Source organism: Centropristis striata, chromosome 11 (genome assembly GCF_030273125.1).
Source record: "Centropristis striata isolate RG_2023a ecotype Rhode Island chromosome 11, C.striata_1.0, whole genome shotgun sequence".
Lineage (NCBI taxonomy): Eukaryota > Metazoa > Chordata > Actinopteri > Perciformes > Serranidae > Centropristis > Centropristis striata.
The window spans coordinates 37561536-37705714 of record NC_081527.1 but is presented as its reverse complement, the minus strand read 5'-3'; the positions used below and the strand labels follow the sequence as shown (position 1 = coordinate 37705714).

Here is a 144179-nt window from a genome sequence, read left to right as displayed (position 1 = left end):
GCCAGAAATTCCAGTCCACCTCTGGCTGCTGTCACTCTTTCATTAACAGGTGTCAGTTAATTCTGTTGATTGCTTTGATCTTTGATGTGATTACAGTTACAGATACACACACACACACACACACACACACACACACATGCGCGTAAGCACGCACACTCCTCACACATGCATACACCTGCTTCAAACACGCACACACAGGTAACTTTGTGATTTTAATTACACACACAGGTAACTTTATGCGATTTTCGCTACACACACACACACACACACACACACACACACACAAATGCGTGCGTATGCGCGCACACTCCTCCACATACATGTTTCTCTCTCTCACACACACACACACACACACACACTTTGAGGTTATAGGGCATAGTTTGAAATCTCTGAAGAATCTCATCATAGTGTACACACACCGGCAGTAGCCCCCATGGCCCTTTCAAAATTTCCCCAGAGGAAATTTTCTAGTTTAATATAATATTGTTATTTAATATAATATTGTTATTTAATGCTGCTGTGTGTTTCTGTGCTCTATCTTTTTATATCAACTTATTTTATGATTGAATATTCCAAGTATTCTTTAAATATCTTGTTTTTGATAACAACAGATCTTTATTTACATTTGGCTTCTCATACTTTATGAAGAAAAAAAGGTTTTGTATTATTACATAGCTAACTACTTGGCTAAGTAGCTCGTTAAGCTAACTACTTAGCCAAGAAGTTAGCTAAGTAGTTGAGCTACTTAGCTAAATACTTAGCCAAGAAGTTAGCTAAGTAGTTGAGCTACTTAGCTCAATACTTAGCCAAGAAGTTAGCTAAGTAGTTAGCTTAGCAAGCTACTTAGCCAAGAAGTTAGCTAAGTAGTTAGCTTAGCAAGCTACTTAGCTAAATACTTAGCCAAGAAGTTAGCTTAGTAGTTAGCTTAGAAAGCTACTTAGCCAAGAAGTTAGCTAAGTAGTTAGCTTAGAAAGCTACTTAGCCAAGAAGTTAGCTAAGTAGTTAGCTTTGCAAGCTACTTAGCTAAATACTTAGCCAAGAAGTTAGCTAAGTAGTTAGCTTAGCAAGCTACTTAGCTAAATACTTAGCCAAGAAGTTAGCTAAGTAGTTAGCTTAGCAAGCTACTTAGCTAAAAAATGGATATGGGTCATTTTGACCCATGTTGTGCATTAGAATAGTGACACAAAAAGGGATTTTACTAAAAAATGAATAAAGGAAAACATAAAATGAGGATGTATGATGATCAAAAACAAACTAATTGAGGAAAACCTGAAATACTGAATGATGAAAATAATTTAATATAAAGATGTAGAACATAAAAACTCTATCGGGTCACTTTAGATAATGTTGTACATCAAAGGGTTAAGAAACATCAAACTGCTAAGAAAAACATTCAGACGCAAAAAAAAAGTTTGCATCAGTGTTGTGTGTTATGTTGCCTCTGCACAGCTCTTCTCTGGATCTATTTTCAGGGCTGGATGTGACATTTAAACTCACTGACGACTCCATGACCTGGACCGAGGCCCAGAGCTACTGCAGAGAACACCACACAGACCTGGCCAGTGTGAGGAACCAGGCAGAGAACCAGGAGGTCCAGGGGCTGATTACAGGAGGAGGATGGAATGTCTGGATCGGCCTTTTCAGAGACTCCTGGAAGTGGTCCGATGGAAGCAGCTCCTCGTTCAGATACTGGAAGCAAGGGCAACCTAACAACAACGGGGGGAATCAGGATTGTGCAGTAGCAGACTTCAGGTCCTCTGGAAGATGGAGGGACAGGAACTGTGACCAGAAGTTTCCATTCATCTGCTACAGTCCATCTAAGTGGTAACTCCTGATTCAAACAGTATTTATACTAGATTTAGATTAACTTTAGCATGAAATGAGAAAATAAAAAAAAACATTTCTGGACATAATAACTATGTAATCAGTTTGTGTTGACATAAATGTTAGAATATGAACAGATGGAGGAAGTAACTGCTGATAACTTATAACTAACTGATGACACTTTTATATCAACAGGATGCTGATTATTATCAGAGCAGAAATCTCTCAATTCATCATGTTTGATTGTTTTTTTTTTTTAAAGCTTCTTTGATGAAGATGAAGACTATAAGGAGGATTCTCCCTGTGCCTGCTGTCATTGAGACAATGCTGAAGCAGGTAAATCATCTTTTTATTCTTTTTATTCAACTTTTATGCAAAAACTGAGCAAATAAATGACTGTTAGAAGCAAATCTAAAATAAGATGAGATAAAACTGTATTGACCCTCAGAGGGTGAATTCACATTAAAGCAGTAAAAGACTGTTTGTCTGAGGAGGAAACAGATAAATAGACATTTAGAATAATAAATAAAGCAAAATCATTCACAAACTATATGTTATAAACGTTACAATGCTTTGGATAGTAACGTGACATGAGAAGTAGAAACAAGGAAAGTCACAAACTATCATCTGAGGGGGAAAAAAGTGTGAAAAAGAGCTTCCAGAGGATGAAATGTAAAGAAGAAAGCAGAATGTAAACTCTCTGAGTGACTAATAATGTTTGTCAGCTCCAACAGCATTTGCAGGACCATAAGCCTCATGACCAGAAGCTGAAGGACCAGAAGCTGAAGGACCTGAAGCTGAAGGACCAGAAGTTTGAAGGCAGGTGGAAAAGGAGAAGAAGAAGAGAAGGAAGGTGGAGCTTTAATTTAGATTTTCTGTTAATCAGAGAAGTGTGTTTCTTTCCTCAGAGTCTTTGTGTGATGTGTGAGAATAGAGTCCTACAAAGTCTAACTGCAGTAAATACATTTTTGGTCTAAATTGAGTTATAACCAAAAATGAACTCCTTTATGTCTGTTTTTTTTCAGTCATTTTGTGTCTTTTATTGGTCATTTTGTGTCTTTTTTTGGTCATTTTGTGTCTTCTTTTAGTAATTTTGTGTGTTTTTACTGTAAATTCCACATTTTTTTTTTACAGTGTACTCCACTCTGTTTATCATCACTATTAGAACCTTTTACAGCAAAACCAGAGTGCAGTAACTACATTTTTGGGATCAAAGGTCAAATAAAGCATAAAAATGACATCATCAATACATGTAGAAATAAGTGTCATATCACTGACCTACCTATAACTTGTATAATTTGTCTGACCAGTTAAAAAAAAACATTAAAAAACTTTAAAGCAGTTTTTCTCACTTTAACCCTTTGTTAGTTACTGCAGTTAGACTCTGTAGGACAGAATAGAGCTGCAACAATTAGCAGATTAATCGACTCGTTGCAGCTGTTTTTATAATCAAATATAATCATTTTATTCATTTTACAAGTTTTTATAATCAAATATAATCATTTTAGTCATTTTACCTCAAATATCTGCTGGTTCCAGCTTCTCCAATTTGAAGATTTAATGTTTTTATTGGTCATATATGGCCATAAACTTATATTTACTCATATTTAAACATATAGAGACTGTTTGAATTCATGTGTTTGGGCTGTGGGAAATTATAACAGGCAATGTTTTATTATCTTTCACATTTTATAGGTAAGATCATATAAATTAGATTTGACTGGAATCAACTCCAGAGAAAATCCACCTTTAAACTTTAATGTTGTGTGAAATCATTCAAATCTACTTTCATGAGTAAAAACATCTTTCTTCATTTGAGTGTAATATATTGCAAACAGTTCTGTCTTAATATGAATATTTAATGATTTTCTTTGTCATGTATAGTCATAAACTTATATTTACTCATATTAAAGGTGTTGGTTTATTAAAATAAGATATTAGAATTCAATTGTTTGTGCTGTGGGGATTTAATACTGAGATTTTTTAAAACTATTTTCTGACTTTTCATTGATAAGATTAATAAAATAAAATTACACATATTCTTCATGATGAGATTAGATATTTGGTTCCTTCAACTTCATGTGTTTTGGTTCAGAATTTAAAGTGTCACTGTTATGACATTTTCAAAATAAATTTAGTTTATAATGAAATAAAATAATATCCAACAAAGTAATGTTGTGAAAATGAAATATGATGAAATAACAAAACAATGTAATGCAATGAATTTAATAAATTTCTGTAATTATTTCACAAATTGTTGCTTTATTTATATTTGTGTGATGATTTATTTGGTATTTTATAATAGAGATAATGGAGAAGACTTTCCATAATCCTGCTGATTTATAACAATAACTCTGTGATCTATAACCTTTTTATAAAGTTTCATCATATCTGAGATGTTTTTTAAGCTTCATTAAGGGTTATAATAGTTCACTGACTGCCTGCTGTAGTCTGTGATGACATTAACCTTTTCATTCAGGTGTCCATCAAAAATGTTCCAGTTGTGTAATGTCATCCTCTGACCACTGTGGGGCGCTGCAGCGTTTAGCTTGTGGCGTCTCAGTACTTGTTTGTGCAGAGGAAGTAAACAGATGAGGTTGTGGTCAGGCTAAGGTAATCCCAAACAAGATAGAAATGCAGAATATGCACTAAAACCTGTAAACACTTCTATTGTGTATGTAGCGTGTGACAAAAAGGATCCTTTACATTTCTGGTTACAAGAGACACAATTCTTCCAGGTGAAACATCAATGCTAATGCTGAGCAGCGACACACGCTCTGGCCTTTACACAGCTGCACATTAAACATTAAAGTTCAAAGCGCCATCGGAGGAATAATCTTCCTTTAAACATACGATCATTGACGTCTTTTCATAGTTTTAAAGATGCCCTGTCTTCTTATTTTGAGTTAAACTGCACATGTTTCAGATAATATTATGTCATATTTTTTATTTATTTTTTATCTTTAAAAATGCAATTCCAATTTACAATAATATTATGTTACTTCTTTCAGTTTTACTAGGCTAATGTTATGGCCAACTTGTGGCCATTGAGTGGTTGTGATTATTCTTGTGTTCATTTATTGTTTGTTATGTTTGTGTTGATGCCTGTTGTCTTTGTTGTTGTATGTCTGTAAATTGTTGAGTGTTTTGTTTAGTAATGTACTTTAGGACCCCCTCGAAAACCAGAGGATTCCTCTCAAGGGGTTTATCCTACTCAATAAAATTTCTGATGATGATGATAATATAATAATAATAATAATAATAATACATTTTATTTGTAAAGCACTTTTCATACTGAAATCTCAAAGATTAAAATCAGCAGTAGATAAAAAAAAAAAGAAGAAAAAAAAGACACGGGTAATAAAGTACATTATGCAGAGACAAAATAAAAACATCTAGGGACAACCTAAAAATGCCTCCCTGAACAGAAAAGTTTTAAGCCCTTTTTTAAAGGTGTCCTCAGACTGGGGTTGACGTAGATGTTCAGGGAGGGAGTTCCAGATGTGGGGGGCAGCGGAGCAGAAGGTCTCCCATGGTGCGGAGTCGTGTGCGGGGCTGATGGAGGAGGTTTTTGCTTTGGGAGCGGAGGTTGCGGGTGGATGAGTGAGGGGTGAGGAGGTCTTTGAGGTATTGTGGGGCGTTGCTGTAGATGCAGAGGTGGGTGATGAGGGCGATCTTGTATTTAATTCTTGAGGTTATGGGAAGCCAGTGTAGGTTCTGTAGAATGGGGGTGATGTGGTCGTATTTGCGGGTTTTCATCAGAGTTCGGGCAGCACATAAATAGATAAAATTAGGAGTCTATAGATACACAATAAAAGCACAATAACAGCACCCACTCATAGTACACAGTAAGGAATCCATAGGACTTAAAACTGTACCTGTTTGCAGGTGAAACTCTGATGAAGGCTGCAAAAACCCTCCTGTTATGCAGGACAAAGCGTGTGTGAATTGCAATACACCATGTTTCTGATCTCCATCCTCCAACAGCTGAAGGAGCTCCTGATGAAGCACCTCAGTTTCAGGCACGAACAGAAAAAAAAAAAAAATAAAGAAACTCTGCCACAAAGTGAACTAAATACTGTAGGTGCTATGGCTTAGGACTGCACAGCAGCCTATACATTTCTGCCTAACTAAAAAAAAAAACTATAAAAGTCAATGTAAAAAATTAAATCACAACATATCCAAGTAGGTAAAGTACCTTTTGTTGGGTTGACACTGGCAACATCATAACTAGTCCTTCACCTGGACATTGATGCTGATCAGTTGACACTGAAAAAAAAGAATTGAAGAATATTTACTTAGTGAAATACTGTACTGACCATGTGGCACGCCACTAGTACGTCGACTGGATGCCTCCAGCTCAGCTTTAAAAGCAGCTTCTCACAGCTGTGGACGGCCCTTCTTTGTCTTTGTATGGCCTTGTGTAAAGTGTCTCTTTGTTATAAGGTATTTGAGAATTCAGTGTGTTTGAGAAATTGAGGCACTCAAATTGTGATCTTTAATTGTTTATTGGGCATTAGGTTTAGTTTTTCTTTTTCACATTTATTCGCACCACACTTCGATTATTCAATTTGTTAGTTTCACTAGTTTATGGGTGGTTGATTTTCTGTATTTTTGTTTGTGTAGTTTAAACCAGCGTAGTCAGCCAGAGTTAAATGGAGCCAATTTCATAGAAATGTTATTATATATATATTCCATCAGTAGCATGTATTGCAGAGCGAGTTGTCAATAATGGGATGAGTTTGTCCAAGTCTTTCCTTCTACTGCTGGCAGAGTTGTGCTTATTTCGTTCATGAAGACCCATCCAGCACCATGACTGACCATAACCTTGGTCTTTCTCCTGACTTGACCAGAAGATAAAGGCTGTGCTATAGAGGCTAATCCAACAGTCAATCTCATTTTGGTTCCCTTCAGGATTCTTCGGATTTTCTCTGGCATGTGGTATCTTTCTGTCTCTGTTAAAGAGAAGTGTAGTTACATAACCAGCTGTCTACCAGTGAAAACATGCAGGGCCATGTGTACACATCGCTCACTGAGTGTGCACGTGTGTGTGTGTGTGTGTTATATTTCACATAAAGCAAAAATTAAATGAAAGCACTGTGAAAGCGATTCTTTATTCTGCTTCCACAACACCCGGATCATGAGATGCATGCAGGTCTGTGTGTGTGTGTGTGTGTGTGTGTGTGTGCTGACTGATAGTGTGTCAGGGAAGAATCACTGCCTACAGAGGACATTGTGCCTTCTTTATTAGTGTCCTCTGTGAAGAGGGAGGATAGCTGAGGGAGCACTAACGGAGGAGCAGGGGGGAGGGGCTAATAGCTGCTAATACACAACATCCACCTCCTACTGATACCTGACAGAGAAACATTCCCCATGATGGCAATGTAGCACTGTGCTCTAAAGCAGCTATTCTCAACCTTTTTGAGTCGCGACCCCCAATTTAACATGCATGTTGTCCGTGACCCCCGCTCACTGAACACAATCTCACACGCACAGTTCAGATCATACAAAAAAGAAACAAAATGACCAAAAAAGAAACAAAATGACCAAAAAAAGACACAAAATTACTTAAAAAAAGGCACAAAATGACCAAAAAAAGACACAAAATGACCCAAAAAAGACACAAATGACCCAAAAAAGACACAAAATGACTAAAAAAGACAAAATGACCAAAAAAGACACAAAATGACTTTAAAAAGGCACTAAATGACCAAAAAAAGACACAAAATATCTTTAAAAAAAAGGCACAAAATGACCAAAAAAATGCACAAAATGACCAAAAGAATACACAAAATGACTTAAAAAAGGCACAAAATGACCAAAAAAAAGACACAAAATGACTTAAAAAAGGCACAAATATAATGATAATAATGATTTTACAATGTGTTTGCACTCTTTGTAATGACAAGTCCACTCAACACTGGACCTTTCAGCTTTCTTGAGGACATAAACATTAGGACAAAAACATTTTGTGTGGATTTGGACTTGAAATGTGGACAGAAGGACAGTAAGTAATTGAAAATAATGTTTCAAGCATGGATTTAAAAAGATGGCTGACTCCTGAGGAAGGCAGTTAAAGCACAGCAGCCCTGACTGTAAAAGCCGATTAATTCACCTTTGGTTCTCTATCAGGATTTAGACACAGCCAGGAGGGTATTCTCTAAGAACCTGAGGCTACTTTAAGGCTTTTAAAGGCTCAGAAGGTTTGAGAATCTGGGGGCAAGACTTTGCTGAACCTCAAGTACTAGTAGCCTGGCATTAAAACCATCTGAAGACATCACTTTGGGAGATCTTGACAGGCATTTTTCATTACATTATGATATTTTATAGACTTTTTTTTTCAATCACTAATAAATCATCAAAAATAAACAGATTTACCAAAGATTATAATTTCATTTCTATGTAGTTTCATTCATGGTGAGCTGATGGTGGCTGCCTCAGCTCTATTTCAGTCTGCCTCAGAAGGTTGTGAAAGTTTATTTGTAATGTTACAAAGCAGCTTTCTGCTACATAAGAGCCTGGAGAGATTGCTGTAATTTACCAAGCCAACAACTGCACCTCCTCCTCCTCCTCCTCCTCCTCCTCCTCCTCCTCCTCCACCACTCACAACACTAAACAAATCTTCCTCTAATGCTAACACAGCATTATTCTCCCACCTGCAGCACAATACTCTCCTGCTGCTGATCCTGCTGAAACAAACTGGTGGATGACTTTACAGCTTTCTGCCCTTTTTCTCATACCACACACACACACACACACACACACACACACACACATACAGTATAAACATATATATATATACACACACAATCATACAACACACACACACACACACACACACACACACACACACACATACAGTATAAACATATATATATATACACACACAATCATACAACACACACACACACACACACACACACACACACACACACAGTATAAACATATATATACACACACAAACATTGTTGTCTTTTTTTAGCATAGATAATATACATACAGTATAATTATTTATTAGACAGTGTGTGATATTCAACATATTGGGTAGAAATAGGTTTTCACAACCCTAATACGGAAGAACTACAAAACGTTTTTTCTGATGTCGACATAAGTACTGAAGAGAGGTCTAGGGAGTTGTAGTTTTTTTAATAAAACAGGTTTTCCCCTAAAATTGGAAGTTGGAAATACTTAATTAGTGGCTTTCCAGGGGTTTGAGGGGATGTCAATCACATTTTTGGCATCAGAATTTAAATATTGTCTTGTTCAATGGGGGACTTTTAATTTTTTCAGCATATCCTAAAGCCCCCCCACTCCCACCCCTTAGTGACTATGCTCATATTATAGTCCATGTCAACACCTTTCTATAACAGCAGGTCTCATGTCTGTAACCCTTTTTTTCTTCCTCTTTTACAGTGATTTCTTCTGCTCCTTTTTCGTTTTGTGTATTTGACAATACAGTAATGAATGATATTTTTTCCTCTTTACTCTACTGTAAGTCATTTTCATTTTCAATAAAGTAAAGTGTTTATTCAAATCGTGTCATTTACTGTCTTCTTCTTTCAGAAATATTCTGCAAAAGTCCTCTGACATGGCTCGTTCACTTTTTGTACTGAGTGTTGTTCCAAAAAAAGGAACAAAATTTGTGACCAACAAATGGAAAATGAAGATCATCACAAACATTAACTCTATGGAGTCTTGGGCTATTTTGTCCATTTTTGAATCCTTTTCATGTCTTTTTGGTCATTTTGTCTTATCATTTCATGTCTTTTTTGTGTCTTTTTACATATTTTACATATTTTTTTGTAATTTTGTGTCTTTTTGTGGTCATTTTGTGTCTTTTTAGTACTTTAATCCAACATAAAATGCGATTTTGAATCTTTTTTTAAACTTTCAAAACACTATCATGCTCAATAAAGTATTTATTTTTATTGAGCATGATAGTCTTCCTCTTTGTCTTAAACCTACCTGATCTGTCTTTAACCTGCCTGATCTGTCTTTAACCTGCCTGATCCGTCTTAAACCTACCTGATCTGTCTTTAACCTGCCTGATCTGTCTTTAACCTGCCTGATCTGTCTTTAACCTGCCTGATCTGTCTTTAACCTGCCTGATCTGTCTTTAACCTGCCTGATCTGTTGTAAACCAAAAGGAGAAGTGGGAGGTGTGTGAGTGGAGGCGGGCTGATGGCCTCGAAGCCGCCTGTCAATCACAGCAGCCGAGTCCTTCATTATGTGGAAGAAAACATTTGAACAGACCTGCTGCTGCATCTGTTCTGGGGTTTTGGAGACTTGATGCTCTACATTCAAGTTATTCACCAACAGTTCTGTCAGATCCTTGTTAGTGTAGTTAGTGTTTGTGGTGTTTATCTGGTCAGCATTAGAGGGTAAAACCTGCAGAGCTCTGCTGTTAGACACATTCTCACCAGAATACTTCTCCTTTCTTAGAAAACATGAATGACTTAATTAGTGCCAAGATAGAATGAGGAACCAAGAAACCACCTTCACACATTAAACTTCCTCTATTGATGACCAAGACGTTATCTACTGTTAACATGTGTTCTGTGTTCATTTTAAGAAGCAGCTGGTCAGAGATTTTGACAGTTGAGAGCGAGACACCAAGAGAGAAGCACGATGGCTGAATTCAGATGGATTATAATGTCTTCATTTGTGATGCTGCTGTTCAGCTTTAGAGGTAAGAACACAAGTTTAGTTAGTAACGTGGAGAGTTTAGTGAACTCTTGGAGCCAAAGATGAGACACAGTGCTGCTTCTGGTGCTTTTAATGTCTATTTTAATGTCTATGAATGGTGCTATACAACTAAATCTGCCTTGAAACCAAAGAAACACAAACTTATCTCAAACTATCATCACACTACTTATGAACATAACAGACAAATTCCTATTTTAGTTTATTTTTTATATTTTCTCAACAGAGGCAGCTGGGGAATCTTCCTATGTCGCTGTCAGAGTTGGAGATGAAGCTACTTTGCCTTGTGACAATGTGAAACATGATCAGAAGAAGTGTGACAAAGTTACCTGGAAGTTCACTGATTCAAAGACAGTCACACTGATTGATGGTGGACAGATTCACAAAGATGCTGCAACTAAATCAGACAGACTGAGTGTTACAGAACAATGTTCTCTGGTTATAAAGAACGTCACAGTGGAGGATGCTGGTCGATATTACACCTGCAGAAATATCACATCAGGACAATATGATTATGTTTACCTCTCTGTTGTCAGCAGTGAGTATTTAAGTCATAAAGTTTAACTGTCTTGTTAGAACAAAATACTGAAATATTACAATGATTCTGATTACAGTGATGAAGTTAATTTTACTCTTGTTGTTTTTCTCTCACAATATCTCCATCTTCACCAGTCACTGAACAGGAGAACAATGATACAGTCAGCTTGTTGTGTTCTGTGACTAGTTGGTGGTGTTACGACTCAGTGAAGTGGCTTCATGAGGGAAATGATGTCACAGACAGAGAGACATCACAGGTTTACTGTTCAGCCACAGCGACATTTACAACATCTGACTTCAATCAGAAGTCAAAGAACGACTCATTGAAATGTGAAGTGACAATGTATTACAGTGGAGAGGTGTATCTGTTCCCCTTCAGCCCTCCTCAGTCCTCAGGTGAGAAACTATGGAAGAATTATCCTATCTTTATTCAAGAGCGTAGATTTTCAGTTTGAGAACATAATTTGTCTTTCTCGTGCTCAGATTTGTTCTCCTCATGCTCACATTTTGCGCTCGCACTCAGATTTCTGCTGCTTTCTTTCAAAATATGTGCGTGCTCTTAAAAATCACATGCTTGTGCTCACATTTCTTTTTCTTGGACACAAACATTTCGCTCGCACTCAAATATGTCCTGTGCGCGCTCAAATCTAAAGTCTACGCGCTCAGATCTCAACTCTGCGCTCTCAAAACGCAGCATATTTAGCCAGCTATTTGAATCGTCACCTATTTAAGACGCAGCATATTTAGGTAGAATTAATCTTAAGTAGTCCTAAAAAGTTTTGAGAGCGCAGAGTTGAGAGCTGAGCGTGTAGACTTTGGACTTGAGCGCGCACAGGACATATTTGAGTGCGAGCGAAATGTTTGTGTCCAAGAAGAAGAAGCATGTGATTTTTAAGAGCACACACACATTTTGAAAGAAAGCAGCAGAAATCTGAGTGCAAGCGCAAAATGTGAGCATGAGGAGAACAAATCTGAGCACGAGAAAGACAAATTATGCTCTCAAACTGAAAATCTACGCTCTTGAATAAAGATAGGATAATTCTTCCATAAGAAACCAGGTGAGAATATGATGAGCTGTTTAAACTCACTTCAAACTGATGTGGATGATTTTTGCATCTGTTGCTTATTGTTTTTGTATTCCATAAGGTGACGAGGCCGCAGCAACAACAACAACTAAACAAACAATGAAAGTATCAACTCCAACACCACCACCAACCACCCGTCAATCATCATCGACAAGAAATACAACTGTGACAACGAGTGAAAGAGAAGAGACAAACAACAACGATGGAAGAAAACAACAACAAGGTAGAGAGTGAACAGAACATAATTATATGTTCATAGACTGTTCATATTTTTAAGAGCAAACTTTAGACTTATCTTTTAATTTGGCTTTTACTTGAACCCTTTTTAGAGATTTTTCTGCTCATGCATCTTAGTTTTGTAACATCTTCTCTTTTATTTATTTATTTGCTACTATCTATTAGTATATATATATATATATATATATATATATATATTTATATATATATATACACATGTATGATTGTAAATATTGCTTTCTTTTATTGTTATTAGTTTTTCTTTTCTTTTAAAATGAATAATGATAATAGAATTATAATAATTTATTGTAAATATTGCTTTCCTTATCTTGTTATCTTTTTTTCTGATGCTTGCTTTGGCAATATATACATTGTTACGTCATGCCAATAAAGCCAATTGAATTAAATTGAATAGAATATATATATATATATTCATAGTGTACACACACCGGCAGTAGCCCCCGTGGCCCTTTCAGAATTTCCCCAGAGGAAATTTTCTAGTTGTTATTATTATTTACTTTTATTTTTTTGAATCTTATTTTATTTTACTTTTTTTCTTGCCTTACTTTATTTTTTATCTAATTAATGTCTAGTCTGCCTCCAGTGTTTCCTCTCTTCTCCATGTTGAGATGGAGCTTCCTCAGTTTGTGCTTTGTTTTTAACAGGATGGAGGGTGTTTGCTTGTTTCTGTGTTTTCTAATTTTTAATATTGATATTATTATTATTACTTTCTCCTTTTTTATGTAAAGCACTTTGTGTTGCATCTCTCTTGTATGGAAAGTGACATACAAATAAAGTCTGATTGATTAATTGATTGATTGATGTATGGAAAGAAAACACTTTAGTCACTTTCAGAGACACGGAGAGCACAAGAACACGCTAACAAATGTGTGATGATGATGAAACCTGCGACTATATTGAACATTTCTAACTTCTCTCTCCAGGCTGGTGGAGGATCATCTATGTGCCGCTGGGTTTAGCAGCTCTCATCATAACTGTTGTTGCAGTCAACATGTGGACAAGAACTAAAGGTGACAACGTTCACAGAAGACACTTTTAAAAACAGGAAGTTTGAATTCACCTGGATTTTTATGCTGGAAGCTAAAGTTGACTCTTTTATTTTGTCTTTTCAGGGAACAGAGCACAGATGGGAGAAAACAATGTGAGTTTAAACAACAAATTATGACTTTTTTCAGTGTAATATTTGTTTTTCATGCAGAATCTGAAGTGTGTTGTTTTTGTTTTTCACAGCAGCGTAATGATGAAGATGAAGATGAAGGTACGGTGGACTATGAAAACGTTGGAGAGCCTTCTGCCTCCATCAGACTCCACTGATCAACAACATCAACTCAGCACACAGTCCACTGCTGGTAGATATCAGCTCAACATATGTAGGAAACAGAAATAATGAAATATTGTCTTTCTTGTTCCACTGTATTAGTTTTTAACTTTGAGCCAGACAAAGACACTCAGGTTCTGATCTGACATTAAGAGACGCCCCCTGTTGGTGAAACTTAGTTTACCTCATTGTTTAACTCTCAGCTACCCATAAATATTAAGTCAAGTGAAGTCAAAGTTTAATTATAGACATTTAAAAACAACCTCAGTTGACCAAAGTGCTGTACAGTTATTAAAATACAATAAAAATCATACACAAATATAGTTATAAATAAAAACAATGAAAACAATAAAATACTAACTAAATAATACTAAATATTAATAACAACTAGAAAATTTCCTCTGGGGAAATTTTGAAAGGGCCACGGGGGCTACTGCCGGTGTGTGTACACTATTCAGAGATTTCAAACAATTAATACTAGTAATGTTATGATACTATATAATATACAAGGAGCACACCTACAACAAACATTCCTCTTCAAGTATTTATTTATACAGCAACCTATGACCTTTAACCTCAAAATGTGTGTCTGTGTGAAACATTTGTATCTGGAGGAGTGTGCGCGCTTACACGCGCATGTGTGTGTGTGTGTGTGTGTGTGTGTGTGTATCTTTAACTGTTATTACATTAAATGACCAGTGTGTGTGTGTGTGTGCGTGCGTGTATCTGTAACTGTAATCACATCAAAGCATCAAAGCGTTGGGGTCGACCAATCAGAGCAGAGCAATCAACGGAATTAACAGCTGTGGAATCTTCTGGCAGAGTGAAAGCAGCCAGAGGTGGACAGAGTGAAATTTCTGGCCTGGAACAGAAAGCATTTTTGGCAAAACCATAATACCTATCATTGATTCGACTTCACTTTGAGCGTCCTGAATTCTTCCTGAACATCTACATATGTTTTTTTTTTTTCAGAAAAATGAAAAAATAGCTTTGTTAGAGCGATCTAAAAAAACTGTTCCATATCCCTTTTTCAAATATCTCCCTGCGTTTTTAATATGGGACCCAATGAGGCTGTTGGTGGTGTTGGTGGATCATCTGTGCGTCCTACGCCCAAACTACAACTCTGACAGCTTTACCAGAGGATTGTGAGTGAGAAGACAAATTTTCCTACGTTTCTATGTATAAATTATTTCTGTAGAGTGAAATTTGTGGCCTGGAGCGCAGTTTTAAAATTAATTTTTTGACAGTTTTACCTCTCCCTCTACACTCTGAGCGATGACATCACACACTCTGACACGAACATTCCGTGCAATACACACCCATTATAATCTCAGAATTTCTCCAAAAATGATCATGGTCATTGAACAGGGATTGATAAAAAACTATATGACCTATCGAAACGTGCATTAATACACCAATACACAAGACTTGTGTCTACTGTTTAAAGTTTAAATGGAGTCTCTAGGTGAAATCATGCCGGAGAAGTAGACGTTTAAAAATCTCCAATGATTGTTCTTTTTCGCTCATTTTTTGTCGGCTGTCCCATTCATTTCAATGCAAAATTTTGAGCAGTTGCTCACTTGCTCCCCACCACCCTGCTCGTTTTTTGTTGTCCCCCGTATGTATACTTGTAAGCGTCTTTGGGTTATTGAAAAGCGCTATATAAATTCAATGAATTATTATTATTATTTTTCAAGATGGTTTTCTATGAACCTGAACATGCTGAAACCTACCAGCAGCCTCCATTAACCCAGCTCCTGGTTTACGCTCTGACCTGGTTTCCTTTCTATAGCACACACCCTGAGGGGATGTTGTGTTTTCTTTTCTTTCACTGATCTGCTTCACCGCTCAGACAATGGCTTTTCTAATGGAGAGAAAGGGGGGATGACTGGATTCTGCCATTCTGGACAGAATTCAGATAATATAATCTAACCCGAAGAGCATGAAAAAGATCTACAGGAAACGTGGCTTCCTAAACTTGTGGCAGAATGGTGCTGGAAGTTGCTGGTGGACAAATAGTACATTTCTGACAGCAATTAGTTGCAAGAAGTGCAGTTCTTGGTTCAACAGTGCTGTCATATACTGGCCAATATGTATCCTGTGCCTAAAAGAAGATATTTGGTTCAAAACAACTACAGTGAAGCAGTATTGAAGCAAAATTTAAAGATCACTGTGCAGTTATGTTTTGGTGCTATACATAATCATAGGAATGGCAGGTTTAACGGTCTCCCTGAAGACAAAAGTCTTTATTATCTCTGTCAGACATGAGCCGGGATGAGACCAGGTCAATTGTATATTCATGCGTGTGATTGGTTATCTGTCTTTCTGCAACTAACCTTTCATAATACTGATCCAACCAGCCGAGTGTTTGTTGTGCACATTTAGGACTGGAAGCTCCATGACGTCTCGTGATTGCAGAGGTTCACAATGTTTAAAAATCATACTTTTAACTGCTCCGTTTTCTATCATCATTGACTGTTCAACAACCACTTCAGTAACATATACCCAAAGACATTTCAAGCAGTTGGGTAAGCTGAAATCAAGCCTTATCTTGTCTGTTGCAGCACTTTTTGTCCTTTGTTGTGGACATCCATAGAAAAGTTTGTCTAGTTTTGAACCTTGTGATGGCCACACAACCATAAATGTCGGTAACCCTCTGCACTCATACATTTGTTTATAGTTAACTTTTGTTGTATTTTGGTTCATACACATTATACATTCATTTAAGTAATTTGTCTACACTGGTTTAACATTTACTATCCAAATAAATCACACAGGTTTTCTGTTTCATACAACACACTTTATTATGTTGACAGTACATTAGTTTTCTATTTGAAGCGTGCACATTTACTTAGCTTTTGTACAGTCTTTGTTTGGTATAGTTTCATAATTCTGTTCTTTAGACAATTAGTAATTTCAATTATTAATTTTGTTTGGTTAGTATAGATTGTTTATTTAAGTGAGTTAATTCTCCTGATTTGCTTTGTTGGTCAATTAGCTGTAGTCTTTTGTGTTTAATGTTTGTTAACCCCCTCTTGTGTTTATTATGGGCTGATCACCCACTATATAAGTTATTATAAGTTCCCTCTTGTGTTTAGTCATCAGGTCTGTTTGTCTTCTGTTAGTTTGTTCAGTTGACCGTTATACAGTTTTGTTAGTTTGACCTGTTTTATGGGCCCAATTCTTTATTATTTTTGTTTGAAAATTTTGTTGCTTTATACTTTGAGTATAAATAAAGACCCCTTTTTTGAATATACTACCTGTTGTCCTCATTGCTGACTGACTCGGTCCCTCACAAACCTATAAATAAAATGTTTTATTATTATTATTATTATTATTATTATTATTAATAAATAAATGAATGAAAGTTGCGTTATAAAAAAATGTGATTCACAAACAGCGAGCCACAGAAGTTATGTAAAAACAGAAGTTACTTAAAAAGTTGTTTACTTTTGTTTTCATAGAAAACCTGTTTCCTGAGTGTAAGTTTTTGACGTTTATTCGACCCATCCATTTCCTGCCCTGAGTACGATATCCACCATTTAAATTCCACATTTCCATCAATTATTACTACAACGCCAGCAATATGGCTGGAATGTGGAATTGTAACATGGAACAGAAAGAAATGCTAGACAGTTTACCAGACATTGTCACGTAACATGAACCCTACAGAAATTCAGCATTTAACCCATAAGAACCTACGGTGACACACGTGTAACAAACACTTTAAATCTTCTAGAATCTCCCATATTCAGCTTTATGCTTCACCTTAACTCATTAAATCCCTTAGCAAGACTATCTGACTTCTCCAAAATATGTGTGTGACTGGAAACAGAAATGTGAAAAACTAGCTGATTTCAAAAAGCTTATTTTTTGTTACTAGGCTAAGTTCAAACCCATTTAACAACTCTAATTCTAATCTAAGTACATTTGACCAAATATAAACAAAAATTAATCCTATCCTGTCACAATTTCTATATGTGTTGTGGAGATGCAAAGAAAAAGGCAAATTTGTGTTTCCGTAAGCAGAAAAGGTGTCTAGTTTATTTATTTTAAAATAAGAAATATCATAAACATAACTTCCATGAACGCCCAATGTAACATCTATGTCATATCACAGATCTTTGACATTTAGGGGTAGAATATTTTTTATTAAAACATCATAAATGTGTTCTATGGTTCACTTGGTCTGTGATATATCCACCATAATCTTCCTTTAAGGATTACTGGGTCTGGGTTCTTATGGGTTAAATATCTGAAAAACAGTCAAGTATCTGAGTCTTTTAGAAGGAAAGAGTATCTGTGTGATGCTGTCTAACAGGCTGTAGTGTGTTGTAGTAAGTAGCAGCAGTGGTGGCATCAGCCAGGTAGAGGTGGCCTCACAGGGCACTTTAAACACATTGATTGTCTGGTTAAAGCAGCTGCCATTGTTTTCCTCCTCCTATTGATTTTACAGCAGTAGACAGGACACACAATAGACAAATAAAGTTCCCTGTTATCAAGTGGAAAAGAGGATGAGTGAGTGAATATCAAATCAAATCAACCTTATTTATAGAGCCTTTAAGACAGCATCAGCTGATACAAAGTGCTGTACATGGCAGGACAGACCAACAATAAAAACAATAAAAACAAAGAACAAGCAAAAACAACTAAAACAAAGTGAGTCTCATTCTGGGTAAAACAAAAAACAGTAAATAAAAGTGGGTTTAAAAAATGTTTTCTTAATTTTAAAAAAACACAAAGAACAAATAAAAGCAAAAAATAAAACAGAGCAAAGGCTCATGTTGAGTTAAAAGCCAGTGAATAAAAATGGGTTTTAAGATACATTAAAACTAAATAAACCAGGACAGATGGAGGAGCAGAAAGTATTTTCAGCATCCTCTGGTTTCTGATAACATACATTATTTTATATGCAGATGAATAAGACAATCTGATGTGCCACAATAGAGTGGCAAAGAGGAAGCTGAGGGTTTAAAATGTTTTGTCCCTATTCATATTCCCATTTCAAATGTTTCTTTTAATGATGTCTCCAATGTCTTTTTCAGACAGGTGAAACACAATGTTGTTGAATTTGGGGGGAAAAAAAGAGATATTGCCATAATTCTTGAATTAATCTAAATTTTACCCCAAATCTCTTGGTAATACATTTTTCGATGCAGATATTTTCTTACTTTCGGCCTGCTTGTGCTGCAAGGTCGGAGTATCTGCTCTACTTCCTTTCAAAGGCTTTCTGAACAGCATCCTCCCAAGGAACTGTAAGCTCAACAAAATACACCCTGTGCTGCATGTTGGACCACAGGACCAGATCAGAAAAAGCAGGAAGAAATTCTGGATGCAGCATCATGCCCCAGCCACCACCGCTGCTTGCACTAGGTTGACCAGTGAAAGTGTAGCGCACTGCATGACACATAATGTCTGCTCTGCACTAGAAGCTTTAGGTTTCTCTGTCACTACTGCATATTAGACAGAGATCAGCTTTAGAATTTGTGACACTCACAAATCTAACTTGTTTGAATCTCAGATTTTAGGGAAGTGCATACATTACTTTAAGTCCATGCAGCACATGCTTTATGAACAAGGCTGGTCATTGATGTCAGATGACCCCAGGTTTAGAAACTAATCCACAGCACTGTGTGTTCTGTATTTTTTAGCCGACACAGACTGAGACTCTGAAGAAGCCTTCTGTTGTCACTAATCCATTACTGTGTGTCTGCTTTAAAATCCAGCCTTGTGACAACATGCAGAAAGTGGTTTGTCTTTTCCTGAGAGGAAAACAAAAGGTTCTGCCAAGCAAAGCAGAGTTGTTCATGCTTTACAGTCCGATCCACAACAACTGGTAGAAGTTACAAGTGCCAACAAGGACAGATAGTTTTACAGCTGAGCTGCAGGGTCTTTTATCTGAAATCAATACCCACATCTTCACAACATATTATTCTACCACCCATGTACTCCTTACAGTAAGCTACTTACTAAGATTAGTGTATGATATCAAGTACTGCTCACCATGGTCTAGACGGATTTGGAGTTACTGTAAACCTCATTGTGATGAAAGCATGCTTGACAAGCATTTGATGCTGCACTTATAATTTTTGTGATTGTACCAATGGATCAGGGCTGGACTGGGACAAAAAATCGGCCCTGCCATTTTTGCCCTGACCGGCCAACCACAACTGATGACACACAAACTATCTTAGTGCTTAAAAAAATGACCTAATGTAAGCAACACAATACTTCTGAGGAAACACAGCAAAAAAGAACAAAAACAGAAGTTTATTTTTAAGATGTTCCTCAAATTTCAGTAACTTGTACAAATGCTCACCTACTGTTTTTATCAAAAAGCTTACCAAATACAAGCACCTACCGTGACTAGGGAGTTGTTGTTTTTTTTACCTTCATTGTACTGTTCTCTTTATGTGTTTTACTTCCAAAGTGTTAACATAAATAAACAGTAAACAGTAAAAACAGTAAAAACCCATTGCTTTCTGAAGGATTCACATGGAAGATTGCGCTGGATTCATTAAGAGAAACTTTACAACTGCAGTCATGCTCTATTCTCTGTTTACATGCTTTCACTACTTCTGTTTCTTACTGTTTCTTTTCCACCTTCAAAGTAAAAGATCAACCAACTTTTTTAAGGAAATAACAATATAAATACATTTTAACAATTAACTTAAACTCTTCACATATTAAAGACATACAGGGCAGAACCTTCATACTGTTTTAAACTTTATTGTATGGTCGTTTTTGACTCCTTTCTCACGCTAGTTATACTGGCAGGGATGTTTACTGCACTCTCTCACCCACTTGCCTGTTTTTTGATTGGCCACTGCAGTTTGATGTCGGGTTGCATTTCTCTAACAGCTTATATATTTTTTTATATTTTGTGTTTATTTTCGGTACCCAAACCCACTAGCCCTACTGAACCTAATGGGATTTTAAGCTGCAGCCTGCACAGTCAATGCACATCCACTAGAAGTGCTTGTTGTTTGTCATTGCAGGCTCAGATTTGTTATAATATAATAATTTGTTATAATATGTGTCTGACAACATGATGGAAAGATGGAGAAGTTTTATTTGCAAGAGGTGACTTGTTGTCAGAAGATAAAGGTGTTATCTAAAAGTTTTTAAATAAAAACAATGGTTTGTTTTTGTACATTTCTAAAGAAAATTTGACTTCTTCCAGAGGTGACAGACTCTTATACTGAAGCCCTTTTTTAAAAGACTGACTCAGGTGAAGTGGATTAGTTTCAATTAATCACTTCTGGGTTTCACATGAGGCAGCATAATTAATATTCTGATGCTTTAATTAACTGACAATACCGGCAGACAGCTGAGTCATTTATTATTGATATTATTTTTTACAACCCTAATTGAAATGATGTCAAGTCTTCGGTAATATTAAGAATTACCACATATTAAAATACATCCTCATGTTGTCAATAGGGAGTGTGCATTCAAAGATAAGACAAGAAACAGAGCAGAGCTTCAGGTTCAGTTCAGGACAAAAGTGGTATATTGTTTAGTTCCTGAGGAGGAATTGTGAGAGTTGAGTGAGCAGCAGGGCTTCTCCTGCTGATATCTGTAATGCTGCTCACACAGTTTTGGCAGTTTGTATCCGTCATATACTCTCCAGCTGAGAGCAGAGCAAATGACTGTTAGTGCTTTTTATTATTTTATCTATTTTCTTATCCTGCTGTATCTTATTTTATTTGATCTTATTTGTATTTTTATTTCCATTTCCCTGTTTTAAATGACTGTTTTCAATTGTTTCTTGCTGTTTTTAATGTTTGTGTAAAGCACTTTGAATTACCTTGTGTTGAATTGTGCTATACAAATAAACTTGCCTGGCCTTGCCTTGCCTTGCCATCAGGATACTTCATAAGCTTTCTACTAAAATAAAATACTAAGCAAGTCCCAAGATTGCCAAGGCAACTTGATGAAACAGAGTACTGTTCAATTCACATAAAAACGATGTGTGTTGTTTCTTTTGCACTTGTAAAAGTCTAAATCCATGTTTAAGACACTGCATGGGTAAAGGTTCACAAGTCTACCTGAATACTTTACTCAAATGGCATTTAGTTAAAAGACTCCCCCCCCCCTTCCTCTCACCCCTGCCATAAAGATATCTTTCATAACATAACATAACATTATAAGTTAGTACAACTTACAGTTGAGTTGACAAAAATCTGAATTCAGAGTTGAGCAAACTCAAAAACAAAACTTAAAATATTTAGTTTAATTGTCCAACTTTAAATTTTATCGAAGTTTGTTGCCTTGAAATTTTGAGTTCACCCAACTTTTCTTTTTTTGCAGTGTGCGCAACACACACTCACAGCAGCAACTCCAACAAGGAGAAAAGTGGCTACGGAGACGGGGTTCTCCTGCCGCTACGACGATGTCAGGTCTTTAGACATTCACCATCAAACAGCCAGTGTCATGTCTGCCGTGAACAACAAGGACCCACTCTCTTCCCGTGGCAAAGTGACTGAGGGTGCATGAATGCTGAATTAAACGGCGTTCATAGCACAGCGGCTGGAGGAGAACCAGCAGGGTAACGCCTCCTGCCCGATGATTTACTGGAAACCTACGAGGGTGACGGCTTGGTGGCTGGCTGGCTCAGCTCCATAGAGGAGCCCTGGGTAATTTAACAATACGGGGGATTTTAGCTCCCTTGGTGACTGGGGACAGCCGTTTATAAATGCTGGCTAGCATCCTGGACAAACAGCCACCCGCTCTGTCTGAGAGAGCTGAGAGGAAGCTGGACAGCATGCAGACTGTGGGAGGCCATGTGGGAATTAGCTTACTTTTCTAGACATGTTTTTTTTTTTTTACTGTGACAGGCACTGACTAGAATAAAATGAGAACGTAGAGCTGTGTTGATAGCTAGAGAGCAGATAATCTAGCTACAGGTGAAAAGATACACTTGATAGCTCCTCAAAGTGCCTGAAGTCCTTTATGTTTACATGTATTTTAATTCATGTTATCTATCTATAAAAGCAAGAAGCGTCTGTGTGTGTGTGTGTGTGTGTGTGTGTGGGTGTGTGTGCGTGGATTAGTGTCTAGACTGACTTAAGATTTCATATGTGGCTTGTGCATGGCACGAAGGTGTGCATCCTTGATTTTGAAGATTTGTGAATTAATTTAGCAAAATATCATCATTATTTACTTAGGACGTGTTGCGGCATTGAACTGTTTAAGATCGGACGCCTTTTAGGGGAGCTCCGCCCCTTTGTGTGATATGCCTACACCTGGTCAGCTCTGGATTTCCGCGCTTGACTTATTTTATTTGTAAGTCTATTTAGTCTACCTATCTTACGGCGTATTTCGGGCATAAAATTAAAAGAATCTTGCAGAAAGCGAGAACTGGAGAAGCAAAGCAGCCCCCCTCCCTCCAACACTCTCACAGACACACACACACACACACACACACACACACACACACCCGGTAGACGGTGAGCTGAAACTACAGAGCAGCCAGAGCTGAAACTACAGAGCAGCCAGAGTCAGAACATGCTGCAGAAAAACGTTGCAGAAGCAGAATTGAGCGTTTTAGTCCCAAAGTAGAGATGGGCTAGTCTGGCTATGGAAACATCAGTCGCCTTCTTGCTCGATGCTTTCTCAAATTTCTGTCACTCTACATACGTCATCTGGTATAATTGATACGATTGGCTAAGAGCTACGTAGAGACGCTTTTGACAGACATTCGTAGCGCCCAATAAACGGCTCTGGATGATCGTATACCACGCCTCCAAAACGGAAAAATGAATAGGTGGTCCCTAGACTATATCTCATTTGTGATATAGTCTGGCGCAGTCTGTAGTGTAAAGCAAAATGTAAGTGCAGTCCAGTTACCATCTGTTAAATCTGTGTGTGGGTAAGATATACAGTATTTTCATAATTTTAAAACATTCTTTAAAACAACAACAACAACAGCTCTGTACATGTATTAAGAGTGGAGTTATTGAGAGTACATATGTCCTTGCTTCCTTCCTCACAGCTCCCTTGGCTTTGTCCCTCAGGCACTATCCTTTGTTTGTGTGCCCTACATTTGTTATTCCTCCATTGTTCATTAGCTCATGCTGCCTTATAGTCTGCATCTTCCCCTCAACTCCTAACAGACTCTACGACTTCATTCTGCACAATAACACCCCTCTCACTCTCAATGAAGTGCTTTTTTTACTGCACATATTGTTTATCAATTCTCCCTGAATGGAGATGCAATGCGGCAACAGATGGTCCTGGATACAGTCAGGCTTCATATATTCCCTTATTTTGTGTTTGGATATTGGAAGGGGAGAGTGCTATCTCACTAATTGTTCCAAAATCTGTCATAGGTGTTTAGTAAATTTGAGATTTGGTGACTCTGAAGTATGATTTCCATAATGTATGTGTATATATAATGGCTTCTGGTGATTTTACTCTATCTACATACTGCAAAATGGCAAATGGTCACTTATCAGTCACTAATAATACACTGTTTATCTTCCTATCAGTGATATTTATAAAAAATATTAGGCCTATAAATTAGTGTTGCACTGCCATTAGTTATTCTACTAGGCTTTTTAAAAGTAATGGGTAGAAACCCAAACTAAAGATTACAACAAATTACTAACAAATTCAGCAGTTTTCAAATGATCATTAGTTTTCAGCAAATAAATGTTTAAGTCACCACCTACCAAAAACACTTTATCATTCTGTTTTCATATAATTTAGAGATAATATTGTTAAAATGATGGGGACAGGAGCCCGGTGCAGTGAAAATGCAACTATTTCTTTCTTTCAAACTCTGATAATGTTGAAGGTAACCTTTATTTTAGTTAAGTTATTGTAGAGACTCCTATTGTTAAGTGGATCACAGAAAAATCCTTCATTTTTAAACTAAACTTCCCCTTGGAAAATACTCACAGTTCATTTTCTATAAATTGGAAATATGTCTCACCAGCTGCTATGACATTAGCATGACATATATTGTGCGACTGAGAGAAAGAGAGATGTGGTTCACTGAACAGTTCCACACAAAGCTAAATGTTCCTACAACATACCCACAACAAATTGCAACTTTATTGAAATGCAAAATTAAATTGACATATACATCATATGTGTTATTCATGCCACAAAAGTGGAAATTAAATTTTTGTAGGTCAACCCAGAAGCAGCATCACCATTGGGTCTATTGAGAATTTACCTATGGGATTTTTGCATTGGATTATGGATCATTGCAGAAAATAAGCTCTGTGGCAAACACACCTTTCTGATGTTTACACATTTAATTCAGCAGGATAATCTTCATAAATGAACACCACTTTTATTATGTTTGAAGTGTTAATGCAGCCAATATAAGTAAAAAGCAATCGTTATGCTATAGTGAACTACACGGTTGCATGACTTGAACATCACAGTCTTTATCCTTAAGATATTCTCCGACAAGCTAACAAACCAGTGGTTTCTACAAGCTAGCAAAACCATAGCCTAATACATAGTTTATTTACATAATTTACAGTCTGTAAGAGTTTGCACTGAAAAACACGACTACAGGCTATAAGGCGGACGAGTGAGAAAGTTGCCATTCGTTTCCGGTTTGATGACGTTTAATGTCCGCAACAACCACTGTAGTCTCATTTAGCCATTAGCAATCTTGTGAACCACTATTAACAAACGTATTTTATGTCGTACAAAAAAACGTGAACATCTTTTCAGCTTGTGGGGTAACCACAGACTTTATTTCAGGCATCTAACCATAAACCCATTCCAAATCCTCATTGAGTTTGAGCGGTTAGACCCCATGGAGCTAAAATGCTAACTTACTTCTGGGTTTAAGAACTAATTTCTGTGGCGCCCTATTGGTATGGAATAAAAACAATTGTTTCATACATTTCGTACATAATTGTCATGAAATAAGGTCCCATGAGGTCCACTGGAATGGGAGGGGATTATCTGATTTTTAAACCCTAATAACCCCAAATCCATGTGTTTTGCTCTGCCCAACCTCTTCGCAAAAAGTGCAGCTGAGTGCCTCACGCTTCATCTGCTCCTCCATTAAGTAAGCTGGGAAATAGATTTTCCATTTTCGATATGAATCCAAATAGTCAGGCGGCTTGGGACCAGATTTAAGAATAAAGGGGACACGTCGGACAAAAGCACCAACATTTTTCCACATGCTCTCTATCACCATAGGTTTCAATTTTTGGTAGGAGCCACTTCATCAAGATTGTGGATCGGAGATGGCAGCCATATAAAGTCTATGAGAAACAATACATCTTCCAAGCCACTTAGAAGGTCAATTTTTGGTGTCAAAATATACGTTTTCTGTTGGGCAAAATGTATATACAAGATCTGACATGAGATTAAAGCTTTCTCTTGATTTTATTTAGCAGTGTACATGCCAGCTAATCCTCACTCTCCCGTGAACATAGATTCCAAACATTTTCAACTCAGGATTCCCTGCTGCAGCACTTGAAGACCTACCAGTCTGGGAAAATGAACATATCTATTTGATCAAATAATCATCTAGTGATATTCTCAATAGCTTTAAATGATTCCTTGACCCAGAAAATGTATATTTTGACACCAAGATTGACCTTTTGAGTGGCTTGGAAGATATATTGGTTCTCATAGACTTTATATGGCTGCCATCTCCGATCCACAATCTTGATGAAGTGGCTCCTACCAAAAATTGAAACCTATAGTGATAGAGAGCATGTGGAAAAAATGTGGTGCTTTTGTCCGGCGTGTCCCCTTTATTTAGCTAAGCCGCCTGACTAAAAGGAATTTCCCATCCCATATTCCAATTGTTTCCATGTCCTGGCATGTTCTGATTGGAACGATCGTACCATGATCATAATTTACCTTAGAAATCTAAATGAACTGAGGAGTAAATTGACCCTGTCCTGTCAAGCCAAGTGTTGTCCATTGTCATAGCTGATCATTTCATGATAAAGTGAAGGTCATCTCTACTGTCTGAGACTATCTGTTCCACCGGAGCAATCAACAAAATCTATTTTCCATCACAGTCACCGCAGAGAGAAGATGGATTTGATGCACACAGAACGGTATTGATTTGCCGATTTCCGAAGGACAAACAAAATGGTCTTCCAACTGTTGTAAGTGTTTTTATTTGCCTCAGTGTAATGTCTTGGTTCCAGTGGGAGGTTCATACACTCTTAAACCCTCCTGTTATGTTCGTTTCTCAGGAACAGCATAAAGGTTCGTGGGGCATGTGTAATTATCCAAAAGTGCCAGAAACTATTTCAATCAATATTTAGCACAACGCTGTTCTTTACCTCTCATAGATCGTGGTTCAATGAGGATAATTCACTTGTTCTTCATTAAAAATGCATGTTTTTTTTATGTGCATTGGAAATTTTACATATAAAATACAATAGCCTCACATGACATTGATTTTTTTTCTCAAAATGTTATTTTACATTTAAATATTTTTTTATTTTATGGAGTGATGTTGATAAAGTTACACGACACACCTCTTCTGTTCCGGGTCAAATTGACCTGACGACTTAAAGTCAAGACAAATGAGTCAAGAGGATTAGTGTTGAAAGTAAAGCACTTTTTTGAACCAGAAACGAACAAAATAACAAAACAACAAAATAAGAGATTAGCAATATGAATATGGTTCTGAGGTAATAAATCAAGTTTTCTTATTTTTGCATTGAATTAATGGACAGAAATGTTTTTGCAGCCACACTTAGCACCCCCTGCTGGAATTTTTGGTAGAATGCAGCTTAAGGCACTTCCTGGTTTGCCTCCCTGCTCAGACCTGGAGGTTGCCGCCTGATAACAGACTTCACTGTTACACATGGTTCAAGAATCGTATGAAGGATTTTCATGCTTTCCTCTTACTGCTTTGTGTTAAAAAATAAGAGAAAGATAAGAAAACATTCATGGATAAGGCCCAGTGTCCAACAGCTCCGCCTACCTAATTTACATATTGAGATCAGATCCTTATGCAAGGTGTTAGGGTGCATTTCTTACTAATTCTGGACAGCATGTATCATAAGCTCAGCATAAACGTATACTTTGTTATGTTTGTATTTGAGGAATGAGACTTGTTTCTCCAGTGACCACTTCATTCAGCTATGACAGGCTGACCGTACAAGCTGACCAACATGACCACATATATTACATCTGTATTGACACCTTTACCATTTAAGCACAATGTTTATTCAATTCAATTCAATTCAAACAACTTTATTTATCCCAAATAGGGCAATTCAGTTTGCAGTCTCCAGTCAGACAGCACACGAGACAAATCAAAAACAAAACAACAAACAAAACAAACAAACAAAACAAAAGCAGGACAGCACATAAACCAACAATTCCCTCTGTCAGTGGCAACAAATCAGTGTGAGGGTAGCAGCAACATCCAGTCCCCAATGGACCACAGAGCAAACAATCTCAGGACAAAATGAGGGGAAGAGTAATAAATAAATAAATACATTTCCACCTTATGGCTGGAATAAATAAATAAATGACTAATTACTGCTATCGGTAGCATTTAGCAGCTTGATAGCTGAGGGAATAAAAGAACTGGCATATCTATTTGTTCTCCTTGGAGGGGCAAGATACCGATAACGCCGTCCGGAAGGCATTAAGCCAAACTCCTGGCTGAGAATATGGTCAGGATGGCCCAGGACCTGTCTGGCTTTCTGGACTACACGTTTCTGCCAGAGAGAGTTCAGGTCTGACAGTCGAACTCCATTGATCTTAGAGCAGACATTAACAATGCTGCTGAGACTATTCTTCTCCTTTACTGACAGTCCATGGAACCAACTAATAAAAGAAAAGGTCAAAAGACTTTCAATAAATGAATGATAAAAGTTACACAAAATGTTCTTAGAAACATTAAAAGAATTCAGTTTACGCAATAGATATATCCTCTGTTGACCCCTTTTAGCAATCGATTCTGTGTTTACATCAAACTTAAGTTTGGAGTCAAACATGGTCCCAAGTACTTACTGTATATGTCTCAACAGTTTCAACATCATCTCCTGGATGGTGCTGGCTACTGGCTTAGGGGGACTCCTCCTGAAATCAATTACTATCGCCTTAGTTTTAGTTACATTTAAATCCAGAAAGTGATCATCACACCAGTTGACAAAAGAAGACAGCGCACAGTCGTGGTCTGATTGGGCTCCCTGAAGAAGTGATACTAGCACAGTGTTGTCCGAGAACTTTACAAAGTAGCTGTCCTCTTGCACAGACCTACAGCTGTCTGTGAACATAATAAATAACAAAGGAGAGTTTAGCAACCCTCAATGTACCAGAATAACTGGCACCGTGCCACGACGACTATATAAGAAGTTACACTTTCTGTAACCTTTTCATTTATTCATTTAGAAGCGTGCAATACACAGCTGCACATAAGTGTGTCAACTAAAACAATCATATTCCAGTGAGACTTTGTAAAAACATGTAGTTGGACCAGCTTTTTGTTGGTATTTCACGTCTTCACTCCTTACAAGTCTCCTTACTGCCTCACCACCTGGCTCTCTCTCTCTGAACCTCTTTCATCTCTCTCTCTCAGACTCCATCTCTCCACATTTGCTCTTCATCTCTCCCACTCTGCCTCTCATCCCTCATATCTCCATCATCTCTCTCACTTCCCAGACTCTCTGCTTGCTCTCAGTGGGCCCTCTTCTACCTCTCTTCTTTTACTTCATTACCCTCCTATCTCTCACTCTGCTCTCCTTCATCTTTTATCCACTTCTCAGTCCTTCTTGCCTTTTTCTGCCGAGCTGTAAATGTTTTAGCCTTCCTTTTGATTTGATCCTCTCACTGTCTGGGTAAGTCAGACCTGCAGTGTTTGAAAGGTTCTGAAGGTGAAGTGTTCTCCACTGTTGTGTTTAAAATACAGCGGCTATGAAAGAAGGTTTATATAGGATCATTTCAGTGGGCACCTTTTACAGCTTAGTTTACAGTTCAATGGATGGCTGTTGTGTTTCATTTGTGTCCATGTTTTGTCACCTGTTGTTACCATTATATATCACAGTGACAACTGTGTCTTATTGCAGGAGAATTGTGTTTAGAGTTTTGCAAAAGAAATGACTGAAATCTGCAAATAGTGTTTTACTCATAGACTGTATGTAAATAATGGACTTAGTCACCGTGACGTAACCCGTTGGTTTGTGGACTGACCATTGGAAGCATCGAGTTCATCGTTACACTCGTTGCCATCTTGCGTCGCCATCTTGTTTCCGATACAGGAAGCAGACCATATTTGGACTGTGGAGGAGGAGAGGGATCTGATCACTGACTACAGCCTCTCTACACCTCAACCTGACTGAGAGAAGCTGCTGCTAATTCATGTTAGCATTAACTGGAGCATTAACTGGGATGTTAGCTTTGGCTAGCAAAAAAACAAAAACTAAATGTATGTTACTGACCTCAGAAAACTGAGCAGCGACTCCTTGGAGTGTCTGTTAGTCCAACCAAACACTGAACAAGACATTTAATGAACAAAACGTTCAAATAAACTGTCATTAAGTGAAAATACAGTGAAAGGGTCAAAGTTATGAGACCAAATCGGTAAACGTCCTCTTTTTCATCTATATAACGTTATATATAACTTTATTGACACGTTGCCGTGGATACGCATTGTTCTGCTTCTCTCCTGATGACGGCTCGTCTTGTCAGTGACCTGTCAATCAAAGGTAGCCCCGCCCCAAATCATACGATTCTTTATCTTCTATTTTCTTCTAAATGGGGCCATTATTAGAACTATTGATATCAAATTGTCTTGAAGAAGATTTTTTACTAGTGATTGAGACCATAATGTTGTCCTGAGGTAATAAATCAAGTCAGAAGTTTTCAAATTTTGTACTGAAATGAATGGGCAGATTTTTTTGCAGCCAAATTTAGCACCCCCTGCTGGAATTTTGGTAGAATGCAGCTTAAGGCACTTCCTGGTTGGCCTCCATGCTCAGACACGAAGATTGCTGCCTGGTTTTACTAGATGAAGATGAAGTTTATGGTTTTGTCAAAAGGATGTTCGATTCGGGGAATGAGTTTAGACAACCGAGCAATTGATTCACACAACAGGAATTTGTGTTTTAGCAATTGATAAAAACTGTAAAGTCTGATCCCTATGCATATAGTATTTCTGGATGTTGATAACAGCTTATATGTAGTAATACAAGGCACATCTGTTTTATGATAGGACATTAAGGCCAACTGTTGAATGGCAAGCCTATAAATGCAGAATTGTTAAAGGATATAAGTTGGTGTGACAGACCTAGTTCAAAGTAAAGTTCAACGAATCAGATTTATGCAGGGGCTTTTTTGCACATTTTATTATGGAAATGTTTTGTCTTTGTCATTATAACATTAAACTCTTAACAAATCCATGCTAAGTTGCAAAAAAAAGCTGTGTTCACACACAATTATCGTCTATGTCTATTCAAAATTAAAATTAGACCGTATTGTCTACACAGAGGCGCTTCTGTCCTCAGCAACACTTTCTCTGTTCTCTGAGCATGTCTTGGCACAGCTGTTGGCATTTATTTATTTATTGGCTTATTTATTTATTTGTTTATTTATGAGTCTTTCTTTCTGTCTCAGGAGTCTCTTGGCCAATTACTGTGACAGTGAACTCAGCATAATATCTGAATCCACAGACGAATGTCTCTACAGTCAAAATCTTGTGCAGACACACAGCATCTTGCTGCTTCGGCAACAGGAAAAATGGCATGTGGCATAATATTAGCAATCACTTGGGAGAATGGTAAACAGCAGTTTGGATGGGAAATGGTGTTCAGCACTCCTCATTGATTAGAAAAGAGGTATTTGATGGTATTTATATTTATATGTGTGTGTTTGTGCACGGCTGTATATTAATGCATTAATTCTTTGGGCCCTTAAAAACCAAATAGCCTATATCAAACCATTATTAGACACATTGGTACAATCCCAATCCCCAAAAAGTTGGGATGCTTGTTGACGTACAATTGTGACCTGTACAACTTTTTGTAAATGTATGCTTTTCCTGAATTTGATACCGGAAACTAAATATTTTTTTAAAAGTTAGAACAAGGGCAAGAAAAATACTGGGAAAGTTATGGAACTTTGAAAAAGCACTTGACTGGAACATTTCACAGGTTGATAGGTCAATTGGTAACAGCTAATAGTTTTATAATTGAGTATAAATGGAGCACTCTTGAAAGCCTCCCTGCTCAGACCCGGAGGTTACCGCCTGGTTGTAACAAGAAAGGATGGGGTGAGGTGAACCACTTTGTTAAAACTGGGTGGGCAAATAACTCAACAGTTTAACAACAGTGCTTCTCAACATGATTGTAAGGTATTTAATGATTTCACCATCTACACTACATGATATAATCAAAAGATTCAGAGAATCCAGAAAAAACTCTGCATTTAACCCACTGAGGCCTGAAACGCCTGTAAAACCTCTGGGTGATTTTAAAATAAGCCCTAAAACCTGACGTTTTTCTGGAAATTCAACAGAAGTGTCAACTCTTCTACTAAATAATAGATTTTTCAGCCTCTGTAGCAGATAGAAATGAAATTCAAAAAGTATTTGAGAGCTTATACAAATACTACAAAACAACATATCCACTTTCCAGGCTTCAATGGGTTAAGGGGCAAGGCTGAAAACCGACATTAGCTGTCCATGACCTTTAATCATTCATGTATTAAAAACTGCCATAATAAACAGATAAACAGATATTTGACGCCAAATTTTGGCGCTATTAGAAACCATGGTAGGCATGTCCTCTAGGCTGAAGAGGAAAAGGACCATCCAGACTTGTATATAAAGGTTTTGCATTGCTTATTTTAGCCAGATGATGCCAAGCTACTGTCAGCATGTGTTGCAGCAGCTTTAAAGCTTTAAAGGAACAGAAGATTTCAATGGGAGACAGGTATTGGCCCACCTGCAGTCCAGACATGTCATGAAAATCAATCAAAAATGAATGTACTGTTTTCTTCCTCTTCTGAGAGCCATCTGAGCCACCAATGCCTTCAAAGCTGAACATTTTCCTGAAGTGTATAATTTAAGCCTGTCTGCTAAAATTGTACATTGGGCTTGGGTAAGATAGTCCCCTCTGGAAAAGAAATTCTCTGCTGTGTTGAGTAAGTCTGCCATCTTCGTCACCATTACCATGACTGTCATGAAAGGCTTGGGGATACGCAGATATGAAATACCACAAATGCTGTAATGACTTTATGTCAGCCTCACCTCAGAATGTTTCACCAGAAACTCCTCAGTTGGTCAGTATGTTCAACTACTGTCCGGGTTTTCTTATTGGCCATACAAGTACAACTATAGCATTAGATTTTAATTAAAAGCTATTTAGAATAATGTGAATAATTTTAAATACATGAAAAAGGGAAATATCCTTCTGAAATACGAGAACACCTTGATTAAGTTGTGGTCCCCTGTCTGGATGGAGGTATGGTGTTAAGAGCCATGGCTTGCAAGGAAAGCCAGTGTCCATTTACATTGGGCAACTGGATGAAACTGTTGGGATGTTGCCACACGTTGATCTTGGGTCCATTTGTGGACTTCAACTGATGTGGATTCTTTGGGCCCTTAAAAACCAAATAGCCTATATCAAACCATTGTTAGACACATTGGTACAATCCCAATCCCCAAAAAGTTGGGATGCTTGTTGACGTACAATTGTGACCTGTACAACTTTTTGTAAATGTATGCTTTTCCTGAATTTGATACCGGAAACTAAATATTTTTTCAAAGTTAGAACAAGGGCAACAAAGTACTGGGTGTCTGGATGGAGGTATGGTGTTAAGAGCCATGGCTTGCAAGGAAAGCCAGTGTCCATTTAAATTGGGCAACTGGATGAAACTGTTGGGATGTTGCCACACGTTGATCTTGGGTCCATTGGTGGACTTCAACTGATATGGATTAAAATGCAATAGCATTCTCATCAAACTCCCAAAATGGCATCTCCCCTCCATTTTGGCCATCTAACAAGAAACAGAGAGACCCTTCCTCCCAGGTTGCTCACAGAGTATCCTGGCATCATGTGTTGAGCCTGGCAACGATGTCCAAAATAGTGTAATCCACATTGAGTGTTAACAATGCTCCTGTGACACCTTTTTCAGTTGACAAAAATATCTTCGTTTTCTGATGGTGCAACGATGTGGATGCCTGTCCTGTCAATTACACAAACAACACCCGTAAGCACACTATGTCCATGAAAGCCCTTTTGTGAGCCTATAAGGTGTGGACATCCAGAAGAAATGAATGAACTGTGTCACAATATGGGACTATGAAAGTGTTGTTTGTTTGTTTGTTTGGTCACTGATGCGACAGACCCAAGTCGTCCATGCGACACTTTTGCATTTTTCCAGTTGCCAAATATCTTTTTCATTTTGATTTCTGGCATTATAGCATGATTGCGATGAGTGGGAGATCTCAACCACAAACATTATCCCTGCATGGTCTAATCTGCTGGGTTCAGTAACTAATTGTTATTTCTCTCATTGTCATGTCTTTCTGCAATTTTCTAATATGCCTGAACTTTCGTAGAATTTCATCACAAGGAGCAACTCTTTGTCATCTGAAACTTTATGAATATGCACTCAGGAATCTCCTGCTGAAGTCTTGACTAGAGAAGAACATGGCAGAGTTGCTGAAGTAGTTAATACGCTTCCCAGTGACAAGGTGCCAGGGTTGAATGAGATTCACCCTGAGATGCTGAAGGCTCTGGACACTGTTTGGCTGTCATGGTTGACATGCTTCTTCAAGGGGAAACAGAAAGTGTATTCCAACTACCGGAGAATCACACAAACATGGGCTCTGGCCCATTGTTGAGCCTCAGATTCAGGAGGAACAATGCAGATTCCGTCCTGGCCATGGAACAGTGGACTGCCGGAGGGTTCATGGGAGGTTGATCCAGTCTTCATGTGTTTTGTGGACTTAGAGAAGGCTTTCGGCCGTGTCCCTCTAGGAGTCCTGTGGGGGGTACTGCAGGAGTATGGGGTACTCGTTGCTACAAGCTATCAGGTCCCTATAGAATAAAAGTGAGAGCTTTGTCCGTATAGTCAGCACAACGTTAAATATGTTTCCAGTGGGTTTTGGTCTCTGCCAGGCCTTGTCTCCGATTCAGTTTGTAGTATTCATGGGCAGGATCTCAAGGTGCAGCTGAGGGGAGGAAGGGTTTTGGTTTGGTGACCTTAGAATTACTGAATTTCCCCTCTGGATAAATAAAGTAATTCTGATTTGATTAGAATTGCATCTCTGCTTTTTGCAGATGATGTTGTTCTGTTGGCTTCATCACAAAAAACACAATACGCAGTTCATGCAGCCTAAAACTACTTCACATCAACATTATGTTATGACCGAGGGCACCAGATCAGCAATCAATCAATCAATCAATCAATCAAAGGATCTCAGAGGGTCTGCGACACGGACGACAAGAGACTGATTGTTGAAGTGGAACATCATACAATCATTGACTTAACACATTCTTTTTTATAAGGATAGATGGCCAGATCAACAGATCTTCCATGTCGGAGAAGCAAGGAAGCTGTTTGTTGGTAAGGTTGTTGTTTACTTTATACACAGTTTATCACGGGATCTCGTGGTCTCCTGTCCGTTCAGGATTACCGCGTGTCCTCATTATCATGCGTGTATACGGCCGGCTCGCTACGCTGCCGTTCCACGCCTGGTGTGAATTGACGCCGGGCAGAGGACGGAGCAAAACCACGGCGGAGCCGTTTCGCGACCGGTAGAAATCCCCAATTATCCTGCTGGAAGTATCCATCAGAAGATGGTACACTGTGGTCATAAAAGGATAAACATGGTCAGCTACAATACTCTGGTAGGCTGTGGCGTTATAACGATGCTCAGTTGGTACTAAGGATCCCAAAGTGTGTCAAGAATACATTCCCCACACCATTACACAGAATGAACTGTTGATACAAGGCAGGATGGATCCATGCTTTCATGTTGTTTAAGCCAAATTTTGAGCCTACCATCTGAATATTGCAGCAGAAATCCAGATTCATCAGACCAGGCAACGTTTTCCAATCTTCTATTGTCAAATTTTGGTGAGCCTGTGTAACTTGTAGCCTCCATTACCTGTTCTTAGCTGACATTCCATGGAGTATAAAAAGACCACAAATGCAGACACAGCTTTGGAGTACCCCACCTGATGGGACTCTTGGCCTGCTGCAAACCAGGGCATGAGCATGAGCAAGAGGATTTTGTATGAAACATGGAGCATTTTTTTTAATAAATTGGAGAGCTGCCTTATCGGCTGCTCCAATTCACTCCAGTACCTCTCACAACATGAGTTTGAAGCCATGTCCACAATGCATCCTGTCAACAATGGGCTGCTGTAATGCGAGCTTGACAAAATGGAATTCACAGTAGTGCTAGTACATTCAAAAGGAAACTGAGAAGTCAGATGAAGATAATGTATTCCATTAAACATTTTTTTTAAATTTTAACAATCACTAAATATTCCTTTTGAAATAGAAAACAACACATTTAAAATGTGTTACACCAGGGGGGGATCTGAGCTAGTTTTGACATTAAATGGGTTCTAACGGTATAAAATTTTGTCTAGTAGAGACAGGGGAGAGAAAAGGCATGACGAAGCATTTTTGAAAATGACAATACGCTGAGTTTGGCTCATTCTCTTGTTTTCCTCCTGTGTGGTGCTGAGCAGGTAAGTGCTTTAAACAGTTCACATGCAGTTTAACTTCTTGACCATTAAAATGGATCATGGGACCATAAAAGTCACCACCACTTTTTCTAGCACCAAACTAAATAATATTAGCCTGGCTAACACCAGACAAATCTCAAATGAGATTTGGTCTGGACACCAGCCGTTCATTTCTCCGTAGAGGAGGTGTGGTTTACGATCCTCCAGAGCCGTTTATTGGGCGCTTAGAATGTCTATCAAAGCGTCTGTAGGTAGCTCTTAGCCAATCAGATCAGTTATACCAGATGACGTAGTAGAGCAACAGAGATGGATGTTTGTTGTGTGTGTGTCTGTGAGAGAGTGTTGTTTGCTGCTTTGCTTCTCCAGTTCTCGCTTTCTGCAAGATTATTTATTTTCACGCTTTATTCCCCCTCGTGTCATTCAGCCACACATCCACTGATTTTATGGGCAATAAACAAGCTGCTGCGGGTCTCTGGGGGCTCCGCTGTCCCCCGGCTCGTAGCCAGATCACCGGCGAGACCGCTGGCTCGTAGCACCGCTAGCGGCGATAATCACCAGCGCTACCGCTGATCTGGCTACCAGCCGGGGGACAGCGGAGCCGCCGAGAGACCTTTCGCCTTTCAACTTTCGCTCTAAACTATTTAAAACACCATCTACAGCTAAAGAGAGTTTCGCGTCTGCAGCAGCCATGTTGGATCCGGAAAACTACAAGCTTCCAAGTGCCGAGTAGTACGCGTCATCGCCTTGCCGTCCCTCCCCGCTCTGTGATTGGACCCATAAAACAGGGCTAAGAAACTGCCCTGGTTTCCAGACCGCCTGGAGGTTCGAAATGAAATTCAAGCATGCAAGGCAGTCTGGGTATACCCAGGCTAAAATAATATAGGATTGAATGGTGACCCCTGGCGTGTCTTCCTTTCTAACTTTAAGTATATTGTGACAGCCCCGCCTATTCTTTCACTCTGATGACATATTCTCTTTTTCCGAGGTGATCAGCTGGTGCCATCAACCTGATCTGGAGCACCTGGTCAGGTGTTCCAGCTGGATAAAACAGGCAGCTGGCTGTCAGCTCTCTCTCTCTCTCTCTCTCTCGATTCTCGATTCTCTTTCATGATTGAAACCACTGACATAAACACCTCATGCTTGTGTTACTTTAGGTTGTATTACTTTATTTAAATTAATCTATTTTTATATCTGATATGCACCTCGTCTTTCCCATTTTTGTCATGTCCTTTGAGCCAGGTCATGACAAAATGGGTGCTCGTCCATTTGTTTGGCCCAATTTAGTTGTACATGCATAGATTTGTTTGACTGTTTGACAAAATTGGGGCTTGTCCGTTCATTTGCGCAATTTGGTTGAATATGTGTAGATCTGTTTGACGTGAGTTTGTAGTTTGGTTGGCCTGGTTGCAGGTAGTTCTCCTTCAGAAAGGAGTTTGGTCGAGGCCGTTGGCGGTAGTGTAAGTATGAAGAAATGAATCCATCACTTCAAGCTGGCAACACAGTAAACATGTCCATTTATTAAATATCGACTTGAATACCAATATTTCTAAAGTCTATCCTATCAAGAGATCTCTGCATGGACTGGAGATGGCATATACAATTTTTAATGATAATTACAAAGTATGGGTTATGAATAAATCTCGATTCTGATTCTCATGTATCAGAAAATTAATTACTCTTGTTGGATCTGTGTCTTTTTGAAGGATAAATGTAATAAAGGTTTGAATAATTCTGCTGTCATTGAAGCCTAGCATCTTTTCATTTGGCAGACCCTTAATAACTCTACTAAAATAAATGTAAGTTATTGGAGGAATAAATTATTTCCTGTATGTTTGGGGAAGTCTAACTTACCAAAGAAGCAAGAAGTAGAAGTTCCTACTTCTACTTCCTTTGAACATGTCAGTAATTTACCTTCTTTTATCAAGAGATTGAAAATATTTCTGTCTCATTCCAAACAGAAAACTCCATCTTTTGAGATACAGTTATATTCATATTTGAGCTGAGTTAGCACATGGTGTTAAAATGCCTTGTCAGGTGTTTCTCGGACTTTAGAATATATTTTTAATTTTCGCTTGCTTCCTGTTACTGGTTATGTTTCTTTATGTGATGCATATGCCTCTCAGTACAGCCCCACAAGGAGACACTGAGGGAAAATGTAGCTCCATATAGGAAAAGATCTGATTTCTCACTCCATCCTTAAACTCTTTCTCATGAAGAAGAGATGCATAAAATATCCATCCAGGCAAATGTGTCAAACTATGGCATAATCTCAACCTAAAAACACTTATAATTAAACAAATAACTAGTGATTGCAGAGGATTTATACTCTGAACAGTAAGCATGGCCTAACCCTGTCCCAGTGTGATCTAGAGTTCATCCACTACCAAAATAAAGTTGCTGCCAAGAGCAACATCATCCTCCCAACTGTGGTTTTGCTTCTAAATCAGCAACCAATTGTGGCTCATCTATATTAGGGGCATACATACATATTAGCTTGGATTTCTGCAAGTATTTGGAGCATCCTTCCCTCTATCTTGAATCTTTTATCTTTTTTTTTATTAATCAGTGTTACAACCCCCCCCCCCCCCCCCCCCCCTTTGGCAGGACCCAATACTTTGCTGCCATCCAAAGGAGAACCACAAAAACCACATTTTAGGGTAAAATTTAGATATAACCTATTTACTTGTGTGATTTTCTCTTTCCCCATCCAATAAGAACTATAACTAATATGTGAATCTTTTTGCTACTCTCTTCGTTAGTTTTACAGGAACAGAATATACAGAAAAACATATTCTCAATATATTAGACATTTACAGGTAAGGTCAATCACTATAAACCTAAAAAGGAAAAGAAAAGGAAAGAAAAGGTAAGAACATTTAAAAATGTACAGCTTGTATAAAGTAACATTTCAGTTTCTGTTTAAATACCTGTTTACTTTCAGTGCAACAGAGGTAAAAATTGAGATATAACCTATTTACTTGTGTGATTTTCTCTTTCCCCATCCAATAAGAACTACACTGTAAAAAATAATCTGTTAAATTTACAGCTGTGGTTGCCAGAACTTCACCGTAAAAAATACAGTGAGGGGGTTTTCTACTGTAAATTTAAATGTAACTATCAAAAACTGAAATTTACACTGAATATTCTCGTAATTTTTAGGGTAATTGTGTCATTCATTCACACATCATAGCAAATCTCCATTAACTTTACATGAAAATGTTATATTTTTACAGCAGAACTGTGAGTTTCCTACAGTTCATGACAGTAAAAGTAAAAATTGTGCTATTCCTTGATTTACGGTAATTAAAAGTGCCTACTACGGTGATACACAATTTTTTATTTTACGCCCCATTCCTGATGCAATTTGACAGTGTTTTACTTTAATTTCTACAAACATTTTTTACAGTGTATAACTAATATGTGAATTTTTTGCTTTGTTAGTTAACTTGTTATGATAACTAAAATGGTATAAATGAGCCCTTCTTTAAAAACTGACAGGTGTTTGAGCAAGCTGCAGAAATAGTGTAAGGAGCCAATCATAATCTCATCTCTATGTGTTTTTGTGGTCTGGGGTAAGTGTGTGTGTGTGTGTGTGTGTGTATGTGTGTGTGTGTGTGTGTGTGTGGTTGCAGCAGCCAATCGTGGTATCGCTTTGCCGCAAGCTGGCAGAATGAGAAAAAAACAAACATATTAATCTATATACATACAGAGAGGGGAGTGATTAAGCCAAATGGCTGAATGAGAGAGAGAGAGAGAGAGAGAAAGAGAGAAAGAGAGAGAGAGAGAGAGAGAGAGAGAGATATTAGGAAATAGAGGAGGAGGGGACTGAGTGAAGAGAGAAAGAGGTGGTGACAGACCGAACAGAGGCGGTCTTTTATTCTCAGTGGTACAACCAGAGAGAGAGAGAGAGATATACACTGCACAGTGGCAGGCAGTTAACAGCATCGAGAGAGAGAAACATCAGACGAGAGTATCAGCATGAGGAGGTCCCAACATATCCGTCTGCAGGAGGTAAAGACCATCACTCCATTCATCTCTACCTCTCTCTCTCTCTTTTCTCTGTCTTTGTCTTTCCTTCACTCCTGCTTCACTGCTGGAAAAATGCTATTCAGCTGCCGCAGCTGTTTCTGTGTGTCTGTTTGTGTTGATATGTGTGTGTGTGAGGAAGAAAAGTGTCTGCAATTTGTACAGTACACTCTCTGTCCATAATGTGAGCATTATGTGTGTGTGTGTGTGTGTGTGTAGAGGAAGAGATATTCATTCCGGAGCTTGCATCCATATGAAAAGCTGCTGGTTTCAGCCATAGAGAATACTCTTTATATGACTACACATATGCTCTCTCTCTCTCTCTCTCTCTCTCTCTCACACACACACACACGCACACACACACACACACTCCTATAGCCCTATCATCCAGTGTATTGGAAGTATTTGACTCCAGGCAGAGAAGAGCTTAAAAGAAATAATTTGCACAGTGGACTGTGATCAATTCTCTGCAGCTCTGCACACACACACACAGCTGGATAAATGCTGCTTTTTAAAACATACACCAATATCTGTGGAATTTTTAAGATTTTTTTTCTGACACAAATGGCACTTTCTTTTCTTAGTGGGTAGAAGGTGAATATATATTGGTAAAAAAAACAAAACAAAGAAAACTCCAACTTCAGACTGTGCATCCCTGCCAATGGCCAGTGTTTTCCCATACAGATTTCTTTGTGGTGGCCCGTCACACTATCCACATTATATTGATCTGTTGTACAGAGCATATCTATGGGGGATTGCCTCCACATGGCTCTCGTTGTCATTCCCAACTGTCAACGTTTAATGCACTGGGTTGTACGGTGGCCCTGAAGTGCAAATCACAACAGCAAATCAAAAAACACAACGACAAATCAAAAAACACAACAGCAAATCAGAAAACACAACGACAAAACAAAAAACACAACAAATCAAAAAACACAATGACAAAACAAAAAACACAACAACAAATCAGAAAACACAACAACAAATCAAAAAACACAACAGCAAATCAAAAAACACAACGACAAATCAGAAAACACAACGACAAATCAAAAAACACAACAAAAATCGTAAAACACAACAAATCAGAAAACACAACGACAAAACAAAAAACACAACGACAAATCAGAAAACACAACGACAAATCAGAAAACACAACAGCAAATCAAAAAACACTACGACAAATCAAAAAACACAACGACAAATCAAAAAACACAACGACAAAACAAAAAACACAACAACAAATCAAAAAACACAACGACAAATCAAAAAACACAACGACAAATCAAAAAACACAACGACAAAACAAAAAACACAACAACAAATCAAAAAACACAACGACAAAACAAAAAACACAACGACAAATCAGAAAACACAACAACAAATCAGAAAACACGACAAATCAAAAAACACAACGACAAATCAAAAAACACAACGACAAATCGTAAAACATAACGACAAATCAAAAAACACAACGACAAATCAGAAAACACAACGACAAATCAGAAAACACAACGACAAATCAAAAAACACAACAACAAATCAAAAAACACAACGACAAATCAGAAAACACAACAACAAATCAAAAAACACAACGACAAATCAAAAAACACGACAAATCAGAAAACACAACAGCAAATCAAAAAACACAACAGCAAATCAAAAAACACAACGACAAATCAAAAAACTAACGACAAAACAAAAAACACAACAAAAATCGTAAAACACAACAACAAATCAGAAAACACAACGACAAATCAAGTCAAGTCAAGTCAAAGTTTATTTATAGAGCACATTTAAAAACAACGTCAGTTGACCAAAGTGCTGTACAGTTATTAAAATAGAATAAATCATACACAACTGGGTATAAATAAAAACAATAAAAAGAATAAAATACTAAAAACAGTAAAAACAATAGAATAAAATAGAATAAAATAGTAATAAAAACTCAATCCAAAACAGAGTTAGAGATAAAAAAAGACAAATAAAAGGGTAAAAAAGTAAAAAAGATAGCCAAGGATTCTTGCCTAGCTGGGACTGAACGCCAAGGAGAATAAATAGGTTTTTAATAATGTTTTAATCAAAAAACACAACAAAAATCGTAAAACACAACAACAAATCAAAAAACACTGTTGTTGTGTTTTTATATTTGTTGTTGTGTTTTGTGATTTGCCGTTGAGATTTGCACTTCAGGGCCACCGTAGGGTTGCGCTATGTAACTCACATTCATTTGCATGTACACATGGCTGCTACCAGAACAGAGAACCTTGCATTAGAACATACACAGAGGGAGCGTGACCTCATGTCCTCCTCAGGAACCATCACTCCACTATGTGTTGTTATGGATCCTTCTCCTTTTCTTGGCAAGACCCGTCTCGCCGTTCAATCACTAGCTTTGGCTGTCCATGCTCCTGCACGGTACTGGTACCTGATTGGTTCAGATCCCATTTCCTGACTATTGGACCATCCTGGTCCAAACCACTCAAGGTCAATGCCCTTTGTCTTGTAAACAAAAGGCCGGGGGCCCCGGAGGGCTGGGGGCCAATGTTGGCTAAGAAGGTCCATACAACAGTGGTATACCAATCTGACACTATATATAAGTATAATGTTGCTTCAGCCTGAACAAGTAAAGCATGAGGAATGTATTTTAATTGAATGCAACTAACTATGGTAAATTAATTGGTAACACTTTACAATAACCATCTAAGTAATGTTTATAGATGGTTTATAAACCAATTATTAACCATTTACAAAGTGCTATTCATATTTAATCTTTAAATGTTTTCAACCAATTTCTTAAAGGTATATGAATCATTAACATACTTAATATGGTGTTAAAAATATTAAAATGAGTGTAACTAAAACTATTGATAAACTATGAATTATAATTTATTGGTTTCTTAATGGGAAAGTAACTATAAACTTACATTAATATACCATCTATTTGTCATTTATGAAGTTAGTTAAACATTAATAAATTATGTATTTAATATTCTAAATGGTCTATATACAGTTTATAAATGCTGATTAAACATTAATAAACTGTTTAATAAACACAACTTAATAATCTGTTTACCATTTATAAATGAGGGTTATTGTAAAGTGTTACCAATTAATTATATTAATGGAATGGTACCAATTCCATTAAATATAATATATATAATATATAATTATAATATTCAATTGTGTGTGTGTGTGTGTGTGTGTGTGTGTGTGTGTGTTTTTTTTTATGACTGACTGTTCTTGACCCAACAGACTTCTCAAGTTAAATTCTTGTGCTCATGAAAAACTTTTCAGTTCATTAAATCTATGGAGCATCTGAAGTTACTAAATCCACAGATTCTATGAAATCTTGTTATGCGATTACTCACTATGTTCATGAAATCACCATAAATACTTGCTCAGTTATAACTCAATATTCTGTTTTTTATGAAGGAGATGTTTGGTTACCAGGGCTCCTAAGATTTAACAAAAATCTTGTTAAAGCACATTGCGGTGTTGATGGAAAAAAGGTGTCCCTGGAGACGCCGGGCTGTCCTTGTGCCTAAGATCTTCCACCTTGTGCATTCATATGAATCTCAAGGTGTGCTGCATGCTTTTGCATCCTCACCGGCTGTGTGCAGGAGAACAAGAAGAACGGCCGTACACGTGTTAACGTGAGTCATGCGATCAGCAGGACGCTGCATGTCAAGTTTGCACAGTTTGCCTCGCTGCAGCCCCGGTCTGAAACAAAGTGATGGACCAATCAACAGGCATCATCTCTGGAGCCAGATTTACAGTTTATACTTCTGAAAGTGTTATTATGTACTTACACCACAAGGGGAAGTATTGTTTAGGTCAGCTGTTCTCAACCTTGGGGTCGGGACCCCAAATGGGGTCACGAGATGATTTCTGGGGGTCTCCAAATCATTTTGGAAGTCAGCTCTGTCTCCACTGTGTTAAAGTGTTCAAGTGTTTTAGTCTTTTTGGTCACTTAATGTCTTTTTTTGGTCATTTTGTGTCTTTTTTGGTCATTTTGTGTCTTTTTTTGGTCATTTTATGTCTTTTTTTTGGTCATTTTGTGCCTTTTTTTGATCATTTTGTGTCTTTTTTGGTCATTTTGTGTCTTTTTTTGATCATTTTATGTCTTTTTTTGGTAATTTTGTGTCTTTTTTTGATCATTTCGTGTCTTTTTTGGTAATTTTGTTTCTTTTTGGGGTCATTTTGTGTCTTTTTTGGTAATTTTGTGTCTTTTTTTGGTCATTTTGTGTCTTTTTGGTAATTTTGTTTCTTTTTGGGGTCATTTTGTGTCTTTATTTGATCATTTTGTGTCTTTTTTTGATCATTTTGTGTCTTTTTTGGTGATTTTGTTTCTTTTTGGGGTCATTTTGTGTCTTTTTTGGTCATTTTGTGTCTTTTTTGGTCATTTTGTTTCTTTTTGGGGTCATATTGTGTCTTTTTTGGTAATTTTGTGTCTTTTTTTGGTAATTTTGTTTCTTTTTGGGGTCATTTTGTGTCTTTTTTGGTCATTTTGTGTCTTTTTTTGGTAATTTTGTATCTTTTTTGGTCACTTTGTGTCTTTTTTTGGTCATTTTGTGTCTTTTTTTGGTCATTTTGTGTCTTTTTTGGTAATCTTGTGTCTTTTTTTTGGTCATTTTGTTTCCTTTTTTGGTCATTTTATTATGTACTTACACCACAAGGGGAAGTATTGTTTAGGTCAGCTGTTCTCAACCTTGGGGTCGGGACCCCAAATGGGGTCGCGAGATGATTTCTGGGGATCACCAAATCATTTTGGAAGTCAGCTCTGTCTCCACTGTGTTAAAGTGTTCATGTGTTTTAGTCTTTTTGGTCACTTAATGTCTTTTTTTGGTCATTTTGTGTCTTTTTTTGGTAATTTTGTTTCTTTTTGGGGTAATTTTGTGTCTTTTTTGGTAATTTTGTGTCTTTTTTTTGTCATTTTGTGTCTTTTTTTTTGTCATTTTGTGTCTTATTTGGTCATTTGATGTCTTTTTTTGGTCATTTTGTATCTTTTTTTGGTAATTTTGTGTCTTTTTTGGTCATTTTGTTTCCTTTTTTGGTCATTTTATGTCTTTTTTTGGTAATTTTGTTTCTTTTTGGGGTAATTTTGTGTCTTTTTTTTGGTAATTTTGTTTCTTTTTGGGGTCATCTTGTGTCTTTTTTGGTCATTTTGTTTCTTTTTGGGGTCATTTTGTGTTTTTTTTGGTCATTTTGTGTCTTTTTGGTCATTTTGTGTCTTTTTTGTGTTCTGTTCAGTGACCAGGGGTCAACGCAGACAACATGCATGTTAAATTGGGGGTCGCGACTCAAAAAGGTTGAGAACTACTGTTCAGCCTGCTGAACGAACACAACTAATGAATCATGTCTCTCCTTTTCCTGAATCCAAACAGGTCAGAATCTGTTACCAGGTTACTCATGCTTGAAGCCTGTAACATCATTGTTTCAGAAAACAAACAAACACAAGGAAATATATGGCAGCACATGTTCAGCGTTTGAATGAGATTATGACTGACTGCTTTGTGCTGAGATTCCTTCAAGGTGTGGAGGAGACAAGTAATCCACTGCTGCTGGTGCTGTTGCTCTTATTCCCAATATTAGAGCAGAAAGCATGAAACTCAATATCACAAATTCCTAGCTGTCTGAATTGTCTGTTTACATCAGCCGACTCACAAATGTAAAGACAGTGCACTGACAAAAAGTGTCATGTGGCTCCCATCCGGCTCACATCATGTGCCCGGTGGACACAGCAGCACTGAACCAATGTGAGGGCTGTGGTGCAAAAAGTCAGATATGGTTTGTAATGGCACATGTGCATATAGGGTTTCTATAGTTCATTAATAAATGTATGGGTTTTTTTAAGGGCCAGGACTCGATCCTCGGAGGGAAATTAGGTATATATAAAAATAGTGGAAATAGCAGAATATATAGACTTAAGAAAACATACAATCTTAACATCAAAACATATAGACTTCAACATACTATCGTTGAAGTCTAAAATATGAAAATAGATGAAAAAACCCCATCTATTCCCTCATATTTAGAACGGGTTATTGATGGTGGAAAACGGCATTTTCCCTCCATTTTCCGAGAGATATGAACTATAAAAATAATGCCAGTTGTGTGTAGTTTGAGTTTAGACATGAAACATGTTTTAAATAGAGCAGAAAAGACAGAAAGTTTCTGCCAAACAAAAGTTTGCGGTGCCACCGCACATTCTCACGGCCAGTTTACTTTTCAGACATGTGGCGTGTGCGGAAAAAACAGCGTACGCAATGTTTTTGTGCGTACGCAGCGTTGATACATGAGGCCCCTGGTGAGGTCTCTCAAGAAACGTAATGCTCCTAACCCTCTCCACTCTGATCATTTATTTGTCATATACAAGTTGAAAAAACCTTTTTAAAAACAGTAAAACATGGATGGATGGATGGATGGATGGATGGATGGAAGGAAGGATGGATGGAAGGATGGATGGATGGATGGATGGATGATGGAAGGATGGATGGATGGATGGATGGATGATGGAAGGATGGATGGAAGGATGGATGGATGGATGGATGGATGATGGAAGGATGGATGGATGGATGGATGGATGATGGAAGGATGGATGGATGGATGGATGGATGGATGAATGGATGGATGATGGATGGATGGATGGATGGATGGAAGGAAGGATGGATGGAAGGATGGATGGATGGATGGATGGATGATGGAAGGATGGATGGATGGATGATGGAAGGATGGATGGAAGGATGGATGGATGGATGGATGGATGATGGAAGGATGGATGGATGGATGGATGGATGATGGAAGGATGGATGGATGGATGGATGGATGGATGAATGGATGGATGATGGATGGATGGATGGATGGATGGATGGATGGAAGGATGGATGGATGGATGGATGGATGGATGGATGGATGGATGGATGATGGAAGGATGGATGGATGGATGGATGGCTTTATTCATCCCCTAAGGGAAATTCGGTTGTCACAGCAATCCGGTATAAGTACAATAAAATACAATTGAATAAAATACTGAGGTAGCATAAATAAAAACAACAATAGAAAAAAACACAGAATAGAACAAGGACACTTAAGAAGTTAAAAAAATAACATCAGTTGGTAAAACATGGCTTTTAAATGACATTGTAGAAAAATTGAGATGAAGTAATTGTTGCCACATAACACCATGTAATACAGGGTGGTCAAGTGTACATGGATGTAAATGATGCAAGAAGTGTTAAATGAAGAATGTGACATTTTGTATTTTAAGTATACAAAATGTGTTTTGGTGAGAAATGCTGGATGAAACTTTGTTAGTTTATGAGAAAACTTCACACTGTACCATGTGATTAAGGGACTGTCCTTATAGTCTAGACGGATTTCAGAATAAAGGCCTCCTATAAGAAGTGAGGAGCATTTATGGGTACAAGTCAGGAACCGGCCTACCTTACAGACCTCAAGGGTGCTGAGTCCAAAAAAAATGGTTCCCAAGCGAAATTTTGAGTTTTTGACCACCAAAAAATGGCCACCAAATTGCCCATCATGCTCAGTCATTGGACCATTTCCCCTTAGTTTTTTTGTAAGTAGGCAATCAAAGATGAGGAAATTAAGTTTCTGGATCTATAGTCTAGAGTCAGAGCAAGGATATAGTGGAGGCTCAGTGCCTTTTTTATGCATATATATATGCAAAATACCAACTGGAACACTTAAAAGTGATATTGATTGAATATTTATGTCGGCCTTAAAAAAATTACACAAATAATGCTTAATTTCAGTTTAAAAGTCGGTATTTTGCATATATATACATATATATATATATATATATATACATATATATACATATATATATACACATATATATACACACATATATATATATATATATATATATACATATATATATGTATATATATACATAAAAAAGACACTGAGCCTCCACTATATCCTTGCTCTGACCCTAGACTATAGATCCAGAAACTTAACTTCCTCATCTTTGATTGCCTACTTACAAAAAAACTAAGGGGAAATGGTCCAACGACCAACGGCCGCCATTTTGATATGCAAATGAGAAGGTCAAAAACTCAAAATTTCACTTGGGAACCATTTTTTTGGATTCAGCACCCTTGAAATAAGTAAAGTAGGCCAGTTCCCGACTTGTACCCATAAATGCTCCTCACTTTCACTTTTTGGACAATTCCGTCTAGACTATTGGGAAATAAACCACAATCTGGATGTAAATCATGAGGTGCTGTATCGTCCAATATTACCTTTTCACTGGGCTGAAATCCCATCAAGCCCTTATCCTCTATACTCTACTTTTTTATTTATATTGAACTTTCTCCTCTAAAATTAGTAATCCATGGACACTAAGTACACATGACTTATTCTCCTATTAGAGCCCATTCGATCCTTGTAGCTTCAAACTGAACTTCATGTACAGATAAGGCAGTTTGGCCCCTGAATTGTCAAACTCATTTATATAATTGCAGTAATTCGGCAGTTCAATGCATTCACAATGGGAAGAAGTATAATAGGCACTGACAGAATGGCAGTCATTAAGGGGAAATAGCATGACTTGTTAAAAGTCATATTATCTTTTAGAGATAATGTATTCACCCAGACAGCCAGGAAAGCTTTAATATTTGATGGAGTTCTGGTTTATTTATATGCTTAAATTTAGACTATTAGATACAACAAACACACTTATCATATGTATCATATATGGATAATTAGCTGATTGTGTATGATTAAAAGAGACATTTCATGAATTGAATGTCAACATTTAATTGGCACCTGGTTGTAATTTATGTATTTATTATTATTATTATTTTGATTCTAAATCTATCAATCTGTTTACCCTAAAAAAAGAGAAAGAGAATGAAGAAAAGGAGCATAATTTCAGCAAAGGCTTTCTCAGCCAGGCTCCATCACTGATGAAACATTTATCACTTGCATATTGTTTATGCATTGCTTGCTTGTAGATGAAGCTGCTGCAGCTAGCAGGTGGAGCGATGCAGATTGAAGGTAACACAAATAAAATCCTCCAAGCTTCACGTGCAGTATATCCAGGACAGAAAATACAAAACAAGCCAAACAAGCCAAACAACGGGCTCACTGGCTTGTTTGTTAGCAGCGTTTTCAGTTGTGAGAGCAGCACATTCTTTGACAGAAGGATTTGAAGCTTTTGTTATGTGCTGTTGTTGTCTTTTCAGCTTGAAGTATGCTAATTTGTCCATTCTACCAATACGGGGAAAAAAAATGGAGTTGACACACTCAAGACAAACATGTCAGGGGATAAGTTAGTATGGATAGATAGTGTGTGCAATTCAGAGACAGACTGACTTAATGCCTATTCACATATATGGTTAGTTTGTCAAGGGAAACTTCCATCTGCACATTTCTGGGGTTTTAAAACAGATTGTAAAATAATTTCTTGTCATGTTTAGATATTTCCTTATTCTTCCTTACTCTTTCCTAATGTGTGGTTGTGAGCAGGGTATTTTGTTAATGTGCAGTAGGATTTAATTGAGTGTACCTGCACTGTAAAGCTGGTCTTGTTCACATAGAGGTGAATTTATTTCTAGTTATGATGCTGTTAAATTTGTCTTCTTTTACTGTACAGTAAATCCTGTTGAGTGCGTGTGGTTTACGGGCAACTCCAGCTGAAAATTGCCTGGTTGAAGCAGCAGATGTGTACCGTTTGTTGAGGTGGTTGCTGCTCTCAGGTGTGGGAGGAACGGTTGGGGTTCGGTAGGCTATGGAGAAGGGTTTTTGGTTGGCATGTTGAAAAGATTGCTTGGAGGAAATCCTGGCAACCCATCCTCTGTTGAGGAGGCAGATTCTGAAGACTTATCATTATCCCTGGCAGACGTCCCAGAGGTAGTCAAAATGCTGGAGACCAGGAACCAGGGCTGGACGGGACGAGATGCTGAAGGCTCCTGTTGTGTTGGGTTGTATTGGCTGACATCCCTGACATACACACCAGGTCTGCTGGATGGGTGTGGTACGGTTGGAGGTGTGCCGTGTTTGTTTTTCTTTTCTTTTCTTGCTCAAGGTCCACCTCCTGCAGGCGCACCTGTGGTCGATAGCTGATTAACCCTCTATGGAACGGTGTTGCCCTCAGGCAACATACCCATTTCTGGCCTGTCAAATTTCTACAATGCATCTTTTTGAGTGATGCAATACTTTAAAAAAGAGGGAAGAGTATAGGGAACCAATAGAAATGCTTAATTTGTTACATGACCTCCAGGAGGCCATATTGAAACCCTTTTTTGCAGACTTTTCTAAAGGAAACAGCTTTGCCATTTTGTGCCACAAAAAAAAAATCACTCAAACGCCATTTCCTGGCCCTTTTCCATCTGGAAAAAATATATTCAGACTAATAGGTGAATCATGAGGTGCTGTATTGTCCAATATTACCTTTTCACTGGGCTGAAATCCCACCAAGCCCTTATCCTCTATACTATTTTATTTATATTGAACTTTCTCCTCTAAAATTAGTAATCCATGGACACTAAGTACACATGACTTATTCTCCTATTAGAGCCCATTCGATCCTTGTAGCTTCATTGAAGACTTTCATTGAAAGTCTTTTGACCTTTTCTTTTATTAGTTGGTTCCATGGACTGTCAGTAAAGGAGAAGAATAGTCTCAGCAGCATTGTTAATGTCTGCTCTAAGATTATTGGAGTTCGACTGTCAGACCTGAACTCCCTCTGGCAGGAACGTGTGGTCCAGAAAGCCAGACAGGTCCTGGGCCATCCTGACCATATTCTGAGCCAGGAGTTTGGCTTAATGCCTTCCGGACGGCGGTATCTTGCCCCTCCAAGGAGAACAAATAGATACGCCAGTTCTTTTATTCCCTCAGCTATCAAACTGCTAAATGCTACCGATAGCAGTAATTAGTCATTTATTTATTTATTCCAGCCATAAGGTGGAAATGTATTTATTTATTTATTACTCTTCCCCTCATTTTGTCCTGAGATTGTTTGCTCTGTGGTCCATTGGGGACTGGATATTGCTGCTACCCTCACACTGATTTGTTGCCACTGACAGAGGGAATTGTTGGTTTATGTGCTGTCCTGCTTTTGTTTTGTTTGTTTGTTTGTTTGTTGTTTTGTTTTTGCTTTGTCTCGTGCGCTGTCTGACTGGAGACTGCAAACTGAATTGCCCTATTTGGGATAAATAAAGTTGTTTGAATTGAATTGAATTATCTTAAAAAATTAATACAGACGGGTCGGTGGAGTTAGGCAAGTATTTGAATTGGTGTATATCTAAACACATGTAACATGTGTAAGCCTAGTGTCCAGTCCACATAATTCAGTCAGACTTATAAAATCTGAATTTCAGCAGTGAACCATTCTTTTATCAGTATGATGACTGCTTATGGTCAATTCTTAAACACAATGTAACACTGAACCCTACTGTGCCATCCACTAAAATTACACTTGAAAGCATTTATTGCATATGTCCCCTTTTAGTTTTTGTTTTAGCACATCAATGGCAGCTGCAAAATGTATTCACACTTGTTACAACAAAGGCAACACATAAATTAATTACATACTCCCATCTGTGTCATTTTTGAAAGTGATTACAGAGATGTGTCATCCTGTTCAAACTGGCAATTATTATCGAGCTAAAAATGAAAAATGAATTGGCTTTAGACAAAATCGAAAACATCATCCTTAATCAGAGCTTGGCCTTAACACTTGGTCTACTTCAACAAAACAATTCTCCTCTCTGTAAAAACTGTTTTTCAGAGATTGTTTATTTAACACAACCTTTGCTGAGTGGTTATAGTTTGTTCAAATTAGCCATGTAATAAATAATAATAATAAATAATTTCACTATGAGAGGTTTCCGAAGATGGTGCCACTGGGCCGAGTCAGTCAATTTCTATTGTGGCTTTGTTTTTATTGTTCTTACCAGTTAAAAAATGTGAATAGATGATGGATAATGGATTTCATCTTCTCTGTTTCAGGAAGAGCAGACCTGCAGGGCAGAAGTGGTGAGCCTCTGAACCATCAATCGGCTTTCTAAGGTTCTGCTTTCAGCATGAAGAAAAAGGACTTCAGCTTCTGGCCATAGTGGATTTTGGATACAGTGTTGAAACAAAAAGGTTGGCCATGGACTTTACCACAAGTATATGGACTGGTTTCTTAAAAAAAAATACTGCTTCTGCTCTGGATTTTTCAAAATAATCCTCATAATCCTCAACTATGGGAACAATGTTAGGAGGAAGAATACTGTGACATATAGTAACATCTCATGTCCACACAATTAAACACATGGAGTTCTTTTTTAAGGAGTTATTTTTTATATTTCTGTGAACTGTGAGTGTACTGTACAAAATGATCCTTTGGACCACATCATGTGGAAAATCCTGGCTGCCCTGCACTGTGAAAAGGACTGTCCACCTGTGTGTTTGAGTGTCACTAGTGGGTGTGTACCTGTATTTGTGTACGCCCACAGTGGTATGACACAGTAGAAGTGAGAGGAGACGACATTTCCGGACCGTTCTTTATTTACAATGCAAGTTCCAGCCGGTGTGGCTGCAATTTCCTGTCTTTGTCCTCTGGTGGTCTTCCTATGTGTTGTCTCCCAGAGTTGTTATGGGACCCGGGTCGATCTGAGCCCCCACACTAATCCCAACCCCATCCTGTATCCTAATCCGCGACTCAAATCAATGCCTGAACCAACTCCATTGCCAAGCTCCAGTCCTGAAAAACACATGTCTCCACAGAGTCCGAGCCAGATCTCAAGCTCCATCAAGAAGCTCCGGAGCAAGTCTCAGTTCAAGCCTATGTCCTATCTTACTGACAGCCATACGGCCAACACAAACTCTCCATCATCAATCTCCACCATTACATCACACTCAAGCAGTAGACTCAAGCTCCAGCATGCCACCAAACAGAGTTCCAGTTCAAGGCAAGGGCTGGCGTACAAATCAAGCACCAATCAGGAGGCAGGAAATACTTTAAACAACCCAAAAATCCACCCAAAAACCAATCCATTACCAAGGCTTGGATCACTGTCGCAGCCAATGGCCAAAACCAATTTTAAGTCATTTCGTAGCACTAAATTATCTAATCAAACGTCTGATCCATCTGGTACAATGAATCCTAGCAATTACTACAATACCAGCCCGGCTTCGCTATCCAATTCTAAATCCCATTCCAAACTCCCATCTTCACAAATAAACACAAATGCCAACTCTGACTCCAAGACCTCCAAAGCATCTTTCAGAGTACAGAGTAATGAAACCAAGTTACCGGAGACAGACAAGGATTCCCAGCATCGGCCCAAGAGAGGATGGATCTGGAACCAGTTCTTCGTTCTGGAGGAACACATCGGACCTGAACCTCAGTACGTTGGGAAGGTAAGACGTCTTTAATGTTTTTCTTCCATTGGAGTTCATGAATCCAGAAAAAAAAACAACCTGCTTTCACTCTTTTTTGTCTTTTTTGAGTATGTGTGAGCAGAGAGCATATATTTGTTGGTGTTTAATGCCTTTTCATGGAGTAATTACTTGATGAAATGACATTTCTTAAGCTCACTCAGTCATATTTTGTTGAGTTAATTAAAAACTCTTCTGTTTTAAAGCAATGTTAAACTCCAGCAGTGCTGCAATTTACTATATATGTAGTAAATAATGCAGATGACTAATAAATAATCTTGAAATGAAAATATGTTGTATGCACTGCCCTCCACTCTCACAGTAAGGTTACATATACTTGTAATAGGGGAACCCCTCTGTACACAGTGGATGGATACTCTAAGACAATCTGATGTAAAAAAAATTACAAGATTTTTCCAAATAAATAATGTTGTATACCACATTAGATTAGGTTAACCTGTTGTTGTGTTTGCTTTTCTTTTTAAGAGACCTCTTAACTTTAAATACAGAGAAAAAAGTGGTAAAATATGTAAGAAGGGTTAGTCTAAACACTATAATTTGACTTAATATATACTTAAATCTTTAATCTTCAAAAAGAGTGGTGCATTCTTTTCGCTTTTGCCCAGGGGAATATTCTGCAGAAAGTAGCAGAAACATTAAACATGTTCTGTTTGATTCAACCTTTTGTTGGTGAGAAGGTCTGGCACTATATCACCATCTTGGATTTTAATTTTAAGGATTTACAATCAATCTGATGCAGCTTGCTTGCTGTCTACCCACAGCTGTTCAGTGGGTGGGATAAAGAAATGCACACCTTTCTTCACAATGAAAATAAAAGCATTCATATGTTGCATTGATGGAGGTGGTTGTTTACTGCAGGTGGCTTCCATGTAACACCTATAATCCCATTGTTTTTCTGCTTCAAAGGTGATAAAATATCACAGTTTCAAATGAAAGTGAAATAAAATTGCTAATGGTGTGTTAGGGAATCAATATGTGCTTGTTTTGTTTTTTTTTCTTTGTATGTACGAGTACGTACATAGGTTCTGACAGTGTAGTTATAAGGTCTGATGGAATCATATTGTGAAGCGACTGCATGTTCCACATGGCTACTTAATATTCACATCAGATGGATGATTGTGGTGTCTGCAGCAAGGTTATAATAGTTTTGGATTTTTTATTAGTTTTAGTTTTCATTTCGTTGTGAATTTTTGTCTTCAAATTCAGTTAGTTTTAGTTAGTTTTTAGAGTGAATTTTCTAGTTTTAGTGTAGTTTTTTTTTTTTGAAAATGCTTAGTTTTAGTTTAGTTTTTATTAGTTTTAGTGTTAGTTTTAGTTTTTTGTAATGGGCTATGTGTTGGATGCGTGATTCAAAGAGGTCATAATAAATGTTTCCTTTATTTCCTTTGGTTTATCATCTCAGCCCCAATAAGGTTATTAACTCTTACAGTTCTGGGTGTTTTGTATTTTGGTTCTAGTGTAAACATCCCAGTCTCAGTAAACATATTTACCACGTGTTGCATGTTCAAATAGAAACACTGAATTATGAATGAAAAAAGTTGACAAAAACGAAAACTAAGGACATTTTCACTATAATTTTAGTTAGTTTTGTAACCATAAAATACAGTTTGTTAGTTATCGTTTTTTAAAAACTCTCATTTTTATTTTTATTTCAGTTAACGAAAATGTTTTTTCAATTCTAGTTTTCGTTATTTCGTTAGTTTTCGTTAACTATAATAACCTTGGTCTAAACGGGATAACACAAGGGCCTGAACCTGGAGTTGTGTCGATTGCTTGAAGGTCAGTTGGTCATCAGTCATGACACCCAAGTTTCGTGCAGAGCTTGTGGGTACAAGTTTCATGGATCCAAGCTGAAGATTTGATTGCACTAATAGGCTATATTGTAATGTTAGTTGTCAAGTGAGATGTGTGTGTGTGTGTGTGTGTGTGTGTGTGTGTGTGCGCCAGCTGTTAACATGTCTTCTATTTGTGACAGGAGCTGATGTTGACTGTGTGGACACACTGGATTTATATTCTTCCATGTTTGTCTACAAAATAAACACTATGTGTTCAGGATTGTCCAGGAGATTTTTTTAATGAGGTACTGCAATTTGAAGCTGCACGCAACTGTTCAACCTTTATCTGAGTTTACTTGCTAACTAGTTTGCATACATCTCAGCACATGCTGTAAAGCAGGGGTCTCAAACTCGCGGCCCGCGGGGCAATTGCGGCCCTCGTGACCATATTTTGTGGCCCTCACCTTGATATGAAAGTTTAATGTGAGTTTTAAATGAATGGCCCTTTACCGTGTTGTGTGTGGAAGGTCCCTTTGGTTACGTTTTTTAGGTAATTTTGTGTCTTTTTTTAATAATTGTGTGTCGTTTTTTTAATAATTGTGTCTTTTTTGGGGTAATTTTGTGTCTTTTTTAGTAATTTTGTGTCTTTTGGTCATTTTGTGTCTTTTTTTGTCTCGTTTTGTGTCATTTTAAAATAATTTTGTGTCCTGTTTGTTTCTTTTTTAAGTAATTTAGTTATTTTTCTGTCATTTTGTGTCTCTTTTGGTCATTTTGTGTCTTTTTTAAAAATAATTGTGCATGTTTTTTTGCTAATTATGTGTATTTTTTGTCATTTTGTGTCTTTTGTAAGTCATTTTGTGTCTTTTTCAGTCATTTTGTGTCTTTTTTGTCATTTTGTGGGCTTTTTTGGTAATTTTGTGTCTTTTTAAAAAAAAATTTTTTAGTAATTTTGTGTCTTTTTTTGGTCATTTGTAAAGTGATGGTGGGAAACTGGCATGAACTGGCATGAACTCATCATGACTGGTACTTTATTTGTTATTCTTTTTGTGTGTTTATTTCCCTACATGAGGTTGGGCTGTACTGTACTTTTGGCATGAAAAGAGAGAGAAAAATCGGGTTTTCAGTTGTGGTTTAAGAAGTTAGAACTAAAGAATCTTGGGGCGAGCAGAAGATGATATAAAACACTCGCAGGACATCATATTGCGTGTGCATAAACACTGCAGTGGCTAGTGTCCAGTGGCCAGTTGGGATGCATGAAAGCAGTGAGGCTAATGTAATCCACTGTGACAGTGATGCTACGTGACATTGACACTGGAAGCTTTATGAAGGTGAGGACTTGACCCTGGGGGACCTCAGTGTGTATGTGCATCCTTACATGTGTGTGTGTTGGTGTTTGAGGGTTATGCTATGTGGCTGGAGTATTGAAGGTGGAAACAGATGTGCTTGAGGTGCAAAAAAGCACACATGAAGACACACACTCACACAAACGGAGCTCCCCAGGGCTCACTGAGTCATTGTTTTGTAGGGTGCTGTGACAGCTGAGCAGCAGCTTTTCTCACTATGATGAAGTCTTGCTTTCTATTGATTGCTCTGAGCACAACAACAGGGAGGTTGAAGTGCAGGCCCAGAACCCACTTTAAAAACACACACACACACACACACACACACTCATATAGTGTGCATCGACATTGACTGATGGAAGGAGTTATCTTGCTCACAGAAACACACAGGTGAGGTAAGGTGAGTAAAGAATAGTTAAAGAGGAATGCCCAGGTGAAAGTAGGAAGTAGAGATAATATCTGAAGCACAGTTGGGAAGAGAGAGGGGAGCCTGGATGAGAAAAGAGGATTCAACCAGTTAAATATCAAAATGCAGAAGAGCATAGTGAACTATAAAAAAATGTCTAAATGTCTTCTTCATCCTCTAGAGCAGTAGTTCTCAACCTTTTTGAGTCGCGACCCCCAATTTAACATGTATGTTGTCCGTGACCCCAAAAAAGACACAAAATGACCAAAAAAGACACAAATTGACCACAAAATGATCAAAAAAGACACAAAATGATCAAAAAAGACACAAAATGACCAAAAAAGACACAAAATGATCAAAGAAAGACAAAATGACCAAAAAAAGACACAAATTGACCAAAAAAGACACAAAATGACCTAAAAAGACACAAAATGAACAAAAAAAGACATTAATTGACCAAAAAGACTAAAACACATGAACACTTTAACACAGTGGAGACAGAGCTGACTTCCAAAATGATTTGGCGACCCCCAGAAATCATCGCGACCCCAATTGGGATCCCGACCCCAAGGTTGAGAATAGCTGCTCTTTAGGCCGCCTGCAGGGGCTCCCCATGGCTGAGACAAAAAAAATTATATACATATTTTTACATTAAAATGTTAATTTATCAATTGTGTAGAGCAAAAGCTATTTGTATTCCTCAATTGTAAAATTGTATAGCCTTTTTTACACAATATTTTAAAAAAGTTTTTACATTTAAGTCAACTAAAATGTGCTTCATAGCTTACGAAAGTCTCCAGCCCGGCGCCTTAACTTTTACGTTTTGCCAACTTTGAGTTTAGTTTTGAGTTCCCCGAGATAGACTAGTTTTCAAAATCATATTAATAAATGCTCAATATGACTATTAATAATGTTGGTAGGCTAATTTAGACTTATTAGGCTGTTTCATTTTCATTTAAGGCTCAATATAAGGTTTGCGGCTCCATTCCGTGATTTTCTCTTTTTTTTTTTTTGCCAACAGTGGCTCTTTAGTTAGTAAAGGTTGCCCCCCCCCCCCCTGCCCTAAAGATTACGACAACCCCCCCACCAAGTCACGTATATTAGCAAAAACATGGTCTCACAGGAATCCGTGAAATAGCCACAGAGTTGCTTAACTCAAAATCCATGGAATAGCCACGGAATCACTCAAATTTCCGTAAAACTGACACAAATTTCGCTACAATGCAAGTTAATTTAAATATAATTTAGTCATATCCCGTGGCTATTCCAACATACAAAGTGATTATGTACATTCACTGAGTGAAGATTTAGAAAATAAAACATATATTTCTCACTAGAAATGTGATCAAAATCCATTTTTATGCAGAAACTAAGTCAAAATATTGATTTTTCACTAAAAATGAGAGAACTGTCCGCCATGTTTTTGTTCTGACCGCCGGGACCTTGAAAGTCACGTGACTTGGAACAAACCAATAGGAACAGATATCCATGGAATAGCCACGGGATATGACTGTCATTAACTTGCATTGTAGCCAAATCCGTGTCAGTTTCACGGAAATTTGAGCGATTCCGTGGCTATTCCACGGATTTTGAGTTAAGCGAAATCCATGGCTATTTCACGGATTTCTGTGAGACCAGGTTGCCAGGAGCTGCATCTGAAAGACTGCCAGTACATTACTACTACAGACCGTAGTCTACAGTGGTATGAAGAAATTGTTCAAAATAACTACAACATGATCCCTTTGCCTTGTCAGGACTGTCTCCAAGATGATAAGCCAACAAGGTTTAAAATGCTTGTTTCCAATCAGAGCTATGCTCTGCAGGAGATTCTCAACTCTACTGAGTGCACTTTCTAGTTGCTTTTGAGTTGTAATGTCTAAACCTGTGTAAGAACACTGAGAGCAATGCAAAAAAAACGTGTTTACACACAAAGCTGATTCTTTGAGTCTTTGATCAAACAAACCAAGCAATAGTAATTCTCAGTGCGTACAACTCTCCTGTGATTGTTACCCTTTGGCTGAAAAGCCTTGTTACCATGGATCCATCCAGCAGCCTTACTGCATTCTATTAAGTTGTTTCAGAAGCAACATTTCCCATTAATGCAGTCCCTTGCATTTTAAAAAAACTTTTGGTAACACTTTCTATGAAGACTACATCTATAGTGCAATCCACGTGCATATTTTGTCCACAAAATGTATATTTTTAAGATTCACAGATTTGGAGCTCAATCAATCACCAACACTACTTAATACGTAGATATAAGGGTTTACATATGAAAACTTTGGTTTTGGGATTTAATTACAGTTTAAGGAATAAAACAAAAAAAAGAGAGAAAAAGACAGTACATTTTAAAATACACTTAAAAATATACATTTTGTCGACAAAATATGCACGTGGATTGCCCCCTACAGGTTGAAACTGAGCTTTACCGTTACATTCCTAATCTTAGTGTAATTCTCTATATTTGGTATCTGACTAAATGACTTATGATGCAGCATAGCTTCTTTTAAATGCATGAAAATGTGTTACACTTTACTTAACGCCAACAATGAAACATCATGATTAGCTATACTGCATTATAGATGCGTCTATATGAACCTCACTTTACTTAAAGCATACATTGATCATTTATTTATACTTATGGCATCCTATGAGTCCTTATAACAATTGATTGTTGAGGTGTGTGTATAGAGGGGTATGAGTAGTTGTAATGTATTATAAGCCTCATCAGTCAGCCTGTAGTTTATAACCAGTCAAGAGCACTCATAAGACACTTGGATTTATAAGTCATTATAAGCTATATTTATAACTGTTGATATAGTGCATCATGAAGCTTTATATGTGGTTATGAATGCAGTCATAATGCATTATGATTGATTATAATGAGCATTATAATTCACTATGAATGCGCTCATAATGCACTATAGATGTAGTCTTCATAGAAAGTGTTACCAAACTTTTTAACACAGTGCTATTTTGGATCTGAATATCCTGTTAGTGTTAGTATATGACAAGCAAAGGAATAAAAGGTGATAATTTGTGAGGGGAGAAGTAGCGGAGACATGGAGAGGAGAGGACTGTTGGGTAGATGATGAGAGGGTGAGAAAGCCGAAGGGATGAAAGGAAAGGAGGAGAGATGAAAGGCAAAGCAAGAAAAGCAGAGGACATTGAAGGTGAAGTGAGGTGAAGAAGCGAGAGTGGAGAAGGGATGATGAAAGGAGAAGAGATGAAGTGAGGCAAGAGGTGGAAGGAGAGCAGAAAAGGAGAGATGAAAATGACTTGCAGAAGTTTTATATAAAGATTGCTTTAGGTCAGTATATGAGAGGCAGTTTTCTTCTGAACACTGTAATGCGCTTCACACTGCTCTGATGTACAACCTCATCACTTCTCTCTTTCACGCTCTCCTGGTATTCCTCTCTATTTCAGCTTTCTATCCCTCTCACCAGTGCCAGCATATCAGGGGGAGAGCAATGAACTGAAAGATATAAAGAAAAACCTGCCAGGTAGCTACAATCTACAATGTAATTTGGCAGACGCTTTTATCCAAAGTGATGTACATATGAGAGTTAATACGACACAAGCAAGGATGAAGTCAAGAAACATAGCAAGAGTAAGTGCTGTGGGTTGAGTTTGGGTCCATTAGGATGCAGTGTTGGTACAAAACCCACCAAAACATTGGGTTTGCTGTTTTTCCCGCACACGTAACATGTATGAAAAGTTAACTTGCCGTGAGAATGTGTGGTGGCACCGCACCGTCTTTTATGCTCTATTTAAAATGTGTTTCATACTAAAACTACACTGTGTTGGGGTATCTGGTTACAGATACCAATTGCCTCCATCACGGGTCACCAAAAATGTTGGGAATTAAGGATGGCTCTTTTATGAATCAATGATGACCTTGCACAAGGTATCAAATATGTTAATAAAAGGGCGTTATCATAAAAGTTATCCCTTCCATAAGGATACCAAATATGTGGGGATGAACCTGAGCAACACTTGTGTGGATCTCACGGTTCAAAAGTGTGGTTAGTTGGCTATAAGAATTATTAACAATTATCATAAATAATTATTAATTTTAAGAAATGATATGACTTTATTTACTCTAAGTCATAGCTTGTTAGGGCACCATCTGTAAGAACAAAAAAATATAGCCAATTCACCTAAATCGGTCTCATAAAGTTACCAAACTATCAATTTGGAACACTGATTATTAATTATGAATATAATTATAGTAAAATTACCATATTACTATGGTGCTTTTAGGTCGAGCGAACAGTCAGTGCGATACTTATCGTTGTCATCTGTGTAGATCAAGAGTGAAGGTGTTCAGTAAAGAGTTGGTCTTCAGTCGCTTCTTAAAGATTGATAAGGACTCAGCAGATCGGATGGAGTTTGGAAGTTGGTTCCACCACTTATAGGGGCTCTACAGAGGAGAAGAGTCTGGTTTGAGACGTAGGAGGGGTGGCGACCTGTTTGAGGTCAAAGGATGACAGAAGAGACAGGAAGTCAGAAGCTTGGGCTCTCTCAGTGTGGATATTAATGTCTGGAAAGGTTCTCAGGGTTGCGTTGTCTGCAACAGATTCTGTGTTTCCGGTAGCCATGAATGATGTTTTCATAGCACGTGTTGCTGGAGTGAGTAGAAAAGGAGAACAGAGTGATTTACAGTCAGTGTCCTTGCTCGGTGGACTCGCACAGGTAGACTTGCAGGTCTTTACCCAATTCGGAACCCGCCCCTTCATGTCACTCAACCGCGTAAGCCAATCGGTGACCAGTAAGCGTGTCGTCACTTCATGGATAACACAATATCTACAAGTTGCCCTTACGGACACAAAACAGCATGAAACCTGGTCAAACTTGAACGAAAGTGCCACAAAACCTTCCTGACCTGTCTCTGTCTCTAACATTCAACACCGTGCTGTGGACCTATCCTCTCTGGTTATTCCCTTTATAACTTTCCATCTTATGTCAATTAAATGTATTGCCTCTGCAGCGCCTGGAGACAGACACTGTTCTGAGTCTTTAAGGGCCAATAAGAGGCAGAGGCCACAGTTTGTCTAACTCTCCCACAGACAGAGGATGCCAGAGGCAGCCAGCCACAGCAGCAGATTTAAACCGGCTGATAAATGATGACCTTTGGATTTAAATGCTCTAGGATGTTATCTCTATTCATACATAATAATATTACATTCTTCTGTCTCTATTTGCTGTCAAAAGCAGCTTTAGTTTCACTTTGTTTTTGTTACAGACCAACTTTTTGTGGCCAGAAGTCAAATAAACCAAATGTTAAAAAAATAGCAACAGCATTAAAAGTTTAATAACACAGTGAATATAAAATACACAAAATACCCACAAAATCACATGGACCAAACAAGGTCAGCTATATACTAGGGTTCTTTAAACAACCACTAAACACAGACAGAAACAGAATCCTGTAAAATTATTAGTTTGCCAGCCTGATGAGACTTTCTTCCCGGTCGTGTCAGTTTATAATGAATATCACAAGTGGGTCATTCTCATGAAAACCTGGTTTCAAAGATTTCAAACATGAAAATTTGAAATAGGCATAAATAGGGCAATTTTCTTTTTAAACACAAAAAACAAGGTCTGGGTAATCGGGATTATTGATTTCAAAGCATTTATTGACACTATATCACATTTTTGTTCACATTTCCCCAAACAAGTCCTTCAAAAATCCCATTACCGCAACCATCTAAAACTCCAAAAACCTTAGAAAAACAATTAATTAATTTTGTTTTTGAAAATGAATTATTAACAGGCCTGTACAGAATTACATGAAACTCTAAAAAGTACATTTTTAACAAATATGTATTTATTTAATTTTACTGATTTCTCTCATTACCGCAACACCACCTACAATCTACAAACTTTTTTTTTTTTTTTTTCGATATTTCGTGAATACTCAACACATTTTTAAAGTTTTCTGCAAAACTGAAATAAGAAAACTTACATGCTCTTCACATTAATTAAAAACCATAATATTTTATGATTAAATAAATAAATATTTTATTTATGGGCCTAAACCCAAACTGACCAGAATAATTCCATACAAAAATCAATGTAATATTTAAGTGAAGATGCATTAGTTATGAATGAATGCAGAGACCTTCAATGCTCCCTTAGCTCTTGGTCCTCACACGGTCAGGCCTTCATTTGCCATAGACCAGGGGTGTCAAACTCAAATACACAGTGGGCCAAAATGTAAAACTTGGACAAAGTCGCGGGCCAACATTGATATTTATTGAAAAAATGGACCTAAACAAGTTCAAACGAAATGGAACAAGCAAAGCTTGATATAACTTAATATTGCAAACATGCAAAATTGAATATCAAATAAAACAAACAAACACATCCATGGCATTCATTTCTTAAATAAAATTTAAATAAAAATCGTATGTCCCTTTATTTTATATGCGGCCTTCTTTAAATTTAAATTTAACAGTAATCTTTTTTCCACAGGCTAAATATGAATGTGAGAATAAAATAACAATAATAAACCAAATGACTAATAATAATATCCTTCAGTGAATGTGCAGCCATTCAAGCCTTGGACTAGCAAGAAAAAGTGCATAAAGACAACTTTAATTGTTGCTCAGTTTGCTCCACACTGATCTACTGTGTTCAAGCCAAAACACCAGCAGAGCATTCTGGGATTTGTAGTAGTATTTGCGCTGTATAATAATAATAATTTGGTATTGCCTTGCGGGCCAAATATAATTATACTGCGGGCCAAATTTGGCCTGCAGGCCAGAGTTTGACACCTCTGCCATAGACCATAAGAGCTGCCAGTCAACATTTTAGCCCCTCTGCTGTTGCGAGAGGTTCTGTTAACATGGTTAGTTACTAATCTGGTTTGAGGTTGACACATGTAGACATCATAAATGGGGAAGAAAAACTTGTGTCAGCTCATCCACGTTTCATGAGAATCCTGCTCAGGATTTCAGGCTCACTTCAATATTAAACAGGTTACTTTAGAGTAAAAATTGTTTTCCCTTTTGGTATCGCTGTCTAGTAAAACTCTAAATGCTGTAGCAGTACTCACAGTTGCCCTTTATATTAAATGCTAGCTGTAATTGCTCAGTCAAGAGGCAAGGATGTTCTGTTTTTTGTGATAACATCCATTACATTTCTAAGGTTCATGGAAACCCAACATGGTGTGTAAGTATGTACAACAGTCAGGAGTTAGACCATGTAAGGAAAGAACAGACACCAATCAGGAGCTGCCTGCATAAAACAACATGTATAAGCTGAAGTATCTGAGATGGGCTTTTTGTAGTCACTTCTCTGATCATTGTAGTTTCACTCCACATCAATAACTTCAACCATGAATTACTTAGTAACATAATTACACACTCTAAAGTAAATGCAGCGATATTATCTTAACACTGTGGTTCTCTTTTCCTCAGTTCTTGTGAATTCTCCTTCATATCTCAGGTCAAGAAAAATTGTTTTGGAAAAGACATAGAATTTATTTTTCTGGGCTGTTTGACTACAGCTATTGCTTTTCCTATTACCAACACGCTGCTTCTGTGTCACACACACAGGGTGTGTGTTGCTAATCCATCCTCTCCCTGCCACTCTGGGAGTAATCTTGTAAGATTGCTGCAGCACTGCTGTAGAATTGACCTTTCCATCAAGCAGCGTGCTGTAATTTGGGTTAGTACAGTTGAGGATACATACAGAGGGGTTTTTGTAATCAGGATCTGCATTTCACAGTGATGTTTGCAGTCCCTGATTGTGGAGGAGGACTAGGAGTAGGAATAGTCGGCTTGCAGCATTAAGAGAGTTTACAAGCATAGCTATCGGTCCTTGTATTAAAGAAGCTGTATAACTGCCTTTAAATGGGTGGTTGACGTGACGCTCAATTTTTGTGTTCCCAGTGACAAATATTACTAAAATTTGATAATATTTCATTAAAATTAATGTTTTAATACGCAGTTCATTCTTCTACATCTAATCCATCTGCAAACAATGAGTATCGTTCTTCAACTATGCAAATATTCTGTTTTGAACATGACATTTGTCCACCGGTGCAACTGTCCTAGGTAGCATTACTTATCTTAAAACAACTGTAATTTAATGAAAAATGTATCTAAATACATTAAAATACTTGAATGCATGTCATACGAGTGTTTACTTACAGTTTTTCACAACCGCTATGACCCGTTTGTCAGAACCTAAAAAACTTTTTCAAAACTGTTAACGCAATATCACACCTGATACACTCAATTCCCCAAACAGTTAATTTCATGGTCAAAATCACCCAGTGTAACTAAACACAGACACACACTTCCAAAATACAATAATACACTAACACAGTTCACCACATCTACCAGAACACTGACACACGTTGTCTTCCAACAGAAACATTTAGTCAGTCACAGCACAGTGTCATAAAAAACACTGACAACTGATGGAAGAACACAAACCGAATCACTTTGCATGTTTCTTATCTACTTTTTTTCCTTTTTCTTTTACAATCAACAGATTATTGTATTGATCATACATGTAAATTAACCCTCTGGAGTCTCCAAAAGCACCAAATCCAGACTTCTTCATCATCCAGACTAGAAAACAAAGCAGCGTGGAGCCCTACTGTAAATTTACCTCTAAAGTTCTGGCTGTAAACTCCATGAGGCCAGTTTCAGTTTGATGATGATATACCAAGTAAAACTGGAGACAAGCTCAAATAGATTTAGCATAAAATGATAGAACTGGATGGAACCCTCTTACAGTATATGTTAGATTTGACACCTTTGTTCACATTTGAAACATTTACAATTCTTTATTGAGCATGATAGTGTTTTGAAAGGAAAAAAAAAGATTCAAAATCACATTTTATGTTGGACTAAAGGACTAAAAAAGACACAAAATGACCAAAAAAAGACACAAAATGACCAAAAAAAGACACAAAATGACTTACAAAGACATGAAAAGACATGAAAAGGATTCAAAAATAGACAAAATTGCGCAAGACTCCAGATAATGTTTGTGATTATGTTCTTCATTTTTCATTTGTTGGCCATGAATTTTGTCCCTTTTTTGTACAACACTCAGTACAGACAGTGAACGAGCCATGTCAGAGCAGCTTTGCAGAATGTTTATAAAGAAGAATACAGTAAATGATAGGATTTGCAGTAAACAAAAAAAATCTGCATTTAGCTGTCATTCATTACTGTATTGTCAAATAGACAAAAAGAAAAAGGAGTAGAAGCTGTGATCAATTTAATCTTCTATCCATTAGTTTTGAACATGAGGTTTTCTGTTTTGACAAACCGTGTGAAAGCAACTGAAAATTCACCAGTTAACGTCTACTGTTTTGGTCTTGATTGAGCTTGTGTGTAAAAGGACTTAAAACTAATTTTAAACGTGTAAAATGTGTGTATTTTGTGTCAAAAGAAGAAGAATTGTGTTAATTGTATCGCCCACACAGGCTGATGTTGTGGTAACTGTGTGAAGAGTTTTGAAAAAGCGGTAAAAGTATTGAACAACGGGTCATAGCGGTTGTGAAAAACTGTAATGAATCTAGAGGTTATAAGTGTTCCTCTAGATTCCTTTGGTACAACGCAGTTTAAGCATTGATCTGAATATTTTTTTATCAATTTACATTGATTGATCATTGAAAATAATGTAAATTGATAAAAAATATTCATAACTAATGTGCCTTGGGCTTATCTATCTTATCTGTCCAACATTCTCTGAATTAAATAATGACATTCTTTATTTTGTTGCACCGGTGGACACATTTTAGGACTACCACACCAAAAAGTTAATAATATGCTAAATATATGAAGAATTAGAAATGGACACATTCAGTTTTGAAATATTCACATATAAGGGAATATAATTGTATGTCATTTGACATATATTTTTGAATTATTCTTTTCTTCACTTTGAATTTGAGTTCACGTCAACCACCCAAATACAACCCCATGAAATTGGACATTTAATTTCAAAACAAGAGTTTTGTCCTTTGCCAACATGTTTTCACTCCCAACTCGTCACATACAGACGCTTGCTCAGGACCTCTCGGTGTCCCTTTTTAACACAATGGGTACCAATAAGGGTCATTTCTCCTTGGCAGGGCTCCTATAAATAAATAAATAGAGCATGCCAAAACAACAGGCGGTGATATAACTCTAACCCTAAAGCAATGTTGACCAATTCAGGGAAGAAGAAAAAGAAGCTGCGGGCCAGTTAGATTGCTCCTTAGCACTTTCAGCATCTCTGTTCAGCGGGTTTCATAAGGCCTGGGTATAAAGCATATTATATTATAGTGGGAAACAATCCTAAAACTGAAGGGCAAGGACAGCAAACAAAGATACTGATGTTGTGGGGCCTACAAAACCAGCCTGGGTCTGGAAAAAAGTTGCACATTTTCTAGATTAGAGTGGCAGATCTACAAGAAAAAAAGTCGCAGATTTAAGAGATTTAAATTTGCAAATCTGCCCGAAAAAGGTAGCAGATTTACAAGATTTAAAATGGCAAATCTACAAGAAAAAAAGTCGCATATTTAAAGTGGCAAATCTGCGTGGAAAAAAGTCACAGACTTACGAGAAAGAAGTGGGGGGAAAAAGCAACTTTTTTCGCCACTTTAAATCTCTTAAATCTGAGACTTTTTTCTTGTAGATTTGCCACTTTAATCTAGTAAATTTGCTAATTTTTTCTCGACCTTCGCCTGATAAAGGGTTAATCATTCATTATTGATTTAGTCCACCCATGAATGTTTTTTTTCTTAGTCACAAGTCACAAAAAGAAAAAAAAGTAATAATAATAACTTAGCTTTGAACCAAACTGTGGCTCAAACGTCCAAACTGTGCATTTTGACATTTAGAGAGCATTAACATGTTTGTGTTTCCTCCCTCATCCTTCAGCTGCAGTGAGCGAATGATAGACTGCAGTAAAAAAGGAGAAAAATGTGAGGAATTACTGTAATGCATCTTTGAATGTAATATCTGAAGAAATATTTATCTCAAGGCTTACATTTTTTTCGTGGTCATTATTAAAAGGAACATGCATTGACTACTGAGAGAGAACAGGAAACCAACAGCATTCTCAAATGTTAAAGTCTGATGTTAACATTGTCTTTATTGATTAGAAAGTCATTCAGTACGGTTCACTCTCCTGTTTCCAAACATCTGCTCTCCAGTGTTAGAAGTATTACTTTGAGCTCTATGCAAGGATCTTAAGTTATAGCAAGTGGTAAAACAAGTGCGTTGTGGTCTTTTTTGTGTTAGGCCTCTCACGATTTATGGTTGTTTACAGTATTTAGAGACATGCAATGCATTTTCTAAAAGTCATTATTGTGTTTCCTCTGTCAAAACTGACTTACAGCAAACTGGCAGCTGTCACCAGACTGTGTCACTGTGAAACTCTGACTCTTACTGTAGCTATGGCTCAGTGGAGCAGTGATGATGGAGCCTCACAAACTGTTGCACTTCTCATTAAAACAGCCATAAAACACAGAGAGAGAGAGAGAGAGAGAGAGAGAGAGAGAGAGAGTAGAGAGAGAGAGAGAGAGAGAGAGAGAGAGAGTAAGAGAGAGAGAGAGAGAGAGAGTAAGAGAGAGAGAGAGAGAGAGAGAGAGAGAGTAAGAGAGAGAGAGAGAGAGAGAGAAAGGTGCTTTTTTTCTGGGCAGAAGCATCCATTACCATTACGACAGTGTGAACTTTAAGTGGATTTTTAGCAAATCAACAGAACTAAGACAGGCAAGTTGATTCCTTTTTTAAAACTCTTTATTTATGGATCATTTTCATCTTTTAGAACAAAAGGCAAAACAATGGACAAATACAAAACATTGAACAGTTACACATATTCAAGGTCCAGGGGTGATCAGTATAACCAAAAGACAAAATATCATACACTGCATGTGTGAACAGTCTCACTCATTGGCCAAATAAGCATGCCATTTCTGCCATCGTTTTGTAGGATTGAGTAAGTAATTTGCTCTATACATGCAGTTGTTTTACAATATTAACAAAAGTATCTGTGGTGGGGGCATTTTTCTGGAGCCAGCATTTTGTGATGACATTTTTACCTGCAGCCAGCAAGACCCAAAGAAGATAAATATCAGCTGCACTTAATCCATCTGGCATATATCCAATGTAGAGAGTTGTGAATGAAACATTAACCGCTGGTGGCTCTGCTTGATTACAACCTTTCAGCTTTTTACTAAAAATAATCACAGAACTGTAAGTACCTGTGCAAGTCTTGCACAGTCTCTTGGAAAACTGAAAGTCACTCTTTTTGGGTTGAAGGGAAGGACAGGGGAGTCAATGAATACATTTTAGGTTACACTTCTTAAACTACTTTTGATTTGATTTTAATTGATATATTTTCATTAGACAAACAATACATTAATGTGTCACATCTAAGAAGGGCTTGAATCATTTTTTTGAGTGCAGGGCTCTTTAGATTGATGTCCTGGTCACACTGTAAAAAAGAATCTGTTTAATTTACGGTAAAATACCGGCAGCTTCAGTTGCCAGAACTTCACCGTAAAAAATACAGTGAGTAGCAAAAACTGTCATGGTATTTCTCCATATATTTTGCATGAAAATGTTATATTTTTACAGCAAAACTGTGTGTTTCCTACAGTTTATGACAGAAAAAAGTAAAAGTTTTGTGCTATTCTTTGATTTACGGTAATTAAAAGTGTCTAATACAGTGATATACAATTTTTAATTTTATGCCCTATTTCTGATGTATTTGACAGAGTTTTACTGTTATTTATACAAACATTTTTTACAGTGCACTAAGCGATTTAAACGGCTGCAGGGATAATCACTACAGCCAACATCCAGTGCTCTCTGCCCTCCATCCTGCACCTTGTCCACATACTCTGCATATGTGTGAGACTGTCAGTGTGTGTGTGGTGTGTGTGTGTGTGTGTGTGTGTGTGTGTGTGAGATCAGTTAACTAATCGTACCCTGTTCAGGGAATACACTTGCTGCCAAGAATTAAAGAGAGCCTCAGTGAGTCAGTGTGTGTGTCTGTCTGTTTTGTGTGTGCTTGATGTTTTGCCAGGCAAATGTGTGCGTGTGTGTGTGTGTGTGTGTGTGTGTGTGTGTGTGTGTGTGTGTGTGTGTGTTCAGACTCTGTGTGTTCTCAGGCATGATCCTGTTTTTCTCAGGTTTCTTGGGAAGCATGGCTCCATATCCAAACATGGCACCACCAGTCTGACGCTCTGCCTCCGACAAGCTGCTGAAGGCTGATAATATGTTTTAGATGTTTCATTCATTCATTTAGCTCTTCATACTCATACAGAAATACATATGCACATCTGAGACCTATCTCTCTGTTTCCCTGTCTCCTTCTCAAAGATGCAGCAGCAGTGTGTTTCTGAGAGTATCTGGAATATGGAGAGACAGGAGCTACACTGATACATGTCCATGATAAATGTCTTTAAATATTTGCTGATAGCAAGCTGACATCTTTACTTCCTTATGTTGTATCTTATCATTGGTGGCTTGAATATCAATTTGCAGGTTCTGCAGGAAAGAAACTATTTCTGGAGTTTTTAAATCATATTCTGAAGCCAATATGCGCCTACAGCAGCTTGGTATACCTGGCCTTGGACTCTCTGAGTGGAGTCCTGTAAGGCAACTATTCTCAACCTTGGGGTCCCGACCCCGATTGGGGTCGCGAGATGATTTCTGGGGGTCGCCAAATTATTTTGGAAGTCAGCTTTGGTCATTTTGTCTTTTTTTGTCTTTTTTTGTCATTTTGTCTTCTATTCCACGGATTTAGAGTTAAGCGAAATCCGTGGCTATTACACGGATTCCGGTGAGACCAGGTTCCCAGATTGATAAATGCCGAGGCTTGCATAGAAATGATCGTACGCCCACTTTACGCTCACTTTCTGTCGTACGCTCGTTTGATAAATGAGGGCCACTGTGTGGGAACCATTATTGTAAATAGATTTATTAGTAGTAGTAGTAGTAGTAGTTCTAGTAGTAGTATTAACTATCATCACAACAAATAACAAATAGGCTCCATGATTGATTATTTCAAAAGGAAGAGCAATCACCTGTGTTCAGTAATAGACATACTGGCTGCAGCCTAAATGTTTAAATAGCTTGATTCAAATAATTAGATGAGAGCCAGTAGACGCAGCACACGACTGCACTGATACACTGTAAAAAAAAAAAACCCTGTTGTTTTTACGGTAAAAAACCGGCAGCTGTGGTTGCCAGAACTTTACCGTAATAAATGCGGTGCAACTTTTTGTAACATTACGGTAAAGCACTGTTGATTTCACGTTCAAGATTGCCCTTTTATTCCATATTTTACCGTAAAAAATAAAACGTTTTTCCATCAAAATAAACGCTGTTCTGCCATATAATTGACAAGAAAATACTTTATAAATGCTGCATAAATTAAAGATTTTACCATTAAATATTACAGTATATTTCTGTTAGAGATATGGTGTTTAGTACATTTAACAGTGAGAAAAAGTATTTTTACAAAAAATAAATGCAAAAATGATGGCTTGTGTATATATATATATATATATATATTACAGTATATTTTTGCTATGAACATGCTGCCAGTGTATTTTACAGTGGAGTAATGTTTTTTTGGGGGGGGGTTTTAATTGTAAAAAATACTGTTTTGGCTGATATATACATACACTGTGTTTCATTGTGACTGAAATTGAATTAACCCATTGATCATTTTACGGTCTTTTACTGTCATGGTTTAGCAGTTTTTCACCGTAAAATCTACAGACATTTTTTACAGTGTAGGCTCTACATCTTCCACATTCCTTCATGAGACCCACTAGCCACTGGAGCCTCAATCCAATCCAATCCAATCCCCTTTATTTATATAGCACAATTTTAGCAAACACAAGGTTTCCAAAGTGCTGCACAAACAATAAATACATAACACAATACAAAGAGATGTAGTAAACAACAGATCAGTAAGATGCAATAAGATAAAATAAATTAAAAATGGGATAAAAAGTCCAGGGGACAGAGTCCAGGTCTTAGGACCGCCCTGCTCAAGGACAAAGACGGTAGAAAAAACCCACACAACATGGGGCTCCAACAAGGAAAATCCTGCTTACATAGGTTTCTCTTTTGTTGACAAAATGATGCATGATGTTACATAAACAGGATAAGTATATTAAATCAGAGTGAAACCACCTTATCATGTTTCTGCTTTCATTCTTAGTGATGGGGCTTAGTGTAGCATGTCCTTTAAATCCCTCCAGAAGGGAAATAACCTGTTTAAATTAATAACCATTTCCTGCCCGCCCACATGCTTTTTGATTCATATTTCACACCCTCACAAGCCTTTGTTCTTCCAGCAGGAGAGACATGCACAAGGGGAAATACTTTAGCCTCAAAATGTCACTCGCTGCTCCTTCTTTACCAGCTGCTGCTTAGTAACACACAACCCTGATGTGGTATTTTTATCCTCCTCCCTTCTTTTCTTTGTCTTCTCCTGTCTCCTCTTTTTGTTTTAAATGTTTTATTTTATGCCAGGGAGATGGATTTCCTTTGTCTTACACTACAGTTTCACTACAGCTTGGTTTGAGCTCGTTCTGGCAGCGTATTTCAGTTCCTTCTTTCTCTGCAGCTCATTGCGTCGTGATGTCTGTTTCTGTTTCATTTTATGGAGCCGCCTGTGTCAAGATTTGCATCCATTGATTCTTTGTTCTCTCCAACAATGTTTTGGGAAGCAGGGTGTGAGCAGATATTCAGATTGTTAGCAGATTTACCATGTTCCTCCTCAATAAACTCAACATATTAATACCCAGTCCACATGCTTAAACAATCTTTTACTTCCCTTGGGACATGCACCATTGAAGGTCTTTCCTTTTTTGATACAGTGATTTGGGATTTAGCTATAAGAGTGGCAGCTGGAGAGAGGTGTACACTGTAAAAAATGTTTGTATAAATAACAGTAAAACTCTGTCAAATACATCAGAAATAGGGCATAAAATTAAAAATTGTATATTACCGTATTAGACACTTTTAATTACCGTAAATCAAAGAATAGCACAAAAATTTTACTTTTTTCTGTCATAAACTGTAGGAAACACACAGTTTTGCTGTAAAAATATAACATTTTCATGCAAAATATATGGAGAAATACCATGATGTGTGAAAGAATGACACAATTACCCTCAAAATAAAGTGACTACTCAGTCTAAATGACGTTTTTGCTACTCACAAATTAAACAGATTCTTTTTTACAGAGTAAGTGACCAGATGAATCCCCTTTGCAGTAGTGAAAAAGATCAAATGAACAAACAAGTCATTTCTTTAAGGCTGTGTCCATGTATTTATTTATTTTTTTTAATTATGCTACTTTGTTCCGCTACTTCAGAATAGGGGATTTTTGTTTTTTTTCCTGCCAGGACGTCAAACACTTGAGATGTCACAACGACCGCAACAGCGCGAGCACCATGTTAATCACTGAGTTTCTGAGTGAGGTTTCACCATAGACTGTATATGGTCACCCTGTTAAAATAATCACCAAACTCATTTTTTCAAGTTTTGCAGGAAACACAAAAAACTCACCAAAAGTGTGACATTTATTGGTCATTTCACTCAAAAAGGATGTAACAAAGGATAGTAATAACACTGTGTGTAAATTATGTAACTTAAGAGAAATAAATGACTTAGGAAATTTTTTGAACATGCCTTTGTGACTTAAGCAAGATATGGTATCACTTTATTTTGAAGGTGTCTACATAAGAGTCACCCAAGCCTGTCAGAAACATGACATGACAAGTATCATGAGCATTAATGCTACTTCAAAGTGTCATTAATGTTCATGACACATCCCATGTCATGTTTATGACACGCTCATGTCACTCTTATGTAGACACCTTCAAAATAAAGTCTTACCATATCTTGCTTAAGTCACAAAGGCATATTCAAAAAATTGCCTAAGTCACATTTTATTTTGACTTAGGCATAATAAATCTGCTGAAGTCACACACTTGACATAGGCCATTATCTTAAAGGGGTAAAATCACATGATCTGATCAACTGAGGACTCACTATAGGTTCCAATTTTTGGTAGGAGCCACTTCATCAAGATTGTGGATCAGAGATGGCAGCCATATAAAGTCTATGAGAACCAATATATCTTCCAAGCCACTTAGAAGGTCAATCTTGGTGTCAAAATCTACATTTTCTGTTGGGAAAAATGTTTATACAATCCGCATGTATATATAATCCGCACTCTCCAGTGAACATAGATTCCAAACATTTTCAACTCAGGATTCCCTGCTGCAGCACTTGAAGACCTACCAGTCTGGGTAAAAATGAACATATTTATTTAATCAAATAATCATCTAGTGATATTCTCAATAGCTTTAAATGATCCCTTGACCCAGAAAATGTAGATTTTGACACCAAGATTGATCTTCTGAGTGGCTTGGAAGATAAATTGTTTCTCATAGACTTCATATGGGTGCCATCTCCGATCCACAACCTTGATGAAGTGGCTCCTACCAAAAATTGAAACCTATGGTGATAGAGAGCATGTGGAAAAAATGTGGTGCTTTTGTCCGGCGTGTCCCCTTTATTTAACTAAGCTGCTATGACCCTTCTCTGTCACACAGTAATCAAGCTGCAATACAATATCATTCAAAAATGTAGGGCATGATAAGAGTAATACATTCTGGACAGCAGCCTATGAAAAATAAATTTGCTCTAAATTGGAAGTGAGCATGCTGTTTCCTTGGTGCAGCTACCACTGAGCAGTTTCCCATAATGTGTTAAAGCAGCTTTGGTTTGGACCTCACTCACTGTAAAGTGTTTAGAAAAAGAGATTAGATTACCTAGCACATCTAATCCAAGGTTAATTTATTGTCATGCTACAACACAAGGTTGCACAACTAAAACCAAGTTGTAGTCCTTTATGCTTCAGAAGGAAAAAAAAGAATATAACTTTTTTTATGATGGGGTATAGATGATGAGTTGAAGAGCCTGAGAAAAGAAGCTGCTCTTTTAAGTTGCTGCTGCTTGGCTGGGCATTGGCATTTTATTTATATATTCTCCTTTGTAAATCTAAATTGGTGTTTGCTGTGTATTTTGACTAGGTAATAGGCAGGTGAACGTAGTCTGACGCACTCGCATGGGTGGAAAAAGTGACACCGGTTTGAACTCATCAGTCCAACAAAAGTAGTTTTTTTTAACACAGTGGTTATTTTCCAAAGTGGTTGCCAAAGTAAAAATATGGGTGCATCAACTATAGAGACCTTCAGAGATGCTATTAGTAAGCGAATTGTTCATGCTATGATGATTCCTTTGTTTGTTTGGGCACCAGTATCTGATGAGTTAGGAGACACACTAAGCTGTTTATGCTATTAACCCTTTATCAGGCAAAGAACTATATTTGGTAACTTCAGGTAATATTTGAGAAAAAAGTAGCAAATTTACTAGATTAGTGGCAAATCTACAAGAAAAAAAGTCGCAGATTTAAGAGATTTAAAGTGGCAAATCTGTGCTAAAAAAGTCGCAGATTTATGAGAAAAAAATGGGGAAAAGCAATTTTTTTCTCCCAGATTTACCACTTTAAATCTCATAAATCTGCACATTTTTTTCTCGTAGATTTGCCACTTTAATCTCGTAAACTTTTTTCCTCAAAATATTATTTTCGTATGTTTTTGTTTTTTTTACACATTCTGGCATTACGTAATATCCTCCAATCTTCTCTAGGGTTAAAATTTTGAATTTGCAAGTATTTCAATGAGTGTCCTATTAAGGGTTAAAGTGGTGAATCTGGGAGAAAAAAGTTGCTTTTTTCCCACTTTTTTTGCACAGATTTGCCACTTTAAATCTCTTAAATCTGCAACTTTTTTTCTTTTAGATTTGCCACTTTAATCTAGTAAATTTGCAACTTTTTTCCTCGAAATATTACCTGAAGTTACCAAATATAGTTCTTTGCCTGATAAAGGGTTAACCTGGTAGAATTTAATTTAAAGAAGAGCACTCATAGTCTGACTTATACCTCATAATGATACTAAAATACTATTTATCAGGGTGTCTGACTTTCTCTTTCCCTGGTAAATCACTCCAGCTCTTCATCTTTAATTTGCTTGGTGACAAATATAGCTCCGGAAAGTTGTGGAACATGTTCTGTTCCACTCTCTCCCTTTCTCTATAAACTGTGACAGCAACTTTAAATTCTCCTTCCCTGATTGGATAGCGAGGCCTTTCATTGTGTGCTCCTCACCATTAACTGACCACTCATCCTGACACTGGGCTATTACTCTGGATCTCATACTTGTCAGACACTTAACTGCTCCCTCCCTCTCTTATTTCCTCCTCCTTACATCCCTAGCTCCACTCCAACTCTGATAAGGGCGACGGGTCTGTGCGCTACATCCTGTCCGGGGAGGGGGCCGACTCTATCTTCCTTATTGACGAGACAACGGGTGACATCCACGCCACGAAGAGCCTGGACCGTGAGAGGAAGTCCCAGTATGTCCTACATGCCAGAGCCATCGACCGGCGGACTAACCGTTCCCTGGAGGCAGAGTCAGAATTCATCATCAAGGTCCAGGACGTCAATGATAATCCTCCAACGTTTCCTGATGGACCGTTCTCAGCAACCGTACCTGAGATGTCAGATGTTGGTAAGCTGATGATGATCCTACACACCTTTTTTTCCAGAGCCGGCCCAAGGCATAAGCGAACTAAGTGACTGCTTAGGGCCCTGTGGCCACTAGGGGGCCCCCAAGAGCAATTAACAAAAATATATACATATTTGTTTAATATTTTGCATGCATGAGTGACACTTTCTATATGATCAAAGATATATTATTGAACAAAAATACAATTTTATGTCAACAACGGCAAGATAAAGGAATGTTTTCACGTTTTTCAAAAATAATAAACCAGATGACACTTTTACAGTAAAAAGCGTTACCATTTGGATTGTTGTGTAAATCAACCCCAAGTCACTCTATAGTTGAATGTGATACATTTTAGATTAAAAAACACATGTGACACCCTGGACATCATTCATTCATTGGTATCATTTGTATCATTATTGCATTGGTATTATTTATGTAATTAACTGGGACACCCCCTTAAATGTGTGAAGACATATCAGGCTGACAATAGCATAATGTAAACAACACTGCCAGAGCCGCAATGAATTTGTAGTAGGTGTGTGAATGATCAACAATCAATATGATTGGCAGAAATAGAGGGCCCCAAAATTAAATTTTGCTTCGGGCCCCATGGAGGCTTGGGCCGGCTCTGTTTTTTTCCCTAAAAGCAGACAATGACTACACTGCAAAAAAAGAAAAGTTGGGTGAACTCAAAATTTCAAGGCAACAAACTTCGATAACATTTTACGTTGGACAATTAAACTAAATATTTTAAGTTTTGTTTTTGAGTTTGCTCAACTCTGAATTCAGATTTTTGTCAACTCAACTGTAAGTTGTACTAACTTATAATTTTACATTGTAAAAACTTTTAATCCTTACTTCTGCTAACTTCTGCAATGTGCTGAATTGGCACGATTGTAATTCCGCTATGAAATGTTAGCTAATGTTGTGACCACAATTTTGAGTTAGCATTGATACGCTAATGGCTACTCTTGTAGCTGTAACAAGCAGCAATTAATAATAAAATGATCAAGTCATAACAATGAACAGTGGAACAATTCAAACCTTTTTTTGTCAATTTTTGAATCCTTTTCATGTCTTTACGTGTCTTTGTAAGTCATTTTGTGTCTTTTATGGTCATATGTGTCTTTTTTGTGTCTTTTTTTGGTAATTTTTTTGTCTGTTGTGTCTTTTATAGTTATTTTGTGTCTTTTTTTGGTCATTTTGTGTCTTTTTTTGTCATTTTTATGTCTTCTGTGGGGTTTTTTTTGTGGTTATTCTGTCTTCTCATTTTGTGTCCTTTTTGTCATTTTGTGTCTTTTTTTAGTTATTTTGCGTCTTTTTTGGTCATTTTGTGTCTTTTTCAAGACATTCAAAGATTTTGAATGCTTAAATATCATCTTTGCCATTTTTTCATGTGCTAATGTGCCCCTCTGATTAAACACTGGCCCCTCCTTGGCCCCCACAGTAAAACTGGTCTAGAACCGCCACTGTTTACATTATTTTGTTCTAACAAATGACTGGTTAGTCAGTGGAACATTATGAGGAGTACACAGATTAGGAGCTTCATCGAATTGAAAAGATCTCTTGCTACTTACTTAAATGCAAGCGTTCAAAATATGAATATATTATTTATTTAATATAACATTTGATACTAAGTTCTTAAAAATAATCTCAATTACAGAGGTGGTAATGTGAAACGATCCATTAGAATTCTCCCCATGAGATCTTTTTTTTTTTAAACTGCTTGTTCGAATTTCAAGGAGTACCTTTTTCTCAAATTAATGATTTTCATTAATTTAATGAATGAATTAAAAGATAAAAGAAATAAATATTAAACATTTAGAATTTTTCAGTATTCACAAACACTTTCTAATCACTTTATTATGTGTTCCCTTCTCTGCAGGAACATCAGTTCTGCAGGTGACAGCCTCAGATGCAGATGATCCAACCTATGGGAACAGCGCCAAGATAGTTTACAGCGTCCTGGAGGGAAAGCCTTACTTCTCCGTTGACCCCAAGACAGGTAGAAACAGCTCCTGTTTTTACTTTAAAGACACTTTCCCTGCAGCCAGGGACAGATCAGACAGAGGGTGCAAGGGATGTTTTGCACAAGCAGCGCTGTAAACAAGCTAATGATGCCAAAAGCCAAGGAAAGCTCTGTGGTTTCCACTTTGTTGTCTGAGTCCAATAAATGACTAGGAAAACTGTAGTAAAGGACCTTTCCAGATAGCATTTCATGATGCAGGTGCAGCTCCTTATCGCTAGCAGATGATCAAATAAATTGGGCCTCAATTATGAAATGCAGAGAGCTGATGCTATCTTTGATCTTTATGACTTGTGTGGACAATGGTCAGATATTTCCAACCTGGTCTCACAGGAATCCGTGAAATAGCCACGGATTCGCTTAACTCGAAATCCGTGGAATAGCCACGGAATCACTCAAATTTCCGTGAAACTGACACGGATTTCACTACAATGCAAGTTAATGCCAGTCATATCCCGTGGCTATTCCAACATACAAAGTGATTATGTACATTCACTGAGTGAATATTTAGAAAATAAAACATATATTTCTAGCTAGAAATGTGATCAAAATCCATTTTTATGCAGGAACTAAGTCAAAATATTGATTTTTTTCACTAAAAATGAGAGAACTGTCCGCCATGTTTTTTGTTCTGACCGCCGGGACCTTGAAAGTCACGTGACTTGGAACAAACCAATAGGAACAAATATCCATGGAATAGCCACGGGATATGACTGTCATTAACTTGCATTGTAGCCAAATCCGTGTCAGTTTCACGGAAATTTGAGTGATTCCGTGGCTATTCCACGGATTTTGAGTTAAGCAAATCCGTGGCTAATTCACAGATTCCTGTGAGACCAGGTTCGATATTTCTGTGCCTTATTTAACCAGCTTAACTAAAAAAGAATGCCAGTCATAGTGGAGTATACAATATTGCAATGGCACTTGAAGATATGTGTCATGGTGCCCCTCTCTCGTGGCACGCTCCTGTCTAATTAATGACCCAGTGGCTCAGTTTCTGCTGCCTTAAAACCCTATTGTAGCCTTCTTTATCCCCCTTATTCAGGGGTGTCAAACTCAAATACACAATGGGCCAAAATTTAAAACTTGAATAAAATCACGGGCCAACATTGAACAAATAAACCTTTTAATATATACCAAACATGTTTTGCTTTAACATTAAATATGGAACCAGCAACGCTTATAAACATACAATATATAACTAAATAGTGCAGACATGCAAAATCAAATTTAAAATAAAAACAGATCAATGTCATTAATTTATTAAATAAAAATTAAATAAAAATCGTATGCCTCTTTTCTATTTGCATCCTTCTGATTTAAATATCAAAATAAAGTTTTTCAACAGGTTAATACATTTAAAAATAAAATAATAATAATAAATTTAGTATTAGCAGTAAATGCGCCGTATAATACCGGCGGGTCAGCTTTTATAGTACAATAATAATATAATAATTTGGTATTGCCTCGCGGGCCAAATAAAATTACACTGCGGGCCAAATTTGGCCCACGGGCCAGAGTTTGACACCCCTGCCCTTATTGATATGTGACTCTAACCCTGCATTATTATTATTATTATTATTCTGGAAACAGATGTTCAGTGGAGTTCACCAGAGATAATACAGTTCATTGAAAGGCACGACAACAGCTCTGTTATTATATTTCAGTTCTACAACCCTGATTCCAAAAAAGTTTGGATATTGTTTATTGAGTAATGTGAAGGGGTGGGATTTTAAGAAGAGAATAAACTAAAGTTTTCTTAGAACAAGTACTGTTTTGTAAGTTAGAGGCAGAGACAGGTCAGTAAGGTTTTCATGGTATTTTCGTTCGAGTTTCACTAGTTTTTATGCTGTTTTGTGGCCGTGAGGGCGAATTCTATATATTGTAGAAATTGTGTTAGCCATGAAGTGACGACGCACTTGCTGGTCACGGATTGGCTTACGTGATTGAGTGACGGGAAGGGGCGGGTTTTCCTGCTGGCTTTTAAGAAGAGAACAAACTAACGTTTTCTTAGAACAAGCACTGTGTTGTATGTTACAGACAGAGACAGGTCAGTAATGTTTTGTGGTATTTTCATTCAGGTTTGGCTAGGTTTCATGCTGTTTTGTGGCCATAAAGGTGAATTGTAGATATTGCGTTATCCATGAAGTGACGACGCGCTTACTGGTCTCTGATTAGCTTACGAGATTGAATGAAGCGAAGGGGCGGGTTATTGTGCCGGCTTTTAAGAAGAGAACAAACTAATGTTTTCTTAGAACAAGTACTGTGTTGTAAGTTATAAGACTTCTCCTTTTCTACTGCTCTCACTCAAGCAACATGTGCTAAGAGTTCTGTCGCAGACGACAACCCTGAGAACCTTTCTACACTCAAGAAAGCCTCACCCACTCTGGGATGAACTCAAAATTTCAAGGCAACAAACTTCGATAAAATTTTAAGTTGGACAATTAAACTAAATATTTTAAGTTTTGTTTTTGAGTTTGCTCAACTCTGAATTCAGATTTTTGTCAACTCAACTGTAAGTTGTACTAACTTATAGTTTACATTGTAATAACTTGTCAGCTAATGTTGCGACCACAATTTTGAGTTAGCATTGATACGCTAATGGCTACTCTTGTAGCTGTAACAAGCAGCGCCGCTAGCATCAGTTAGCCGCTAGCATCAGTTAGCTGCTAGCTTTCGCTAATGACCAAGTTTCCCAACAAAGAAATAAGAGTTATCAGAACTATTGTCCCTTGTTGTGAACCCCAACTTAAAGATATAAGTAACAACAACTCACCAACTTGTTTTTGAGCAGACAACTGGCTTCCTTTGTTGTGCTAACTTACATTATTGCCCTAAATGTCAATAATTTATATTTCCAAGTTTTACCAAATTAAATCACTGTTTTAGGCCAAAAAATACAAGTTGGCTTTCTTGCAGTGTACCAGAATTTGATTTGATATCATTCAAACATGAATTTCAAATATTTAGATATCTTTCTACAAGTATTCTTATCAATGATAGCCTTTATTTTAATTTTCATTTGTCAAAATGATTTGCAACACAGGAAACTGAGTGCATTGGCTGCTGCTGTTGGCATGTCAGAGAAGACAGAATTCTGAAAAAAAAGGCTCTGTATGAAAAAAGGCTTTTTCCTCCCTGGCGCTGCTTTTTGTGCTCTTTCTCTCTCTCTTCCTCCCTCCCTCCCCCTTCCCTCTTTCTTTCCCTTTGGTTGCATCTCTCCCAAACAAAAGCTTTCCCTGACATGATACTGTGTCCATTAAAGACACAAGAGAAAAGGCCTTGCAGAGACAGCATACAGAGAATATGAAAGTGTCTTCAGTGAGAGTGCTTTTCAAAGCATATTCCACTCAATGTGAATGGAATTAACTGAAGGCAGAAACCAGGTTTCAGTACACAAGCTGCACTATCTGCATGTTCTGTGTTAGTGTGTATCTGTGTGTTCATGTGTGTATTTCCTGTATACAAAGGAAGCTTCAAAATGAGACTGCCTTAAAGTGAATCTAGTTATTTTGAATTATGCATAATTCCATTTAGATTTACGCGGCACTTATTGTGTTTCAAATTGATGCTTCTGGCAGCGATTATGATAAATAATATGACACCTCCACTTTCAAAATACACACACTGCAACCAGTACAGTAGTTTTTATTTTTTGTGGTTGTGATTGTATATTCCCATGCACTTTAATAACAACGAGTGGTAACACTTTACAATAACCATCATTTATAGATGGTAAATAGACCATTTATAAATGGTAAACAGATAGTTTATTAAAGTTTAATCATCATTTATAAACCATATATAGGCCATTTGGAATGGTAAATAGAAAATGTATTAATGTTGAACTATATATATATTATATGTACCCTTTATAAATGCCAAATAGATGGAAAAAATACGATAGTATATATAGTTACTCTAGCATTAACAAACAATTACATTATAATTATTAGTTTAATAATAGTTTTGCACTCATTATAACATTTTTAACACCAATGTTAAGTATGTAAATTATTTCAAAATGATTCATATACCTTTTAGAATTTTTTTGAAAACATTTAAAGATTTAATATGTACAGTACTTTGTAAATGGTTAATACTTGGTTTATAAACCATCTATAAACATCACTTTGATGGTTATTGTAAAGTGTTACCTAACGAGTCAGTGTTGTGCTAATTTGGTTAGAACAATGTCATGGTCTTTTCTTTGATGTCATACTGAGAGCACATATTTATTGTGATATATTTTGTCAATTGAAGTTGCTGTCAGGCTTTAAAAATAAATCTATCTTAACATCCATTTCCTGAATGCAGCCTCACAGTCAGGGCTCCAGACAAACGGTTTGTTCATGCAGAGGTGAGGCTATGGAGCTGTAATTTGAATAAATAATAATAATAATAATAATAATAATAATAATAATAATACATTTTATTTGTAAAGCACTTTTCATACAGAAATCTCAAAGTGCTACAGAAACCAGAAACAAGAAAGAGAAAACTCAGCAGTAGATCAAAAAGACACGGGTAATAAAGTTCATTATGCAGAGACAAAATAAAAACATCTAGGGACAACCTAAAAATGCCTCCCTGAACAAAAAAGGTGTCCACGGAATGAACTACCTATAAAAGTTGACAAGATCCAGAAACCTTTGAGCCTCTTTACGTAAACTGGGAGTGGCCCAGTTGTCCACGCCAGAGATTCTCTCTGGATCCGTCCTGATCTCCTCCTCAACCAGCACCAACCCAAGAAACCAAAACGAGGGTTTGCTGGAGCAACCACGGCAGCACTGTGTGGACATGAAGAGTCTTCTCCCTGTCTATATAAAAAAATGGCACAAAATGCTAATAAAATGCCCAATTTTGGAGGTTTATAAGTTCTTATCAATGGCTGTGGATAGCTTTTCCTTATTTAGTGTCTTTTTATAATTGCAGTTTATTCTAATAATAACAAAACATTAGTTTTCATTATTGCTGCCAGAAGACAAACCCTAACAATACCCATCCCTGAACCTATAGCAAGAAAGGTGTAAACTGTGTAAACAAGAACTGCAAAAATTGTCGGATTGTTGTTCTGAATTCATCTGTACTTGAAAAGCCTCATCTATATTTAATTATTAATCCACAGGAATATGAAACATACAGCACCAGACAGCACAATTCACCCAGACAAACAAGGTTCATACGATCAACTTGATCTTCATTGGCCGGCAAAAAACAACAATGATTTGTTGTATTTACAGTGTGATTTAGCCTGAATATTTCCACCGGCTGGAGATTAGATTGTAAAAACCACAGACTGAATCACTGCGAACATGCCTTTCCTCCTCTTCCTAGTTTTCCAAGACACCATTTCTCCAGTTTCCTCCTGCTCTATCGTCTCCCGCCTCCATTATTCTCTTTGCTCGTTCTGTCTCCTTGTGAGGTTTGCTTCCCACCGGGAGGGATACTGCTGTTTAGGAAAGAGAAAGTGTGATTTAGAGAGAGATCCATTAGGATTAGTCTAGAGCAGAATCAGACACAGGTAATGTCCTCATCCAGGTGTTCTACAGAGATTCCTGCTAGGAAAGGTCAGCCACTAGAACACATGCACACAAGCCTTCAGAAGGCCAGACAACCTCTGGAACACACACATACAGGCCAGCGGTTCAATATCTGTGGGTGTGGTGTGTTCCAGCACCTAGAAGCTGAATGCTTTTCATGCTGTTTAACATGTTGCAGACTGCAGACAGGTGAACAAATAAAGTCCAAACTTCTCAATTTCGACATTGTTACTTTATGTTTAGAACATCTTGTCATTTACATAAAACATTCTCCACATCACACAAAATCAAACCCATCCCTACCTCCCTCTCCAGTCATTTAATGTATTTTTTTTGGTCATTTTGTGTCTGTCTTGGTCATTTTGTGTCTTTTTTTGGTAATTTAATGTATTTTTGGGTCATTTTGTGTCATTTTTGGTCATTTTGTGTCTTTTTTGATCATTTTGTTGTCAATTTGTGTCTTTTTTGGTCGTTTTGTTTCCTTTTTTGGTCATTTTGTGTCTTTTTTTAGACATTTTGTGTCATTTTTGGTCATTTTAGGTTTTTTTGGTCATTTTGTGTCTTTTTTTGACATTTTGTGTCTTTTTTTGTCATTTTGTGTCTTTTCTGGTCATTTTGTGTCTTTTTTGGTCATTTTGTGTCATTTTTGGACATTTTATGTATTTTTTGGTCATTTTGTGTCATTTTTGGTCATTTTAGGTTTTTTTTGTCATTTTGTGTCTTTTTTTGGTCATTTTGTGTCTTTTCTGGTCATTTTGTGTCTTTTTTTGATCATTTTGTGGTCAATTTGTGTCTTCTTTGGTCATTTTGTTTCCTTTTTTTGTCATTTTGTGTCTTTTTTTTTACATTTTGTGACTTTTTTTGGTCATTTTGTTTCTCTTTTTGGTCATTTTGTGCTTCATTATTTGTCCAAAATGTGTTGTATCAACTGAGTTTGTATGATCTGAACTGTGAGTGTGCGATTGTGTTCAGTGAGTGGGGGTCGCGGACAACATTCATGTTAAATTGGGGGTCGGGACTCAAAAAGGTTGAGAACTACTGGTACAACGTGAATCTGTAGTAACGATGCGATCGGATCAGTCCTCTTAAGTCCAGAGTTCTGTACCAACCCTAGTTATGACTAACTATGGACTCATTCATTCAACATGTAGAATTGTGATATAATATATAGGAGTAGAAAACTTTGGATCACAACAGCTGAGTGTATATTGATTGCATACTACTTGAATCTCTAGAATTGTTTTGTTTTTTTGTACATCAGTGAGTGTTACCAGCTCAGTAAAAGTCAGGATTATTTTTAAAAAACAGTATTTCAGTATTTCAGTGTCGGCTTCTTGGGTATTGAATGTCCTTGTGATCTCAATTGATTGGAAAAGAAAACTAGTTGTTTAGTGAACAGTGACTGAAGTGAATTTCTCTCTTGCAGCAACATTTGACAAGAGGATTTTTATATATAAATACTGGCCTTGGGAGCTTTCCAACGCAGGACTCTCACCTGCTCTTCACCTGGATCATTATGATTGGCATGACAGTTCCTCCTTCACACAGACAGGAGATTCATCCTGAGCTTTGGCCACACACACACTCAGCAGCCAGTGGGCCAGAGGCTTGCTGCTGCTGAATGCTAAAGGCTTGTTTAACATGTTGCGCAGCATCTCAGTTGTCTGACAGATGAACTTAGTGGTGCAGGCAGGTGGGAGCCAAACACAACATGTTTGCTTGAATTTACCTGACATCAGTTAGAGAGGAAGGGAGGCGAGGAAGAGGAATAAGAAGAGAGGAAGAAGTGAGGGCCAGAAACCTGCAATAGGAGAAGAGGAAGGGAATAGAAAAGAGGAGACAGCTTAAGAAGCGTAGAGTCTTTTATGCAATATATGTTAGGGACTGTACCCAAATAAATTCATTAAACTGAACCTTATCTTTCACTTTGTAAATTACAACAAATTTAGCCTATTAGAAATAAAATAAATTGGTCATTTTCACGAAATTCATTTTTAAAGCCATTCTGTTTGTCTGTCTGTTCTGTTCTGCTTTACACCACTCCATCCGGCTCTTGTCATTGGACTTGGTGATGTAAGGCTTGCATGCAGCTGCACGGCAATATGTGTGGCGGCTGTGGCTAAGTTGGTAGAGCGGTTACCCACTGATCGGATGGTTGGTGGTTCGATCCCTGACCATGGCAGCCTACATGTCGAAGTCAAGTCAAGTCAAGTATAGTTTATTTGTCCCAACTTGGGCAATTTGTTAGCAGTCTAGGTGTATAAAATACATAAAAAAACAATACATTCCAACACACATACATACAACAGATCACAGCCTCATTATATATATATCTAAAGATAAAACAAACAAAACAATAGTGCAACAGAAGGCAATTCCAGGTGAAGTGTCAACCACATAAGTCCCCAACCTCAACATCAACAACATCATCCTCATCGTCAATATCAAACTCATGGTCATCATCACTATCACTATCACCATCAACATCATCATCATCGTTCAACCAGGTTCAGTTCCCTAATGGAAGTGGGGATGAATGAATATCTGGACCTGTTCTTATTCACCCTAGGGGCACATAAACGCACACCAGATGGTAACCAGACATACTAAATACTTTAAATAAACAATTCAAATCAACAAACTGAGTCCCCACAATCTTGCTAGCAACCTTCACAATGCCCTGTAGGGCATTTTTATGTTTAATTCCAAGGTTACCATACCAGCAAATGATAGAAAATGAAATAACAGATTCGATAAAAGATCCTTGAGCAAGATACTGAACCCCAAATTGCTCCTGATGCTGTGTTTATCGGTGTGTGAATGAATTCCCAATGGTGGCAGGTGGGACCGTTTAGGGTAGCCTCTGCCACCAGTATGAATGTGTGTGTGAAAGGGTGAATGAGTCAGTCTGGAGTGTAAAGGGCTTTGAGTGGTGGCAAAGTGACTAGAAAAGCGAAATATAAGTGCAGGAACATTTACCATTTACCATTTACCATAGAAACCCCTTCCATGAAGCTCCCGCCACACAGTTTGTGTGCTCACATTCATGTCAGTGGAAGTTCAGAACTCTTCAGCTAAGGAATCAGCAGAGTGTTAGTGACTTTTACGCACCATGAACCTAAGCAGTTGTTGACCCCGCTCTGTGATTTAACATGGTCTTCTGCTTCGTGGCTGAGATGCTTTTGTTCCCAAACGCTTCCACTTTCTTATAATATCACTTACATTTGACCTTGGAATATCTAGCAGGGATAAGATATCCCAAATCGTGTCATTGCAGAGGTGGCATCCTCTCACAATACCACGCTTGAAGCCACTGAGCTCTTTAAAACGACATATTTTGCACAACAAATGTTTGCAAATGGAGACTGCGTGGCTAGGTGCTTGACTTTATACACCTGTGGAAAGGGGTCTGATTGAAACAACTGAATAGGAACAATGCGGCTTCGGGTCTGACCGTAGAACAACGGACCAGCTCTTTACCTCTGTGAGACTTCTGGATCGGTCATTCAGAGCTGCAGAAGACAGGGACTGGAGTTGCAGTCATCAATAAGCATCTGTTCACCACAGCATGGTGTGAATATGTAACTGAGAGGATATCTCTACAAATAACAAGCTTTCAACTCTATGATAAATGCATACATTGAAACAGAACATCGTGTTTATTCATAAACACAACAGGCATGCCAGTCTTCTTCAGAATCATTAAAAAATGATGCTGTCTTCTGTTTTTCATTCACAAATAGCAATAAGACTTGCGGGTCAATTTTGACACTTTTTCGTGTCGTTTTAGGTACATTTGAGTAATCTGTGAAAGAAAGGATTCTTTTTTCTGTGTATTTAATAATCCAAAAGAGAAAAGAAAGACAAGCTTACCCTCAGTGTTTCTCTCTGTGTACAAAACAAAAAAACACCATGAATATTGTTGTCATGAGCAGCACCAAACACCCATTCTTCTTCCTGGCTCTTATCTGTGCCGTGCTGATATTATACAGTCATTTCCTCTCTGTGCAGCTCTCTGGTGGCCTTGGAAAGCTAAAGCAGCGCCGGCTCTGTGCTTCATGCTTCTATGAGCACATGAATTATCAGGAGGGAAAAGGATGGCTAACCTTGGACTTTCTGAAGTGGAGAGAATCACAGGATGAAAGCCAAACATTCAGAGTGACAAAACAGTGTGTGTGTGTGTGTGTGTGTGTGTGTGTGTGTCATTTCAGTCTAAAGTCTCTCTCTTCTTTTTTTCTTTCTCACTCTATCCTTCTTCCTGCTCTTTGCTAAAGAAAAAAGAAAAACATATATTGTGCAACATGCTGGTTGGTCCTCCTCTGAAGATGTTGTGTAATGCAGCTATTCTCAACCTTGGGGTCGGGACCCCAAATGGGGTCGCGGGATGATTTCTGGGGGTCGCCAAATAATTTTGGAAGTCAGCTCTGTCTCCACTGTGTTAAAGTGTTTTTGGTCACTTAATGTCTTTTTTTGGTCATTTTGTGGGGTTTTTTGACTGTCATTTTGTGTCTTTTTTGGTCATTCTGTGTCTTTTTTTGATCATTTTGTGGTCAATTTGTTTCTTTTTGGTCATTTTGTTTCATTTTTTGGTCATTTTGTGTCTTTTTTTTGTCATTTTCTGTCTTTTTTTGATCATTTTGTGTCTTTTTTTGATCATTTTGTGGAAAATTTGTGTCTTTTTTTGGTCATTTTGTTTCATTTTTTGGTCATTTTGTGTCTTTTCTGGTCATTTTGTGTCTTTTTTTGGTCATTTTGTGTCTTTTCTGGTCATTTTGTGTCTTTTTTTGGTCATTTTCTGTGTTTTTTGGTCATTTTGTTTCCTTGTTTCTGATTCAACAAACATATTTTAATCTTTAACCAAAGGTCTATCTCTGTAGGGACAACCTGCTGGCTGAGCCAATGCAACGCAACAATTCCAAAACCTTTCCTACCTATTAGTCATTTACACACGAAAATATGTCAACATAAGGCCCAGCCCAGGTTTAAAAATGGCAAAATCCTCCTTTTTCGTCTTGTGTTGAGCGCTAATGTAATGTGGTAGTTCACTTTTACATCTAATGGCTTAGCTTCTTTCTTAATCTTTCTAACCCATTTTCATGGCTTAGTCAGTTTAACATCCTGGATATAATGAAGTGTGACCCTTCTGGCTGCTTGGCACCACTGCCGACTTCCTCTATCTTTCAGTTATGCCTATTGTAAAGCGTCCTTGGGTTTCTTGAAAGGCGCTATAGAAATGTAAGTTATTATTATTATTGACAGAGGAATGGGGCTTCATGGAGGGTCAATTGTAAGAACTGTCATAAAGTAGCTTCTGTTTCAATCACTGTTATATCCAACATGGTCTCACAGGAATCAGTCATATCCCGTAACATACAAAGTGATTATGTACATTCACTGAGTGAAGATTTAGAAAATAAAACATATATTTCTCGCTAGAAATGTGATCAAAATCCATTTTTATGCAGAAACTAAGTCAAAGTATTGATTTTTTTCACTAAAAATGAAAGAACTGTCCGCCATGTTTTGTTTTTTTCTGACCGCCGGGACCTTGAAAGTCACATGACTTGGAACAAACCAATAGGAACAAATATCCATGGAATAGCCACGGGATATGACTGGCATTAACTTGCATTGTAGCGAAATCCGTGTCAGTTTCACGGAAATTTGAGTGATTCCGTGCAAGGTTATTATAGTTAACGAAAACTAACGAAATAACGAAAACTAGAATTGAAAAAACATTTTCGTTAACTGAAATAAAAATAAAAACTAGAATTTAAAAAAAACCCATAACTAACTGAAACTGTATTTTGTGGTTACAAAACTAACTAAAACTAACTAAAATTATAGTGAAAATGTCCTTAGTTTTCGTTTTTGTTAACTTTTTTCATTCATAATGATGAATAATTTGAACATGCAACACATGGTGAATATGTTTACTGAGACTGGGATGTTTACACTAGAACCAAAATACAAAACACCCAGAACTGTAAGAGTTAATAACCTTATTGGGGCTGAGATGATAAACCAAAGGAAATAAAGGAAACATTTATTGTGAACTTATTGAATCTGGCACCCAACACATAGCCCATTACAAAAAAACTAAAACTAACACTAAAACTAAAAAAAACTAAACTAAAACTAAGCATTTTCAAAAACTAAAAACTAAACTAAAACTAGAAAACTCACTCTAAAAACTAACTAAAACTAACTGAATTTGAAGACAAAAATTCACAACGAAATTAAAATTAAAACTGATGAAAAATACAAAACTATTATAACCTTGATTCCGTGGCTATTTCACAGATTCCTGTGAGACCAGGTTCGTTATATCAATCAATGGTTTAGGTTGCCAAAGTAAGTCCATCATGTGCAGAAGGCACATAAAAAGCCTAATTTAATCTCAGCACTGCGGTCCCCTGAGCGGCATATGGTCCTCTGAGCTCAGGTGCATCATGTAGAGTACAGTATGAGGATCAAAGTGCTCAGTCTCCTGTAACTGACCGTCCCCATTTCACTTCTACAATTGAGATTGTGTAGAGCAGTAGTTCTCAACCTTTTTGAGTCGCGACCCCCAATTTAACATGCATGTTGTCTGTGACCCTGTGTGAGATTCTGTTCAGTGAGCGGCTCACACGCACAGTTCAGATCATACAAACTCAGAGACTCAAAAGACACAAAAAGACAAAAAATGACCACTAAAAGACACAAAATGACCAAAAAAGGAAACAAAATGACCAAAAAAGACACAAAATTACCAAAAAGACACAAAATGACCACAAAATGAGCAAAAAAGGAAACAAAATGACAAAAAAGACACAAATTGACCACAAAATGATCAAAAAAAGACACAAAATTACCAAAAAAGACACAAAATTACCAAAAAGACACAAAATGACAAAAAAAAGACACAAAATGACTAAAAAGGGCACAAAATGACAAAAAAAAGACTATGACTTGTATTGATTATTGAATGTGGCTGATGATTATCAGCTTATTTTACTATTCTAACATTTTTGTTTTATGCATTTTTTCTAATATGACTGACAGTTGCCACAGTGGTTGCCTTTTTAAATACCTGTAACCAGGTAAAAATGCTGAAGAATTCAAGTAATTTTGTTCAAAATCAAATGATGCTAAAAGCAGCAGGGACTCTCCACTGGGAGCTAATGCAGAAACAGCAGTTGAACCTAATAAGTATGCTCGGCTTCCCTTCCTCTGCTTCCTGATCTCTCCGAGCTGAAGCAGAGAAAAACGTCTTCTTATCTGCTCTCTGATACTTTGGTGTGTGTGTGTGAGGGATTACAGTGAGAAATGAGACGACGGTATGCAAAAGAAAGCTGCATTTGTAATGTCAAGTAATCTTTATTGGGGGGAAATTCACAATCAAATCTATTTCCCTGACTACAGCTGTTGTGTTGCTTCCTCTCGTCTCAGACTGAATGAGTGGTGAATGAGCTCAGCTCGAGGTCTTCCTGCTGGTGGACGCCAGTTTTGTGTCATTCTGTCAGAAACACTGAAGCTTTATTATACAGTGATCTGGAAGACATGTCTCAATATGTCCCCTCCAATCAGAGTCAATAGTGGCTCAAAGATATTGGTTTTGGTCTGAAAACTGGGTCTGAAGTGGTGTTTATTCTCTCTCTCTCTCTCTCTCTCTCTCTCTCTCTCTCTCTCTCTCTCTCTCTCTCTCTCTCTGAATTCAATTCAATTCAATTCAATTCAATTCAATTCAATTGGCTTTATTGGCATGACGTAACAATGTATATTGTCAAAGCAAGCATCAGAAAAAAAAAAGATAACAGTAAGGAAACCGATATTTACAATAAATTATTATAATTCTATTCATTTTAAAAGAAAAGAAAAACTAATAACTAATAACAATAAAAGAAAGCAATATTTACAATCATTGAATTACAATCAATATATCATTCATACAATCTAACTGTCCCAGCAAAGAAGAAGAAAAAATAAAAATAAAAACTGTCTCTCTCTCTCTCTCTCTCTCTCTCTCTCAATTCAATTCAATTCAATTCAATTCAATTGGCTTTATTGGCATGACGTAACAATGTATATATTGCCAAAGCAAGCATCAGAAAAAAAGATAACAAGATAAGGAAAGCAATATTTACAATCATTGAATTACAATCAACATATATCTTACTGTCCCAGCAAAAAAAGAAGAAAAAATAAAATAAAATAAATAAAAACAAAACAACAAAATCTCTCTCTCTCTCTCCTTGAACATGTGTTGTGTTCTGTAGAGAACAATGAGCTGCTATTTGGAACAATTTTCAACTGAATCTAACTTAATTTATTTTGTTTTTTATTTTTTATTTTTTTATTTTTTACTTTATTTTTATTTACGTGTTTTGTCTGGTTTGATTTAGTTATTCTGTGACAAGCTAATAAAGGTGGTTTGAAAAATAAAATAAAAAATCTCTCTCTCTCTCTCTCTCTCTCTCTCTCTCTCTCTCTCTCTCTCTCTCTCTCCTCAGGATACAGGTGCATAATGTGTCCATCGTGCCCCATGTCTCCATGTCTCTGTGTCTGTGTGTCTCTGTGTCTCTGGTTCAGTCTGAGGGTTGATGAGGCCAGATGGCTCTCTCTTTGTTAGCCTTTGAAGCGAGTAATGCAGTGGAGCAGAGCTGCAGGCTGCACACAGGCTGCATTGTGTGTGTGTGTGTGTGTGTGTGTGTTCTAGTAATTCTGCCCATGTTGGTACCCGCTACGTCTCAGTCCTTCTAAGGTCTTGTTTAGACTTACAGCCCAAATCTGTTCTTTTGGTATACGCAGATTGTACCCAGAGAGATTCTAGGAAGTCAGGAGAGCAGGAAAAAGATGTCATGGTGTCTACAGGATGGATTTGGCTACAATGCAAGTTAATGCCAGTCATATCCCGTGGCTATTCCAACATACAAAGTGATTATGTACATTCACTGAGTGAATATTTAGAAAATAAAACATATATTTCTCACTAGAAATGTGATCAAAATCCATTTTTATGCAGAAACTAAGTCAAAATATTGATTTTTTTTCACTAAAAATGAGAGAACTGTCCACCATGTTTTTTGTTCTGACCGCCGGGACCTTGAAAGTCACGTGACTTGGAACAAACCAATAGGAACAAATATTAACTTGCATTGTAGCGAAATCCGTGTCAGTTTCATGGAAATTTGGGTGATTCCGTGGCTATTTCATGGATTCCTGTGAGACCAGGTTCGAATCAAGGTTATAATAGTTTTGGATTTTTCATTAGTTTTAGTTTTAATTTCGTTGTGAATTTTTGTTTTCAAATTCAGTTAGTTTTAGTTCGTTTTTAGAGTGAGTTTGCTAGTTTTAGTTTAGTTTATATTAGCTTTAGTGTTAGTTTTAGTTTTTTTGTAATGGGTATGTGCCTTCATTTCCTTTGGTTTATCATCTCAGCCTCAATAAGGTTATTAACTCTTACAGTTCTGGTGTTTTGTATTTTGGTTGGAGTGTAAACATCCCAGTCTCAGTAAACATATTCACTATGTATGTTAAATGCATGTTGAAATAGAAACATTGAATTATGAATGAAAAAAGTTGACAAAGATGAAAACTAAGGACATTTTCACTATAATTTTAGTTAGTTTTGTAACCACAAAATATAGTTTCAGTTAGTTATCGTTTTTTTTTAAAACTCTAGTTTTTATTTTTATTTCAGTTAACGAAAATGTTTTTTCAATTTTAGTTTTCGTTATTTTGTTAGTTTTTGTTAACTATAATAACCTTGGTTTGAATAAACAGATGCTCTGGTCCACAAAATATCATGAATGATGACTGTGCACAAAGACTGTAAGCAGTAAGTTTCTCACCTGAGCTCCTGGTCTCTACCTCAGGTATCATCCGTACAGCGATGTCCAACATGGACCGTGAGACCAGGGACCGCTACGCTGTGGTGATCCAGGCTAAAGACATGGCGGGCTCGGTGGGGGGACTGTCTGGATCTACCACGGTCAACATCTCCCTCTCTGATGTCAACGACAACCCTCCAAAGTTCCCACAGAGTAAGTGATCCTCTCATATATAGAAGCACTTCTTCTTCTTTTGCCCGTTTTGCACTTTGTCCTGCACATGCTCTAAAACCTTATTTTGGTTTTGGTTTTATTCTGGTTCACACCTTCAGAGAATGAAACCTTTATTACATGGCTGAAGCTCATCTGAAGAGATCTAACACAAAAATTCCAAATTTCAACCCTAGAGAATATTGGAGGATATTACATACAGCCAGAATGTGTAAAAAAAAACAAACATACGGACCCGGGGGAGGGGGGTAATATTTTGATAAATAAGTTTACAAGATTAAAGTGGCAAATCTACGAGGAAAAAAAGTGCAGATTTATGAGATTTAATGTGGTGATTCTGCAAGAAAAAAGTTGCTTTTCCCCCCACTTTTTTCTCATGAAACTGTGACTTTTCCGCGCAGATTTGCCACTTTAAAACTCTTAAATTTGCGACTTTTTTCCTGTAGATTTGCCACTTTAATCTAGTAAATTTGGAACTTTTTTCTCGAAATATTACTATTATTATTGCTGATTAGCTGGAAGAAATCCATGTGGTTCTACAACCAAACAGAGACATGGGGACCCCATTTTGGTACCCACTGAAGTTACCAAATACGGTTCTTCGCCCGATAAAGGGTTAATTAGAACATGCTCCCCTGTATTCTTTGTACAGTTTTCACACTGAAGCAATTCAATACAGTACACTCAAAAAAAGTGATTTGTTGTAAAGATAAGTCTAACTGGCTTATGTATATGAGAAGAACACATATTTTAGCTGAGCTATTACATTTCTTAAAGGGGTCGGATCGCTATGAGGTAAAAACAAAACAAAAAAATCCTTCTGCAGCTTGCATAGTATTGTCTTGTAAAATTTTATTTGCAACATCTGCAAATGTACAAGAGTTGAGTTACATTGGTGGCAGTAATAAAAGAATTGAAACAAATCCAAATTTGAATGAAAACTATTTCTGTTAGCAAAGATAAAATGGTGAGTATGTCACGACTCTGTTGTTGTACTGATGGATTAGTGCTTCGTAAGGGACTTTACCATATGTGCTATTAAAGTACAGGCAATTCCACTTCCCTACACTGCAAAAAAAAGAAAAGTTGGGTGAACTAAAAATTCCAAGGCAACAAACTTTGATAAAATTTTAAGTTGGACAATTAAACAAAATATTTAAGTTTTGTTTAGTTTGCTCAACTCTGAATTCAGATTTTTGAACTCATAATTTTACATTGTAATAACTTTTAATCCTTACTTCTGCTAACTTCTGCAATGTGCTGAACTGGCACGATGAAATGTCAGCTAATGTTGCGACCACAATTTTGAGTTAGCATTGATACGCTAATGGCTACTCTTGTAGCTGTAACAAGCAGCGCCATTAGCATCAGTTAGCCGCTAGCATCAGTTAGCCGCTAGCTTTCGCTAATGACCGAATTTCCCAACAAAGAAATAAGAGTTATCAGAACTATTGTCCCTTGTTGTGAACCCCAACTTAAAGATATAAGTAACAACAACTCACCAACTTGTTTTTGAGCAGACAACTGGCTTCCTTTGTTGTGCTAACTTACATTATTGCCCTAAATGTCAATAATTTATATTTCCAAGTTTTACCAACTTAAATCACTGTTTTAGGCCAAAAAATACAAGTTGGCTTTTTTTGCAGTGTAATGTGTTTCACTGGCCATCATTAGCAGTAAGCCTTTATACTGTATGTTTGTTCTTTGCCATTATTTCCAAAGCAATACTTTATGTGTGTTCTTTGTAGTCCATGTGCCCACATCTCACTAATCATCAGACATGGCCTGATGACAGCTCTGATGACAGAATCACCAGTGTAATCGCTGCTTTTAGCCTCCAGAGGAAATGTTGTAGATGGTGATTTGGGTGAGCAGCAGGGATTCCTTTACTTGCTGTCTTCAAAGCTGCTCACTTTCAGTTTGGGGAGTTGATAGCTGATAGGCAAAATCCGAGACTCACTGAGAGTGAAACAAACTTTACAAGATGTGAACTGGAAGTGAGTTGTCCTCTTACTCCACGCTGCCAAGGAACATCAGATTACTGTCCAGTGAGACACACCTGCTTCATCATTTCTTCACTTGTTTGGAGCAAAAAAATGTGGAGAAAAACAGTGAGAGAAGACTTTTCAAACCACATGTAAAAAAAATGAAATATCACTAAACAGTTAAATGCAGTGGTGGAAAAAGTATTCAGGTCCTTTACTTAAGTGAAAGTACTAACACCACACAGTGAAATTACTCCACTACAAGTAAAAGTCCTGCATTCAAAACTTACTGAAGTAAAAGTACAAAAGTATCAGCATGCAAATGTACTTAAAGTATCAAAAGTAAAAGTACTCATGATGCAGAATGAACCCAGTCAGACTGTTTTATATATTATTAGATTTTTAGTATTGATGCATTTATGTAAGCAGTGTCCTAATTTTGTAAAGATAGGGCTCATTTAACAACTTAATATACTGTTATAAGATTTAATTTTTTTAAAAAGTCTTATCACTTTAAATTGATCATATATGTTATGTTAAATCTAGACCTGTAAAGTAACTAAAGCTGTCAGCTCAATGTAGTGAAGTAAAAAGTACAATATTTGGCTAAAAATGTAGAGAAGTAGAAGTAAAAAGTTACATGAAATTGAAATACTCAAGTAAAGTACAAGTACCTTGAAATTGTACTTAAGTACAGTACTTGAGTAAATGTATTTACTTACTTTCCACCAGTGGTTAAATGACAATGTTGTGAAATCTTGTTGCTGTTGCAGAGAGCTACCAGCTGTATGTCCCAGAGCTGGCTCCAGTCAAGAAGGCAGTGGGTCGGATCAGAGCCAACGATGAAGACGAAGGGCAGAACGCTGAGATGACCTACAGCATCACTAACGCTGATGCAGCCGCCATCTTTACCATCACCACTGATGTGGACCGCAGGGAGGGAATCATTTCCCTCAAGCAGGTATGAACCAGAGATCACAACACAACACTGAGGCTTAAATAGTACCTACACTGCAAAAAAGCCAATTTTTTTGGCCTAAAACAGTGATTTAATTTGGTAAAACTTGGAAATATAAATTATTGACATTTAGGACAATAATGTAAGTTAGCACAACAAAGGAAGCCAGTTGTCTGCTCAAAAACAAGTTGGTGAGTTGTTGTTACTTATATCTTTAAGTTGGGGTTCACAACAAGGGACAATAGTTCTGATAACTCTTATTTCTTTGTTGGGAAATTTGGTCATTAGAATGTCAAATGTCAAACATAAATAGTCAAATTAGATACTAGTGAGAGTGGTCATTTGTTGTCATGGAACAACACCTAGTAGGTGAAGAATTTCACAGAATCAGAACTTTTCTGACTGAAAAATAAATAAATATGGACACATGGCCTCTGGATTCGTAAAAAGAACTGCTGTAAACTGATCTTCTGTTCTTTAAATACTTGCTATGAAACATTAGTCTTTCCATTCTATAATGCATAGTTGTATTTCTGTGGTTATTTTGGTAGAAATAATGCAAAAGTATTGTAACACATTAGGGTTAATGTACACAAACAGTGTCCTAACATTGTAAAGTAACTCATTTGTTGTCAGTTTTAGTACCAGTTGAAGATGCATCCTAGTGTCTTACTGTAATTACATTTTGATCTATCCTGTTTGTGTTGTCAAGCTGTTGCTATGCGCCATTTTAATTAGTTATTGGTAGATTTGTAGGTAATGGCTTGGACTGGTTTCTCTGTTTGACAGTGAATTAGTGTCAAGATCTGACAGATCATTTATATCCCTTGCAAGGTATATGCAGTCACATGGAAGTCTTCCATTGCATTTGTAAACATTTAGGCATTAGTATACCACCAGTTTTACAGCATAATAAGCAGCAGTTAATGTGTGTTCTTACATATTTTTCTCCAATATAGATAAAGCACATGCCTATGGGTTTACTTTGCTGTTACTGCATTTACATATGGAGCATTTACAACTGAAGAGTGAAAGTTATCCAACTTCCGACTTCCTTTGTGTAAATGGACACTCTTGGAGAGCGCTAGCCTAGAAACCAGTCAAACCTGCTGAGCTCATTTTTATTTGCTCTGGCAGATGAGTCACTCTCCCATTTAGACTAATTTCCAGTCACTTTTTATTCCCCGCCGGGCCAATCAATGGGTTTGATCAGAGAACTGATATCCAGAGCAACTCATGAAACTCAAACAGATCAAACAGTTGGAACTCTATCAAAATCCTCAGCTCTCTGCTCATTAAACCAAGTTGTAGGGTTTCGTCTCACATTCTTGCTTTGTTGTCCTCCCACGGTTTTTCGCCTGGCAACAGGTTGCACAAGACGCAGTAGCTGCTTCTGATCGTCTGAGCCTGGAGATGCCGACCTGCCTACTCTCATCAGACACCTCCACCTCCCTCTCAGCCTTCTCAAAGTGCACTCAATGGTCATGCAAGCATGACTTAGACATAATTGGAACACCTGTTGAGAAAATAAATTATGTTCTGTTCAGAGTCTGTCTATATCACACACATAAGTTCAGCTACCCTGCTGTCTGAAGCTGCATACGCCATTATTTTTTAAATAGATTGGGCTCAGTTAGAACTTGAGGATTTACCTGCAGCAGAAATGATGAGATCAGTTTAAGAGATAAGAGAGACAATGTGCACATTTACACCAAAGGGCACAGAAGGGTTACTTCATTGATTTCAATTCAATTTTATTTATATTCTAGAATTACGAATCAAATTTAGCTCAAAGGGCTTTACAGTACAAGTTAACAAGTTTAACCCTGAGACCCTGCATACTCATATGAGGACATTACATTTCTGCCTCTCAGACCCATGATACTTTTTAAAAAAAAATGTTTTTAACTTTGACCTATTAGCCACATTTACACATTTACACAACATAATTGTAACGTGAGGGTTCGATGTGTGGTGGTTGGATCTCACTTTATAAGGAGAGACAGCAAGATGGAGACAGATGACTTTCTTAAACAGCCTTTTTACTCAGTCACCAAACTTCAATACAACTTCACTTCCTGGTTTCTCCAGACTGAATCAACCAATCAGAAGCCAGTCCTAAACTGTCTTAAAGACGCAGCTGCAAACATTCAACATGTAAATATGTAAATAATAAATGTGCAACATAAATACACAAACAGCCAATTGATGAAAATGATAACATTGTAAAAGCATCTTTTAGTAAATTAACTCAAATATAAATTATATTAACTTCTGAACCTTACATAATTATAGAATAGAAACTGTAATGCTCTGTCAAAGTGTATGTTTTCCCCCCAAAAAATTGGCTAAGAACTAAATTGCAGTCACTTTATAAAGAAACAAATTTTAACATTCTGCTTAAGATACAGATTGATTACTTAACTATTGGATTGTGCAACAATTGGATTGGAAAACTGAATTACTCAAAGAGGCACCAGCACCGGTTTTATCCAGTTTATTACTTTATTAATCTCACAATGGGGATCGTCAACCTCTTTTTAACTCATTTTTACACAAGCAGTGGGCAGTATCTGCGCCCAGGGAGCTGTGCAGGGGTTAGGTGCCTTGCTCAAAGAAACTCTACATGTTATTGTATAAAATCCAGCCTGCATTACCTGTACTCCTAACTCTAGCCAAGCTGAAATTCTTTGAGATGGTCGAGTGTGTCTGATTTGCTCCTGCAGCCTTTAACTATGACAGCAGGGCTTCTTGTGCCCAGCAAGAGTTAGCATTACTGGTTTTTCAGAGCCACAAGTTGAAAGTATTTTTTATTTTTTTTCTTGTAAGGATTCTCTGGCTGCTCAAAAACTTCAGAACGGAGGTTTCCCGCTCAAGGGGGGTCTGAAATTGTTTTTCTTTTCTTTGCCTCAGTTGGAAGTTTTCCTTTGTCAGCACATTGTAAGACATTGTATTCTAGGGATGTCTGACTTTTCCGTGATAAAGCATCAGTGGGTATTATTTGTCATATAATTATGCATTAATGCAATTATTGCATTAATGAACGTGCAAATCCTGTCTGTGGTTATGTAGAAGAAGAAGAAATACAGCTCTGTGCAAAAGTCTTAGGTTAAGTGTGAAAAAATGCCGAGAAGAATTGATGCTGGTTTGAAGACAAATATTGATTTGATGTAGTTTTTTATTCTGTTCACTCACTTTGCATTTTGTTAATCAATAAAAAAAATACACTATGAACCCTATAAAGCCTGAACCATGAAATTATATTTTTTTTAAACTTGAGTATTTATTGAACCTGCTGACAAAAAAATATCAATTTGCATATATGAATTCTAATTTGTATCATATTTTATACAAATCAGGTCTTCCTGTGCAATTTGTTGCTCACAGTTTGTTTTTCTTGAACTAACAAAAACATAAAACCTAACATTTTTATCCTATTAAGACTTTCCTTTTAACATTTTCCTCAAATATGCAAAAAAAACCAACATAATTTATCTGCTGATATGAAGTTTTCACCCAGCAATGAATCTGTCTATCATTTTTGCTACATCTGGTATTTTTGTGCAATTTGTTTCTCAGTTGTTGTTTTTTAAATCTCCAACACATGTATACATCAGGTTTTTCAGGAAAAAAATATATCACACTGATGATGTAGAGGTCTCAACAACTTGTGTATCAAATGTGATACACTTGGCTTTATAGGGTTAACATTTCTATTTTTGAAAGTATTCTTATTTTACAGATTTTTTTTCCCCACCAGCCTTAGACTTTTGCACAGTACTGTACATTGGCACAGAAATCTGTGCACATTAATTCTTCAAACAGGTGGATGTCTTAATGATCTTTGTGTACAGATTGATAAACCGTGCAGGCAGAGTCATAAAGTGTGTTAACAGACTGTTAAACTGAGCATACAGTTCAGGGCAAATTTGGAAGTAAGATTTCTAGAAATTGCATGTTATTTAAGAATAAAATGCAGAGAAGTATCATTCTTTTAACCCATAAGAACCCAGATCCAGTTATCCTTAAAGGAAAATTATGGGGGATATACCACAGACCAAGTGGACACATAGAACACATAATGAGGTTTTTTTTGAAATTGTCGAAGATCTGTGATGTGACATATACGTTACATTGGGTGTTTATGGTATTTATGTTCATGATATTTCTTATTTTTAAATACAAAAACTAGACACATTTTCTGCTTACAGAGACACAGATTTGCCTTTTTCTTTGCATCTCCACAACATTTATCAAAAGTGTGACATTAATAGTGCTGTGTAACAATACATTTTTTGTCCGATTTGTTTTTAAGTCACAAAATAAGAATAAATCAATAATAAATAAAAACAAACAACTATTTTCCTTCTTTTGTTTGCATCTCCATAACATATATATATATATATATTGTGACTTTAATTTGTTCAGGAAATATGGTCAGGAACAAAAATAAGCTTTTTGAAATTAGCTACTTTTCACATTTCTGTTCTGAATATGGGAGATTCTGGAAGGTTTAAAGTGTTTGTTACACAGGTGTCACCATAGGTTCTTATGGGTTAAAAAAAGAATAAATGACTCGTAGTCGGCTGTTCCTCATAATGTTCTGATGCACCTTCCTTGCTAAACAAGCTATTGCTACTGTTGATAATGTAAACATCCTCCCAGCTGTCTGATCCATTCTGTGCATGGGTTGGTTCCAAAAAAACAAGATGGTGTTGGCCAAAATGCCACTCACAAGGCTCCAAAACAGCAGCACAGATGGACTAATTGCGGAACACGTTTTTAACCAACAGAGTGAGGACATTTTTGCAAAGTGAGGACATTTCGGCCGGTCCTCACTTCTTTAAAGGCTTTTTTGAGATTTCAGACTTTGTTTTAAGGGTTAAAGGTTACATGATAATGATAATTAACTGAAACTGTATTGTGTGGTTACAAAACCAACAAAAATTATAGTGAAAATGTCCTTCGTTTTCATCTTTGTCCACTTTTTTCATCCATAATGAAGATGGATAAGGCAAAGGAAATAAAGGCAAAATTTACTGTGACCTAACACTAAAACTAATAAAAACTAAACTAAAACTAAAGCGTTTCAGAAAAAATAAATACTAAACTAAAACTAGCAAACTCACTCTAAAAACTCATTAAAACTAACTGAATTTGAAAACAAAAATTCACAACAAAATTAAAACTAAAACTAATGAAATATTCAAAACTATTATAACCTTGCAAGGGAATTCACTGTTACAATGAGGGTCCTCACAAAGATAGAAGTATAAGAATGTGTGTGTGTGTGTGTGTGTGTGTGTGTGTGTGTTCTTGTACTTCCTACATAGTGAGGACCCGAAGACGTTTTTAACTAACAGAGTGGGGACATTTTTGCCGGTCCTCTCAAAAATGAGAGTTTAAAATGAACTGAAACTGTATTGTGTGGTTACAAAACTAACTAAAACTAACTAAAATTATAGTGAAAATGTCCTTCGTTTTCATCTTTGTCAACTTTTTGAAGATGGAAATAAAGGCAAAATTTACTGTGACATTTTTTAATCTCCCACCCAACAAATACCCCATTACAAAAAAACTAAAACTAAACTAAAACTAATAATTTCAAAAAAATAAATACTAAACTAAAACTAGCAAACCCACTCTAAAAACTCACTAACTGAATTTGAAAACAAAAATTCACAACAAAATTAAAACTTTTAACCTTGCAAGGGAATTTACTATTACAATGAGGGCCCTCACAAAGATAGAAGTACAAGAATGTGTGTGTGTGTGTGTGTGTGTGTGTGAGTGTGTGTGTGTGTGTGTGTGTGTGTGTGTGTGTGTGTATGTGTTAAATTAGTCAAGTGGTTCTCAAACGTTTATGTTATTCCTCACTTTGGAGGATTAAAAATGTTCACACACACAGAAATCCACTACCGGTCAAAAGTTTTAGAACACCCCAATTTTTCCAGTTTTTTATTGAAATTCAAGCAGTTCAAGTCAAATGAACAGCTTGAAAGGGTACAAAGGTAAGTGGTGAACTGCCAGAGGTAAATAAAAAAAGGTAAGCTTAACCAAAACTGAAAGATAATGTACATTTCAGAATTATACAAGTAGGCCTTTTTCAGGGAACAAGAAATGGGTTAACAACTTAACTCTATGGAGTCTTGGGCTATTTTGTCCATTTTTGAATTCTTTTCATGTCTTTGTAAGTCATTTTGTGTCTTTTGGTGTCTTTTTTTGTAATTTTGTGCCTTTTTTTTTGGTAATTTTGTGTCTTTTTTTAGTCCTTTAGTCCAACATAAAATGTGATTTTGAATCTTTTTTTTACTTTCAAAACACTATCATGCTCAATAAAGAATTTTAAATGTTGCAAATGTGCATTAATTTCAGAGTACGCTGAGATATTTAACTGCATCATTTTCAATTAAATTCTGGAAAAGTTGGAGTGTTCTAAAACTTTTGACCAGTATGCACCAATTTTCCATATTCTGATATTGTCATGATAAAAGTGATCATCTTTGAAATCTCCCCTCATTTGGATCGTTGTGCTTCCTGTGTCCTCCAGCCTCTGAACTATGAGAAGAGAAAGGTTCACACTCTGAACATCGAAGCCTCCAACACTCATCCAGACTCCAGCTTCTCCCACCTGGGACCCTTTAAGGATTCCACATCACTCCGAGTCATTGTGGGTGATGTAGACGAGCCTCCTGTCTTCTCAATGGACTACTACATTATGGACATGTATGAAAACTCACCAGCTGGCACCCAGGTTGGCACGGTAACCGCTGTGGACCCTGATAGCACCAACAGCGCTGTCCGGTAATGGAAATGTTTTTGCATGCAGTCTGAGTCTGGTAGTATTTGGCAGTGGTGGAAAGTAACTAAGTACTTTTACTCAAGTACTGTACTTAAGTACAATTTTGAGGTACTTGTACTTTACTTGAGTATTTCCATTTTATGTCACTTTATACTTCTACTTTACTACATTTTGAGCCAAATATTGTACTTTTTACTCCACTACATTTAGCTGACAGCTTTAGTTACTTTACAGGTTGAGGTTTAACATAAAAAAAACACTAAATTTAGGTGATTAGACAATTTTTTAAATAAACCTCATAACAGAATATTAAGTAGTCAATATGAGCCCTAAACGCTGTATACATAAATGCATCATTAATAATAATCTAATATAATATTTGGAATATATCAAATAATCTGAGCGGCTTCATTCTGCATAACGTGTACTTTTACTTTGATACTTTAAGTACATTTTGATGCTGATACTTTTGTACTTTCACTTAAGTACATTTTGAATGCAGGACTTTTACTTGTAGTGGAGTAATTTTACAGTGTGGTATTAGTACTTTTACTTAAGTAAGAGATCTGAATACTTTTTAACCTCTGGTATTTGCTCTGGTATCAGCAGCTATATCTTACATACAGTGGTGGAAGAAGTATTTAGATCCTTCACTACAGTAAAAGTAGTAATACCACACTGTGAAATTACTCCACTACAAGTAAAAGTCCTGCATTCAAAACCTACTTCAGTAAAAGTACAAAAGTATCAGCATCAAAATCTACTTAAAGTATCAAAAGTAAAAGTACTCTTCATGCAGAATGGACCCAATCAGATTGTCCAAATATATTCCAAATACTGTTTAATATTAGATTAATATAATGATGCATTTATGTAAGCAGCATTTAATTGTATAATATAGGGCTCATTTTAACTACTTAATATAGTGTTATGAGGTTTAATTTAAAAAAAAAAACAAGTTTAATCACTTTAAATGCATTGTTATGTTAAATCTCAACCTGAAAAGTAACTAAAGCCGTCAGCTAAATGTAGTGGAGTAAAAAGTACAATATTTGGCTCAAAATGTAGTAAAGTAGAAGTATAAAGTTACATAAAATGGAAACACTCAAGCAAAGTACAAGTACCACAAAATTGTAATTAAGTACAGTACTTGAGTAAATGTACTTAGTTACTTTCCACCACTGCTTACATATTTGTGAATTCACATATATTTTATGAAATACTAATGTGACCACCAATGTGTAAAAGTCACAATACACAACTTAAGAAGTCAGAAAAATTCCAATCGGGTCTACTAGTTTCAATGCCAAGTCCTAACAGTGCCACAGTGTTTGACTTAGCAGGTCCAATGAAGAACTGAACCACTTTTTAAGCCTCACTTTTCTTAAAATACTACATTTGCCTCATTTGCCTAATTATGTCTCTCAGAGCATGTGCTAGGCCACAGCTGCAGCCAGTTTATCCAGGTCCATCTGCTCCACTGCTGGTGTTTTTTGGCAGCGGGAAGACTTTTCTTAACAGGTCCCAGGGCTGTTGGCACCGTTGTGGGGGAGCAGGTTGTGGTCTGAATCAGAATTATATTCACCATCGTACAGTTCTACATCTAATGATTGATGACTTATCCCAATGTTCAGTGTGAATGCAGAAAGTAACGGTAACACTTTACAATAACCAACTAATTAATGTTTATAGATGGTTTATAGACCAATTATTAACCATTTACAAAGTGCTTTACATATTTAAGCTTTAAATGTTTTCAATCAATTTCTTAAAAGTATATGAATCATTTCAAAATCCACCAGGTTTGGAGGAACATATTTTTTGTATTTATGGCCCCCCCAAGTAATCAAAGTGCTTAAGTTAAAATGTTCCTCAACATGTACTGAAGATATCTACCAAGGAATATGATAATTGGCCAAATTGTTATTGAGTTATAGCCAATGTCCTGTTAAACCTCACCCTTCATGAAGTGTTTGACTGATGGTGGCCATGTTGTTTAAAACAATACTTTATGGTGGATTGGTTTGGTCCAAGAGGCTTTTCGAAGGTACATTGAGTTGCATATGTTTGACAAATGTATCTATTGCACTTGTGGTGTGAGGGGTGTGGCCTTTTTAAAATTGCATTTTTATTTTTTTTACATTTTTTTTTTTTTGTGAGAGCATTATCATACAGTGCTTACTTTCAGACAATATATAATAGTATTTCTGCCACTCACAATCAAGGTTTTTTGTTTACAAAACAAGAAACAAGATACAGAAAGTTAAACGTATTATTACATTTGAGAACTTTGAACAAACTGGGAAAGGTAGACATATGTAAAAGAGCAAATAGAAAAAGAAAATATCCACCATGGAGTTTCGAAATGAAATATAAGTAATACAAACTAATCATTAGACCCAATAAAACATTAAATAATAGAGTACAAAACAGCATTACAGGGTCATCCTGACAGTACTTCTGTCTGTTCCAGATTAACATATTCTACCCACTTGGACCACAGTTTAATACATTTATCTTTCTAAAGTCGAAGGGAGAAGGTAATCCTCTCCATGAGATAAATGTAATTTACTATAGCGATCCACTCCTGCACCGTAGGTGGCTCAGGGAGCAACCAACGCCTTGTGAGCGCTTTTTTACCAGCAGTTATCAAAATACCAAATAAATATTCATCAGCTTGCCTGACCTGTAAATCTAAATTTCCTAAAAATAATATAGGAAACTGCATGGGTAGGTTAGTGTTAAATATGCCACTTAATACTTTATGAAGCTCTATCCAGAAGGATTTAACCATTGCATTTTTGTGTGCCAATTACAGTGCCTCCATGTAGCCAATTGGGCTCATATTTCTGAGGAAATAATTTGCATATAATGTTTAATTACTTGGCGAAAGTTTGTTTCTAGGTCATTCCAGCTCATGGCAATTTGAGCCATATAGCATAAGAAAGCAATAAATATATAAATACAAACCAGCTCATACTCAATAGCTTTCTGCTTCTTCAGGGGAGGAACCCTAAATATACATTTTATATCATTCACAGGTACTTCATAGGAAATGAAGAGGACAGATCTCTGTATTTCACCATCGGAGTGAACAGCGGCATCATCAGGACCACTCAGCTTCTGGACCGGGAGGAGACCGCCTGGCACAACATCACTGTGATGGCTGCAGAGGTTGGTAAGTTCAGACCAGATCAAACTCTCATCTGTTATCTGACAACCATTTATCTGTCTGTCTATTCTTTCATCCATCCACCTCTGAGCACTTAACTATTATAATGCACCACTTACCACGGTCTTTGTTTTTTTTCTGGCAGGGTTGTTTTTTTCAATGTTTTATCCCATTTAGCTCTTGTTCTCTTGTTCATCTTTTTGATGAAGAGTGTCTTGGGAATTAATTAATTAATTGTAAACCAGTAGTTCTCAACCTTTTTGAGTCGCGACCCCCAATTTAACATGCATGTCATCCGCGACCAGAATCTCACACGCACAGTTCAGATCATACAAGCTCAGTTGATAGAACGAATTTTGGACAAATAATGAAGCAGACAACAACTAAAACATCTCTCTGACCAAAATTACCAAAAAATTACATAAAATTATTATTATTGACCACAAAATGACAATAAATTACCACAAAAAGACACAAATTGACCAAAAAAGACACAAAATGACCCAAAAAAGGAAACAAAATGACCAAAAAAGATACAAATTGACCACAAAATTATCAAAAAGGACACAAAATGACCAAAAAAGACACAATATGACCAAAAAAAGACACAAAATGACCAAAAAGACACAAAATGACTAAAAATAAAACACAAAATGACCAAAAAAGACACAAAATGACGAAAAATAAAACACAAAATGCAGTCATTTTTTGTAAATAGAGCATATTACTATCTGAAAGCCAATTACTATGAATTAAGCGCTGTCTTCACTGTAACCTCAGTACATAAATTAATAAACCATATACTGAATGAGTTTTTTAAGTAAAATACAGCCATTAAAATGTGCACAAGAAGAGACTTAGAAAATATCACAGATATATATCATATTTTTTATGGGAAACGGCAAGCTACCTACAAATATTGCCCAGAATGCATTGTTTTCTACAGTATAATACCTTTTTAATGGAAAACAGTATGTTACTGTTACAATTTGACTGTTTTCTTTCTTTTTCAGCAATTTGTTACAGTGAAGCTTTAGTTACAAGGTAATGCTTACAGACAGAGATAGAAGTTCAGTACAAGAAGATTACAGACTAATAAACAAAACAGGAATATTTTCCAGGCTCAACATTACAGTATGCCAATTATTAACCTTGTTCAACTCTGACAGGAAATATTCTTTCTGTTCAAGAGTAATATTTAGCTAGTTATAAAAATGTTTTCCTACCAGAAACGTTTAGCTCCCTACCAACCTCCCTCCAACCAGCTGAGCAGGTGGAATAAACTCAGCTATACCAACTTCTTCACCTCCTTCAGGGTGCAGTGGACTTTCCATCTTTCAGAGGCTGCAGAATGCTCTAGCTGAATAGATGTTCTATCTCTGACATCAACATGTTTATTTCCTACTGACTGACCTCTACTCTCATTGAGGAAAACTTTAGTATCAGGATTAGTGTTACACTACATGAAGAGTAACAACCTGGAATAACGTGTGATTCTTAACTGATATGGTAGATGTCCCTCCTGCAGGAGCTTTGGATCTGATGAATCCCCAGAGCCTCAGCATCAGGGTGACTGAGCCCCCTGGCATCAATGAATGCCCCGTTCACTCCATTACTCACACTAGTGTGCAATAAAGGGAAGGAGAAAGGGTAATTGGCAAGATAAGCATCGGCTGGAGATAAATGAGAGGAGAGGTTCCAGAAGAAAGAAGTGATGGACTAGATGTCCTCTCTGCAGAGTCTTAAAGTCTTAAAGGGAAGTTTACAGAATTTAAGTAGCCTTCTAAAAAATATCTTTAATCTTTTATGTCATTTGTTTTTGAGGTCGAGATCATCTTCCAAGACAAATGAAGACGTGATGTGTGAAGCAATTCATCTATATGCCAAATATGTTTGTGTGAGAATGTGGACATTTGGCGTGAGAGCATGTGAGAAGTGTCAACTCCATTAATGTCACAGTCAGAGCATGAAACCTGGCAGTCCTACAAGATGTCCACAGATTCTGAAGCTACACAACACAATATAATATATATATAGAATACACTTTTGAAGTTCAGTTCACATATTTTTTTTCAGTAACACCAGCCTTCTCTTTTCATATCTCCATCCTAAACTGCATTTCTCTTTTCCCATCAAGAAACACCAGAGGCAAATACAGGTTAATGTGGCCATGGTGATAAGAGAATTAAATCTAATTCTGATCCACTAGAATACAAAGATAATTCTGATGTTATTAAATCACATCTGTCTTTTATTTAGCTTTAAACATCAGGCTTGCCAGGCAACAATTAGTGGATAATGTAACATGTACGCCTGCAGCCTCCAGAGGTTATAATAAAATAAATGTGTGCTTGCAGAATTCAATTTGGCTAAAGTAAATAGTCTTCAAGTATCATATATCTCCATCAGTTGATATTAAAGTCCTTGTTGTGGTCAAATATTTGACTCTTGTGTGTCATTAACCTCTGATCAGTGGTGTGTGGGATACTGAATGTGATGGATGAATAAACAAACTATCAGCAATAAATATGATGTGCAACAGCACGATGAAAAAAGAAGATTACATTGACTGTTGAGTTACTGACTTACTGTTTTTTGGCCTTTTACGCCTCATCCTGGCACGTTTAATGTTCAGTTATTGTGAATGTGATCTCACAATAAAGATAAAGCATTTACAAAGTGTTTTAAACCAGTAGTTCTCAACCTTTTTGAGTCGCGACCCCCAATTTAACATGCATGTTGTCCGCGACCCCCACTCACTGAACACAATCTCACACGCACAGTTCAGATCAGACAAACTCAGTTGATAGGACGAATTTTGGACAAATAATGAAGCAGACAACAACATCTCTCTGACCAATTACATACAATTATTATTATTGACCACAAAATGACAATAAATGACCACAAAAAGACACAAATTGATTAAAAAAGACAAAATATGAACAAAAAAAGGAACAAAATGGCCATAAAAGGAAACAAAATGACCAAAAAAAGACACAAATTGACCACAATATTATCAAAAAAAGACAAAATTACCAAAAAAGACCCAAAATTACCAAAAAAGACACAAAATGACAAAAAAGACACAAAATGACAAAAAAAAAAGACACAAAACGACCAAAAAAGACACAAAATGACCAAAAAACACATAAAATAACCCCCAAAAAAGGCATTAAGTGACCAAAAAGACTAAAACACATTAACACATGAACACTTTAACACAGTGGAGACAGAGCTGACTTCCAAAATGATTTGGCGACCCCCAGAAATCATCTTGCGACCCCAATTGGGGTCCCGACCCCAAGGTTGAGAATAGCTGATCTAGAGTATGGTTCACACTTTGAATATTCAATGTGTAAACTTGCTAAACAACAAAAAACTACTTCAAAATAAGTGCAAATATAAAAAGCAATGCTGTTCCCACAGTAGCAAACACAACAAATCTGTCTTTTTTTCCTTCATACAAAGATTCTGCAGCAACTTCAACTAGTTTCTTGTTTCTTGTGTATATTTCCAGATAACCCTCGTATGGTGAGTCACGTCCCCGTCACCATCCAGGTCCTGGATGTCAACGACAACAGTCCAGCCATCTCTGGGGCCAACGGGGACATCTTTGTTTGTGAGAGCACCAAAAATGGACAGGTGGGTTGCCACACTGCAAAAAAAGAAAAGTTGGGTGAACTCAAAATTTCAAGGCAACAAACTTCGATAAAATTTTAAGTTGGACAATTAAACGAAATATTTTAAGTTTTGTTTTTGAGTTTGCTCAACTCTGAATTCAGATTTTTGTTGTCAACTCAACTGTTAGTTGCACTAACTTATAGTTTACATTGTAATAACTTAGCTAATGTTGCGACCACAATTTTGAGTTAGCATTGATACGCTAATGGCTACTCTTGTAGCTGTAACAAGCAGCGCTGCTAGCATCAGTTAGCCGCTAACATCAGTTAGCCACTAGCATCAGGTAGCCGCTAGCATCAGGTAGCCGCTAGCATCAGTTAGCCGCTAGCTTTCGCTAATGAATTTCACCGCTTTCCCGCATTTCCCAACAAAGAAATAAGAGTTATCAGAACTATTGTCCCTTGTTGAGAACCCCAACTTAAAGATATAAGTAACAACAACTCACCAACTTGTTTTTGAGCAGACAACTGGCTTCCTTTGTTGTGCTAACTTACATTATTGCCCTAAATGTCAATAATTTATATTTCCAAGTTTTACCAACTTAAATCACTGTTTTAGGCCAAAAAATACAAGTTGGCTTTCTTACAGTGTAATGCTCCAAGCTAGGAGAAGAAAAGAAACTGTGGATGTTCCTCTGTTCCTGCTTGATGATGTCATGGCCTTAAAATTGGTTTTATTTAATTTTTTTATTGTATTAAGTCCAACTGAGCCTCTTGCTATTACCTGTTGTGACATGGGTTGGAACAATTAAAAATAAAAACACACTAGAGGCACAGCCCACCATTAAAGTCCTTAGTAAACATCAAATGTACATCACCATCTCTTATTGATAGGTCTTTATAGCATCTGTTCTCAACCTTGGGGTCGGGACCCCAATTGGGGTCGCGAGATGATTTTTTGGGGGTCGCCGAATCATTTTCAGTCAGCTCTGTCTCCACTGTGTTAAAGTGTTCATGTGTTAATGTGTTTTAGTCTTTTTGGTCATTTTGTGTCTTTTTTTGTCATTTTATGTCTTTTTTTGGTCATTTTGTTTCCTTTTTTGTTCATTTTGTGTCTTTTTTGATCAGTTTGTGGTCATTTTGTGTCTTTTTTGGTAATTTTGCTTCCTTTTTTGGTCATTTTGTGTCTTTTCTTAGTCATTTTGTGTCATTTTGTGTCTTTTTTTAGTCATTTTGTCTTTTTCCTGGTCATTTTGTTTCTTTTCTGCGTCATTTTGTGTCTTTTTTGGTCATTTTTTTGTCTTTTTTGGTCATTTTGTTTCCTTTTTTGGTCATTTTGTGTCTTTTTTCATCATTTTATGTCTTTTTTTGGTCATTTTATGGTCATTTTATGTCTTTTTTGATCATTTTGTGGTCAATTTGTGTCATTTTTGGTCATTTTGTTTCTTTTCTGCGTCATTTTGTGTCTTTTTTGGTCATTTTGTGTATTTCTTTGGTCATTTTGTGTCTTTTTTGGTCATTTTGTTTCCTTTTTTTGGTAATTTTGTGTCTTTTTTTGGTCATTTTGTTTCTTTTTTGGGTGATATGAACTGATCGTGTGAGATTGTGTTCAGTGAGCGGGGGTTGCGGGCAACATGCATGTTAAATTGGGGGTCGTGAGTCAAAAAGGTTGAGAACTACTGCTCTATAGGACTGTTTCCAAGGTCTTTATTACATCTTTACCTCCTGTCACCCAGAACCTTCTCACACCAAACACGCCACATGTGTGACTCTGAGGTCACGTTAATTACATACCCTATGAACTAATCACAGATTTGTTCATGTCTACATTTTTCCTCACTGGAGCAGGTGGAAATACCTGTCGCCTTCAGATAGATATGTAGAGAATGACATGAATAGGTTTGAGATCAGGATACAGAGTCTGATGATATTTTTGTGTGCTTGCTTGCAAAAGCACACTAATTGTTATTCTGTGGGCTTATTTTTATTCTTCCGCCTTTTGATTAACCACGCCCCCTTTCATAACTAATGAACCGTTTGTCCTAGAGACTTGTATGAGGTGTCTGGAAATTTTCTAGTTTTGTGTGCTTGCTTGCAAAAGCACACTAATTGAATTAAATTAATTGATTAATTGACACTAATTGATTAAAGGTCCCGTGGACACATGGAAACAATCACTATCATGTTGAATATAACCTCATGTTCAGCTCTTAAACTAAAGCATATACAACACAACTATGGTATACACACCACTAAACACATGGATTAAAATGTGATTTATCCTCACACACACACACACACACACGAGCCGGCACACAAACATTTGTGTTGATCTGGAGCCTTTTTGTTGTGTGTCTGACACCATCAGTAGGGGATTTATCAGCTGAGCTGCAGACTTTGCAGCTTCTTGAACCCATAAATTATTCAGACTGCGGAGTGCGCTGATGCTTCCGCTACTGGGCCAGATAGCAGCACAGACCATCATTTTTATTATTATTAAACTCAAATATGGGTCTGCCTCACTGACTCCACCCCCACATACACACCGCCAGCCTCTCTGCTCCACAGCAGGGCCAACATCATCCAGGGAGGATAAAAAACACTTTTTTTTAAGCACAGATCTTCCCACATTCTCTATCTCTCTCTCTCACATATCACACACTCCTCTGCCTTATTATAGGTATTTCTCTCTCATTATCTGTCTACCACTTTCTCAGGTTTTTATGCAAATATAGTGTGAATGTGCATGAATGAGTGTGTAATCATTTAGCTTGGCTTCAGGCAACAGACAACACATGCTAGTTGCACAGTTAATGTCGAGGGAGGACTCATTTTTTTTATATTTCTGGCATTTCAATGAATTAACGAGACGGAGAAATTTCCATGCACAGCACGTCAATCTGGCAAGTTTTCCTGCTACATTTGGGAACTTGTGTACGATGCAATATTGATGGCAAAATAATAAGAGTGGCTGTTTAGGTTGTGGGTCGTACAACACATGTAATACTCTTCTCTGTATACTGTATATCTGTATTAATCGCTGTCTTCACTGTAACCTTAGTCATTTTCATACCATTTACTGAATGAGTTAGTTAAGTTAAATACAGCCATTAAAATGTGGACAAGAAGAGACTTAGAAAATATCACAGATATATATAATATGTTTTATGGGAAACGACAAGCTACCTACAAATATTGCCCAGAATGCATTGTTTTCTACAGTATAATACCTTTTTAATGGAAAACAGTATGTTACTGTCACAATTTGGCTGTTTTCTTACAGCAATCTGTTACAGTGTATGCATGTTGTCAGCTAGGTTCCTCCGGCTTCCTCCCACAGTCCAAAAACACGCACTAGGGCATGCTAAATTGCCCATAGGTGTGAATGAGAGCATGAATGTGTCAGCCCTGTGATAGTCTGGGGACCTGTCCAGGGTGTACTCCGATGTCAGCTGGGATCGGCTGCAGCCCATTCAAAAAAACAGGCTCAAGGTCGATAAACAGGTACTTCAGAAAATGAGAAATACAAGACAAAGAGAAGCTAGAATATTGTACAAGACAAGACAAACTGGCGACAAACGAAGGGAGCACAGGGACTAAATACAGAGGGAAAAGGGAGAAACACACTGAAGGCAGCCAATCAGGGAGCAGGATAACACACAGGGGAAGGAAGAGAGCTGAAAGACAAGACAGACGAGACATAAAGAGAACTGAAAGCATGATTTATCAAGACATGACACACCAATGCTTTCTGTCTGTTCCTGTGCTGATGTTCCAGCCCTGACCAACATTACACATCTGGCCAAAGTCAAACATCTGTAGCTTATAACTAAAGAATCATTGCAAATTCCAAATAAAATGGACAAACGCATCATCAGGTCCGCATAATGCTAAAAAAAAACCAAGTTGGATAAATGGTAAGTGGCTGCAAATATTTGGAGCTTGTAGCTGCAACACTTTACAATTTTGCATTTGATTCATCCATTTACACACTCACACACTGACAGCAGTAATATAGCCTCTCCACAGCTCTTTCCTCATACACCACCGGTCAAAAGTTTTAGAACACCCCAATTTTTCCAGTTTTTTATTGAAATTCAAGCAGTTCAAGTCAAATGAACAGCTTGAAAGGGTCCAAAGGTAAGTGGTGAACTGCCAGAGGTAAATAAAAAAAGGTAAGCTTAACCAAAACTGGAAAATAATGTACATTTCAGAATTATACAAGTAGGCCTTTTTCAGGGGACAAGAAATGGGTTAACAACTTAACTCTATGGAGTCTTGGGCTATTTTGTCCATTTTTTTTATTCTTTTCATGTCTTTGTAAGTCGTTTTGTGTCTTTTTTTAGTCATTTTGTGTCTTTTTTTAGTCCTTTAGTCCAACATAAAATGTGATTTTGAATCTTTTTTTACTTTCAAAACACTATCATGCTCAATAAAGAATTTTAAATGTTGCAAATGTGCATTAATTTCAGAGTACACTGAGACATTAAACTGCATCGTTTTCAATTAAATTCTGGAAAAGTTGGTGTGTTCTAAAACTTTTGACCAGTAGTGTATGTTTCCCATTTCCAGTTTCATATAGCTTCAATTTTCTGATTACTTTATGAAGCAATGAGCATACCTATTAATACCGTCTGTACTGCAAGAGAAAATGTCTTTGTTCCTCAGTATTCTTGGTTTTGTTGTCCTCACTTATCTCCATTTTTGTCACTTTCTTTATCTTTTATCTGCATTTCTTGTTTTTCTTGGTTGTCTTTGTTTCTTTTCTTTAACACGCCTTCTCTTTTTCTTAACCAGGTGATTCAGACCATCCGAGCAGCAGATCTGGACAATTTTGCGAATGGAAGGTTTTCCTTCTACGTGCCTGCTGAGCTTCCAGCCAATCCAAATTTTACTGTGAAGGACAATGGAGGTAAGAGTCCAGTAAGCACAGAAGTTGTCAGATATTGTGCTTTTATACATGAATTTATTCATTCATACAAACAATCACAGAGGCAGAGGGAACTCATTTCTCTTTGATCTTCTGCTTCAAGCATTTACAGATGGAGAATTGATTCAGAAATACACACACACACTCTCTGTCAAGTGTATTAAACACAGAGCAGATAGTTATAAATGTTACATTTCAATGAATCAGTTCACATGTAAAATATTGTGGAGACCAAACATTTCAACAAAACTATAATTAGTTTTAAATTGAGGTCGACCTCCATTCCAACAGGTTCCTATAAAGACACTGAAGACTGAACCCAAGTCAGCCTCCATTGCAGCTGGTTCCTTACTAAGTCAAGTCTTACTGTCTTTCATTTCCTAGTGTGGTGTTTATAACTGTACATGGTGCAGTCAGTGAGTCAGAGCTTGTGACAGCTTACAGCCTCTCCCACTCTCACCTGGTGAAAATAACTGCAGAATTATGAACAAATGTGTGACAAAGCCTTCATAAATGGCTGTTACACATACATATAATGTAATAGTGAAATTAACCCTCTATGGTACAGTGTTGCCCTCAGGCAACATATCAATTTTTGCATGTTTTTGAGTGATGAGATACTTTAAAAAAAGAGGGAAGAGTATAGGGAACCAATAGCAATGCTTTAATTTGTCACATGACCTCCAGGCGGCCATACTGAAACCTTTTTTTACAGACTTTTCCAAAGCTTTGCCATTTTGCGCGACAGAAAATTGCTCAAAACGTCATTTCCTGGCCCTTTTCCATCTGGAAAAATATATTCCTACTGATAGGTGAGTTAAACCTTCATTTTGATAGTTTCATACACTTTATTGACTATTGAAGACATTCATTTCAATGGGTCGTTGGTTCAATGGTTTCCTACAGGCAACATTCAGACAGGAAACCGGTTAAAAAAGTTCCTTTTATCATGTTTTTAAATTCAAAATGTTATGTATTGTACCCTGTTGAAGCTACTGAATCTTTTACACGTGTTTATTAGGTGAATTATGTTAATATTACTTGTGGTACAATGTTGCCTATGGGCAACAAACCCCAAAAAATTCAAAAAAAAAAAAAAAAATTATAACATTTCTTGAGATTATGTTTATTTAGTCTATTTTAAGACAAAAAAAACTAACTTTTTCCTAACTGGCATCATAATGCGTGCCATAGAGGGTTAATACCATCAATTCAACTACAAAATTCTACAATATTAGCTAATTTATGCTATTTAAATGATGTGCAGAACTTGCTATCTTGGAAAAATATATTGAGATATTAAGAAGTTTAGAAATGTGGGAAAATTCATGCTAATGGTTGTTTGATTTTTATGACAGTTTACACTAAACACTGTTTGAAAAGCGGAGGCTCAGAGACTCACACCATTTAAAACATATCCTCACTGCAAAAAAAGAAAAGTTGGGTGAACTCAAAATTTCAAGGCAACAAACTTCGATAAAATTTTAAGTTGGAGAGTAAACTAAATATTTTAAGTTTTGTTTTTGAGTTTGCTCAACTCTGAATTCAGATTTTTGTCAACTCAACTGTAAGTTGTACTAACTTATAATTTTACATTGTAATAACTTTTAATCCTTACTTCTGCTAACTTCTGCAATGTGCTGAATTGGCACGATTGTAACGCCGCTATGAAATGTCAGCTAATGTTGTGACCACAATTTTGAGTTAGCATTGATACGCTAATGGCTACTCTTGTAGCTGTAACAAGCAGCGCCGCTAGCATCAGTTAGCCGCTAGCATCAGTTAGCCGCTAGCCTCAGTTAGCCGCTAGCATCAGTTAGCCGCTAGCTTTCGCTAATGACCTCATTTCCCAACAAAGAAATAAGAGTTATCAGAACTATTGTCCCTTGTTGTGAACCCCAACTTAAAGATATAAGTAACAACAACTCACCAACTTGTTTTTGAGCAGACAACTGGCTTCCTTTGTTGTGCTAACTTACATTATTGCCCTAAATGTCAATAATTTATATTTCCAAGTTTTACCAACTTAAATCACTGTTTTAGGCCAAAAAATACAAGTTGGCTTTTTTGCAGTCCAGTTGAGTTAATGAATGGAGGCCACTGTGCTGTTAATCAATATGCCTTGAGCTTGAACTAATGAGGGGAATCGCTCAATATTTTTCACACCTGATGATGCTACATGATGTCTGGTATACCAGCTACAGTTTACTCAAAGATTGGATCATAATGAAGCACACAAGTTTGGAGTTGCATCACTTGGGGTGGTTGTGGTTTCTACCTGTAGAACACAATGAGTCGGCATCATTAGAGTCGTGTCTCTTGGTCTGGTCCCACTCTGTTATTTCTTCAGCTCTCTTGTTGCCTGAGACAGAAACAGGACTGAGAAGAGTTGACAGCAATCTCAGTAATGAGACATAGTGACAAGATCCAGGAGGCTGGACAGCTACAGGCACTTTGTGTTGTTGTTGTTGTTGTTGTTGTTGTTGTTGACTGCATATCAGGTGATTTTAGTGCTCCTGTGCAAATTGCCAAAGCCTTGTGACTTTCAGATAATACAGCAGATAGTGTGTGTGTGTGTGTGTGTGTCTGCCTGTATCTGTCAAAATTGTTATTTGTTATATTTTCTGATGAACCACAAAGGCCACAGACAGACAGGGTCTTTTAGACCAGCTATTCGCAACCTTGGGGTCGGGACCCCAATTGGGGTCGTGAGATGATTTCTGGGGGTCGCCAAATCATTTTGGAAGTCAGCTCTGTCTCCACTGTGTTAAAGTGTTCATGTGTTTTAGTCTTTTTGGTCATTTTGTGTTTGTTTTTTTAGTTATTTTGTGTCTTTTTTTGGTCATTTTGTTTCTTTTTCGGGCCGTTTTGTGTCTTTTTTTGGTCATTTTGTGTCTTTTTGTGGTCAATTTGAGTCTTTTTTTGCTTAATTTTCTGTAATTTTGTGGTCATTTTATGTCTTTTTTTGATCATTTTGTGTCATTTTGTGGTCAGTTTGATTCTTTTTTGGGTAATTTTGTGTCTTTTCTGACAAATCCCAAAGTAGCAGGTTATTACTTTCCAAGGAGTCTCTGGCTTGAAGCTGACTGTTACACACTCAGGAGGTCAGAATATATAGCAAAGAACTTAGATTAAAAGTAACAATACAATATAAAAAGATGTGTTTTAGTTGCTGTCTGCTTCATTATTTGTCCAAAATTCATCGTATCAACTGAGTTTTCATGATCTGGTTGTGCTTGTGAGATTTTGTTTAGTGAGTGTATCTCCTCTGTCTCCTCCTCTCTACTCCTCAGCTGTCCCCTCCTCCTTTTCTGAATCTAATCGATAGTGCTGTTGACAGCGACCTTTCCTCCACTCCCTAGCAATTATTTGTTGTTCACTAATTCGTTATCAGTTCTTTGACCTATTCCCCAGCGTCAACATTTTCCACATTCTCCTTTTCAACATCTCTTACTGCACTGCACAAAAGAATGCAGCCAATGGTACAAGAAAGAAAATCCCAATACAAAATCTGTATTCTTTCTTGCACCAATGTGCTACTAAGACGTTTAGTACATTTCTGACATAGTCTGACTCTACTGATGTCCACATCAATCAGCTGGTCTCACTCTGGAGATGTAAATAATAAATGGAGACCTGCTGTTGTGTCTCTCTTATCTCTGAACACACACTTACTGTATGGTTGTGGTTAAATGAGTCAAGTCTGATCTATTAAAAAAAAAATCAGCACAAGCCCAGCCCAAGTGTGCGTCAGACTGGGAGTTATTCAGGGCTTCACCCCTCACAACCCACACATTAACCTCTAGAGCAGTAGTTCTCAACCTTTTTGAGTCGCGACCCCCAATTTAACATGCATGTTGTCCGCGATCCCCGCTCACTGAACACAATCTCACACGCACAGTTCAGATCACCCAAAAAAGAAACAAAATGACCCCAAAAAAGACATAAAATGACACAAAAAAAGACACAAAATGACCAAAAAAATGAAACAAAATGACCATAAAAGACACATATTGACCACAAAATGATCAAAAAAAGACACAAAATGACCATAAAAGACACAAATTGACCACAAAATGATCAAAAAAAGACACAAAATGACCATAAAAGACACAAAATGACCTAAAAAGACACAAAATGACAAAAAAGACACAAAATGACAACAAAAAAAGACACAAAATGACAGAAAAAACCCCACAAAATTACAAAAAAAAGACACAATTTATGCGGCATTTATAAAGTACTTTCTTGTCAATTATATGGCAGAACAGCGTTTATTTTGATGGAAAAACGTTTTATTTTTTACGGTAAATAAAATATGGAATAAAAGGGCTAAAATCTTGAACGTGAAATCAACAGTGCTTTACCGTAATGTTACAAAAAGTTGCACCGCATTTATTACGGTAAAGTTCTGGTTTCTAAAGTTCTTTTTTTTTACAGTGTACAGGTGGACGTGAAAAAATAAAAGGGATATGAACAGCAGGAGTTGCTGTAAATAAGCATTGCTTTCAGGCCACGGAGGCAAAATAGAGCACTGTCAACTTAGGAACACTTTGATGATTAAAAGGTGCATAAATACATCTCAGTGGGGAGATATGCCTTGTTAAAGTAGCAGTGGACCCTAGTTCAGTCCTTGCATGCTTTTCTTACTTTATTTATTTTGTTCCAGCCTCCTCACATCTCTGATCATGGTGTCACAGAGCCACAGAGGGGATGAGCGCAAAGTTTTTGATCCAAAACAATTTTAACAAGCACAGACACTAAAGACAAAATCTGTGAAAGGATGAATGTCTTCTTAAAGGCCTGGGCTGTCCTATAAACCAACTCTGGGAACAAAATGTTCCAGTCTTGAACCAGCTGGGTTCCTAGAGTCTGACATTTTTTACTGAACATCATCAAGGCTGTAATTTATCAAACGTGGAGGCTTTGCAAACATCTACAACCCAGCAGCAGAGAACCCAAGAGGAACAAAGAGGAACAGGGCTGAATAAAGTGTTTCAACAGAACAATAACACAGTGAAGATGACCTTTGACCTATTGTATATAAAATGCCATCACTTCATCATTTTGTCCTGTCACAGTCACAATCAAAGATCAACTTTGATTTCCAATGTGTGTGTATACACTGCAAAAAAGCCGACTCATATTTTTTGGCCTAAAACAGTGATTTAAGTTTAAATTATTGACATTTAGGGCAATAATGTAAGTTAGCACAACAAAGGAAGCCAGTTGTCTGCTCAAAAACAAGTTGCTGAGTTGTTGTTACTTATATCTTTAAGTTGGGGTTCACAACAAGGGACAATAGTTCTGATAACTCTTATTTCTTTGTTGGGAAATGCGGGGAAGCGGTGAAATTCATTAGCGAAAGCTAGCAGCTAACTGATGCTAGCGGCTAACTGATGCTAGCGGCTAACTGATGCTAGCGGCGCTGCTTGTTACAGCTACAAGAGTAGCCATTAGCGTATCAATGCTAACTCAAAATTGTGGTCACAACATTAGCTGACATTTCATAGCGGCGTTACAATCGTGCCAATTCAGCACATTGCAGAAGTTAGCAGAAGTAAGGATTAAAAGTTATTACAATGTAAAATTATAAGTTAGTACAACTTACAGTTGAGTTGACAAAAATCTGAATTCAGAGTTGAGCAAACTCAAAAACAAAACTTAAAATATTTAGTTTAATTGTCCAACTTAAAATTTATCGAAGTTTGTTGCCTTGAAATTTTGAGTTCACCCAATTTTTCTTTTTTTGCAGTGTACATATATATGAACCTGGTCTCACAGGAATCCGTGAAATAGCCACGGATTCGCTTAACTCAAAATCCGTGGAATAGCCACGGAATCACTCAAATTTCCGTGAAACTGACACGGATTTCGCTACAATGCAAGTTAATGACAGTCATATCCCGTGGCTATTCGTGTTCCAAGTCACGTGACTTTTAAGGTCCCAGCGGTCAGAACAAAAAACATGGCGGTTGGTTGGTTGGTTCTCTCATTTTTAGTGAAAAAATCAATATTTTGACTTAGTTTCTGCATACAAATGGATTTTGATCACATTTCTAGCGAGAAATATATGTTTTATTTTCTAAATATTCACTCAGTGAATGTACATAATCACTTTGTATGTTGGAATAGCCACGGGATATGACTGGCATTAATTTGCATTGTAGCCAAATCCGTGTCAGTTTCACGGAAATTTGAGTGATTCCGTGGCTATTCCACGGATTTTGAGTTAAGCGAATCCGTGGCTATTTCACGGATTCCTGTGAGACTTGTATATACTCTTAAAACCTTTGAAGACTGCTAATTAAGGTTCATGATCCACAGCTGTTGATGCACCTTATTTTCCAACCTGAAGGGCCCCTGCGGTTAAATTAAAATTGAACTTAAAAAATAAAAGACCTTGTGACAACATTAAAAAGCCAAAGTTGATACAGAATGAAACAGAAACCATGAAGTGTTTCATATTTCTTCTGTTTGCTCTCTCCAGGTGAGGATAGTGACTTTGTCAGAGTGTGTGTGTTTGTATTTGAGTGTGTGAACACCCAGAGGCTCTGTGCATGTCAACAGGAAACTCACTATGTAAATGAAGGTATTCTTCAGTGGCGTGCTGAGTCCCGTGGGTATACTCTGCATACATTACTAAATCCACACATACATTACAGAGAGACCTTCACATTCACATGCCACTGCCTCTTAACTGACGAGCTTTATCACGGCTCACAGATTCCCTGGGCAGTTTGAACGTATAGTAATAAAGAGATACACCTTACATATTCAACAGCATCTCTATCTCTGTACCTTCGTCAGTTTAGCTTCCAGCTGTCATCCGTGCCTCCGTTTATTTGCTAACTATCATTGTCATGACAACAGAAACCAGTTGAACAGGGCTGGAGATACCACTGAGGTCATTTGGGGGTTCCACTATTACCATAAACAATGTGTAAAATGTGTGTAATAAGCATACATTAACAGAAAATAAAATAGAATAGTTAAACTAGAAAATTTCCTCTGGGGAAATTCTGAAAGGGCCACGGGGGCTACTGCCGGTGTGTGTACACTATGATGAGATTCTTCAGAGATTTTAAACTATGCCCTTTAACCTCAAACTATGTGTGTGTGTGTGTGTGTGTGTGTGTGTGTGTGAAACGTGTACCTGGAGGAGTGTGTGTGTAGCGAAAATCACATAAAGTTACCTGTGTGTGCGTGTTTGAAGCATGTGTATGCATGTGAGTAGTGTGTGTGTATTTGTGTGTGTGTGTGTGTGTGTGTGTGTGTAACGTGTTACCTGTGTGTTTGTGTGTGTGTGTGTGTGTGTGCTAACCTAAACCTTATTTTTGTTTTGATATTTGATTTGACTCCACCTAGGTTTTTTTTGTTTTTTGTGGGTTTTTTTATTGCTTTTATTTTTCTACTATCATTCTGCTCTTTCGTGTTGATTTTAAGCATAAATGAACATGTGCATTCTTTATTTTTGTATGTGAAAGAAATCAAGAAAAACATGGCAGGACAGACCAACAATAAAAATAATAAAAACAAAGAACAAGCAGAAACAACTAAAACAAAGCGAGTCTCATGCTGGGTAAAAACCAATAAATAAAAGTGGGTTTTAAAATGAATCTCAATTTTAAAATTAGTCTTAATTTTACCCCACAAAGAACAAGACAAAAAACCCAATAAAGAGAAGTTTGAAAAAAAACAGAATCATTTTTTGTCCTCCGACAATTCTCTCCATAATCTTGTGGAAGAACATGGATGAAAGGATTTTTGTTATTGTTATATTCCACCTCTCCTTTCCCTTTTTCCCTCCATCTGTCCCCAGACAACACTGCCAGTATAATATCTCACCGGCGTGAAGGCTTCAGCCAGGACCGGGACCAGGAGGTGTTCAGCCTGGTGCTGGTGGTGTCTGATGGAGGCGAGCCTCCTCTCAGCAGCACCGCCACTCTCTCCCTCAGGGTGTGTGTGTGTCAGAGGACCAGCAGGGGGCGCTACAGCAGCAATGTGTGTCAGGCCCAGGCCTTCCTGTCCTCAGCCGGTCTCAGCACCGGGGCTTTTGTGGCCATATTGCTTTGTATTGTCATATTATTAGGTGAGTATATCGGTGCGGTTTTGTATTTCCTGTGTTGATATTGCATGTTTGGTTTGATAAAACTTGGGGTCCATTTTTTGCACATGTTGAGGGATTGATTTTTACGGCTATTCCTGAGGAGCCACCCTGATTGTCTACTAGTTGTGAGTTTTTCTTGTGTGATTTTGTAGCATGCTGGGAATGTTTTTTTATTTATCTCTGCTTAAGTGAACATATTATTAGACTTTTATTTAGCAGTGGGTGACCTATTTGTGTTTTTGTTTTGTTCTGTGTATTTGTTGTTCGCTTCCATTTTTATTTATTTAATTATTTATTTTATTTTATTTTATTTTATTTTATTTTATTTTATTTTATTTCATTTTATTATTTTATATTTATTTTATGTATTATTTTTATTATTATTATTATTTTACTTGTTACACTTGACACTGTTTTGACTCTCGTAATGTCATCTCTTGATTTTGTTATGTCACTGAAAAATCAATAAACAAATGTTTAAAAAAAAAAAGAAAAGATATTGCATGCTTGGAAGTGGAACTAGCACTCATTAACCCATAAGAACCCAGAGCCAGTTATCCTTAAAGGAAAGTTATGGGGGATACACCATCATTTCTGATGTGTTTTCAAAAACACTATCCCTAAATGTCAAAGATCTGTGATGTGACATAAACATTACATTGGGCGCTTATAGTATTTATGTTTATAATATTTCGTATTTTAAAATTTAAAAAGAAATAGACACAAATTTGCCTTTTTCTCTGCATCTCCACAACATCTATCAAAATTGTGATATTATTAGTTCTTTTTAACAACAAATTATTTTTTTGATTTGTTTTTAAGTAGCATAATAATAATAATAATAATAATAATAATAATAATAAATCGATAATAAATAAATACAAATAACCATGTGTCTTTTTGTTTATCAAAATTGTGACTTTAATTTGTTCAGGAAATATGGTCAAAACAAGTTAAATGCAATACAGGACACCCTATTAACGGATTAGAATTGTTAAATGGGGTTTAAACTCAGCCTAGTAACAAAAAATAGAAGATTTTACGTGTTTGTTACACGGGTGTCACCATGGGTTCTTATGGGTTAAAGGCCAGACATGTAAAATGTGTATGTAAAGAAATTCAAATATTTTTGCATATTGCATAAATAGTTGATAATCCAGGTTTAAATTGGTAAAGTCTTTGCATATGGACAGAACGTCGCATGATTTAACAGAAACCTGCAGTCAATAATTCCAGTGGAGAGTAAATGACAGAGAGTAATGGACTCGTGCCAGCCTTGGATTGTTTGGCCACCAGGTTACTGATAGTGAAATGATTACCTGATATATTTCAGGTGCTCCACTGTCGTATTTTGCGCTCTCATACTAACTGCCAATAATTCAATATCTGGACAGCACATCTTCTCCTTGGCAGTAAGATGAAAAGGCTTATATCTCCATCTCTATTTATATCTCCATCTCTATTTATATCTCCATTTCCGAGCCTTTACTTTAGCACCAGCACGGCAACCACAAAAACACCTCTTCAACTCATCTGTAATAGGGTGATAGTGTCCTCTAGACTTGTTCAGTTTCAATGAAAAAAGCTCTTCTCTTGAATAAGCAGAAGTATCCATCAAAAATAAGAGAAAAAACATGATAAAAATACATACATTCATACTCTCTGTATGTATATGTCTTCCTTTTCTAACTCTTCTTTCTTCCCTTTTATCTTATATTACTCATTTCCTTCCAGCCATAGTGATGCTCTTCACCCAGCTACGCAACAAGAAAGCAAGCAAAGAGCCCCTGATCCTCTCTGAGGAGGACATCAGAGAAAACGTGGTCACCTATGATGATGAGGGCGGCGGGGAGGAAGATACAGAGGCCTTTGACATTACTGCACTTAGAAACCCTAAAGCCTCCGATCCACACAGGAAGTACCACACATACTTCGTCCAGGGACCGAGCCTGTACGGAGAGGAGGAGGAGATGGAGGAGGAGAAGCTGGAGGAGGAGGAGGAAGGGATTGTGGTGGTGAGAAGGAGGAAACCCCTGGAGGACTACAGGAACTACAGCCCCGAGGCAGAAGCTTCCTGGTTCGTTATTGACTGTGTTCCTCCAGAGATCAGCCAATCAGCTCCTTCGCTCCTGCTGGATGCTCATGACATCATCCATGAGATCCTCCAGCAGAAGGTGGCTGAGGCAGACTGTGACACACGGGGCCCGCCCTATGACTCACTGCAGACATACGCCTATGAGGGCCAGGGGTCCTTGGCGGGGTCCGTCAGCTCCTTGGGCCTGACCGGAGCAGGGCCCGAACTAAACTATGGCTTCCTGGAGGACTGGGACACAGAGAGGCTGACCACAGCTCACCCTGACACCTGAAGACTGGTGGTTTTTTTACTTATGGCCAGGTTTGCTGAATGAGATAGTGTGCGGGTATACTAATGCAGCTATTCTCAACCTTGGGGTCGGGACCCCAATTGGGGTCGCGAGATGATTTCTGGGGGTCACCAAATCATTTTGGAAGTCAGCTCTGTCTCCACTGTGTTAAAGTGTTCATGTGTTTTATTCCTCTGGTCATTTAATGTCTTTTTTGGTCATTTTGTGTCCTTTTTTGATCATTTTGTGGTCAATTTGTCTTTTTTGGTCATTTTGTTTCCTATTTTTGGTCATTTTGTGTCTTTTCTGGTCATTTTGTGACTTTTTTTTTATCATTTTGTGGTCAATTTGTGTCTTTTTTGGTCATTTTGTTTCCTTTTTTTGGTCATTTTGTGTCTTTTCTGGTCATTTTGTGACTTTTTTTTATCATTTTCTGGTCAATTTGTGTCTTGTTTGGTCATTTTTGTCTTTTTTGGTTATTTTTTGTCTTTTTTGGTCAATTTGTGTCTTTTTTGGTCATTTTATGTCTTTTTTGGTAATTTTTTGTCTTTTCTGGTCATTTTGTGTCTTTTTTTTATCATTTTGTGGTCAATTTGTGTCTTTTTTGGTCATTTTGTTTCCTTTTTTTGGTCATTTAGTGTCTTTTTTGGTCATTTTGTGTCATTTTTAAATTATTTTGTGGTCAATTTGTGTCTTTTTTGGTCATTTTGTGTCTTTTTTTAGACATTGTGTGTCTTTTTTTGGTCATTTAGTGTCTTTTTTGGTCATTTTGTGTCTTTTCTGGCGACTTTGTGTCTTTTTTTGATCACTTTGTGGTCAATTTGTGTCTTTTTTGATCATTTTGTTTCTTTTTTGTCCAAAAATGTGTTGTATCAACTGAGTTTGTATGATCTGAACTGTGAGATTGTGTTCAGTGAGCGGGGGTCGCGACTCAAAAAGGTGAATGTGATATGTGAAATCAGAGGAGAAGTAAAGCCATTCATGTGTAACAGAAGCTCACAGTCAGAAGAGGGATTGTTCTGCTGAAATGAGGGACAAAATGCAAATGTTGAGAGAAGACCAGAGTTTTAACGTGATCGGTGAGTTTGCATCATTTCTCCCTCTGCTCTGGCCATGAGCTCACTGTTGCTCAAACATTTTCTTACAGCACAATGACCTATGAGTGAGGGTCAGTTTTTCATTATTCAATGTCTTGAAAACTAGGAACCTTGATTTTTATTGATTTCTTGTTCATGAAAACAAATATGAGGCTGACTGTGATTCAACTGGCATAAACAGAGACAGATCTAGATAATGGACACACTGAAAGGCACACAAGTTGTTCTAAAGGCTGAATAAAGCTCTATCAGGCCTGTCCCCTGATCATTGGTGGATTCTTATTATTTCCTCATTCTGTAAGGTCATAGAACCTGAAACATGCTTGCATGCACATAGTGACATCAGGACTTTCTAGAAGTGGATTAGTGAAGGTTAGCTCTAGTTTCATGCTATAAACAGGTTGTGCATTTTGAAAAATATGGACAGGGTGACACAATTTTTCAAAATGGGCTTTGCATAACCCCCCCTGTGCCTTGGTCTGATTTACCTGCACCCTTTATGCCCCCCTTGATGGCCGGCTTGGCTTTGAGCCTAATCCTGGACAAAACTGCAAAAATGTAAAGATCTAATGATCTCTCCCAGCCATTTCCCCACTACAGGAACTCAACAGCCAATTATCCTAAGATATTATACATTTTGTCATTTTGTGTCTTTTTTTTGTCATTTTGTGTCTTTTTTAAGTCATTTTGTGTCTTTTTTTGGTCATTTTGTGTCTTTTTAAAGTCTTTTTGTGTCTTTTTTGGTCATTTTGTGTCTTTTTTTGGTCATTTTGTGTCTTTTTTTTTTATCATTTTGTGGTCATTTTGAGTCTTTTTTGGTCATTTTGTGTCTTTTTTGGTCATTTTGTTTCTTTTTTTGGTCATTTTGTGTCTTTTTTGATCATTTTGTGGTCATTTTGAGTCTTTTTTTTGGTCATTTTGTGTCTTTTTTGAGTCATTTTGTGTCTTTTTTTGGTCATTTTGTGTCTTTTTTGATCATTTTGTGGTCATTCTGAGTCTTTTTTGGTCATTTTGGACTCAAATGGAAACTATATTTGTTTGTTTTTGTTTCGCAATTTTAGCATGCTTCACACATAGACAAACATACTCTCACGGGTAAGAACAAACTTGGCTGCTGCACATGCTTCAAGTAGGATTTTTAGGTAATTTTTACTTGCTGTCAGCAAATAAAGTTAAGTGGTTATGTGGGACCAGCAGCATTTAAAGATGGGAATTGATATTTCTATTTATTTTCCAGATGCTGAGAAGTTTTGAAAAGACAACTAAAGTGTTGGTTGGTGCTTGTGAATGAGTCTTTCTTGGGCTCAGGAGCTTTGCTTTGAGTTACTGGCTTCGGTCCCTGAGTGCCACCAAACAAAGGCTCTTACTTGTTCACTGGCTCAGGGCATGAGCTAGGCTGAAGCTCAGAGGGGAACGAGCTTTTGCCATCGCAGCTCCAAAACTGTGGAATGAATTGCCGCTGCACATCAGACAGGCCTCCTCACTGTCTCATTTTAAATCTCTTCTTAAAACCCACCTCTTCTCGTTGGCTTTTAACACCACGTAGAGTGTTGATTTTATGTTGATTTTATGTTGATTTTATGATTTTTTGTTTTTATTGTATTCATGCATATTTTATTTTGTGCGGGCAGTACATTTTACATTTTATATTTTATTTTATTTATTTTTATCCCATTTTTAATTTATTGCATCTTACTGATCTATTGTTTACTACATCTCTTTGTATTGTGTTATGTATTTATTGTTTGTGCAGCACTTTGGAAACCTTGTGTTTGCTAAAATTGTGCTATATAAATAAAGGGGATTGGATTGGATTGGATGTGCACTCAGAAATGACTCTCTCTTCAATTAAGCCAAACTAGTGTCGCTCTGAACGAGAGCCTAAAGCAATGGATCTTATGCACAACTGTGCAAGGAGCATTTATGGGTACAAGTCAGGAACCGGCCTACTTTACTTATTTCAAGGGTGCTGAATCCAAAAAAAAATGGTTCCCAAGCGAAATTTTGAGTTTTTGACCTTCTAATTTGCATATCAATATGGTGGCCGTTGGTCGTTGGACCATTTCCCCTTAGTTTTTTTGTAAGTAGGCAATCAAAGATGAGGAAATTAAGTTTCTAGATCTATAGTCTAGGGTCAGAGCAAGAATATAGTGGAGGCTCAGTGTCTTTTATATATATATATATATATATATGCAAAATACCGACTTTTAAGGTGAAATTAAGCATTATTTGTGCCATTTTTTTAAGGCCGACATAAATATTCAATCAATATCACTTTTAAATGTTCCAGTTGGTATTTTGCATATATATATACATAAAAAAGACTCTGAGCCTCCACTATATCCTTGCTCTGACTCTAGACTATAGATCCAGAAACTTAATTTCCTCATCTTTGATTGCCTACTTACAAAAAAACTAAGGGGAAATGGTCCAATGACTGAGCAAGATGGGCAATTTGGCCATTTGATACAAATTAGAAGGTCAAAAACTCAAAATTTCGATTGGGAACCATTTTTTTTGGACTCAGCACCCTTGAGATATGTAAGGTAGGCCGGTTCCTGACTTGTACCCATAAATGCTCCTCACTTCTTATATGAGGCCTTTATTCTGAAATCCGTCTAGACTATGAATGGAGTGGCCTCATTCCTCTTGATGAGTCATTCAAAAACAACAATCCCTTAGCAATTCTAACATAAATAATAAGAAATATTCTGATCCAAGGCCTGGGCATAATGGTTTGTGCTGCAGGCATTGGACATTCTTCTAATGTTAAAAGGCTTTTTTCACCATTGTTAATGTCAAAACCATCAGAAATCAACTTTTTGACTCACATGCCAGGGGAACTGGTTAATGAAAAAACAAGCCACAATAATAAATTGTCTTTTTGTTTCATATGCATTAATTTCATTGGGATAACAAATTAACAAAAAGTTTTTTTTTTCCTTTTTTCTCTCTTTAATTTCATTAAAGTCATTTTGTTGGTGGGTTTTCGTGTCAAAGGCTGGATTACTCTTTGTAAATAATGCCACAGCTGTGTAGTGTGTGTGTGTGTGTGTGTGTGTGTGTGTGTGTGTGTGTGTGTGTACATCCTGACACAAGACTCTTGCGTAGCTTATTACATTACTATTTTGGCAGATAGCCTTCCATTTGGTAGACAGCTTTCAGTTCCTACCCTGAACAAATAGGCAGTAATAAAACTTTAAAATGACTGTTTATTGTTTGTTTTTGTCACTCTTGACAATACAAGTGAATTCTATTTATAAAATCACAAAGTGCTTTGCAATTGATACAGCATATGACTCCCTTGACAGACAACTATGCTCCTGAACAAGCAGAACCTAAACATTATGTTTTATTAACCCTTTATCAGGCAAATAACTATATTTGGTAACTTCAGGTAATATTTTGAGAAAAAATGTTGCAAATTTGCTAGAAAAAAAGTTGCAGATTTAAGAGAAAAAATGTTGCAAATTTACTAGAAAAAAAGTCGCAGATTTAAGAGATTTAAAGTGGCAAATCTGCGCGAAAAAAGTTGCAGATTTACGAGAAAAAAAGTTGCAAATTTACTAGAAAAAAGTTGCAAATTTACGAGAAAAAAGTTGCAAATTTACTAGAAAAAAGTTGCAGATTTAAGATATTTAAAGTGGCAAATCTGCGCGAAAAAAAGTTGCAAATTTACGCAAAAAAAGTTGCAAATTTACGCAAAAAAAGTTGCAAATTTACGAGAAAAAAAGTTGCAAATTTACTAGAAAAAAAGTTGCAGATATAAGAGATTTAAAGTGGCAAATCTGCGTGAAAAAAGTCACAGATTTATGAGAAAAAAGTGGGAAAAAAGCAACTTTTTTCTCCCAGATTCACCACTTTAACCCTTCATAGGACACTCATTGAAATACTTGCAAATTCCAAATTTCAACCCTAGAGAATATTGGAGGATATTACATACTGCGAGAATGTGTAAAAAAAACCATATGAAAATAATATTTTGAGAAAAAAGTCTACGAGATTTAAAGTGGTGAATCTGGGAGAAAAAAGTTGCTTTTTCCCACTTTAAATCTCTTAAATCTGCAACTTTTTTTCATGTAGATTTGCCACTTTAATCTAGTAAATTTGCAACATTTTTCTCAAAATATTACCTGAAGTTACCAAATGTACACTACTGGTCAAAAGTTTTAGAACACACCAACTTTTCCAGAATTTAATTGAAAATTATGCAGTTTAATGTCTCAGTGTACTCTGAAATTAATGCACATTTACAACATTTAAAATTCTTTATTGAGCATGATAGTGTTTTGAAAGTTAAAAAAAAGATTCAAAATCACATTTTATGTTGGACTAAAGGACTAAAAAAAGACACAAAATTACTAAAAAAAGACACAAAATGACCAAAAAAAGACACCAAAAGACACAAAATGACAAAAAAGACACCAAAAGACACAAAATGACAAAAAAAAGACACAAAATGACCAAAAAAAGACACAAAATGACTTACAAAGACATGAAAAGAATTCAAAAATGGACAAAATAGCCCAAGACTCCATAGAGTTAAGTTGTTAACCCATTTCTTGTTCCCTGAAAAAGGCCTACTTGTATAATTCTGAAATGTACATTATTTTCCAGTTTTGGTTAAGCTTACCTTTTTTTATTTACCTCTGGCAGTTCACCACTTACCTTTGGACCCTTTCAAGCTGTTCATTTGACTTGAACTGCTTGAATTTCAATAAAAAACTGGAAAAATTGGGCTGTTCTAAAACTTTTGACCGGTAGTGTAGTTCTTCACCTGATAAAGGGTTAAATGAGTTCCTGCCGTGGAAAAAGGCTCTTGGTAACCCTGACAAGTGACAAGTTAATAATCCATTCATGCCAACATTGAGAAGCATACATGACCTTTGCCCCACACTTTCTGTCTCTCATTCTTGTTGCTGACTTTTGTGAATCTATGGAAATTTGTATTTCTGTATGCATCTTTTTTTGGAAAGAATTCATTTGATATATACTTTCGGGACAGAGTTGATGACATGTATTGTAGCCAGCCACCAGGGGGCGATCTTTGTATATAATCTATGGTCAAAATCAGTGAAACGCCTGTATTTTTTTCTTCTTCTTCTTCTTTTTTTTTTTAGAACTTTCCGGACTGGGAATGAAAGAATAAGTCAACTAAGAAATAATCAGGAATATGGATGAAATGAAGCCTATTTTCCCTGGTGTGTATTTTTTATCAGTGATTTTTTTTTTTTTTTTGAATCAATGATTTCAGAAAAGCAATTTGATTCTGTGCATTTATACGTTTTGGATGTGCAATACTTGACAAGTGCCAAAGTTTTGATTTATTTTCTATTATTGGGTCTGATTCAGCATATTGATTCAGCCTATTTGGGATTATTACCACGCATTGTGACTAATATATGTTGCAGCCATTGAAGGATTTGTAAATCTGCTGAGGAAACAGTTTGTTGGTGTACCAGGGCTGGACTGGGACAAAAAAAAAAATCAGCCCTGGCATTTTTGCCCTGACAGACCCACCACAACTGATAACTCACCAAGTATCTTAATGCTCTACTGCAGCTGTTCTCAACCTTGGGGTCGGGACCCCAATTGGGGTCGCAAGATGATTTCTGGGGGTCGCCAAATCATTTTTAACACAACATTTTTGGTCATTTTGTGTTTTTTTTAACTCATTTTGTGTCTTTTTTTGGTCATTTTGTGTCTTTTTTAAGTCATTTTGTGTCTTTTGGGGTCATTTTGTGTCTTTTTGGGTAATTTTGTGTCTTTTTAAGTCATTTTGTGTCTTTTTTTAAAATTCATTTTGTGTCTTTTTTGGTCATTTTGTGTCTTTTTTTAAGTCATTTTGTGTCTTTTTGGGTCATTTTGTGTCTTTTTTAGTCATTTTGTGTCTTTTTTGATCATTTTGTGTCTTTTTTTGGTCATTTTGTGTCTTTTTTTGATCATTTTGTGTCTTTTTTGATCATTTTGTGTCTTTTTTTGGTCATTTTGTGTCTTTTTTGATCATTTTGTATCTTTTTTTGGGTCATTTTGTGTCTTTTTTAGTCACTTTGTGTCTTTTTTGATCATTTTGTGTCTTTTTTTGGTCATTTTGTGTCTTTTTTGATCATTTTGTGGTCATTTTGTGTCTTTTTTTGGTCATTTTGTGTCTTTTTTTATCATTTTGTGTCTTTTTTTGGTCATTTTGTGTTTAATTATTATTTTTATTTATTTATTTATTTATTTTTGGGTTATTCAGCATTTGCCCGGAATGCCAGATAGCCAGTCCAGCCCTGGGTGCCCATAGCTCTTCCCTGGAGGCCCAGTAAGGGACATAAATAAATCACCATTAAAGTATTTTGTAAAGCTTTTCCAATGATTAATGAAGTCTTTGTTACAGTGTTGTTATTTTGAATTATCTGAGATATTAACACAGACATCCAGCCTCTTTACATAATATTTTGGAGCATGTAAAGCATGGTAAACATGTTTTATCAGCTCTTCATTCATTGAGCTTCATGCAGCATGTTCTTTTATTTAATGGTTGGTTGGCTAATCTAAGGGGGCTGCTGGTTAACACTTCCTGAGATAAACACAAGGAAAGTGGTGGAAAAATGTTTTTAAAAATTCAAACAAAAGATTGTATTAAAAAAAAAAGCCAAAGTGTCACACAACAAATTAGTAACAGCAACCCTGCTTGTGCTCCTCATTTATTCCAGAAGTAATTAGGTAGTTTGATGTGGTTACAGTCTTTATAACAACAGTGACCTCAGCAGTGATCCCAAACCGTGGCTGGTGTAAAAGCAGGACTTCTAATATGAATAATTCATGACAAATGTAATCACACAGCACTTAAAGACTTCACAGAATAAACACAAATACCAGCTTCAACCAACACACTCCCCTGGCAGAGAGAGCTACTAGTGATTCTCATGAACTCCATCAAACATTAAGACAAACAAGCATAAACAACAGCTTCCCCAACTTGCTGAAATGTGTGTGTGTGTGTGTGTGTGTGTGTGTGTGTGTGTACTAGGTACATCCCAGTTATTAATTCATTAATGGATTAATTAATTTTAGGTCTTGGAGAGAACTATTGCATGACAACAGTAATAAAGTATTTTATGATTAAATCTGATTAATTGCCGTAATTAATGTAACTTAGGTAACTATATCAGCCTTGATGGTGATGAAGACAACAAGCAGACACCACAACACTCTATTATAGTGCTGCAATCTCTTCACATGGGTGCCAAAATTAAAAAAAACCCAATAGTTTAATACTCACAGCCTCACAGCTAGAGGTTCGCCGGTTCGCCTCCCGCCTGTGGCTCTTCTATGTGGAGTTTGCATGTTCTCACCGGGTACTCCGGCTTCCAAAAAGTCCAAAAACATGCACTTAGGTGTGAATGAGAGTGTGATTGTCTGTCTCTATGTGTTAGCCCTGCGATAGTCCTGGGATCGGCTCCAGCCCCCCGCGACCTGATTGTGGATAAGCGGTTAATGGTAATGAATGAACAATAGTTTCAGGCCTGGACATTTGCCAATACTAGTAAGTAGAGGACATACAGTCCAATGCTAAATTGGTGAAGTACGTTTTTAAAGCTAGCAAGCCTCCAGCATGTTTCTGAGTCTGCTTGCCTCCAGCCTGCAACCAGTGTTGGAGTCCTCAGAAGACGACCTGGTCCCCATGGCTCCCAAGGGCTGTCTTTGTTGTCCAGCTCCTCATCCTGTCCGCTGCCTCTATTGTTGAACATTGTGACTGGACCTTCTTCAACCACTCAGTCACCTCCCTACCGCTGATGGGGTTAAAGCCCAGCCAGGTCCTCAGTCAGCCATCCAAGCCATCAGCTCTGCTCTCTGTTCTGCTGCACGTTTGTCCCTGCTGCCGACCTGCCCTTCATTCAGGACTAATACATGTTCAGAGTCAGTAAACGGCAGGAAGCATCGCTGCAGATCAACATCCTGGACACAACCAGAGGTCTTCTGGTGGGCTCATCACTCTGAGGAACATCTAACACAAAGTGCCAAGAAGAATTCTTGAGCAATTCTTTGAAACGTGGTCATATTATCTGTCTCTTTATAAATGTCATGTTTATTTATTTGCAGCTTTGATGTCCTTCTTTTAAGTGCATGTCTATTTCTGTCATGAGTACATTGAGAGTAAGGGTATGATGATGATATAGGCCACGCCCATTTTCAAGAGTTTTTTTTCCGCAAATTCGCGAAATGTCGTAAACCTACTTTTTCGAACTCCTCCTAGGCAAAAAAGTTTGGCAAAAACCAAACTTTGCACACAGCATCTATGGACCCTCATGACAAAAAGTTATTAAAAGAATTTTGATTACCCAAATAATACTCAAGTTATTAAATAACAACTTCCTGCAGGTGGCGCTATTTTCAACACAAAACACAAAGTGTTGCATATCTCCACATTGGTGTGTCTGAATGACATGAAACTCAGGTTGCTACTTCCCCATGAGCCCCTGAGGCTCGCCGCAAAATTTTGCGCGATGACCACTAGGTGGCGCTCTTTAAATTGAAGTATTTTATATCTCCACATTGGTTGGTCGGATCAACACCAAACTTGGTATACTTATTGTCAATGTCCTCCTGAGGATTAAAAAAAAAAAAAGTAAAGAAGTAAAAAGGACAGTGGTGGAAGAAGTATTCAGATCCTTTACTTCAGTAAAAGTACTAATACCACACTGTGAAATGACTCCACTCCGCTCATTTTAACTACCTAATAAACTTTTAAGTGGCTTAATTTATAAAAATGGGTAATAATTTTAAATGTATCATGTTTTTCATTTTAAATCTTGACCTGAAAAGTAACTAAAGCTGTCAGCTAAATGTAGAGGAGTAAAAAATACAATATATGTCTCAAAATGTAGTGGAGTAGAAGTATAAAGTTACATAAAATGTACATAAAAGTACCTCAAAATTGTACTTTAAGTCCAGTACTTGAGTAAATGTACATAGTTACTTTCCACCACTGCTACCTGCCTCTTCTAACTTATACATATCAATTAAGAGTCCTCCTTCAGACACTGGATGAGGATTAAAGGGACAGTTTGTGCATTATTATACAAATTACAATTATTGTCAATGCCCTCCTGAGGATAACTCTTTAAGGTTCACTTTTTTTTAACTTTGTTAATGTAACATTAATGAGCTGAGTGATATGTAATCAGGTTAGTACTCTTACTGTAGATGTTGGATTGATACTGGTTTATAATGATTATTTTAGCCTATTAATAACTTCTACTATGGTATGATTATCCCAAACTTATTACATTTGAAAATCTGCGGGTTGCTTCACAGTGCAGATGGTTAATATGTAAGATGATAAGATAATACAGTAAATAGAACAGCAAAGAGGAATTTGCATGAAACATCTATTTTTATTAAAATAGATCTTTATTAGATTTAAGTGGGTCTTGATATTATACTGTATATTGACATCATTTTAAAATACATGTTAAATATGTAAAAAGGCCAATATTTCACAGAAGGAAAGCATCCAGACATCACTCAGAACACACTTGGTCTCACAAAGGCTCTTTAGAAATGAAAACATCTGAGTTGGCAGTAATACTTCAACAACTATGTGTCCACATTTTGTTGAATCACAATATTTACATACGCATACATGCACACAATCAAGTGACTGAACAGTATTTGTACAGATATGATGAATATTTGAGTGAGGAGGTACCAGACTTTCACATCATTTTACATTCCATATGTTTCCAGTTGTTGTATTAATCTTAAAATTATTGGTAACACTTTACAATAACCATCTAAGTGATGTTTATAGATGGTTTATAAACCAATCATTATTAACCATTTACAAAATTCTATACATATTTAATCTTTAAATGGTTTCAAGCAATTTCTTAAAGGTATAAGAATAATTTTGAAATCATTTACATACTTAATATGGTGTTAAAAATGTTATACTTTGTGTAAAGTTATTAATAAACTAATAATTATGTTTGTTTATGGTAAAGTAATCTATTTGGCAATTATAAATTATAGTTCAACATTATTACATTTTCTATTTACCATTCTAAATGGCCTATATATGGTTTATAAATGATGATTAAACATTAATAAACTATCTGTTTACCATTTATAAATGATGGTTATTGTAAAGTGTTACCAAATTATTTTATGACTTCATACCTGCCCACTTAAAAGGCTTTGGTAACACTTTACAATAACCAACTAATTAATGTTTATAGATGGTTTATAAACCAATTATTAACCATTTACAAAGTGATATATGTATTTAATCTTTAAATGTTTTCAACCAATTTCTTAAAGGTATATGAATCATTTCAAAATCATTAACATACTTAATATGGTGTTAAAAATGTTAAAATGAGTGCAACTAAAACTATTAATAAACTATTAATTATAATTTAATTGTTTGTTAATGGTAAAGTAACTATAAGTAACTATAAACTTACATTAATATACCTTCTATTAGCCATTTTAAAATGATTTGGTTAGTTAAACATTAATAAAATTATGTATTTACCATTCTAAATGGTCTATAAACGGTTTATAAATGATGATTAAACATTAATAAACTATCTGTAAATGATGGTTATTGTAAAGTGTTACCAAACAGCTCTTAGTTGTCTCTCTGAGCTGTTGAAACCGTCTGACAGAGGATCTTTAAATGTAGTTTGGGAAGAACTAAGTTAAGTAAAAGGACTAAAACTGTTTACACAACTGGCACTTGTGATGCCCCAATCCCTTTTAATTTTTTTTAATTTTAGGGGGAATGGACAAGGTGTTCAGTCAGTGGCGGTTCTACACAGGGGCCTCCAGGGGCTATTTTGTCCATTTTTGAATCCTTTTCATGTCTTTACGTGTCTTTTAAGTCATTTTGTGTCTTTTTTTTTGGTAATTTTGTGTCTGTTGTTGTGTCTTTTTTAGTTATTTTGTGTCTTTTTTTTGTCATTTTGTGTCTTTTTTTTGTCATTTTGTATCTTTTCTGTCATTGGTGTCATTTATGTGTCTTTTTTGTGTCTGTTTTAGTTATTTTGTGTCTTTTTTTTTGTCATTTTGTGTCTTTTTTTGGTCATTTTGTGTCTTTTTTTGTCATTTTTATGTCTTCTGTGGGGTTTTTTTGGTTATTCTGTCTTCTCATTTTGTGTAAAACTGGTCTAGAACCGCCACTGTGTTCAGTTGATAAATACATGCTCATTTGAGTTGTAGGTTGTCGAGATTATAATCAGATGTTAAAATTAGGGATGAGCAAGTACACCACCATCTTTATCTGGATCAGTTTAACTAACTAAATTATCTGCTTGTATCCATACATACTAAAAGAAAGCTAAAACAGAGCAGGCTCAAAACTGAGCTTCAGATTTTTTCAGACGTTTTCAACAGTTCCCCAAAAAGCACCTGGTTGGAACAAAAGCGTGTAACGCGTTTGACACTTTCAAATGAAAAGGGTGCCAGTCAAAGTGATGGCAGTAAAATAGTATTTGTAAAATTTGACGATAATAGCGTTGTCCAACCATACAAAACAATAATACACAGACACATGTGGCAATGAAATTTACATCATCAAAAACAAACACTGCACACCAACCAATTTTAAGTCAATGGATTAAATTTAGCAAAGCAATGACAGCGTGTGTGAGTATAAAAAAGTGAAAAGATTCGTCCCACAAACCCTGAAACAGTTCAGTCCTCATCAAATTCACAGTCACAAAAAACAACAACCTTCAGTCCACTACGGGTTATACATGGAGCCCCATAAAACAAAAAAATAAGAAAAGCAGTGTCCGTATTGTCAGTTCAGTAACAGTAATTATTTAAAATATGTACATCCATTCTCCAGGAGAAACTCAGAAGAGGAAATATACAACCACTGGATTTTTTCTACTCTTAAATATCCAGGGAGAAAGAACCTTCTCCTTCTTCCTATAATTCACTTTCATTCATTTTTCTTACTATACTACCAAAACATATAGCCCTAAGACGATGTCAAAATTATAAGGATTCAGAATTTCTTTTAAAACTTAATGGAACAAGCAGAGAAAATTTGAAGCTAAGTATAAAACCTGCCGTCAGTGTTGCCAACTTAACAACTTTGTCGCTATATTTAGTGACTTTTCAGAACCCCCAGTGATTATTTTTCAAAAAAGGAACTAGCGACAAATCGAGTGACTTTTTCTGGTGTTATTAGAGCAGGGGCCGGACCAAAACTCTGAACTAAATTCTGCTCAATATTAATTTAATCGCTTTATAAAATACAGTCAATTATCTGGTTTTGAGCTGCTACTGATAAGAATACACGTTATGATAAGTAAATCAAATATAGCAGTAAAAAGTAAATACTCCAATCACTATATCACTATTCCATTTATTTTAAACACAACTGTAAATGGTGTTTTTGTATTACATAGCTTTTTTCCCCCCATTTTTTGTAAATTTTCTAGGTGTTTTACAATGTTGTGATGCTTTTATTTTGAAAAGGTGCAATCCAGTGTGAAACGGGTGCTTTAATTTTGAAAGGTAGTGACAGGATATAACAGGTAGAACGATAAAAATGAAAAACGAACGGTAAATAATAACGAGTGCGTCGTAATTCATATAAAGTTGATATAAAGTATCAAAAGGCTTCTATAGTGGCTGACTGAGAGAAACAAGGTTTGTTAAAGTTTATTTTCTTCTCTCATATATATTAGTGGCTATATTTGTTGTCTTAACTATAGTGAAAGTGCTAATGCTAATGTTTGTTATTGTTTCCCACCTCGGTGGATTCACAAGGTGACCAAAGAATGTCTTATTTTAATTTTCATGGAGCGATTTTAAATAAATCTTGTGAACTATCAGTTAAAGAGTCGACCGTCATTCAGCCAGGAATGCTACTAAACATATATTCAAATCATAAAAACAATATAGAGCATGTATGTTATGCAGTAAACCAGTAATTTATTAACTTCATGCAAAATGCAATACGTGTTTGTGACAAGGTACCTCGGGTAACTCAGATATACGTAAATCGCCTTCAAAATAAAAGCACTGCGGTTGTATTGATTTCTAATTTCTGGGTAACCTCATGCGGGCCGGACAAGTACAGCCAACGGGCCGGATGTGGCCCGCGGGCCGCCCAATGCCCAGGTCTGTATTAGAGACTTTTGGAGACCCTACCTTGTCCAAAAGCACTCAACAATAGTATATTACATGAATAGTGAAATATTCAGAGGCATTAATGTCAAATAGGCATATCGGTGAGTTGCTCTGCCAATACCATAGTGATTTTAAGGAAGAGTACTGCTGCTTCTTTACTCAAAGTTGATTATTAATTTATTAATACACCACTAAATGTGAAGTAGATCAGGTGAACAGGGTTATGAGTTATGCAAAGGACACACACACACACCTTTATGTGCTCCAACCAGATCCCAGGAATTAATGTGTTCTTTGTGTCAAATCAAGTAAAATTGAAGATTTACAAGCAAGTATCCGTTGGAATCACGGACACTCCCTTAAACTGGGGCCTCTACTACTTATTATCTACCTCCTCCCCCTTGGCCACATCTTCAGAATGTTTGACATCCATATCCGTTACTATGCAGATGACACCCAACTCTATGTCTCCACCAAACCCAATACAAGGGTTTAGGTGTTATCCTGGACAGCACTCTATAATTTCATGCCCACATCACTAGCATCACCCGGTCTGCTTTGTTCCATCTTCACAACTTTAACTGCCTTTTATCAGTCCCTCACACCCAACAGCACTCCTGTCCTGCTTCATTCTCACACCGGGATTCCACTGGATGCGTAACGGCTGCAGATCCGTCGTCGGAGCCGTTACGCCAGTGGTGTCAAACTCTGGCCCAATGTAATTTTATTTGGCCAGCTAGGCAATAGCAAATTATTATCTTATTATTGTACTATAAAAGCTGACCTGCCGGTATTATACGGCGCATTTACCGATAATACTACAAATCCCACAATGCCCTGCTGTTGTTTTGGCGCGTCAATCAGGACAGGACCCAGAAACGCTCCTCTGTGACAGTCGTCATAGCAACCTCAAGCTAGAGCTGTCTCCCAGCTACCCCTTCCCAAAAATGGCGAAAAGAAAGGCAGAATTTATTAACCTGTTGAAAAAGTTTATTTTGATATTTAAATCAGAAGGATGCAAATAGAAAAGAGGCATACGATTTTTATTTATTTTTTATTTAATAAATTAATGACATTGATGTGTTTTTTATTTGAAATTTGATTTGCATGTCTGCACTATTTAGTTATATATTGTATGTTTATAAGCGTTGCTGGTTCCATATTTAATGTTAAAGCAAAACATGTTTGGTATATATTAAAAAGGTTTATTTGTTCAATGTTGGCCCGCGATTTTATCTCAAGTTTTAAATTTTGGCCCATTGTGTATTTGAGTTTGACACCCCTGCGTTACGCACTCATTATAATCAATGTGTGAGATTCCACTGACTCCAGATCCCCTGCGTAATGAGTCCGACGTCGTTAACAAGCCGGCCGACCTCGTTAGCGCTCGTTAAGACGGAGTCACTGGATTTGTCTCCAGTCATTAATGAGGAGATGTTGATTGACGCGTGAATTCACGAGAACTCGTGCGTCCTCGGGACTTCAACAGCTCGACACAGACGGATCCGGTGGGTGTTGACGGACTGCGGAGATACGCAGCCGTTGCGGACGGACCCCTGTCGGAGTCGTACCGCATCCAGTGGAATCCCGGGGTCATTGTCACATCTCGCCTTGATCTCTGTAACTCCCTGCTCTTTGGTCTCCAAAAAAAAATCCATCCACAAACTTCAGCTGGTTCAGAACGCTGCAGCAGCTACTCAAGCAACATCGCTGGCTTTCTGTCAAATACGGCACAGACGACAAAATCCTGCTTCTCATTTTCAAGGCCATCCACCACCTCGCTCCTCCGTACCCGACTGAACTCCTTCAGGTCAACACTCCCACTCGCTGAAAATCACATATTACATCCCCATTCTGTTACTAAATTGTTCAATTATTATTTGTTATTTATTATTTGTTGGTGACCTTGACTGATGAGAAGGTGCCTATAAATAAAATGTTATTAATTATTATTAATATTAATAACTGTCTTCATAGTCACTGACATGTATAGGCATGTATAGGCAAGCAAATTTATTGACTTCCCAACATTATCAATCTCTTGTTGACGAAAATTTACAAATATCACAATTGACAATAACAAAATTGCAAGAATCCCATGTATGTATACATATCAACTAATCAGCCCCCAGATCAGCCCTGAGGTTCAATTTAACAAACCATATAGTAATTACTTAAGGCAAAGATGTCAGAACAAAAGAAACTAGATACTGTGAATGTCAGTATTGGAAAAAAATAATTATCTTTACATTTATTGTTTTGGAGGTATGATTGGTCAAGATGGTCAAGTCAAATATCACAACTTCAGGAAGTCTAGCTTTAAATAGATTCATCATTATACACAAGGAAACATATCAGAAATGTGCGATACAAAGAACATTTATGTAAAAGGAACCTCAGCAGCTGCAGGCTGTGCTGTTTCAAAGCTGTGCAAATATTCCAACATGTTAGGCCTCCAAACCTGCTCACACTGCAGCAATCAGAGCCCAATGTGACGTTTGGTCCCACACAGGATAGTTTGTCTCTGTTCCTGTACTGCTGCTGTTAGTGGTCTTAGTGAAATCTCTCCAACAAGGCTCTCAGGACGTTTCCTGGGATCTTCTGGTGTCGGTCTATCAGAGACTGAACCGCCTGCTGCACCTGCATAGCAACAGCATAGCAACAGCATTGTGTATGAGTGATTACAGTATTACAAACATGCATGCAACATTACAAATTAGCATGGTATGTGGTGGTAGCTGCCATTGTACGCACAAATAGTTTTTTCATTCATGACACCTTTGGGACTGTAGTAAACAATGTAATATAAAATCAACAATGATTTAATCTAGAGAGAGAGAGAGAAGGAAAGACAGAAAAGAGACAAAGAAAAAAGAAAGACATAAAGACTTGGTACGTTTTATGGCATGTTAACCCATAAGAACCCAGACCCAGTTATCCATAAAGGAAAGTTATGGGGGATATATCACAGACCAAGTGAACCACGCAGAACATATTTATGATGTGGGTTTTTTTTAGTAATTTTGTGGGGTTTTTTGTGTGTCTTTTTTTAAGTAATTTAGTTTTTTTCTGTCATTTTGTGTCTTTTTTTGGTCATTTTGTGTCTTTTTAAAGTAATTTAGTGTTTTTTCAGTCATTTTGTGTCTTTTTTTGGTCATTTTGTGTCTCTTTTTTAGTAATTTTGTGTCTTTAAGTAATTTAGTTTTTTCTGTCATTTTGTGTCCTTTTTTTTTTAGTAATTTTGTGTCTTTTTTGGTCATTTTGTGTGTTTTTTAAGTAATTTAGATTTTTTGGTCATTTTGATACTGCCTCCAGTGGCCCCCAGGTAATTTGAGTTTGAGACCCCTGTTCTAGAATATTTAAAGTGTTTGTTACATGGGTGTCACCGTGGGTTCTTATGGGTTAAGATTCCTAAAAAAT

General features: G+C 36.9%; 2 protein-coding genes across 2 annotated transcripts in view; one reads left to right on the top strand and one right to left on the bottom strand.

Annotated features, from left to right (window-relative positions):
* Positions 1-52400: 52400 nt before the first annotated feature.
* Positions 52401-126868, top strand: LOC131979884 (cadherin-18-like). The gene is made up of 11 exons (XM_059343957.1): positions 52401-53786; positions 76673-76967; positions 78853-78972; positions 94397-94564; positions 97341-97528; positions 104076-104329; positions 107369-107505; positions 111020-111144; positions 115920-116034; positions 123875-124144; positions 125897-126868. Exons 1-11 carry the CDS (start codon positions 52938-52940, stop codon positions 126526-126528), a joined length of 3153 nt encoding a protein of 1050 aa, XP_059199940.1. The 5' UTR covers positions 52401-52937; the 3' UTR covers positions 126529-126868.
* Positions 126869-142363: 15495 nt separating this feature from the next.
* tmem68 (transmembrane protein 68) overlaps positions 142364-144179 on the bottom strand; it is a 13739-nt gene continuing 11923 nt past the window's right edge. The window contains exon 9 of the mRNA XM_059343970.1: positions 142364-143399. Coding sequence (XP_059199953.1) covers positions 143313-143399 — 87 coding nt within the window. The 3' untranslated portion in view covers positions 142364-143312. The remainder of the gene's footprint in view (positions 143400-144179) is intronic.

Bases quoted from the DNA above. Each gene is read 5' to 3' on its own strand.
- LOC131979884 (XM_059343957.1), top strand. From the start codon at position 52,938: ATGCAAGTTCCAGCCGGTGTGGCTGCAATTTCCTGTCTTTGTCCTCTG. The intron at 107,506-111,019 runs GTAAGTTCAGAC...GTATATTTCCAG, and splicing joins TGTGATGGCTGCAGAGGTTG to ATAACCCTCGTATGGTGAGT. The intron at 124,145-125,896 runs GTGAGTATATCG...ATTTCCTTCCAG, and splicing joins TTGTATTGTCATATTATTAG to CCATAGTGATGCTCTTCACC.